Below are 144,179 nucleotides of genomic sequence, written 5' to 3'. Positions count from 1 at the left end.
ATCCGTCTGTTGCAAATTTCACTTTTGCATAATCACTTTAGTTATGCAGCTTCTACAGTTACTGTCTATGTGAATGGCTGACACTCTGAATAAGAAAGAACCATGTCTATTTTATGGTCTTAGGTCAAAGTTACTGTGGCTGTAAGAAGAATTTCTGTGCAATATCTGGAGTTCTATAAAATCTGCATTTTCCCGGACTTTGCATATACCTTCCACTCAGGATGATTAAGAATCGTATTAATTCCTGGATCAAAAGGCCAAAGATCAAAACTACTGTGACTTATAGAAGACATGGTTTCCGCACATTAACATTAGTTCTAAATCACAGACTTGAACCAAACTCGGTCAATTACTTGCACTTAGGATTTATTAATGGTGGAGGAAGAACCACCGACCCACGAGAAGTTACTGGCAAGTTTTCTCACATACACACATTGGCCTAATTCTAGACTCGAACCCACGCAGACTGGTGAGATGGCAGTGATCCGTAATGGAGAGCGCTTTAGACCACTCGGCCGCTCGGGGCCCCGCACTTAGGATTTAAACAAACTTGAAAACATAAATTTTTAGCCAATAGGTCAAAGGGTAAGGACACTGTGACTGAATAGATAACATGGTTTCTGCAAACAATATATGCAGTTATCAGCAATGTACTTTCACCAGAGTTCGTGGTTGACTTAAACGTTTGGAAAGTAAGAAGAAGGTTGATTTTGGGTTCAGAAGTCAAGGTCACTTGGAAAAAAGAAAATTGTTTTGTTTTTTTTTTGCATAATAACTTGACTACTTTGATCAAAGTTTGTGGAGGACTTGCACTTAAGAATGGAAGGGACTTTTTTAAATTTTTTTTCAAAATAGGCAAAGAACAAAATTATTGTAGCTCAAATAATTATTTTTTCAGAATATACTGTTCTAGACCAAGCACCTTGACCACACATTGTGGATGACTTTCACTTAAGGTAATAAAGATACATATGGGGTCGAGCATCTAAGGGTCAAAGGTCATGGTCATGATATGTCAAAAATAAACTTATGGCTCCTGCACAGTACATTTAGAATGACAACGCAATTTTTATTTTTGGTCAAGATCATCGAGACCAATTGGTCAATATTGTCCATTATCAACTATATCGTACTATCCCTACACAGTGGACTGTTAAACAGGGGCAGTCCTATAATGTGTACTCATTGTAACATTAATAAATTAATTAATTAATATATAGTTTTCTAAAAATGAATGAAATATATGACCTTGCGATGATACAAAATCAAACAACCGATATAAAAACTTTAGTTATAAACCTTTTCTATAGGAAACTTGGAACTCACATAAAAAATCTTGACGTGAAGATTATATTGAACACGATAATAGAATACTGGTGATTATTTTACAGTTTCTAAAAATATAGATTTAATCTTGATAATGATTAAAAATAAATATTATAACGCAATAATGTAAATTAACCTGGAGCGCTAGTAATATACAGAAAAGGAAAGAGAAAATAGCTCAAATTTGGAGGTGAGGAACAAAACAAGCAAGGGATAACTTATGAGAGCAAAAATCAAAACTGTACTCTGAAAAAAAGAATGCAAAATATTCACCGATTGCTTTGAAAATCCTAAGAATAAAAGCGGTGTTTGGTATTCAGAATTATTAGAGTAGGATTATTGTAAACTCAGATGCTATGGGCTGAATAGCGATTGGATATTTTCTGCATCATATTTAATGAAAAAACGAAATCATATAGCAGGCACCCGGGTACTCTGTGTCATCGGTTAAAATACAAGGATTCCCCAGATGCATGATGGGCTCATGATTCATGAGAGAAAAGACTATCCAAAAGCTACTTTCAATTAATTATGCAGTTTATTTTGTTTTAAAATGTTTAACTGAGGTGTTATTTAGTCTATAACAGAAAACGAAGGCTACATGCCACATTGTTGCGCAATAAATTATATGGACTGTAAATACTCTTCAACGGGTTTTGCCGTCTCCCTCAGAGAAGCTTAAGTTTCAATATTTGCTGCCAATTAATCATCGTTTGGATCTTTACAAATCTTATTGGTCTTTTTACGAAAAATTCTAACATGCGTACTAAACAATTACATTTTGCATTAAGACCGGGTATTATTGATATTTCTTATGTCCTTTAAAACTAAGGCATTGATAATCAGGAGACTGTCCGATCCAAATAAATTATGAATAAATAAATCTGGATATCAATCAATTACAATATTTTTTTTTCTATGTGCACGACCTCTATATTTTCCTGTGATCGTGACCTTTTACTTAGTAGTTGAGAGAGGAAGCAATTCCGTCCTGAACTCCTTTAGTAATCTCTTCATCAGCTTCATTACGATCATCACCATTGTTTGTGCCATGTAAGGATGGATGAGGATGGGACTGCTTCATTAGTAATCTTTTCACAGAGATGACCTATATTGATGGAATTTTGGTTATTTTTTTATATCTCTATTATTGAATATTATTTGGCGGCATTTCCTGGGCTTACTTTCATAGAAAAAGTTTTTTTTTATATTGATTGTAAAAAATCGTACAATTGAACTATACAACCTGCTCCACTGTAATACTGAATGTTGTTACCGATGGGATGATATATATCCGTCATTAATTTGTAGCAAGCAAGCTATCTTTTCATTTATATGCTCAAACATACTGCTAGCCAGATGTACTGTATTCGTTTCCGACATGATCAAACGATCCGGTGGCCAAAGTGGTTAGAGTCCACCTCGGATGCCGGAGGTCGCGGGTTTTTGAACTCTGGCCGGGTCATAAGAAGATATAAAAATGGTACTCACAGCTGTCTTGCTTGGCTCTAGGCATTAAGGGGTTAGTGTTTGGACTGGTCAGACTATTGTGAAAATAGTGTGATCAAGTGGGATATAATGTCACAGGTCTGCAGTATGATTCCCCAATGCTAGACATCACTTTAAACTGCCACACTGTAGACATCGTAGCAATATAACTCATTTGGTTAAAACTACGTTAAAAATCCCCAAACACACACTGATATATGATCTCTGTCACGGAATTGTATAAACATTTTTATTTATTAAATACATGTACTCGGCATCTTTGTCTGCGTGGGTTCAAGTCTCGGATTCGGCCAATGTGGGTATGTGAGAAAGTTTGCTAGTAGCTTCTCCTGACTCAGTGGTTCTTTCCTAGGGGTTTCCCAGGTTCTTCCTCCACCATTTATACTGGCTGCCATGTATAGCTTTTCTTGTGCTGAAAAATGGCGTTAAACCATACAACCATAACAACATCTCTCTGTACAAAGCAGATCATTGTGAGTGAGAAGGGTCTTTTTGCAATGCATCCATTGCAAATACCAGTTGTGTAGGTCTTTTGTGGTTTTGGAAAGGAGGGACTCTTTGCAGTGCACCCATTGTTAATACAGCATTGTGTACGCCACTTGTAAGTAGTGGCTGTTTGCAGTGCACCCATTGCTAATACAACAGTGTGTATGTCACTTGTAAGTAGCGGCTGTTTGTTGTGAACCCATTGCTAATACAACAGTGTGCAGGCTACTTGCAAGTAGGGGCTGTTTGTAGTGCACCCATTGCTAATGCAACAGTGTGCTGGCCACCTGTAAGTAGGGTCTGTTTGTAGTCCACCCATTGCTGATACCACAGTGTGTAGACCACTTCTAAGTAGGGGCTGTTTGTAGTGCACCCATTGCTAATACAATAGTGTGTAGGCCACTTGTAAGCAGGGTCTCTTTGCCGTGCACTCATTGCTAATACGATAGTGTGTATGCCACTTGTAAGCAGGGTCTCTTTGCATTACACCCATTGCTAATACAACAGTGTGCATGCCACTTTAAGTAGAGACTGTTTGTAGTGCACCTATTGCTAATAACAGTGTGCAGGCGACCTCTTAGTAGGGGCTGTTTGTAGTGCACCCTATGCTAATACAACAGTGTGAAGGCCACTTATAAGTAGGGACTGTTTTTAGTGCACCCATTGCTAATGCAATAGTGTATAGGCCACTTGTAAGTACGGGCTGTTTGTAGTGCATCCACTGCTAACACAACAGTGTGTAGGTCACTTGTAAGCAGGGTCTTAGTGCACCCATTGCTAATACAGCAGTGTGTCGGCCACTGGTAAGCAGGGGCTGTTTGTAATGCACCACTGCTAATACAATAGTGTGTAGACCACTTACTATTGTGCCAAACAACAGCCTAGAAAGTTCAGATGTTGTGCCACACAAGACTACCTCCCAAAGAATGATCAGTATCTAGTAGTTTTAGTAGACACTGTATACATCATGAGATTTTACTTTTTTATGTGCACGACAATCTGTGCACGGACCGCTCCGGTGGCCTAGTGGTCAGAGCGTCCGCTTCGGATGCAGGAGGTCGTGGATTCGATCCCCGGCCGAGTCATACCAAAGACTTACAAAATTGGTACTAACAGCTGCCTCGCTTGGCGCTCAGCATCAAGAGGTTAGTGTTAGGACTGGTCGGCCTGGTGTCAGGATAATGTGACTGGGTGGGACATCATACTACATGTCTGCGGCATTATGCCCCATTGTTAGACATCACTATAAACTGCAACATTGCAGACATCGTAGCGATATGACTGAGAAATTGTTAAAGCTACGTTAAAAATCCAAATCATATCACACAACACATCTGTGCACGGAGTTTCCTCAGCTAATGAGGAAAAAAAATCATTTTTCCAAGAGCACAATCCGAGCATGGAACGTTTCTTTCGAGCGTATGATGCATAAAGGTCACGCAGACATTAACATGTATTTGAAAATACAAATTTAACAGTATCTGTTATAAAAAAAAACAAACACGTAAAACACTCCATGCCATATTGCCATATAAAAACTAATCGATTTTAAAATGTCATCCATGGCCTATTATTTTCAAATTCAGCTATTATTTCTTGTGAATTTGTTCTTTTGAGCAGCAGGGAGGGCGAACAGACCAAGGAAATCGACGGACTAAAAACATCTCCACGGAAATCTAATCCGGAGAAAGATTTTATTTACCTAATAAAGACTTCCTGGAAGAGTTACATCGTTATTGATCCTCAATCAAATAAACAACACTTAGTTCGGAAGATCTAGCTGCATAATAATTTGTTCATGATTTTTTTTTGTTCGTTGATTAAATTTTGACGACAGACTATACTGAGATGCCCTCCCTGCTGCTGTCGTATTTAAATGAATTTTAGAATTCAGATTCATTAAAATAAAATAGAATAAAATAAAACAAAAATAAAATTTTCTATTCAAGATACAAAATGAAAATAAAATAACATGGATGTTGGAGAATCACTTAGCGCAAAAATAGCACGAGAAAGATTAAAGGCAATAGAAGAATATCTACCAGTGCAAAAAGAAGTCAAGAGGAAAATACGAGCTATTAAAAGAATGAAGGAAGGATTTGCTGAGACAACACAGGAATTATTCAAACCAGTGACCAAGGCAACCGAAAAGGCGTTCATAGGCGACATAAAAGATCCTGAGGCGGCGAAAGAGGCAGCAAAGGAAGGAATTTTACCCTTGTTGAAAAAAATTGAAAAACAAACCATCGCTAAGATTCGCACCGTTGACAAATTCACTGATGATAGCGCAACAAGAACAAAAACGATAGCGGAAATTAGTACCCTCGCCAATTTCGCTGCTGATTCATTTACTCGAAGAAAAAATATGTTGAAGCCTGAGTATGTTGATGATGTCACTGGTCGTGACAAATGGTACAGGTGGATCTATTACGTTCGTTATAACGTAGATCGAGTCAGTGGTAAAGATCCTGGATTTAAATTATATTTCAATGCGATAGCTGGTTTAGGAAAACAACCTAGACAACCACCTCCACCTGTGGAACTGCCTCTACCTGCACAACCACCCCAACGCGCAAAGGAATCTGAATTTATGCCGCATACCATATTCAAGAGAAATATCCTCCAGGAACTCAAGGATGAGAAAAAAATAATCCACGTGATCAACGATCATGATAGAGATAAATACCTAAAGAAAAAACATGCCGGAGTAGAAATTTCAATGGCAGAATGGATTCCAATGATGTATTTTGCTTCCAAAAGATCGGCGATTAACCCTAACGATCCAGATTATTTAAATTTTTACGGAAAATTAAAAACTCCAACTCCAAAAACAACCGCATGGATGTTCAAGCCGGATGCCATCAACAAACTTTCCGTAGATCGCAAAAGAATCACTGAGGTTGCTGCACTTGATTATAAATACAGAGATAAATATCTGATGTCGGATTATGTTGATCGGGTGAAAGAATCTGATTGGACTCCAGCATTATATTTTGCTTATTATAAAGAAAAAAAATGTGATTTGAATGACTCAGATTACAAGAAATTTGTTAAGGAGGTAGAAGAAGAAAAATCACATGGTGAAGAACGTGAGGAAGAAGAAAAATCACGTCCAGAGGAAAAAAAATTTACAATCCCAGAGGATGAATCAAGGATGAATGGTGAACCTGCATACAAATATTTTCTTCATAATGTTTTAGATGCAATTAAAAAGGATGAAAGTGAATTATTTCGTTTAGCTGTGCATGAATACGAACACAGAAATAATTATCTGAGAAAAGAATATCAAGGCAAATATCTAAATCTTGATGATTGGATTTCTCTGTTATATTTTGCCAGCAAGGGAGAGGATGTTGATCTCGAAGATGAAGAATACGATAATTTTAGAGATGAAATCTACATCGCGATAAAAAATAAGAAAAAAGAAGAAGAAAAAAAACAGGATTATTCGCATCGTTTTGGGGTAGTCCAAAAATAGGTACCGGATATACCATCTGTCCCGATAGCGTCGTTAACGATGTATCTCGGCTTGAGGTTCTTTTTGGTGGAAAACGAGCTGGGAATAATTCACGCGAGATAATCAACAAAGCAACAGATATCTGCCGAAGATTATTTCAAGGAAAAATTATTGATGTATCTATCTATCGTGATCTTATTGATGAGCTCGTAGATGATTATCACAGTGATTGAATAATTGGATTATAAAATAAAATGATAGTTCACAAGAGCCATCAGAGAGCGATACAAGCTCGTATCATGAATTCGCGGTTACCTGTGTATAAACTCAAGTACGGATCGGGGATAGGTGATTCAATAATTAAATTTTTCACTCGAGTAGCTCCTAAGGATGGTCCGTTAGCTAAGCAGCTATCATCAAAGGCCATAGGGGTTATTCGCGACAAAGTCATAGGTACCGTTGGTGATGCTACCAGCAAAGCATACGATGCCATTAAAGATAGAATACTGCGATTGGTAAAAGGAAAACCGAAACCTACGGATAAGCTACCTGTCACGGCTGAGATGCCTGGCGATGTCAGTAAGATTATAAACGACGTGGCTAATGAAAAACTAGCATCGTTGGCACTAGAACAAAAACAACAACCACAACAATTAACCAGCACCAGCGTATTCGGAGGGCGTCTTCGTTTTAGACGATAAAGATATTTTATAAAAACATGTTCTCGCGTGCATCTAATGAAGCTTTTAAATTGGATGAACCAGCAGAGAGAGATGACTCGGTGCGAGATTACCAGTATTATTCATACGACGCGATAACACCAAACAGTCCCAGTAGAATAGAATTACAAGTACAAGATACAACAAGGTATTTTCTCCCGTGCGAGGCGTTCATTGAGGTTGTTGGCAGGATTGTAAAAAACGATGATACTAATTGCGCCGCAGATGTCAATGTTGGATTAGTCAATAATGGTATTATGGCGTTATTCAAGAGTGCAGCGTACATGATCGATAGTAGAGAAATCGAATCAATCAATGACAACGTCGATGTAGCAACCACGATCATAGGCTTAGCGAGATACTCATATGATTTCACTAGATCGGCTGGTCCTAGCATGATCTTCACCAAGGATAATTCAGATGCTGCTGATGTTGATCCATTTGGCAGGAGACGACCAAAGAAACATTCTGCTGCTAATGATGATGCTGATGTTGAGCCGATTGTCATGAGCTCCAGTTCCACATATAATCTTGGATTTGTCGCTCGTATAGCTATGTTGAAGGGTAACAATAACAAATTTTCATGTGCTATCCCGCTGTCGCATATCTTTGGATTTTGCAGAGACTTTAGAAAGGTCATATTCGGAGCTAAACACACATTTGTCTTTTATCGAAAAGGCGACAGTAACGACGCTATCTGGAGAGGAGCAGGTGACGCCGGCAAGGTTGTATTAGAAAAACTAACGTTGTGGATGCCTTCGATTACACCATCGATAGAAGAAGAGAGAAATTTGTTATCGTTCATGAATCAAGGTGGCAAATTTGTCATGTCGTGGCTTACGACGTACACAGATAGCATCCAGAATAACATCAAAGGCAATTTTACTCGGCATATAGCGTCTCAGCAGGGTGTATCTGCACCAAGACATATCTTTGTGGCTCTTCAGCAAGCTGGTCGAGTAGGTGATCAAACTCGAACTCACATGATCTTCGATAATTTTAACGTTAGCGATGTATCACTGAGGGTAAACGGACATCCAGAGCCAATTGAAGAAATTCAGCTAAATTACCCAGAAGGATCAGTAGCACGCGGTTATCATCGTTTGTGGAGCTACATGGGACGAGATCAAAATATAGATACCGGATTACAAAATATCTCAGTTAGATTTCCAAAAATTCTATCCGATATATTATTTTTTCACTGGAACACATGGATTTAATAAAACAATCTGTCGTTGATATTCATTTTAAGGCTAGAGTCGGTCCACTCGATCTAGCTCATCCCAATGATGTTACTCAATACAGAGCTGTTGCTGTTATACTCGGCGATAGAACCATGATTCTCGAGGGTATTGAAGGCAAAATGAGGATCATCGATGCTCCTGTAGAAAAAATGTGATTTAGATTCAATCTAGATTTTATAAATGCCGTATGATCACGTTAGTGTGACTCTGACTCAGGGTCAGATAAAAAAAACTCCAATCAGAGTTAGCAAAAAAATGTGGGACTAAATTGACGTTGAAACACGATCAGATTCAGGGTGGTCCAAATAAATTATCTTTGACAAAAAGACAACAAAGACATTTTAACGCAGCTAAATCATCCAATACCGGAGTGCAAGTTACATTATCTCCAGCTGCATTAAAGGATATGGTCAAGGTAGGTGGTATTTTCCCGCTGTTAGCTGCGATACCGGCGCTAATAGCTGCTGCTGCTTCAGCTGTAGCAAAGGCGGCTGCGTTAGGCGCGGTAGGATACGCGGGTCATAAACTAGCGGAAAAAGTCACCGGTGGTAGATACAATAAAAAAAAGGACAAGGACTCTATCTGCCAGGAACACGATACGGTCGGGGTCTTCGCCGAACAATATAACACCGATGTCAAATTACGATCTAATTAATGCTGCTATAAAACAAAAAATAAGATTTTTCAGAGGTGTATTCATGCGAGATCAATTACCACGCCGTCCGAATAAATACGAAACAGGAATTGTAAATCTCGATAACAGTACCGGACCAGGTACTCACTGGGTAGCGTATGCGATAAATCCACGTGAAATTATCTACGCCGATTCATACCGATTAGCCCCACCCAGAGAATTTTTAGATTATGTATCTCAGGTAAATACTCCAACGTGGTATTCTATGCTACCGACACAAACACTTACTGATCCTCCGATATGCGGCGATGAGGCAATAAATATCTTATCGGCGATATCTAGACAAAAAAAAAACGTATCATAAAACAGTTCACGAATACACGTCAGATAAATTAAATTAGGTGAATAGGTATATGGTTGACATCTATGGTAGGTCTGGTTCGTCATCTGACATCGATGTGGATTTATCCAAGTACGCAACAAAAAACGATCTTGATAACCTTTTATCGCTAGCCGGAGTAGACCCTGATGAGGTTGTTGTTTTTCAGGATAAGCATGGTAAACTGAAGACGAGTAACGTAAAGATAGGTGATATAATTAAGCGAGATGAACACAATAAGCACGTAGATAATCTCAACACTGTTAAGGAAGATATTAGAAAAATTAACGAAAATATTAACAATCGTGTGAAAATCACAGGCGATACAATGTTAGGAGAAATTAATATGAATAAAACTAAGATAACTTCATTGGGAGATCCAACAACAGGTGAAGACGCTACACACAACAATTACGTCGATGATGTGAAAAATAGATTACTGCAACTGTCCGAAGAATATAATTCTCATCTAGTTACATTTACAAATTTCAGAAGAAACACCCTGGATGCAAACAAAGTCACGGTTGATTTTTTTGGAAGACCGGCCGCAATCACCATAAAATACCAAGAATTCAAAAATTTATTTGATAACACAATCCAGGTCGTAGCATCGTCCTTGGGTGTAAATTGGACACAATCAGATAACACAATAAAATATACCACCACCGTTGCTGATACATACAGATTGACAGTAATTAGCGAAATAAAATTTAACATAGTTACATCCGGACTAGCTTCAGTTACGACTCCTGATACAATGACGCTCACAACAAGGAAAGATGATGAATTGATATTCGAATTACAACCAATCAATGTCATATACAGAGCAAGCTACAACTACGTGATAGAATTGTTAGTTAGATACACTTAATTATAAATATGGAATACAGATACAGTCAGGCTCGTGCATGACAGATGTCTCTAAAGAGTATCATCGACCTCTATCAGGTAAAAATAAAAAAATACCAACGCAGATTGGTTATAATTGATGTTGCTGTTTATTCTGTCTCTGCGGTTATTACCGGCGTTGGAATAATCCTGTCCGCGTTAACGATGACCGCACTTGTTGTCATCACGATAATTGTTTCCACAACAACCACGTTAGCTGGTGTATTCGGTATCATAACGAAAAAAAAATTCCTCGTGTACCAATGCCAAAATAATCTCGTATAAGGATAAACTAAATATAGCAACGGCGGCGTATTCTAAATTATCCTTGTTGTTATCAGAGAGTCTCAACGACGGCGTTATATCCGACGTAGAATTCGCGCTGATATCTAGGATTTACAATCAAGCGATTAAAGATATCAATATAAATAATGACAGAGTTACTGCAGCAGATTGCGACGAACACGACAGCGATAAAGACGGTAATGATTTCAGCCAGTTCAACTAAGCCCGAATTTAACATAATTTTTCCCACTCCTATCTCCATCAGCGAGATGGCATTAGCTCAGTTGAGAATTTATTACAGCTGGCCAAATATCAGATCAAAGACGTTTGGTGAATTACAATCGAATAACTCTCTTGTTTTTTCTTATAAAAACAAACCCGATGGTACTCCAGACTGGAACGTGGTTGGAATACCATCAGGTAGTTACAGCATTGTTAGTATCAATGATGAGATCACACGAAGAATAAAAAATATAACGGGAAAAGATCCTGGAATAAAGATAACTGCACATGAACCAACACTAACCTCAATTATCGAGGTCAGCTCTGATTATCAGGTTGATATTTACGCGAGTTCAATAAGAACGGTGTTGGGTTGGCCAGTGATTAAACCACCTGAACAACCAATACCACCAGAGTCACGGAGAGAGAATTTTATTACAGATAAATCAACCTATCATGATATTGATCTCAGAGATGGATTTGATAGAGTAATTGCTTTGAGATCAAGACCAACAATAAGGATCGAATTCTATTTTGGTGAAAAGGATAGTATGTTCTGGAATTTTATTAAAAGTGAAGAATATACTTCCGGAGGTGGTAGCAGAGTCGTAATGGTAACTTTCAGTACCATTGGTATTAATCATCTTACCAAGAAGATCAATGAAATCAGAGGTAAGGCTGTAATAAATCACGACAGATATTTTTATGAACGTATCTCTGATGTATCAGCTTCGTGCGATAATCTCATTAAAAATATGGAGATGATAAACCAAATAGCGGCAGATGTTGAATATCTTAACACGCAGTTGACCAAGGCGATAACTGATGATAAGACAGGCAATAAAGAATATTTTATGGCTGCATATTCGCTAACTGAGGCGACGTTGCCAAATTATAAATTTCTCAAATTCGACCTGAGTGAGACGAAAACAGCCCTTGTTAATTCTGTTGATGAAAATTTTCCTAAATTACACGCCGCATGGAGAAAAAAATCACTGCTGCGGCCACCATCTATCCTCAAGAGTGATAACGCTGAGGATGGTACCGGACGGCATATTTCACCCGGTGTGGTTAAAATAACAAATGTTATCACGGTTAATCTCAATTGCGATATTATCGAAAACAGCTATAATGCCGATGCAGAGGTGTCAGATCAGGCGAGGCAAGGATTTGTTTTGTATTCATTTTCACCAAATATACCACCAGGGCATTTGATCGTGCAGGAACCAATTAATCCTGTTTATCTTAGGTGTCATAACAATCTGTTACAGCAGGTAAATTTTTCCCTGACTGATCAATCCGGGAATCTGCTAGATACACGCGGAGAAACGTTGAGTATAAACTTATTGATAAAATCATGAAAAAATAAAAAATAGTTTTCATCTGCGGATTTTTTTGTAAAATTTAGTGAAAAATAACAGAAAAAAATTACAGAAAATAAAATATATTTTTTTTACTGACCTTCACTATCTATCAACCTCCGCAATTGTCTCGCACGTGTATCTATCGTTTTTTTGACTCGTATTCATCAGATAACGATGATCGAATCTTTTCAACAGTACGTACCAACGGAGCAAAATCACTTATACCAGATTCATCAATGTTGATGAGCGATTTTGTACATCGCAGATTGTATTTTTTTTATGAGTCTATATTCGGACGACAACGTGTATCTGTTTTCTTGTTTGTGTTGTAATATTGTATCAAAATCGGCGATGATTCTATCAGAATCTAGATCAACTGATAAAGGTATTTCTTTGATTTTTAGCGCTTCAATGGATTTTATTATCTCGTTGATATTTTCTTGATTCATATTCATAAATATATTATTTATCTAATATAAGAGGAAAGTAAGAGAATTTAATCCACACCCCAATTTTGTATGAGAAGGTTGATTTTTGTATTCCTTCTGCACATCTTCGTACTGAAGCTGAATCAATACCAAATTTTTTTGCAGCTAATGTCATCGATTGAAAATATGTCTCTTCATTTGTTTACGTATTTACTGATTTTACTGCCTTAGAAACTTTTCTTCCATAACCGGCATTTCCTTTCAAATTATTTTCACTGATCGTTATTGCCTGAAGGTTAGATAAATTATTGTTGAGTTTATCTCCGTCAATATGATCAATTACTAATCCGTACTTGATTGGTCCATTGAAACACTCAAACACGAATCTGTGATTAAAATAGGTTATCGCTTTTTTCTCACTATTGATGGTGAAATGAAGATAACCAAATTTAGTAATGTTACCAACTGTTTTTTTTTCATTTTGACCTGTCTGACCGTACCATCAGTTGATGCTTCGTAGTTATTGTAGATTGGATGCTTCTTGTAAATAGGATTCATTATACAATATACCATTTATCTAAATGAAAGTTTGTCCGAGAATCTATTAAGATAATCCTCCTCACATTTGATAGCGATATCACTATTGGGAGATTTTTTATCGTAATGTCTTTTTAGCTCTCTGTTTCTTTTACCGCCACATTCCAAACATATTCTTGTCTTTCCGCGAATTCCAATGTTGCATCTGATGCATCTCGTCGGACCAATTCCACCTCGCCGTATATAAGCTAAATGTATTCCACAATATTCTTTTCTACACAATCTATCACAGCAAGTAAACGAACCAACCATGAGCCATTTACAATTATTCATCATTATTATTATTTAGATACTTGTTTAAAATATAACAAAATGGTATTTGATCTCGACGAAGCAGAATATATCATTCCTGAGGTAGATCAGGCTAAGAAGGAATTTTATGACGACGGAGCATCTCATGTATGGTCGACGTGGAAAGCAGCTGATATCGATAACACGATGAACGATACAAGAGCTAAAAAAATAATTGATTCACTCGGCGGTGATAAATATATATTCAGAATAAAATTCATTGTGAATAACGAAAACGATGTTTGGATTACTCGAGATAAACGTGATCCTGTGATAAATGGTAAGAAATCTGTCCTCGTCAGTAATAATTCTAGACCGGGATTACTAACAGGAATTGATAAACCGTATTACGTACGAGCATATCCTGTAGCAGCTGTCGTTTATGCTATTTACAAACTAAATAAACCAGCCGTTGAGAATTTCGATAAGATGAAAATGTCGGTAAAGATAAATTGTGTAGCTGAGCGAGTGATAGAACATTTCACAAACATAAAACGCGGAAACGGATTGACTGACCTGAGGAGAGAAAAAATAAATGACTGGGCAGAATCAGTTGCTGATGGTGCATCAATAGTGATGTTGCTGTGTTATCAGCGAAATTAAAATTCCCAATCACTGTAAAAACAATATCGGGTGAAATATTATATTCTTCTGCGTACAAATCTAAAGGATCTCCCATCGAAATAATTGATCATAATTCGCACGCATGGAGTAAATCAGTAACTGTTTTTCCTCGAGAACGTAATATTAAATTTTATTCTGCGGGGAATATGTTTGATTTTATTCACGAGGTGAGTAAATCAGATCCTGTATCGGTTTGGTTATTCTCCAGTGATGATCGATACGATCAGTTCGTCAGACCCAACGGAGATATATATCGAAGTGAATCTTTACATAATTCTATGATATCGATAGCGAAAAAATATTCAGTAAATGAAGAATTATTGGTTAACTGCTTTACAATTTCATCTGTTGTTGCTCACGCAGCACGAGAGAAAAATTCATGGAAACCAACTAGAAGAGATTTCCTCAAAGATATTCGAGATAGCTGCGTTGAATACGGTCATGGCGGATTATGGAATACCGACTACCAGGCATTTGTGTTCACGGAACACTTAATTAATTTGGCATTCAGGTCGTGGGGCGAATTAGTCCCTAACGACCTGAGTGTACGGCCGTCATGAGTGGGAATAAACCCAACACGCACTCATAGTAAAAAGTTTGTATTCAGCTGCGATTGAACGCACCAGGTGTCAACCCAAGCGGTATGTAACGTCCGCTGCGATTGGTCGGCAGCGATAACGTCACTGCGATTGAACGCACAGTGATAGTGTTGAGTATATTTTATTTGACCTTTATCCTTGATTGAGGGTAGAGTATAAATACGTTGTTTAGTTTAGTTCAAGGCCTACCCTTATATACAAACGTAGAATGTTCAAGAAAAGCAAACGTATGACCACATGCTGGTGAATTTATTGGTGTCTTAGGTTTTTATATAAGGTATTGGTAAAAATAATGCATTCCTGTTTTTAATATCATGTTTTGGTACTCTATGATCAGAGTTTTTATTTGTGTTGGGATATAACTGGAGAATGCTCATTTATTACAATTATTAGTTGGTATTACCAAGGGCTCATGGACATTTTGGACTAAAGAACTATTAGCAGTAGAGAAACAAAGGAGGTTTCTGGCCCTGAGACCCTATTTTTCTCCAAACAAATACAAAGACATATTTTTGAGGCCTCTATTAAGTCCACTCTAACCAAACTCATTGTGCTATTGAGGCAGGCTAGACAAACGTATTTTGCGAAGCGCTTTGCAGTTTTGAGATTGTTTTATTTCTAAAGTTTAGACAAAATTTATTTCGAATGTTTAGACAAAATATGATATCCTATCATCACCTTATTTTGGGATAATTATTTTCATACCTGATAACTCTAATTGGGAAAGTATTTGTTAACATACTGTCAATAATACGAAACTCACGTATTAAGTCGTCCATATCGTATTTTACACCGCGCAGATAAGATCGCATCTGACTGAATAATTTTTGTAAGTGATAGTTGCTGTTTTACAGGCATTTTTTGTGTCTCAAGTCGAGGCTCAATTTTTATACACGCTTGTTGCAATAGAAAAACCAACACCGAATATTATTAATAAAAACGTGTTTAATGATGCTCTGCTAGAGATTGTACCAGAGCCGATCATTAGCAGTGGTAAATATGATATTACCCGAAGTATTCTGCTATAGCATTTGTAATATTATTTTACACACCAAATGTTTTTATGATAAAATCTGTAACATTGCATTAGTGCGTCCACATCATGTCTTGGAATTTCCTCTGGAACATGATTGAAATCGATGATCTGGGTTTTTCATTATACAATATTTGTTTTACAATTTTTACACAATGGCAAAAATTCTAGTACCAACAATTAAATCAAGAAACCCACGGAACTTATTATTAGAATCAGCTATAAAATCTCTATACTTGTCATAAACATCCGACGAAGTATCTTTATACCGCTCATCTGTTAATACCTCATTTTCCTTTAATGGACTGTAGGAATCAAACACGTTTTCTGCTTCACGTTCATACAAATCTGTTTTATTTACCAAATTACCGTATTCTCTTTTTATTTCATCAATAAGTCTGAGTACTAAACATATTTAATCCAACGTAAAATTTTTGAGGACAAGATGTCTGATAATTGCTTATGTGACTATAAAAAATGTTAGCATTACTTTTTGGAGTCTGTCTCGTTCAATTAGAAGACCAAAAACAGAAGCTACTTTTAACATTAAATTTTCATATGGGTTTTGTGTGTATTTTCTCAACTTCAGTGTAATAATTTCATATTGACAATTGTCTAGAGCGTTGGAGTGATGGAAGTGGAACATTATCTTCTTCACTGATGTCGTAGTAAGAATGTCTTTTCTTCCAAGCTTACTGATTCGATTTCTTCACCAAAATAATCAAATCGATCAGAACCACCGAAATTATCAATTTCCTCATCAAGATTTTTTTATTATTACTAGAGATTGGTTAAAACTAATTGGATCAAATTTAAGTTTTTCACGTATCATTGGTAAAATTGCGTTCGAGTACGCTTTGATTATTAACTCTGTATCCACTGTTATACTAGCAACTTTGAGTAGGGTTTGTTTTACATGGCAATACATACAGATATGTTTGAAAATGTATCGTTTTGAAAAACTATCGTGTAACGTTCTGTATCTTCTTAATTTTATTCATTTAGCTTCCTCTAGTTTGTTAAGACGAACATGAGTGTCGTTTATTCGTCTTTCTTCCTGTGCTCTTCCACCATAATCTCGTGCTTTTATTATATCTGATCGAATTATCAAATCTATATTTTCCATATTAAGCTCAATAAATATTTTTAGAAGGATTTCAATCTATTTTTGTTCTTCTGGACAATCATCAGGATGACAATATCTGCTTATAATATTAAAGTTTCTTATTGCTTCTATTAGTTGTGGTCCTCGCACATGCATAACGCGAGTAAAATTACACATACCGTCTGACAATTGAGTGTTCAGTGATTCAATGCTAATATGTTTCATATCTTGTATTCTGTTTGCTGCTTGTGATTTGCTGCTAACGTCTGTTGTAAAAACATCTTTGTTGAGGTTAAAAATAATATCGTAAAATTCTCTTGCAACGGTTATAACTGCTAGTTCATACATTATTCTACAACGTTAGATTAAATTTGTTTGCGGTGATGTAATCTTTACGATCATACCTGATCATCGAGCGTGTATAATTTGATATGCTGTCAATCCTGGAAACGGACTTTTTAACGCAACAACATAAACTCGGAAATACAAGTACTTGTTAACAGTGTTCGAGGTTGGAATCGTAAAGTAACGTGTTTTCGAAGTATATGTGCTTGCTGTACTATACAATATTACCCAGTTAATATCATCGTTTGATCCTTCCAATCGCCAATTATAAATTTGCCCAACACTAGAGTTCAATCGGCCACGCAAATGAAATTGGCAAATAGCAACTGCAATGGGACATTTGATTTTAATTCCAAAGTCTTCGGTTTCTCCGTTAAAGGTCCATTCTTGTCCATTATCAACAGCGAAAGCGTGATGAGGATAATTTCCTTGGTAATGTGTTGATGCGCTTGCCTCAAACCCAACTCGGTTATCAGATGCCTTAAAAAGTGTCGGAATGTACCCAACATTGTTTTTTGTTCGTTTAAATCACCACTATATAAACTATCAACATACACTCGTATGTCACTTGTTAAGGCTCGAATAAACAGCAACACAAGAAAGAGTGAAAACAACAAGCTTTGAAAAACATACAATAATTTATTTCCCTGAAAATGTTTTGCAAAAATGAAAAATATGAACTTACGGTTTTATAGAATCAAATCCCAAAATAATCCAAGAATGATCCAAGAATAAAATTTTTAGTAGTCCTAATAACAAAATGTTCTAATTTCACGTTCGAATCCCGACGAAGAATCCAAGATGGAAGACGATGACGTTTGCTGCGATCTGCAGTGTTGAAGTCTACAGTTCCTTGTAGAAACAAGAATTATCACTCCGGTTTCTGATAGTTTAATAAATTTTTATTAAAAAAAACTGTTCTTGTTTCACAATATTACATAAGCACACGCATTTTCCAGAAAAATAACAGAATTAATCCTTTTGAATCCAAGTAATTTGAAATAACTCCAAACCAAGTAATTTGAAATAACCCCAAACAGCCCAACATACAACTAATAGTTCAACAGTCCAGATTCTGCGAGATTAATTCTCCATAACATGGGTTAAATCGTATTTTAAACGTAAACAAGGGGTCACATGATCATCTTCTGGAAGCTTATAGAAAGCAAGTACCTGTTATAGGTCACGTACACACAGAGTGACCCTGACGAAAACCAATCATTTTAAAATAAAATAGAACTTGTATGCGATGGTTGCTACAAATTTTGAAACAAGGTCAGAATTTAGATCAACACCTGGTGTTTATAAACTAACAGTCAAGGTCAAACTATTTTCTGAAAAAGTATCTCAAGTGAATAAATTTACATTAAAATATCATGTAATGAAAATTACAAAAAAAATAAAAATCTAAAACTGACAAACAATTAAATTGAAATAAATATATATTAAATCAGATATAATTAAATCAAATATACATAACACTTCCCCCATAAAGAAAAAGAAAGATTTGTACATAAAGATTTCTTTTTACCACATACTAATTATACATGGGGATGAAAAGAACTCATAAATTACACAGTGTACATGAAATAATATATTGTTATATACGGGAAGGTGGTCACTAAATACCATATTCGAGGAAGGAGCTGAACTAATGCAAACTTCGAAATGTTGTAATGCCAATATCAAAGCCAAAATTCCGTCTCGTTTGTTGAATAATTCCTTTGGTGCTTTTTTAACTGCTTGGAAAATTAGCATACTGGATGATCAATACCACTTTCGTCTTCTTGAATCAACACTGCTCCAACCCCAACATCACTTGCATCAATAGACAGTTTAAAAGATTGGCTGAAATTTGGAGCTGTAAGAACCGGTGCTTTTTTAAATATGGCTTTCAACTTGCCAAAAGCCTCCTGACATTTTTCACTCCAAAGGAACTTGTTTTTCTTACTCAATAAATTTGTCAGGGGTTCAGTACAAATGCCGAAATTTCCTTTGCCCTTTCCGTCAGTGGAAGTTACCAAAATCCTTTCAGAGGGTCAAATTTGGTGACATACTTGGCATTTCCGATCTTATCAGTGTAGTCACCAAGTAATGGTAATGGAAATGAGTCTGTTTTAGTCACACTGTTCTCCAAATACTGAATTTCTTTATTCAAGTATTCCTTTTTGAGAGGGTTCATCCTGTACGGGTGTTGTTTTACAGGTTTGGAATTTACGATTTTAAAGTCATGAAAAATTTTGTTTGTTCTTGTAGGAACATCTGGAAATAAGTGTTCATTTGCAAAATATAACTGTTTAAGTTCATTTCTTTCTTTATATCGCAAATGTGAAAGTTTCTGGTCCTGGTCATTCATAATTACAGAATTCCGAAGATTTGTTACTCCAATATCAGTAGAGTCCGATGGTAGTCCTTCACATAAATCTTCAGTGAGTGGGACAGGTATAACTAAATTAATTTCATGGTTAACCTGGCTGTCTCTCTCAATATACTGGTACTCCCTTAAATATTTAGATCCCAGGAGCATTATCATTATAATTTAACTCATTCATTTTCTTCTTAACTTTGAAAAGGCCATAATACCTAATTTGAAGAAAAAATTGAAGAATGAGCAAGAGAGACAGAACTCTATTTCCAGACTCAAAAGTTCTCTTCATTGTAGTTCTGTCAAACCATAATTTCACCTTTGACTTGAACTGCTGAATGCCAAATTCAAGCATAATTAGCTGGAAAGTTCCATATTAAAGATTTGTCTAACCTGATGGGTGTGGTTAGGGTGGGTTTAATAGAGGCCTCAAAATGCGTGTTTGAGCAAGAATTCATTCAAGACATTCTGAATTATATGATTGCGATACATTAAGACTGTTGGTACATCAACCTATTAACGACTGTTTGTACATCAGCACATTCAATATTGGAATTCATTCGAAACATGCTATCTTTTTTAACTTGTGATTTAGGTTACGGTACTTTTAGTCTTCTGAAATTTTTATACTTTTAATAAATTTTGGTTTTGTATCTTTTTCTTGCTTTGTTTAAGACCATATAGTCGTAAGAATATTGATATAATAGTGTTAAAATTAGTTACGCGGTGTGATACTTTTTTTATTCTGCGCTGGCAAATGATGTGCAAAATTACGATGTATGGTCGTAATAAAAATCAGTGAGTGTATAGCTGTATTACATTTTAACATTTACAACAGACGATACATCTTATTATGGTTTGAAAATGTCTGGTATAAATTATTTCTTACATGACCTATCAAAAGAATGACGTGTTGCAGTGGTGCTTCATTTATCAACTGTTGTGTTTGCTGTGCTAGCCATATATTCTAGCAATTTCGTGTCATGACACAGGGATGCAAAATTATAATATTTCACTGTGATCGATTATTGTGGGCATATGCGTAACTCAGGTAAATGTCATAAGTGTGATAGATACCACTCGTGTTAGACTGGTCCCAAAATAGACGGAGATTGAATTCATGTTAATCAGTGGAACAGTTTGTTTTATTTACTGCGTGTCGGCAGAAAACACTGAAAATATAATACTAATTTAAATTTCACAACTTCTCAATCTGTTAACTACAATAAGTAGATATAAGTTTAGGTAACCATGAGCCACTCGATACTGTCCAGGAAGACCATACCAAATGAATGCATGAACACCGTTTTATATTTTCTAAAATAAACTTACTGCAACTGGGGAAATATATTTCTATATTTAACGGTAAGTCTATTCTTGGTCTCTTTCTCCTACCACAAACATCAGTACATTATTATTTTATAATCGAAAAAATTATGCCGAGGAACTGTCACAGAAAATCAGTTGACCATAGAAAAGGGAAAATTTAGCCACTAAATAAATAAATAAATAAATAAATAAATAAATAAATAGATAAATAAATAAATAAATACAATCTATTATTTATGAAAAATGTTAAACAAATTGTATTAATATATTTTAGTTAGACATACATAATGTACCGAATTACCACTAAATAAAGGTTAAAGGAAAGTAAAAAAAGATAAATAATTTTCATTTTTATTATTTTTTTTTGCGATAAGATACTTTAATGAAAACAACACATTAAAAAAGGAAATTGTCTGGTCAGTCTCGATAATACAGAGGTAACATATTAGTAGTAAGTAGGGGCACCCTACGCACAATGGGAATTAGCATTACAGACCCCCCCCCCCGGGCAAATCTACGTACAATGGAAATTTAACATGGCGAAAAATCGTGGGCAAATCTACGTACAAGGGGAATTAACATGGGAATAAATCGTGTGCCACTTTACGTACAAGGGGAATTTAACATGGGGAATAGAGTTTGGGCTTGTTTAGGGACAAGGGGAAAAGAATACGGGATTTTTTTTTTTTTTTTTAAATTTTTTTTTAAAAAAAAAGGGGTAGGCAATTGAAAAGTCATTCTCTTTTCGAGAAATATGGCTGGCCCTGAAAAGGGCCTTTGGGTTTATGTTAATGTATCCATTAACATAAAGGGCACCGCATTGGTCTTCTTCTTGTCCTTAGGCTGCGTCTCACTGTTGGCCCGTAAATCAGGACTCTTTTGAGGCATCCTTGCCTCTCCACGTAAATCCTGCGTATCCACAGGCGGTGTCCGTCCTATGGACAACTGTCCACTTGGATCGGACATACATGGGTATGTCCGTCCAGAACATCATTGAAGACACAAGCGTAGAAGATTGCACATCGGTCCACATCTTGAAGCGACGAGAACAAGTGAATCAATGCAGTGAACTGCGCTTATTTATAGGTAGAGGAAGGATTGAAACGGATTGAGTTTGTTGACCAATCCGAACACGCGTTACAAAATTCAGTCAGCGCGCATCCAATCCGAAGAGAGTAGTCTGTGACGTCAGTTGGTCTATATAGATTCGCTAGCGCTTGTGTGCAGTCAATCTATGCGACAGTGATTCAACATGACGGAAATTCAGAAAACGATCCATTGGGGTGCACCAACAGGGGAGACCGCCCAAGGGAACCCGGACTTACTTTCAGAAGAGGTACATTGGGATTTTGTGGATTTTCTTACCTCGCAAGAATTTGTTCCGGAACCTTCGTTACCTTCTTCATTACCGCAAGTGGATAATTTTAGACAGAGACAGAAAGAAGAATTGGAGAAATTTATACAACGACAAAAGGAAGTGGAACAAGCTTTTCTCCTACAGCAACAACAGCAAGAAGAAGAGGTAAGAAAAAAAACAACAGCAACAACAGCAAGAAGAAGTAGCAGCAACAGCGAAGAAACAAGAGGGTGAAAATCAAACGGTCACGGTACTGTTGGACATTTTAGCGGAGTTAAGGAGTCTGAAACAAATGTATCAGACTTCTTTATTACGACCGAAGAGAATACGACCTTCCCGTGCTAAACACGTCAACCCTGTGACTAAGCCTACCGTACCACCCTTAGTGATTTCAACCCAATCATCATCAACATTACGCAGTCCAGAAGTAGGCCTTGGCAGTGGCAAAGGCTTAAGGCAGTTAAAGTTGATTGCTTGAACTCACCCCTACACCATAAAGAAAAAAGGCCCTTTTCAGGGCCACCCACATTTCTCGAACAGAGATAGCCTTTCAATTTGTCAATAACTCAAAAAAAAAAAAAAAAAAAAAACCAACCCATTTTACCCCCTGTAGTACGTGTCTTTGTATGAGTGCGTGAGTGTAGCTTCTTATTTTAAAATCAAAACTCAAAGACACTTACCTTATATCATTAATTTATTCTTTTATACATATTTACAATCCAATTCACAATTCACAACACAACACTTTAATAAAAAGTTCATTGGCTTCTTCTGCCTCCTTGTTTAGTCTCTCTGTTTTTTAAATTTCTTCACCGTCACACTCTTTTCCTTTTCTTCCTCCTCACTTTCTTCCCTTCTTCTTTTCTTCTCCTGTTTCTTTTTCTTCATCTGTCTGCTTTCTTCCTCTGAAAAATCCCTCTCTTCTTCCGAAGAATCCCTCTCTTCTTCTGAAGAATTCCTCCTTTCTTCTGACTCCTCTTGTTTCTTTTTTGGGCAATCTGGAGACCAATGTCCTTTTTCTTGACAATAATAACAGGTATCTTGACTTTTGTCTTTTTTAGCCCCTGTTTTTTTTCTTTTTTGACGGTCTGGACACTCTGAAGACCAATGCCCTTTCTTCTGACAGATATAGCAAGTATCCTGACTCTTATCTCGAAAGGAAGGAGAGTAGTCTGTCGGCTGGTCTGAAGAGAATTTTCTAATGACCCCTCGCAAAGCTCTGACGAAACGTTCGATTTGGTTAGTCTCTTCCATCGTTGTGCTCGGCTTGAGAGTGAAATGAATAGTGAAAGGACAAGACGCACACCCTTTTATATACGCTGGTTTGCCATGACTATAAATTAGTCTATGGTGTTTAAACTTGAGTCATTTGACGTTTTGCACTCAAGATGAAACGATCCTATTCATTCGAGAAGAAAGAAGAAGAAAGTAAGAGGCAGAAACGTGATCTATCGCCTCGTACCAGGGCTGAAATCTTGGCAGAAATTCATGCCAGTGATTTTGAAGAGGACATGAGTGAACCAGAATCCGAACCCTCTAAACCAAGCTCGTCACCCTTAGTCAACCCTGAAAAATACTATTCCATTCGAGAGACGGAAAATCGCTCCTCTAGAAAATTTAGAACCACGGCTTACACCTACACAGTGAATTTTAAAGATTTCAAGGCTGACGTACCATTGGAGAAAGCAGAAGGGTTTATCACCGAGATGTGGGATTCTTTGCTCACCTCACTCAAGCGACAATGTCAAGCCAAAGAAGACGATCGCTTGACACTATCCATAGATCACGACAGCTTGAAATCCCCTGTTTGGATCGAGTTTAGCAGACCCGCAGAACTAACCCCTTCCAAAGTCATGGACAAGATTCAACACGTACAACAATCTAATGACCAGTTTGACATCACCGATGGTAAAGCCACACTGAAAATGGCCCACGTCTCTCCTCCTCAAGGGACTGGACGCAAAAGGATGTTATTGGTGGACGATCTTCGCAGCACCAAAACGAGTCTCGTCCGAATTAACAACACTCATGACCAGATGTGTTTAGCTCGAGCCATCGTGGTGGGACGAACCTATGCCAACAAGAACGACACGGTAGAATGGAAAAGAACCTGGAACACTATTCAACGTTCCTATTGAGCCAAACAACAAAACGAAGCAAAACTCCTGTTGCAACAAGCTGGCCTGTCCAAAGACACACCTGTGGCATTCCTGAGATGCAAAAATTGCAAGATGTCCTAGCTCCACTCTACACCTTGAAAGTGCACCCTCAAGAAATGCGCGGGCCTCTGTTGTTTCGAGGCCAAGATTTTAAGGACGGAAAATACATTCATGCTTATTATCACGATGACCATTTCGATACCATTACCAGTATCACCGGATTCCTGGGATACAGTTATTATTGTGAGAAATGTGATTATGGTTATAACAATCGAGAGCAACACAAGCATTGTGGAATGAAATGCCCAGGATGTTTGGCCTCTCCACCCTGTATGAGCGAAGAACCAGTGCCTTGTTCAACTTGTCTGCGCACGTTTGTCAGCCCTACCTGTTACCAACAACATTTGAAAACGCAAGGTTCACAGAAGAAATGCGCTTGTCAACTCCTGAGATTGTGCCCTACCTGTGGACAAGGCATATGTACCAATACTGCCAAGGCACACGTATGTCGAGGAAAGAAAAAATGTCACATTTGTCACCACATCGTCGACTTGGAACATCAATGTTACGTGCAAAAATACCAACCCCCACCAGAGAAAGAGGACAGTTACAAGAAGAAAGGCAATTTCATCTTTTTCGATTTCGAATGCATGCAAGAGACCGGCATTCACATCCCTAATTTCTGCGTGGCTCATCGAGCGTGCGAGAAGTGCATTCAAGAACCTATCTTCAGTCATTGCCCTCATTGCAGCAAGATTCCTGGAGGGCGTGAAAAAATCTTTCGGGGACCGAACACGTTAGCCGATTTTGCCCAATGGGTCTTAGACCCCATCGACAAGACGTGGAGCCAAGAGGACATCGAACGTTACGGTAATTGTCATTGTCATGCCACAGTGATGGCTCACAATTTCTCCGGATACGATGGGCAGTTTCTTCTCAGATACTATACGGAACATGGCACCGAACGTCCTAAAGTCACTTTGAACGGAGCCAAAATCATTTTCATGCAAGTGGGACAAGTACAGTTTAAAGATTCGATGAGTTACTTGGCCATGCCTTTGAGTCGAATGCCTAAAACGTTTGGAATGACCGAAATGGCTAAATTGTACTTTCCACACTTTTTCAATACGGAAGCCAATCAACACGCCGTTCTACGCCATTTGCCTGAAGCTCACTATTACGACCCCGACAACATGCGTACCGAACAACGAGAAGCTTTCTACGCTTGGTACCAGACTCACGCCTCCGACCCTTTCGACTTTCAGGAAGAAATGCTAAAGTATTGTCGTTCCGACGTGGACATTTTACGGCGTTGCTGTGGAAAATTTCGAGAACTGTTCATGGAACACGGAGGGGTCGATCCTTTGAAAGAAGCTTGCACCATTGCCAAAGCGTGTTCCTTAGTGTATCGACAACGATTCATGCCTGAAAACACCGTGGCTGTCATCAGCCCTCAAACGACCAACTTTGTCAAACGTCAATACTCGGTCAAAGCCCTACGTTGGTTACATTACTTGTGCGACAAGGAAGACAAATGGATTCAGCATGCCCGCAACGGAGGGGGTGAAAAGACCATCGGAACGTATTCGGTCGATGGCTGGGACTTAGAAAACCCCAAGATCGTGTACGAGTTTAACGGTTGCTTATTTCACGGATGTCCCGTCTGTTACCCTGATCGTAGCACTAAAAATCAGTTTTTCAACGGACCATGGAAGACTTGTACCAGGACACTTGTCAGCGGTGCCTAAGGTTAGAACAGCAAGGATACCAAGTGGTGGAAATGTGGGAACACGAGTACGATCACCGTATGAAAACCGATCCCGAGTTTAAACGCCTCGTAGAAAGTTACCAGTTCATGGACCCGTTGAACCCGAGGGATAGTTTGTACGGAGGAAGGACCAATGCCACCTGTTTGCTGTACCAAGCCGACGAAGAGAAAGGAGAAGAAATCAAATACTTGGACGTGTGTTCGCTGTATCCCTACGTGTGCAAATATTGTCGCTTTCCTGTAGGGCACCCGCAATTGTTGACGGAACACATCGACCTGAAAAACATTCGACAATACGAAGGCTTGATCAAGTGTAAAGTTTTGCCTCCCACGAACCTATACCATCCCGTCTTACCTCACCATTGTCAAGGCAAACTGATGTTTCCCTTGTGCCGTACTTGTGCCGAAACGTGCAACCAAGACCAACCTTGCCAGCACACCCAGGAAGAACGTGCCTTGACGGGAACCTGGGTCAGCGTAGAATTGTTCAAAGCTCTGGACATGGGATACCAACTGTTAGAAGTGTACGAAATTTGCCACTTTCCCAAGACACAACAATACCACAAGGGTGACCCTACTCAGAAAGGCATTTTTGCCGACTACGTGGATGCCTTTTTGAAACTGAAACAAGAAGCCAGCGGCTATCCGTCCTGGTGTCACACTCCCGAAGACCAAATACAATTCAAAGAGAAATACTATGAACAAGAAGGCATCTCTTTAGACCACATCGAGAAAAACGAAGGTAGGCGATCGTTTGCCAAAGTGATGTTAAATTGCTTGTGGGGTAAAATGGCACAACGACCGTGTTTACCCAAGACGGAATATTTGACAGAACCTTCCCGCTACTTCCAGATGATTCACGACAAAACCAAATACATGAAACACGTGGACGCCGTTCGAGAGGATTTGATCTTGGTCAATTACGAAGAAGATCTGGACTTTGTACAAGACGACCCTTTTGGAAATGTCATCATTGCGGCTTACGTGACAGCTCATGCTCGCTTAAAATTGTACGAAGCTTTAGAACTGTTAGGAGAACGTGTCCTATACTTTGACACGGACAGTTGCATTTACATCCATTACCCGAGTCAACAGCACCCTAACATGGAAGGAGACCGTTTAGGAGCCTGGACAGACGAGTATCCCGACGACAAGATTCTAAGTTTCGTCAGTGGCGGTCCCAAAAATTACGGCTACGAATACCGGGACGAACAAGGAGAAGTGCACACGACGTGCAAAGTGAAAGGACTGACTCTGAATCATCGTACCAGTCGTGTGGTCACCTTTGGGGTATTGAAAGAAGCCTTGCAGTCGGGAGAGGATGGAAACTTTAAAGTGACCACTTACCAACCTAACAAGATTGTACGTTTACCCACTCATCACATCGTCAGTCGGCCCTTGGAAAAAGTCTATCAAATCGTGTACCAGAAGCGAGTGCGACTTCCCAATCATTTCACCTTACCGTATGGACACGTTGGTATAAAACATTGGTTGTAAGAGGATAGTCACCCACCAGAAAGATGACTTCGCCACAGCAAGAATCGAGTGAGAAACCCGATGAGAACTCCAAGTTCAAACCCTACCATTTTCCAGTCTTCTTACCTGACTATTGTGATTGTGCCCGTCGATTGGACACGTTTCAGAAATGGCCTACGGATAGGGAAGGATTACCTTCTTCGCATGTTTTAGCTAGAACAGGATTTGTCTGCTTGGGACCTGAGTCAGGATTGGGATACGAGGTACAGTGTTTCGCTTGCGGACTGAAGTTACGAATGGATCTATGTATCTATAAAGATTCAGCTATTCTGGAACATACTCGATGGTCTCCGCACTGCCCTTACCTTTCTATGGCCTTTCCACCCATCACACTACGGTACAATGTTGACGGTACCTTAGAGACGGTACCTTCCAGAACAAGACATAAAAAAGGAAAGATGTACAAGCTGGAGACTGCATTGCGACTAGTATAAAAAGGGGGCTATGGTCAAGATCGATAGTTTATTGTGACTACCAAGACCGAGCGAACAAGATGAATACTTTCAGAGAAACACAGAACAAGTTGTTTAGAAAGGCACAATTCAAGTGTGAGGCTTCGGAAGTGGAATGCGATTGTGAGCCTTGCGATGGGTACGATGCTGTACGTTGTGACCTGAGCGATGCCGTAAAGCATCATGGGAACTTTAGTGTCACTACCCCTATCATGGAAAGTGATGCTGTGCGTCTCAAACCTGAGGGATGCGAAAGTGATGCCGCTCGTCCTCTTGGACATTTTACTAGGTTTCGTTTTAAAGGGGAATGGTCACCTTCACGTCTACCCCCCTACGGATGTCATCCAGCCCTGAGCAAACTCCTGTTCATGTCACCCAACCCTCATCGAAACGAACCTGTGGAAAACGAATATTCGTTTCCTGTGCGTTTGTCGGAATACTGCGACTTTGAAAATCGTCTTCAATCGTTCAAAGGAAAATGGCCTAAGTATCTGGGAGGACCGACCCCCGAAGAATTAGCCAGAGCCGGATTTTTCTACTTGAGCGAAGGAGATAAAGTCAAGTGCTTCAGTTGCGGTGTGTCACTTCACCACTGGGAACCGCAAGATTCGTCCTACGTAGAACATGCTCGATGGTCACCGAATTGTCATTACTTACCCTTAGTGGGACCGAGAGATTTAAGTAACTTACCATAATTTGTTCATGGATACTTTACAAGAGAACATTCGTGCTTTGCCTGTGGAGTTGAGAGAACGCATTTACCGAGAGCTGGTGAAAATACAAGTGAAACGTAAAGAACAATTGCATCCGTTACGTCACCGGTGTTTGAACCACTGGTACCTTCAGGCTATACAAGGACTGATTGAGTTGAAAGTGTTCCATTGGACAGACATTGATCAACGAGCCCCTGGTTTTAAAAAGGAATGGTTTGGTATTGACGATTCTATCTACTATATTGTAAATGTACTGCATCGAATTCCAGAGGAAGAGTTAACGAATTACCAACATCTTGTACGCAATGCCAACTTGGTGAAAGAGGAAACTTCTGAACGAATTGTAACGTGTAAATTAGTAACTAAACGATTTAGATTCGACAATGAATTGAAACCATGTCTGTGCAAACAGTACATTTCTTGTGTCAGACCAAAGAGGATTTAGTATGACCTATTCATGGATACTTTGCTAGAGAACATTCGTGCTTTGCCTGTGGAGTTGAGAGAACGCATTTACCGAGAACTGATCAAAATACAAGTGAAACGCAAACGCAAAGTTATTCAACCGTTTTTAAATTATGCTCTGTTCCAAAGTACAAGAAGACTGATTATGAGTGGATATTACATCAGGCACAAAGTTAAACGAGGCTATTGGCCACCACCCAACTATTCCAAAAACAGTGTATATACTTAGGGATACTTTACAAGAGAACATTTTGGGCTTGCCTGAGGACTTGAGAGAAAGGATTTACCGAGAGCTGTATTGCTTCCGAAACAAAGAGACTATAATATTAGGCTGCCATGCCACGGATTATGTCACAAGTCATTGAACAGATTCCGTGGAAGGAACTCATTGACCATATTCAAACCGTAGATCATTACCATCGATTATTACAAGAACTGTATCCATTCAATTTGGGACGACAAGTGGTGTGTGTCTTAGTGACTTGTTTTCTGGGATTTCGTTTACCAGCCGATTCTTTGTGGACTCTTTACGATCAGTACTTACCACCTCAATGGCCTTAAATGGTCACGAAAAACTCCTTTTGCTCAAAGCCTTGCGGTTTCATCTGGATACTTCTCGACCTCTACGGGAAAAAAAGATTCGTCAACTTTTAGCTACCCAAGACGTGTGTGTGTAGCTTGCGACTTACATCCCTATTGGACAGATGTCCGTGCCTGGAAAGAACGGGATTTTGAGGCTTGGACCCAAGAAGTGGCCCAGCATGCACGAGAGTTGTTCAAGGAAAAAAGTTACTTTTCAACCCGTGTTAGTGACGGTGCCAGAAGAACCCGTCACCCAGGACGGGACTGTCGTGGACAGGCCTGAAAGACCCTTTCGGGAGGACACTTGTGTGACCTTACCCCCTACTATAGAACTGGTTAGAACATTACCCAAAACATGTTGTTGTACAGACACTTGTGTTTATTCCACGTTAATGGTTATCATGTGCCTTTTATCCTTGTACTTAAGCCTTTGGCTTTTATGTATTTTTGTCTTTCGTATTCATGTTTGAAAAAACATTCAATAAACGTGTTCTGAAAAAGTATATAAACTCTTGTCTTGTTTGTTTTCGTGTCATAAATGACATTCCTCACACAATGGCTACCTCTGCTGTCTCTGCTCCCTCTTCCTCTACTGTCAAAGTCATCGACGAACACTTAGATCGTGCCAGTTGGGAAGCTTTGTATCTTCGCCATCCCTTTAACATGCTCATTGCTGGACCTAGCGGTTCAGGCAAAACCGAATTCGTCAAACGTTTGATCGAACATAAACATCATTTGATCGATCGGCCACCTTAGCGGATCGTGTGGTGTTACAAAGAGTGGCAATCGGCGTACAGCCTCTTGCGAGAAAGTCAAGGCGATTCCATCGTGTTTGTGGAAGGCATTCCTAAAGAAGACGACGGCATCGTCTCTGACTCCCGTCAAACCCATTTGGTCATTTTCGACGACATGTTAGGAGAAGACGAAGAAGAAATTAAACTGTGGTTCACGCGCAAAGGGCATCACCGTAATGCCAGTGTCGTTTACATCACCCAAAATTTGTTTCAACAAAGTAAAGCCCATCGCACCATCAGTCTCAATGCGCATTACGTGGTCTTGTTTAAAAGCCCTCGAGATAAATCGCAAGTGCAAGTCTTAGCCAAACAGTTAGGAACGCCTTGGCTGACTCAGGCGTACGACGATGCCACTCAAACTCCACACGCCTATTTACTCGTCGATTTGAAACCTACGACCCCCGAGGATTTGCGATTTCGTACTCACTTGTTTCACCACTGGTGCCAAGATGGAGGGCCTGTCCTGTACACGTCTCCGTCCTCGACTTCATTTCACTCCCCATAAAAAAATCTATAAAAACCTCAGACCCTTTTATCGTCTGTCTCACTCTCAGTGCGAACATGACGTCCCTTCAGTCGCATCTTCCCGTCAAATTGATTCGTGCCTTGTATGGCATCAGTCGAGAAAAAAATCCACAAATACGAGCTCTTGTCGTAGAAGCTAGTCTCAAAGAAGTCTTACGATGGTTCACGGTGACGGCACGTCAAATACTCCAAGGAATCATTCAGATTCCTCATCAAACCAAACGCTTTTTTGATCGAAACAAAGTCGCTTTGGTCCAACTGGCCGATCCCCGCATCGACACTCAAACCAAAAAACAAATCATTTTGAAACCTGGAGGGAGTGGTATTCTAGGAGGGGTCATCATTCGCTCTCTCTTAAGATGGGATCCTAATGCCCCCAAAGTTATACCCAAGACAAAAGTCCAACGAAGCCCCAAGAAGAAAAAGAAAAAGACCAGGTCCCCACGAAGAACTTCTCCAGTGGCGGGACCCTCCTCTGACCAGACACCACCCCGGAAAAAGAAAAGAAGCCCCCAGAAAAAGAAACAGAGAAAAAGTCCCCAGAAAAAGAAAAGCCCACAGAAGAAATCTAGTCGCAAGAGATTCACTTCGGCCAGGACACAACCTTACACTCGCAAACCACGACCTGCCACGGCAGTGACTGCATCTCCGGCATCCTCACGGTCATCCACTTCTCCGTTGATGACACCAAGAACTGAAGAGTACTTGGAGACGTTGATTACACCAAGAACTTCTCCGGTGATGACCCCAAAAAGAACTTCCCAGTGGCAGGACCCTCCAATTTAGTGGCAGTGGCTGCTGCTCACAAAGTACCTTCTCCCAAAATCAAAGTCCAAGAAAGATCGGGCATGTTACAAAGTTTACTGGATTTGTCCAAGCAAGAACTGGCTCGATTTAGTCCGTTGCGTACCCCTGCACGACGTGTCATGCCTGTCCTCAAACTGATACGACGTAAAGACAATCAGTGGCGACGCGTTCCAGTATACAAAAGGCCTGTGACCAAGTCGGGGGTATCAGTGTTTTTTGGTGCTCCTGAAGACTCAAAGATGTCACCCTCCAGAAAACCCCAAGGAAAGAAAAAGAAAGGACTGCCTCCTCGTTTAGTCAAACATGGGGACATGTTATCTGTCCTGTCCAAAGCTTCTCCACCTCTACGAAAAAAACTCATTCAATCGGCCTCCAAAGAGGTCATCGATACCGTGTGCGAATGTTGTTTGAACGTCTTGAAAGGCACGATCCCTTTGTCCAAACACCAGAAACAATGCTTAGGCAAACATCGTCACGTTCTTCGCCAAATGGTTCAAAAGAAAATTCCCATTCGTCAAAAGAAGAAGATGTTGGTCCAACGTGGAGGCATTTTGCCTCTCTTGTTAGGCCCCATACTGAAAGGAGTCTTGAGAACCATGTTGGGAGGACTGGTGGGAGCAAGATAAAAAGGCCCTCGGAAGTCCCAAGATCTCAGAATCGACCCCTGACAACCCCATGGAAGGACGAAAACTGGCTTTAGTGCCTTACAAACGATGGATGGAATACCATCGGTGGCAAGAACATCGTACCCCGCATTTACCTCCCAATCCCAATTTGAGCGAGATGTCCCAGTTACAACATGAATTGCAGTCCTTGATGGATCGCCAAGATTTGTCCGAAACAGAAAAATCGCAAAAGTACGGTCAACTCTTGCAACTACTGCAACTCTTTCACCAGAAAGCTTTAGACGAAACAGCTCTACCCACTTTGAAAGATTTTAAGAGCTTGATGAAAAGTCCAGCACCATCACCAGTACCAGTACCAGTCCCACCACTACCAGTGACCAAGACAGAAAAAGGAAAAGAAGAAGAAGAAGAAGGGTTTCAAACTCCACAAGAAAAAGTACGCAAGTTAACAACACCACCTACCTCCAGAATTGGATGGATTAAAAAGATGATGGCCACCCCTTCTTCATCACAAGAGAAAAAGAAAGTGAAGACAGAAGTGAAGACAGAAGTGAAACAAGAACCGATATGCCCCGCTCAGACATCCTCCTCTTCAACACCTATTGCCGGTCGCACACGCAAAGCATTGCAATCCAAGAAAATACCCCAAGAGAAAAAGAGTAGCATCCTCCAAGAGTGGGTGCCTTATTAACACACCAACCAACACAAAAAATGGAAAAAGTCTTAGCCAGCATTTACTACGATCCCTCGCATCCTGCAGGTTACGCAGGAGTTCAAAAATTGTATCGTGCTGCCAAAACTCGACTGAAAAGTCTCCGTTTACCTCAAGTGCAACGATGGTTACAAGAACAAGCTACTTACACTTTACACAAACCCATTCGACGCAAGTTTGCCAGAAGTCGCACCCGAGTGGAAGGCATCGATCATCAATGGCAAGCCGATTTATCCGATGTCTCTCATTTGGCCAGCTACAATCGTAGCTACAAATATTTGTTTTGTGTCATCGACGTCTTTTCCAAATTTGCCTGGGTCGTGCCCTTGACTTCCAAATCGAGCAGCGAGTTAGTGCGAGCCCTGCAACGGGTGTTGAAACAAAGCGGTCGTCACCCTCTTCGATGGCAAACGGACTAAGGGACCGAATTTCTGAACCAAGCTTTCCAAAAAGAATTAAAGAAACGTGACATTCATTTTTTTTACCACCGAGAATCCCGAAACCAAAGCCAGCCTCGTGGAACGTTTTCAACGCACTTTGAAAGAACGCATGTGGAAATATTTTACGCATCACCACACTCTGAAGTACATCGACATCTTACCGCACCTGGTGCAAGCTTACAACCAATCTTACCATCGAAGCATCGGACGTGCCCCGCAAGACGTGACTCCCGAGAACGAAGTGCTGGTGTTTGAGCGCCTGTTTGGTACGTCCCCGACGAGGGCTGTCCCCAAGAAAAGTGGAGAGTTGGCCGTAGGAGATTGGGTGCGCATTGGCAAAACCAAACGCACTTTCGACAAAGGTTACTTACCTAACTGGACAACCGAATTGTTTCGAATCACTGGACGAGTACATGGCCCTGTTTAAAGTAGACTGTCAATTTGAGAAAAAAATGTTTGTCAATTTGAAAAAAATGTTTGATGTTATCATGTTGGATTATTGTTAAAAAATGTTAGAGTTGTTGTTTAGTGTTAAGTGATTTTTGAATAAAAAATGTTGTGTTTTGAACAAAATGCCTTTGTCTTTTGTTTGGCTATAAGAATGTTTGATTCATGCTCTTTGACTTCTCTCTATCCCTCTCATGACACTCACTGAACATTGCGGCTCGAAAACCGTGTGGGGATGTTTTCCTTCACGTCCGCGCTTTGACTTTAAGAACCGGGGTTGTTTCAAGTCTAACCATCCATTGTCGACTCATCCTCCTACGAAGATGTGCTCCAAACTAGCTAAGCTCAACGAAGCCTACGTGAATTTGCGTAGGGTCAGACACAGTCTGATACCGAAGCCAGAAGAAATAGAGAATGTGAGAATGTTAAAAGTCACTGAAGACCTGATAGAAGAGCTCTTCAGAGAAGAAGTGAACAGGGAGAAAGAAGAATGGACAGAGAAGTACAGACTTCAGAGACAGCAGCAACAGCAGCAGCAACAACAACAACAGCAGCAGCAGCAACCTGAACCTGACAGAGGCTTTGTCGATTGTCGTATCGACACCAAAGAGTTCTTCTTCTCTTTCCGAAGAAGCAGACCTATCGCCAGAAAGTCTATCCTCAGAGGACATCGCATTCTTAGAAACTAAAAAACATTGCCATAGCAAACAAAAAAAAACAGCCCTTTTCAGGGCTACCCAATACTCTAGAAAAGAAATAACGATAAATTTGCCAATGTGTGTAGGTAGAGTAGTGTGAATATAAACAATAACTCTTTTTTAAAAAATGTGAGGGTATGTGTTTGTGTGTTTGTGTTTGTAAGTGCTCAAGTAGGTTGGTATGGATAGTAGATTAAAATGATGTCTTTTTTGGTGTTTGAGGTGTATATTTGGGGTTAGATTGGATTGCTTTGCGTATGTGGATAGTCTATTGAAGTGATTTATGAAAACAATTTTAAAATAGTGATGGGTAGCATAAAAAGTGAGTGAGTGTTTCTTTTAGGTCCGCGCGTTGTTTCTTTGGTCATGATCTAGGTAAGATCAATTTTATGTTTTCAGGGGGATGTTTTCCTTCACGTCCGCGCTTTCACTATAAATTGAAACTCGCTGGGCAGTCTAGCTACCCTTGTTGAATGATCAACACCAAAATTGAACATTGTTGTTGTTGTTGTTGTGGGGTTTAACGCCATTTTTCAGCACACGATAGGCTATACATGGCGGCCAGTATTATTGGTGGAGGAAGAACCCGGGAAGACCCGAAAAGAACCACCGACCCACGATAAGCTACTGGCAAGCTTTCTCACATACCCACATTGGCTGAATCCGAGACTCGAACCGGCGCAGACAGAGGTGAGATGGCAGTGATCCGTGACGGAGAGCGCTTTAGACCAACGGCTACTCGGGGCCCCCCAAAATTGAACACGAGACTGGGGAAACTGTTGGAACTTCATGTGCATCTGGAATATGCCAGGCGCCTGTTGAATGAACTGGCCGCGGAAGCCATTGTGGAAGACGGAAGGATGAGAGAGGATGAGGAAAGAAGAAACAAAGAAGAGGAGGAGAGAAAATACAAAGAAGAGGAGGAGGAGAGAAGAAACAAAGAAGAGGAGGAGGAAAAGGAGAGAAGAAGAAGAAGAAATTTCAGAATCCCAGAGAGCGAAAATTGGGATTCTGAAGCCACATATCCTGCCTCTGCTCTCTCCCCCCAAAAGGTAAAAAGTAACTGGGGGACAAGATGTGTATGTGGCGCCAGGCCTGGAAGGTGCCACCATTAACCAGGTGTCCATGAAGTTAAAAAAAAAAAAGCCCTTTTCAGGGCTACCCAATACTCTAGAAAAGAAATAACCATCGATTTGCCAATGTGTGTAGGTAGAGTAGTGTGAATATAAACACTGACTCTTTTTTAAAAAAATGTGAGGGTATGTGTTTGTGTGTTAGTGTTTGTAAGAGCTCTGGTATGTTTGTGTGAATAGTAGATTATGGGTTTCTTAGCGTATGTGGAGAGTATAGTTTGGGTTTTATTATATGAAATGAGAAAAGTGGGGATGTTTTCCTTCACGTCATCGTTGTTTGGTCATGATCTAGGTAAGATCAATTTTATGTTTTTAGGGGGATGTTTTCCATCACGTCCTCGCTTTGACTATAAGAACCCACAAAGTTTGATGTTGGAACCATTCTAAGGAATAACTGAGACAAAATGACTCAAGTATCAGTTCTATTTAATCTATTGAGAGACATCTATTTCTGGATAATGGATGTAGAATATGTTTTAGGAAGAATAGAAGAGGAATGGAGGCAAAGATATGAAAGACTTTGTAACGAGTCAAGTTCAAGGCCTAAAGACAGCAAGAGATATCATAGCAGGGATGATTGAAGAAGAAGTCAATAAGTCAAGAGGCTTCATTAACCCACCTTACTTCAGAGTGGGAAGTTTGAAGGAAGCACTGGATAATGTCATCAAAGTCCGGTGCATCCTAGAAAAAATATTGTACTGGACAGAGTGGAGAAATGTAAAATGGGGATTGGAAAAGGTGAAGAAAGGGGAAGATATGATGAGAAAAGTAATGGAGGAAGAAGTAGAGAAGATTAAAGAGAAATGGAGGGAAGAAAGAAAAGATGTGGAAAACAAAAAGAAACAGGCAGAGTGTGAGAGGTTGAATCAGAATTGGATAAAAGTTCAGGAAAAGTTTAGAGCTCTAGGTCATCCTGACTGGAGAAAAAGAAGACAGGAATAGTGACAAAAGTGAGAAGATGGTTGAAGAAGTGGAAGTGTTAGAAGAAACCCATAGGCCCTTTTCAGGGCCAGCCATATTTCTCGAAAAGAGAATGACTTTTCAATTGCCTACCCCCTTTTTTAAAAAAAATTTAAAAAAAAAAAAATCCCATATTCAATTCCCCTTGTCCCTAAACAAGCCCAAACTCTATTCCCCATGTTAAATTCCCCTTGTACGTAAAGTGGCCCACGATTTATTCCCATGTTAATTCCCCTTGTACGTAGATTTGCCCACGATTTTTCGCCATGTTAAATTTCCATTGTACGTAGATTTGCCCGGGGGGGGGGGGGTCTGTAATGCTAATTCCCATTGTACGTAGGGTGCCCCTACTTACTACTCATATTCACTTTGCACTTCTGCGGTGGTAACCAAACAAAAGTCTATTTCATTCACACACACACACACACACACACACACACACACACACACACACATTACCAACATTAGGATGACACATAATTAAAGCCACATGTATCAATACTCAAAATAAATCATAGAAATAATCGATTAGCTACAGCTAACATTCATCGCTGTTATCCGTAGATCATCATTGGAAACAAGTGTTTGAAGTAGATTCCATTACCGCTCTCATGCCCGCGGGCTTGCTGTACGTCGAGCAACGTATTTATGTATATATAAAAAAAGGTTTGTACATCGCTTTAAATTATTGTGTATTTTTAAATTACTATTTATTAAAAATATACGATTTGTATATTTGTTTCCGCACAACAGACTAAGATGGAGTTCTGGGTTAGGATTTGAGAGAAAAATAATTAAGCCGGCTTTCCTCACTGGTTATACTGGCTATTTAAAAAAGACCTTGTTTATCTTAGGTATAATTCAAAGAACCTTTAATTCCCTTTATTTTGATGTATGATTGATGGGTGTAATATGGGTTATAGAGTATACAGCTTGGCCTTACTCCAGATGTGCATGTTTCAAAAAAGTGCTAGCTCTACTTGGTCATTTTCACTTCCTGAACTTCAGAGATAAATTGTATAAAAAAGAGCCGATAACTTTTTTTTTTACATTTTATATATTTGATAATTCATTCATTGCACTTTCAGAAGCTGGTATTGTCTAGTCTGGCAAAATTTATTTTCCCTATTTTAATAGCTGCTATGGATAGTGTACTTTAGATTAATTCAGGCTGATTATCTAGCACAGGGAGCAGTCATTTTAGTTACGGTGTGCTTAAATGATGTACAATTTCCAAAAGTACAATATCCAAAGAAATATCATCCACATTACATTAATGTAGCATAGAGGTATGCCATCATTCTCTCTATTGTGCATGTTTAAATGCAAACAGCTTCACCTTACATACATCACGCTCTCAAAAGTGCATAATTTCTGGTGAGCGCTCCCTAACATACAATGGAAAACTAATATTTATTCACCGCATTACTGCGGTCCTGCTACTGTTTACAACGTTGTCAAACATGGCAACTAAGAACGAGGGAAAACCAAAGAAGGGTGAAAAGAGAAGCGCCAAAAAGCATGAAGAGACCACAAGTAATGCGGATGTACCAGAAGAAATTCAGATTAACACTAAAAATCAAGAAGAAACTATCGAAGTAGTCCCAAAAGAATCAATTCCAGACGTGCCAGAGCCAGTGTACGATGAACCTGTTCTCTCCGAGATTATCATTGAGAGGTGCCTTTTCTTTTTAACGATTCTAACATGGTTTTAGATATTATCTGAGAGTAACCAATAATATTCAAATCAATTATTAGCCAATAATATTCAAATCAATTATAAGTTTAAACTTTGAAAATTAGATGGGATCGCTTGGTCTTGGAAAGAATGTATACATCTCTACTTCCCATGTTTAACTATGATGATTGCATCTGGGATAATACTATTATGCAAGAAAAAGGATGACTGAAAAAAATGAATTTGGAAGCTATGAGAAATAGTAACAGGTGCTACCAAGAGTGTGGCTCAGGCATTATTATATGAGAAAACTGGGTTAGATAACCTGAATCATTGACGTTATAAATATAAATTAATTCGGTTGTTTAAAATGTACTATGGTTTTGCTCTGAATTACTTACAAGATATAATTCAGCCTCTTGTTGTTAACAATTATACCTACACCATTCAGTCATTGAGTAATATTATACCTCCTTTGTGCCAAACAACACTTTAGAAAAAATCATTTCTGCCTTTCATAGTTCAAATATGAAACATGTTGACCATTGAAATACTAAGTAACTCATCTATTCAAAATTTTAAAACTTACCTAAATCGGGTAAAGTTAAAATTCCCTTGTATTATTTTGTTGGTGATCAGTTGGATCAAATTCACCATATGTGATTGAGAACCAAATGCAGTAGCATAAACAATGATTTATTCCTAAATTATGTTTTTAACAATATGTACTGCACATGAGGAAAAGTAGAACCAGCTAAACACTTAACTTTAGAATGTAAAAATTATACAACTCTGAGACATTGTGTTCTCTTCACATTACTGACCAACTTGCAATTAATCAGTTGACAATTATTGATTGTTAAAATTACTAACTAATAGGAGAAACAGTTTTCAAGAAGCTTCCAGCTTTCTACTGAATCTCCATGTAGATTATATTGTTATAAAGGATACATGAAAATGTTTTCTTGAATAAAAACTGTTCAAACAAAAGTTTGATGTGGTTTTGGATTGCTTGAATCCTTAGTTTTCAAAACGTTAAATACACCAACACTTCAACAGTTATTATCCTTGAAGCATTTTAATTATACTTAATTAATGTGCCCACTGTCTTCGTACATTGAGCTGTAAAACAATTTTAAACTTTTGGGAAAACATAATGCTGGAGTTAAAGAAAGTGCACATATTAGACTTGAAATAAAAGATGTTTTTAAAACCAGGTTGGGATGATTAGTTTTCTTTCCTATTTAGCAATATTACTGTCTACAAAAAGATGATCCTGTATTTCAGTTATGAAGGAGAAAAGGTGAGAGGACTGTATGAAGGAGAAGGCATAGCCCAGTTTACTTCAAGTAATGTCTACAAGGTAGGAAAAAATCTTTTCTTCTTAAAATTGATGTGACAAAAAGTTACAACTTTAAAGGTGCAGAGGCATCAGAAGTATACCTAAGTTCCTTTGTATGAGGGCCTCAAGTTCGATTAGTTCTTCACAAAATAACGTTACTCTCCTTAAATAAAGTCATTATTATTATCATTATTACTTACATAGTATTATTATACTGTTAGCTGCATACTATTAATCATTATTTTTCTTCATTGTATCCCTCAGAACTGAGTATAATTGCAGCTAGGAGTTGACATTGGATTCTCTGGGATGCTGAACTCAATGTAACAGTATGCATACTATTCATGTTAGGATGCATAAAAATTCAGATGGCTTAGTCCTCAAATGTTTGCAAATTTTTATGAATGAAATTCTCTTTTTTTGATGCATTTCAGCAAAGCAAGTATCAGTCATATAATATGCAACAAAGTTCACATGATTGTAATGGGATTAGGTGAAGCCACATAGGTTAGATATTAGTAAATAAGGAGATGAAGACATTTGATAATCGAGTTTAGATTCCTAATGATAATTTTGATAAAAAAATCTAATTCCTTATGCTTAGGATTGGAGACCTATCTGATAAACATTAATTAGCAGTTTTAATCCATTATAACATAAATCTTTAGGTGATGTTTGGAACACTAAGATTTTATCATATACCATTGCTCAAAAAAAAATGTCTGCAGATACAGACTCAGGTCTAGTGACTTAAAAAATGCACAAGTCCTGACTCAAATTCCAGAGGCATTGACTCCAATTTCCATATGACCAAAATCATCCTACTTTTTCACTATTATTTGTCACACAACATTGCAATTGCTTCACTTCAAATATGAAAAGATAAAAACAAAATTGTATTAAATTGACTTGCATGTTTATTCAGATCTCAAAATAGTTCATGCTTTCCTACCGTTTCTTTGTATACTTTAGATGTTGTTCAGGGATGCCACTTAAATAAGACTTAATATGTTTAACAGTGTTTAATTACAATAGTGCATGAGCACAATTATTATTGATGATTTCAAGGCCTTTTTCTTAAAAAAACTCCATTTATAAATTGGCAACTATTGGTGAGACTGGGGACCCCATTGCCGCTCCCTGTTTTTATTGGTAAAACTGCCCCTTATAGATAAAATATGTACTGTCCATGGACAGATTCAATAAAGCACAAATATGTTCATTAGGGAGATCACATCTAGATTTCAGAGCATTGCCTTTCTCTAATTTATCTCTGATCACACTCATAGCATTATCCACTGGAATACTGGTGAAAAGTCTTGATACATCATAAGAAACCAGTTTTGTATATGGTGGTACCTCTAGTTCTCAGATCTTTTGGACAAAATGTAGAATTATATATGGTGTTCCATTTTGCCTACTAGATGCCCTATGAGTGAAGTTAGATATTTGACCAAATCATACAGTACACTGCCCAAACTAGATACTATGGGACAGAGTGGGGCATCCTTCTTGTGATGAGGGGATGAGGGGCTTGAATTACCACCCATCTATCCCAGTCTACTTGTATCATGTGACCATTATAAGTCATGTTGTCAACATTAGTCACTGATGAAGAGACTATGATATTGCTGAAAATTTCGAATTCTTAAGATGTTTATGCTCTAAGTATGGGAAATTACTAATGATCATGACAGAGCATTATCTGAACTAGGTGGTAGGTAATATTGTATAGTATGGTCACTTCAGGCGCTTCCATCCCAGGATTTTGTGCATTGATGTTACACTGGAAGTCATCATTAACAAATTGGACTGCTCATCTCTGGACACCACTTAAATGTTGTCAATGTCATGTTCTGTATATAGGTGCCAAGTACTGTATATACTCACTTATAAGTTGATTTAAACTGCAAACAACCAAGATCCTTTTCTGCCATAGCATAATGTGTCGGCAAAGCAGGATATATGTTGTTTGTTCTACTGATTACTCTTAACAAACTGCACAGGACCAGGTCTGCCAGTGCATTATGTGACAGTAAATCTGGATATGTGCAGCTTGCAGTTGTACTTGACTTGTAAACGAATATATATGATATTAAAGGCATATTCAAGTACGGGTTAAGCAAGGGTTTTGCAGGTTTTTTCTTTTGCCCATGGAAGGGTGGATCTTATGTCATCAGAAAGGATGGACTTGGTCTTTTTGGTGATGTCAATGTGATTTCCCTAGGACATGAAGTACAGGTGGTCTTCAGTGGTGTAGTTGATGATTATTGGGTGGCACTTATTGGTGATCCATAATACATTATATTTATCTGGATTGAAAGTCCTTTACCATTTGGATCCTCACTCATGGACATTGTCATTCTGAATGGTAGTAAAATCCTTGTTGGAACAGATGATTCTGTACAAAGGCAATTGTCTTCAAAGTGTATGGTTGTAGATGATGTACACTTTGGTGCATCATTGATATCTGTATATACCAATAAGATGAGAAGACCCAAAATTGTGATGGGGATTTTATGAGGGTGAACTTAATATTGTCAAGAACAAACTTCTAGTGTATGGTTGAATAGAAAATCCTTAATCCAGCTGTGTGCATATTGTTCATTACACAGTAGGGATGAAACTTCTTCACGAGGCACTGTTGGGGTACTCTGTCAAAGGCCTTGGAGAAGTCCAATAAGACAACCTTGATCTGCTGGTTTTTACCCTTTAACTAGGCCCTGTATGGAGAGGATACATTGTGTAACAAATTACTTTCTTTTCTGAAATCCACGTTTGCAGTGTGTTGTAATGTTTGAAGAGTGACCTGATAGAGCTGTGTGTGATGTTGTTCAGGTGTTTTATATATGATGGAAGTCAGGATCTTTGCAAATAGCTTGCTGGTGTAGAAGGGTTTCTATTCTTGAAGATTGGTGTAACAAGGGCAGTTTTCCACTGACCTGGAATCGTAAGACTGACTAGGGAGATTTGGAAGGCCAGGTGATAAATATATGGCAGCTTCTTTCAGTAATCCATTAGGATTTTGATGTTGTCACAAAAGGTGAGACTAACATGTTTTCAAGGGAGCAACACCTGTGTGTCTGGCTATAATATTAGGAGTTCATCTGAAAGGAAAAGTTTATTTCAGTAATAATATAATATTCTGGGAATAATGTCCATGTGTATAGGGCATTCTTTTAACTGATTTCTTCTGTGACATATTACATTATAATCAATGAGGCTTGGTCACTAGTGCTAGGTATTGCCCATCCAGTGAAGGTCTATTTGTGAATTAGAAGCCCAGGGTAGCATTTGCTCTGGTTGTGAATCCTACAGTTTTATTCAGGCCTAATTCACTTTTAAGGTGGAGGAAGTGTTCTTTGATAGCCTTTCTGTTCTGATGACCAGTGATAATGTTGCTTGACCAGTTTATATCTGGGAGGCTGCAGTCACGAGCTATCCAGATGACAACATCCCAGAACTTGAGATATTGACAAAGGTGATAAAATCCAACATGTGTTGAGTGTCTTTATTAGCAGGAATTCACATTGAGCTAGTAATTGAGGTGTCAGAGTCCATGCAGTTGATTTTTCATAGAACAATATGACAAATATACGTTGGTGTCAACAGGATCACTTGTAATATTATTTTTTATAATATGTAATGTACCTCATCAGTTGTATTCTTTTCTCAATAGCTGTTGTAGGCACTATTCTGAGGGAGAATGTCACTCTCTCTGGATAGAGCCATTAAGCCAGGTTTTACAGCCACAGACTTACCAGTACTGTACATGTTAGTGTTGACATAACCGAAGAAAGTTCAGAAATAGTTTTTTTTTGCATAAGTAACACTCTTGAGACTTAAGGATGACAATCTGTGTTATCATAAATTTACCTGCATAATGTTATCATAAAATTACCTGCAAAGTGTTATAAGGTAAAAAAATTTTTTTAATGAGATTGGCAACATGGGTCTCTTGCTATGAAAATAGTTGTGAGATATAACTTAAAAATATAAGTTCAGATACAAGATCCCAGTAACTTCAGCCTTCTTTCTTTTTTTGACAGGGTCAATTTTCAGAGGGTTTTATGCATGGCAAAGGGGAATACATATGGATGGATGGAATGAAGTATGAGGTATTTACCAGTAATCCAGATTTGTGTTCACAATCTTCATACTGAAAATAGATGTAGTAATTTCACATTTAGACCAGTATTTGAAATACTTCAGTCAACATTTATGTCAATATAATACATTGGAATGTTGACAGTCAAACATGCAGTAAAGGTGATACTTTTTATTATGGAAGTCAAAGCAATATAATTGCATGTCATAAGAAGCATATTATATATATATATATATATATATATATATATATATATATATATATATATATATATACCATCATTCCATTTAATTTCATTGGCATCCATATTTGTGGTTTGAGGAAAAATAGCATTTAATTTGTATCTTGAGGAATACGTCATTTTGTTTCCATAGAAAGACAATATTTGGATGGGTCTTTAAATTCATTGCTTTTAGTAACCACAAAATACGTGACAATAGGTACACCACAAAATATGTGATGATAGGAACACCACAAAATACGTGACAATAGGTACACCACAAAATACGTGACAATAGGTACACCACAAAATATGTGACAATAGGTACACCACAAAATATGTGACAGTAGGTACACCACAAAATATGTGACAATAGGCACACCACAAAATACATGACACTAGGTACACCCCAAAATCTGTGACAATTGGTACACCATAAAATTTGTGACAGTTGGTAGATTCTGTTCATGGTATTTTATACTTCATACAGTGTTGAAGGAAGATTCATAGTGTCAGAATAACATGAAGGTCACTGATAGTACTGTACATATGGTGGATTTTAATTTTGACATCCACCAATCAGAAAACTTGCTACATTTGGATATGTGCTTGAATTTATTCAGTATTTCAAAATTTAAAACCAGACAAAAAGACCTTTTATTTGGGTGAAAATCAACTGAAAGCATACTGTAGAGGGTTATAATAATTAGAGATCTTATTTTACAAAATGAAGTATATAAAACTTTAATTATAACAGAATAAAATCGATTTCCTAAACAAAACTAAAATGACAGCTGAAAAAGTGGAAGAAAAGTAAGAAAGTCGTAATGATTTTTAAAAATATTTTTGAGTAAGTGTTGGGAAATGACTATTTGTGGATATAAGAGTTTGAATTACTAGAATTCACTTTATGTGAGTTTATTACTGGATGCATATGTGAGTTTATTACTGGATGCATATGTGAGTTTATTACTGGATGCATTATATAACAGTTAAAGCAACATTTTTTATTTTAGGGTGATTTCTACAGAAATCAGATCACTGGGAAAGGAGTATATTACTGGCCTGATGGAAGGTAATTGCTAATTCTGACTCACATTTCTAAAACTTTAAGAAAAGAGTATTTTGGACAGGTGCCCATATGCACACTTTAGGGTACAGCAGAGACTATTACAGTGTAGTACTAATTAGAGAAGGTAATTTGTTAGTGGGTAGATACAGATCTAATTGAAGATCCAGTCTGCATGAGACATTTCCTTGTTATGGTATGTGTAAGATATCACAAGATGTGAATGAACTAATGGAAAGAACTGGATTCAAGCATTCAGTAAGCATAGCGGGCATACATGTCCCGATAAAGTGATTAAAGAAAGAAAACTACCATCTTTCTGGCTTATTTTTGAAATAGGAGAAAACACTTGCCTGACTTGTTGTATAATACAAGAAAAGCAGTATAACCTTGGAAAATTGTAGTTATCTGACTTTGAAAATGAATTGTCAGAGACATTAGACTATGGGATTTGCAGTCCTTTTCTTGGCTCTCACCAATTTAACACACAGATTATGATAGTCGGAAAGACTTTTCACCTTTTAATATTACTCTGAATTGATTCCGTAGCACCATAATATTGAAAAATTGTGGAAAAAGTTTTGTGATACATTTATTTCCAAATTTGACCAGTTACTATGAGGGTGATGTGTTGAATGGGAAGCGACATGGAGTAGGGACCTTCTGTTTCAAGGACAACAAAATGTCATATGCTGGTGACTGGTTCCAGGGGAAAAGACATGGGAAGGTAAGCTTGCACATATACGAGTGCAAATAATAAGTCTTCTGATTCTGCCATCACCACCCAAGTCAGATATTTTGCCACCCACCTATCCTTTTCATATTACCCACATACTCCTTTCCATTTTTCCAGCACACTCACCCACCCTTTACATTGACTAACCATTACTTATAACCTTTAATGTTTTTTTGCTGTCTATAGCCCTTGGTTTTACTATAATGTCCAATGTATTCATTGTTTGTTTTTAATATTTCTTCTGCCATGGGTTGTAGTGTAATATCTGAGGTACTCTTTGTTTGTTTTTAAACTGTCTATAGCCATGAGTTCTAGTGTGATATCTGAGGTACTCATTGTTTGTTTTTAAACTGTCTATAGCCATGCATTGTAGTGTGATATCTGAGGTACTCATTGTTTGTTTTTAAACTGTCTATAGCCATATGCTATAGTGTGATATCTGAGGTACTCATTGTATGTTTTTAAACTGTCTATAGCCATGCATTGTAGTGTAATATCTGAGGTACTCATTGTATGTGTTTAAACTGTCTATAGCCATGCATTGTGGTGTGATATCTGAGGTACTCATTGTATGTGTTTAAACTGTCTATAGCCATGCATTGTGGTGTGATATCTGAGGTACTCATTGTTTATTTTTAAACTGTCTTTAGCCATACGTTGTAGTGTGATACCTAATGTACTCAATGTTTGTTTTTAAACTGTCTATAGCCATGTGTTGTAGTGTAATATCTGAGGTACTCATTGTATGTTTTTAAACTGTCTATAGCCATGCATTGTAGTGTGATATCTGAGGTACTCATTGTATGTATTTAAACTGTCTATAGCCATGTGTTATAGTAGTGTGATATCTGAGGTACTCATTGTTTGTTTTTAAACTGTATATAGCCATGTGTTGTAGTGTGATATCTGAGGTACTCATTGTATGTTTTTAATATTTCTCCTGCCCAGGTTTGTAGTGTGATATCTAATATATGGGTTTTAGTGTGATATCTAATGTATGGGTTGTAGTGTGATATCTAATATATGGGTTGTAGTGTGATATCTAATATATGCATTGTTCGTTTTCTCATTAGTGATATGCTGAATCATTAATTTTTCAGTAGTTTTTATTTTCATCCAAGAACAGGTTTGATCTTTATGTTCATGCATATGATTTATTTAGCTCCAATCAGTTATTGCTAAATAGTTATTTTTTTAAACAGTACATATCAGTTCATCAGGGTATGACATTAAATGCTTTTTTGTTTTGACAAGAACAGTGAGATAAGATACTGCTTGGGTGGACAGGGTCAAATGCAATAGCTGTACACAATTTTTTTTTCAAATTGGGGGTAAAGAGAAGTGCTCAGGGGGATAATATCAAACTATTTTGGATGGAATATCCATGCAGGGCAAGAATATAGGTACCAATTTATACATTACAGGAATCCAGAACCTGTATATTTCATCTATGTACTGCTCAGTCATATCTGGTGAGGTTAGGGTACTCAAGAAAACTTGTTTGACTGTGAAATGTTAATTGTTATGTAAACATATTCTTGTCATGGCACATTCCCTGTTGTTTAATCTTCCTTATTGGGTTTAATTAAATCATGACTTTGACAAGATACATTGAAGATAATTAAGGAGCTATTCTTGTACTGAAAATCTGAGATACTGCCCCAGTCATTTACCTTGATTGATGAAGGAGATTCTAATGTGTACCACTGCAGAAAAGAAAAACAGATCCATAGAGCAATACTTTATCAATGCAATTATAACATATATACTTGCCTATAAGTTACATCCAACTGCAAACTACACAGACCCAGATCTGCCATCACATAATGCACTGGCAGATCTAGGTCTATGTTGTTAGGAGTAATCAGTAGAACAAACACCATAGACCATGATCTGCCAGCAATTTTTGTTTTGGTAGATCCAGTGTTATGTATATTTAATTTAATTTTTTGTTTGTTAGTTATATTTTAATTTTTTTATTACATGCTATTGTTATGTAACATTGTATGTTGGACTTGACCTTGTCCAAATTTGAGTTAATTTCTGCTTAACCCAAGCTGACTTTTTTAATTTTATTTATTGTAAACAAGTAATACATAGCTAAATTATTCACTCTGTAGGTGTATGGGCTTAATAGCAGGATCATTATTAACAGAAGAGGTAAATATGTTTATTTGAGTAAAAGTTTTGGAATTTCCTAAGTGAATTATACATAATCCAGGTTATTGTTTTGTAAATATCAGATTCCTTCTAGAAGCTTATTTTCCTTTAGGTAATGTTTTTTTAATTTAGAAAATGCTTATTGTGACCTGAGGTCAAGTAGAGAACTATATAATCTTGTGATTGTGAGGACTTGGTTGTTCTTGCTTTAACATCTAGAACTTATTATGCTGCGTCCAGTTGGGATGAATTTATTTTCTTCAAATTATTGAATTCAAGTGATTATTTTCTCTGGTAATATGAAAGTGCTCTGATAAAATTCATGGATAGAGACATTCACTGGAATTTATACTGAATTAAAACCTGGAATTATATTTCTTTGATTCAACAAAAGACTGTTGATACATCAACACTCTATAAGTTATAACAGACTTATCATCCCCTTGTTTTGGATTTTTTCAGGACTTATACTGAGTTTTATTTAGGACTTTAAATTACTAGGACTTGTGTCTGTAATTCTTGGATTATTTTGGGATTTAATTTGCAATACCATAACTTCTTTTTTTCTCATTTTCTCGTATTTAAAGGAAATAATTATATTTGTTAAATTTTACAAAGCTCGTTTTCTTTCCTGTTATTTTTTTAAGAGCATAGACACATAACACCGGTTTTATGTTGGATTTGATGACTTATAAATGAGTGCATATGGTAATTGTTTTTCTTAAAAATGTTTTATTCTTTTACTTTGGGGAAAGGTGAGTGTTCATGATAATTTGAATGGACCAACCTAAAAAAGTTTCCATTTTTCCTTTAATGTACAAAATATAACTGGTGCACAGCACATATTCTGGTCAAAGTAAATCTGTAAAGTATGTTTTCAGTGAAAAAGAACAAAATTAAAAGATGATATAAAATATCTTTTCTCACCCACCCCACCCCTCGATTGGCATTGGGTTTCAGTGTTGAAGTAGCCAACTTTTACTTCATCTCTATTTAGATTCTGCAACTTTTATTAGAGACTGGAAGTGCTCAGTTAAATTTAAGTTTTGACAATTATTTATAATAAAAACTGAGTTAAAATTGCCCTAGATTATGATAGATTGATTGAGTATGTGTCAGTCACTATATGAACACCTATGTCCCTGTCTGTCTCCCCCCCCCATGACATAGTGTTATCTGTGTTTTTCTGTCATGCCATGTCTTATCATGTCACATCTACTGAAAATTTTGTTTATGGTCAATCGCATTTGAAGGATTTCATGGAATGACACCAAATTTGGTGTAATGCTCTATATTAGATGATTTCTTTAAGTTTTCAAAATGTTCTGACAAAATATGACTGAGTTACGGTTAAAAAATTGAATACACCAATATTCACAAGTAATAATGCTTGTTAGTGTCTACACTTGAATTAAATGTCATGATTTACTTCAGGGTCGTTTGGATTATGATTCTGAAGGTAAATCATTCTATGATGGAGACTGGGTGAACAATGTTCGTCACGGGATGGGTACCAGACAGTATCCCTCCGGGAATCTTTATCAGGGAATGTGGTTTAACAATGTGAGGCATGGCGAGGGGACAATGAAATGGCTAGATAGGGATCAAGTCTACAGTGGTCAGTGGGAAAACGGAATTCAGGTAATTATTTACTCAGTTTATGAATATTTTCCCACTTGTAACATATCAAGTTTAAATACAAAAGGTGACCATGCAACTCAATGATTTCATGTCATAATGTTATAGTAGAATATGATCTTCTTTGGAAATTTCATTGATGAGGAGTCATTATATTTAGAAATAGGATCATTGTGAACTACAGTGCTAACAGAAGTTTTGATCTGGACCGATCAATGTAATTTGTGTAACAATGTTTTGTTGGCATTTAAGTTTGAAAAGATGACGCTGCTTTTTCAACCATTACTCAAATTAAACATCCATAAATTCATTGTATCAAACTATTAACACCCATAAATTCATTTTATCCAACTATTAACACCCATAAATTCATTGTATCAAACTATTAACATCCATAAATTCATTGTATCAAACTATTAACACCCATAAATTCATTGTATCAAACTATGAACACCCATAAATTCATTGTATCAAACTATGAACACCCATAAATTCATTGTATCAAACTATTAACACCCATAAATTCATTGTATCAAACTATTAACACCCATAAATTCATTGTATCAAACCATTAACACCCATAAATTCATTGTATCAAACTATTAACACATTTGATAGTTTTATTATTTCAGCATGGTATGGGTCAACATATCTGGCTTCTCCATCGAGTCCATGGCTCCCAGTTTCCTCTCAGGAACATGTATGATGGAGAATTTGTCAGTGGCCTGCGCCATGGCTTTGGAGTGTTTCATTATGCTAATGGTGCAAGATATGAGGGAGGTTGGAGAAATAATATGAAGCACGGAAAGGTACTTGTCATGGATTGAAATTATATAACCATCATTAGAACTCACAAGTGAAATATTGAACTTCAACTGCTGTGGCAAAAGTTGAAATCAAGAAAGATTGATGGACATTATTCAGATGTCATGATTGGAAATATTAATTTTTGTCAAGTTTGCCTTGATGGAATCTCAGAATAGTGATCACTTTGGTATCTAGGTGCATGTACATCCACACATCCAACCAACCACAGATCCAACCATCCACAGATGCAACCATCCACAAATCCAAACATCCACACATCCACACATCCAACCATCCAACCAATCACAGATCAAACCATCCACAGATCCAGTCATCCACACATCTACAGATCCAACCATCCACACATCCACACCCCAGATTATCTTTTATACTTGCTTATGAGTTTAGTCCAACTTCAGGCATCATAGACCATGCTCTACCACTGCATAATGTGCTGGCTGATAAGGGTCCATGTTGTTTGTTCTACTGAATACTCTGAATAACCTGCTAAGATCTGCCAGTATATTATGCGATGACAGAGCTGGGTCTCTACAGCGTACAGTTAACTGAACTTGTAAGTGTGTATGTACATTAAAGTCATTGTTAAAGTGTTTTACATAGCAAGTTAAACAGTGGGCTTAAAGGATGTCTCTTATTGTCATGATCTGTTTGTAGATTAGAAATGTTGATAGCAAGTTAAACAGTGGGCTTAAAGGAGGTCTCTTATTGTCATGATCTGTTTCTAGATTAGAAATGTTGATAGCAAGTTAAACAGTGGGCTTAAAGGATGTCTCTTATTGTCATGATCTATTTGTAGATTAGAAATGTTGATAGCAAGTTAAACAGTGGGCTTAAAGGAGGTCTCTTATTGTCATGATCTGTTTCTAGATTAGAAATGTTGATAGCAAGTTAAACAGTGGGCTTAAAGGAGGTCTCTTATTGTCATGATCTATTTCTAGATTAGAAATGTTGATAGCAAGTTAAACAGTGGGCTTAAAGGAATTCTCTTAAGTCACTTTGACTGAAAAAACAATGGTTTGTGCACAACAGCTTGAGTTCTTAAGCATCAACAATCATCAGACTTTGTGGATAGCTTGCACTTTGGGTAGGAAATCCCTACTGAATTTGGGATGAAAAGATCAGAGTTCATGGTCACTCAAACTGAAAGAAGAAAAATGATTTCTGCACAATAACATTACTTCTTTATCACAGATCTGGACCAAATTTGTGGATGGCTTGCATTTATGGTAACAAAGAAGAAAAATATAAATTATGGGGTCAAAGGTCAAGGTCACTGTGACTACAAGAACAGTGGTTCTGCCAATTATTTTTTAGTTTATTAGTGTAAAGGACTATTACATGCATATAATTCGAAAACAGACTACATAGCACCTGCTAGCCATGGGAATGAGTTTTTGGCTATTTGCCAATGTTGTGATAGGATGATTATGAAGAATTATTTGTTTGAACCACAGTGACTCCTGCTTTATTTTATTTTAAAATAGATTATATTTCATCAGAATAAGTGTTTGAGTCATCTACATAAAAGCTGATTTTAAAAGTTTCCTGAAAAATTTGTTTGTAAATTATAAATTGGATGATGCTCCTCCAATGACCTTTTTAAAACCAGAAGAAAGAGATAATTTGGATAGAAGATGAAGGAAACAGGAAATTGCCATCCAGTTAATGTGGGAAGTACTTTCACAAAAACCCACATCACAAACGTTATTTCTGAAGTTCACTACAAATATTTGGATAATATGTGAGTGGATTTTCAGAGAAAAATTCACTGACTTTCATGCTTTGGCATAACAGCAAAGTGACATGAAATGTGATCTCATGGGATTTAATATAAATTCTATTTATATAATGTTGATTGTACAGCAGTTTCGTGCAGCTTTATGGACAGCATTCTTGACAGTTCAGATGACACTCTACAGTTTCATACTTTGCATAGAGTTAGATTTTTAAAGAAAAGAAATTTTAAAGATTAGCTCATTGATTATCCTGGCTATTTAAAAAAGACCTGGTATATCTGAGATATGTTTGAAATAACTTTCAATTCCCTTTAGTTTGGTATATAATTGATGCGTATAATTTTTTAATTCCTTTAGTTTGGTATATAATTGATGGGTATAATTTTTTAATTCCCATTAGTTTGGTATATAATTGATGGGTATAATTTTTTAATTCCCATTAGTTTGGTCTATAATTGATGGGTATAATTTTTTAATTCCCATTAGTTTGGTATATAATTGATGGGTATAATTTTTCAATTCCCTTTAGTTTGGTATGTAATTGATGGGTATAATTTTTTAATTCCCTTTAGTTTGGTATATAATTGATGGGTATAATTTTTTAATTCCCTTTAGTTTGGTATATAATTGATGGGTATAATTTTTTAATTCCTTTAGTTTGGTATATAATTGATGGGTATAATTTTTTAATTCCCTTTAGTTTGGTATATAATTGATGGGTATAATTTTTTAATTCCCTTTAGTTTGGTATATAATTGATGCGTATAATTTTTTAATTCCTTTAGTTTGGTATATAATTGATGGGTATAATTTTTTAATTCCCTTTAGTTTGGTATATAATTGATGGGTATAATTTTTCAATTCCCTTTAGTTTGGTATATAATTGATGCGTATAATTTTTTAATTCCCTTTAGTTTGGTATATAATTGATGGGTATAATTTTTTAATTTACTTTAGTTTGGTATATAATTGATGGGTATAATTTTTTAATTCCCTTTAGTTTGGTATATAACTGATGGGTATAATTTTTTAATTCCCATTAGTTTGGTATATAATTGATGGGTATAATTTTTTAATTCCCTTTGGTTTGATATATAATTGATGGGTATAATTTTTCAATTCCCATTAGTTTGGTATATAATTGATGGGTATAATTTTTTAATTCCCTTTAGTTTGGTATATAATTGACGGGTATAATTTTTTAATTCCCTTTGGTTTGATATATAATTGATGGGTATAATTTTTCAATTCCCATTAGTTTGGTATGTAATTGATGGGTATAATTTTTTAATTCCCTTTAGTTTGGTATATAATTGACGGGTATAATTTTTTAATTCCCTTTGGTTTGATATATAATTGATGGGTATAATTTTTCAATTCCCATTAGTTTGGTATATAATTGATGGGTATAATTTTTTAATTTCCTTTTGTTTGGTATATAATTGATGGGTATAATTTTTTAATTCCCTTTAGTTTGGTATGTAATTGACGGGTATAATTTTTTAATTCCCTTTAGTTTGGTATATAATTGATGGGTATAATTTTTCAATTCCCATTAGTTTGGTATATAATTGATGGGTATAATTTTTTAATTCCCTTTAGTTTGGTATATAATTGATGGGTATAATTTTTTAATTCCCTTTAGTTTGGTATATAATTGATGGGTATAATTTTTTAATTCCTTTAGTTTGGTATATAATTGATGGGTATAATTTTTTAATTCCTTTAGTTTGGTATATAATTGATGGGTATAATTTTTTAATTCCTTTAGTTTGGTATATAATTGATGGGTATAATTTTTTAATTCCCATTAGTTTGGTATATAATTGATGGGTATAATTTTTTAATTTACTTTAGTTTGGTATATAATTGATGGGTATAATTTTTCAATTCCCTTTAGTTTGATATATAATTGATGGGTATAATTTTTTAATTCCCTTTAGTTTGATATATAATTGATGGGTATAATTTTTCAATTCCCTTTAGTTTGATATATAATTGATAGGTATAATTTTTTAATTCCCTTTAGTTTGGTATATAATTGATGCGTATAATTTTTTAATTCCTTTAGTTTGGTATGTAATTGATGGGTATAATTTTTTAATTCCCTTTAGTTTGGTATATAATTGATGGGTATAATTTTTTAATTCCCTTTAGTTTGGTATATAATTGATGGGTATAATTTTTCAATTCCCTTTAGTTTGATATATAATTGATGGGTATAATTTTTTAATTCCCATTAGTTTGGTATATAATTGATGGGTATAATTTTTTAATTCCCTTTAGTTTGGTATATAATTGATGGGTATAATTTTTCAATTCCCTTTAGTTTGGTATATAATTGATGGGTATAATTTTTTAATTTACTTTAGTTTGGTATATGGGTATAATTTAGGTTTTAGAGCATGTAGCTTGACCTTACTTCAGATATCCACACAAAAAAAACTGCTAGCTCTGCCTGGTTATTTTGACTCCATGGATTTCAAAGGTAAATTTTGAAAAATGGAGCTAATAACATTTTGATATATTTTGTTATTCATTAATTGCACCGTAGATGCTGGTATTGCCTACTCTGGCAAAATTAATTTCCCCAATTTTAGTAACTGCTAAAGATAGTGTAGTTTAAAATACAAAATATTTAAATACAATTTTAAAAAGAAAAGAGTTTAATGTTAGATATATTATCATAACAGTACCAAATTATTGTCATGAACAGTCAGCAAAAGTCATTTGTTCATAAGTACAATTATTATTATTGTTATTATTATTAATTGTTATTATTATTATTAATTGCTATTATTATTAGTATTATTATTAATTGTTATTATTATTATTAATTGCTATTATTATTAGTATTATTATTAATTGTTATTATTATTATTAATTGCTATTATTATTAGTATTATTATTAATTGCTATTATTATTAGTATTATTATTAATTGTTATTATTATTATTAATTGCTATTATTATTAGTATTATTATTAATTATTGTTATTATTAATTGTTATTATTATTATTAATTGTTGTTATTATTAGTATTATTATTAATTGTTGTTATTATTATTATCATTATTATAACACTGATAAGTTTGTCTCCTTGTAAATAAAAGTTCTCATATAGAAATTATATCAGTACAGAAAATACTTGTAACAAGGGACATAACATCTGGTATGTCAGACAGAAGCCAAAATTATGAGACACATGAACAACTTTGAGGAGAAAATCAAAACAATGACTTAAGCTTTGTCAAAAATTGTCATATAGATACAACTAAATGATTTGTGCCAAAATGTAACTGCTTTTCGTTCTTTGAACTTTGGCTCATAAGCAAAAACAAAATTCAGCTAGAGAGAAAACATTGGCAAAAATGAGATGCAAGGAAAATATTTGCTGGTTTTAATATCTATGGAATTGGGGTTGAAAGCAGTACCAAAGATGGACAAAGTGGGCATGTTAACCTTGTTCTATTAATTTTTATAGAGTACATTAATGTCCTTTTTCCACTTTAATATATTTGAATAGACAAATATGAAATATTGTTGAAAATTTCAGTGATGGGGAAATTGGTTTGAATATGTTAACATTTTCATTGTTTTAATTCCAGGGAAATTTCTTTTTCAAAAATGGACGCATATATCAAGGGCTGTTTGAGAAGGATCACATTGTGGAATATCCAGATTTTACGATTGATGGCATGAGGACTCCAGATCTGTCTCAAATTAGAACGAGATCACCCATGCCTCTTGGTAAGATCTTGCTAAACAAGCAACCTTGTAAGGAAAAGCATTTCCCCTCCAGTAAAGATGCACAGGCATCCTCTGTTCATCTATTCCAAAAGGTGAACAGGATTGCATAAAACATATGCATCATAGATAAAAGTAGTAGGCATATTTATATCCATATGTAGATTGTATTTTCAGACCATCGCAGTGAAGTCTATCATAAGACTGTTTTAGATGAAACCCTTGTTAGCTTGAATAAGCAAAAGTCACCTCAAGTAAAGAAATGAAATGTGGTAAACATATTTGTATCTATATATAGATAAGCTTTTAATATTCTCATGTCATTTTAGCCCAAAATATTTTAACCTTTTGTACTTCAACATATTGGTCTGTGGTACTTCTCAAAACAAATCTTGTTTGACTGATAATAATATACTTCATTCAGAAATTTAGGGCACTGACCTATATTACAAAATAATACAAGTAAATATGTGTGACATGGTGTAAAGAAGCTTGAAAGAAAACATAACACTTTCATTCTGCATGTTTGCATGTGTGTGCCTACATCATATCATTAGTTTACAAATGTGGTAGAACTCCTTAAGGGTCAGTTATGTTGTTTTTTTAAAAAACTTATTTTGAATTTTCAGTGAAAACCCCATATTCATTGTTATGATACATTTCTATTTCATAAGACTGTTTCCGTGGCCTAAGTGGTTAGAGCATCCGATTTAGATGCAGGAGGTCGCGGGTTCAAACTCTGGCCAAGTCATATCTATTATGAGTCTATGGTCTTAAAGTAATTAATAGAAAAGAGTGAGAAGCAACTAGCTTTGTAAAATTCAACAAATAATTTATTTCCCTAGAGTTCAAGGTGTAAATGTAACAAAAATGAACTTAGGGTATTGCGAATTAAATCACCAATAATCCTAGAATTACAGTCACAAGTCCTAATTAAAAGTTCTGAATAAACTTTAGTGGAATTCCAAATTAAATCTAGTACCCTCTCTCTGTCACTTACTAGCATTTTTCTTTTCCCAAAATGATTAATGAAATGAATGTCTAGCTCCTTTTATTCAATGTATAGAAGAATTTTGCAACAATTTGATTGCTTTTAATATGTTTGGGAAAAAATTCTGATGAGCAGTAGGGTGTACTTTGAAAGATTTCATAACAATTCCTAGTTTGATGGCAGAGACCTATTTTCTGTCTTTCTTCATTTAGAAATTAAACATGGGAAAACAACAACCCTATTTTGTTTTTGATCAGAACTTGTTACCATAAAATGCAAAAAAATGTGTCATTTTACTTGATTGTGCAGTCATTACATTTCCACATTAGTGGCAGGACAGGTTGTTCTAAAATGATGTCAGGCAAAATGAGCTTTGGTCAAGGGATGTGGTAACTTTGGACAGTCTTACTCATATTCAGTTTTAATGGTAATTTGTTGTGAATTCAACTGTAGTAAATTTTACCAGAAGAATGGATTTTTTATTTATGCACAATGTTCAACAATAAGGCATGAAAATTTACATTTTGAAGATTTTTGCCATAATTGACCTTTAAATGTGACCTTTTTTTCCTGACATAATATTTTACCATTTTCTACTTATGAATCTACAATGAAATTGTTTGATAAAGATATGTATTTACTTGGAAAACAGTGAACAGTAAGGCCTAATTGGAAATTTTTCATAATATTTCTTGGTTTGACAAAGTATAATTGGTAGATCTGTATTTTTTTGCATCTCTCTTGATATAGAAAATGAAAAGCAGAAACAGTAGCACTTTTATTTGTTGTTTATCACAGTTTGGAACCGTATACTGCATATATCTCTCATCTTTTACTTAAAATGACTAAGCACTCAATACATTTTAAATTGGTGGTGAGTTTACATCATATGCAACAGCTAACCTAGCCCTTGCAATGGTAGATAGTTCATTTAATAATTTTAGACAATCACTCATCTATTTTATGGTACATTTTTGGGAAAATGCATTTTAATTTACATATAATATTCTTCAAAAAGCATGAAAAATTCACTCTTTGAATATTTTCTCCATATTTTACCTTGAAAGAGCATTTAGTACTAAATAAAACCAACACTTAACATGGTATCGAGAGGCATTTTCCCTGCAGTGATGATACGTAGGCAACCTTATCAGGTATTTATGATTTGAAGTGCTTTATTCTTGTCAAATATTTTGAAGATAAAGCATGGGGACTGTCAATCTGCCTGCCTGCATCTGTAAATGCTTAAATCAATGCATGCATTGATAAATGTACTACAACTCCTACGGACAAAAACGTGAGAGGTATGTCATTGATACACAGAATACTGATCTTAAGTCTCACTCCACTGAGCCCAGCTGGGATGGGGAGGGTGGGGTCTTAAGTCTCACTCCACTGAGCCCAACTGGGATGGGGAGGGTGGGGTCTTAAGTCTCACTCCACTGAGCCCAGCTGGGATGGGGAGGGTGGGGTTAGAGTGTGATTATTAGACTTGGGTTGAAAAAAGCTAACTAAATGAGGCAAGGAGAAGCTCATTTGCTGCAGGTCTTTAAAGTTTTAAGATAGTGTTTCTCATGTTCATTATCGAAAAGTTACAGTTCACAAAAATTGACCTATTGACTGTGGATATAAACTTTATAAAAATCAAAGATGTTGTAAGAGTATATAATGAAAATTTCGCTGAAATAAAGCATAACCTTACCAAGGTTTATTGAATTTTAAGCAAATTTGGTATGTAGGTTTATATTGATGATCATACCTTAAATGGGTTTGATTTCCCACATTTAAAATATTCATTAGAGGAAATATGTCCCCTATTTGTTGTTCTGCTGACTTTTGTTGTTTTGTTTCTGTGACACTACTTTACCAAGAATAGTGGGTTTTAATCAGATTTGGCTTGCTGAGACCTTGAATGAATTTGATTTCCAGTATTCAGCATCATTTACTGGAGTTAAAGCCTCTGATTTCCTATCCTCCTAAACTTTGGTTTCTGCAGCATAAATTCACTAATGAGTCGTGGATTTCAGCTCTATGTATTGTGCTATTTTCTTTTAATGTGATCTTCAATTACTTTTATTTATAGCATTTAGTAAGATAATTTACAGGAGTTATAGCCATGGTTTCTGTAGCATTACTTTACCAAAGTTTGCTGGATTTAAACTTTATGTTGATGAAACCTTGAGCGAGTTTAGTTTGCCATTGTTCAAATTAATTATTTATCAGAGATTTGGCTCAGTGTTCCTCCTTCTAAACTTAGTTTTTGCAGCATAATGTTACACAGGTATATCTGAATTCGACCATGCACCTTTATGTTGCTGAGATTTTGAATGATTTGGATTTGCAACATTTAATGTCATCATTTGGAGGAATCATTGGACAAGTATGGTCATTCTCCACACTTTAGTTTACTGGCACAAGTTCCACTACATCCATTTCCACTAGCTGTAGTTGGTCAGAGGTTTGCTAGGATCACCAATAGGCAGCAATGATTGCAATTGAAAAAGGAAACCTTTGTTCTTTATTTGGGTAAATACATTGACAGTAAGATTCCTGTAATGGGTTTAGAGTTGTATATCAGATAATCAGCTGTATTCGATTTAATCCATGCTGTTTTGAGATTGTAGAAAGTTTACAAGAAGATATAATAAAGGGATTCAGAATATATATAAAAATTTATAGGTAGGATCATTTTACACCAAAATTAACAAATATATAAATGCAGAACTTGATTTTCAAACAAAATATGAGACTTATCATCATAAATGATAATAAAATAATAATTGTATTAAATCTTTTTTCCTGAAGTTAAATATTCTTATTATTGATGTTATGCAGTCATATTAGAGGCTAATCACTTAATTTTGATGTGGTTACTGTTCAGTTACTTTTGATGTGGTTACCATTAGATAAGTTAATGTTGATTTGGTTACCAATAGATAAGTTAATGTTGATGTGGTTACCATTAGATCAGTTAATTTTGATGTGGTTACAATTAGATCAATTAATTTTGATGTGGTTACCATTATATCACTTAATTTGTATGTGGATACCATTAGATCACTTAATTTGTATGTGGATACCATTAGGTCAGTTAATTTTGATGTGGTTATCATTAGATCAGTTAATTTTGATGTGGTTACCATTAGATCTGTTAATTTTGATGTGGTTTTAGATAGTCAAATTTTGATGTGATTACCATTAGATAAGTCAATTTTGATGTGGTTATTATTAGAAATATTGTCAGATTACATTTTTTCCATTTTTTATTACCCATTCAGCAATTTTGGTAACAAAATAAATTTTCCTCTGCTTTTCAGTACAGTTACTATTATTTTGAGCCATAAATTTAACTTTGTCTCATACAACAAATTGCACCAACATTTTTGGTATTTTTAAAGTTTTGGGATCCTTGATTATTTTAAAAATGCATATTTTTATTAAAAAAATCAGCAGTTCACCCGTAATCATGTTGAAAGCAAAAGTTGAGGAAGAAACATTGTATTACTTGGATTAGAAATATTGATGATTTGTTCTTGAACTTTCCAGATAATGTGTCTGTGCATAGCAATGAAAGTCGCAACACAACAAGTCCCAGCTTTCAGTTGGATATTGATCATCTCTTGAATGAGTTCACCGAGTCGGACAGAGAGGAGGAGGTTGCCCAGGTAGTAATTACTTATGAACCTGCATTAGTGGAAATATTAAAATAAAAAGACAATTGCTCTTATAAGACATTTACTGGTCCCTTCTCTTAGATTGATGATTGTTTAGCCTCTGTATAAAGGTCACCTTTCATAAAGGATGAACTTTGTGGTTCAAGGACTGTTCATTATAAATACATTTCACTGCACAGTACAACTGAACTGTTAGGACACGTGCCCACAAAGGATATAAACAGGAATACCTAAGGACACATATCCACACAGACAGGAATGCAGAAGGACACATGTCCACAAAGGGCATAACAGGAATGGCCAGGACACATGTCCACATAAACAAGAATGCCTAAGGTCACATGTCTATGCATACACAGAAATGCCCCGGAACACATGTCCACACATAAACAGGAATACATATGGACACGTGTCCACAAAGGGTATAAACAGAAGTGCCCTGGAATGCATGTCCACACATAAACCAAAATGCATATGGACATGTGTCCACAAAGGGCATAAACAGAAATGCCCCGGGATGCATGTCCACACATAAACAGGAATACAAAAGGATACATGTCCACAAAGGGCATAACCAGGAACTTCTAAGGACACATCCACATGCAAACAGGAATGCCTAAAGACACATTTCCACATGCAAACAGGAATGCCTAAGGACACATATCCACATGCAAACAGGAATGCCTAAGGACACATATCCACATGCAAACAGGAATGCCTAAGGACACATATCCACATGCAAACAGGAATGCCTAAGGACACATATCCACATGCAAACAGGAATGCCTAAGGACACATTTCCATGTATAAGCAAGAATGCTTAAGGACATGTGTTGACAAAAAGCATAAACAGCAATGTCAAAGGACACTTATCAACAAATAAACAGCAATGTCAAAGGACACTTGTCAACAAATAAACAGGAATGTCAAAAGAAACACATCCACACACAAACTATAATAGCTAAGAAAATTCATGTATAATTGTCCTTTTCATAAAGAATGCAGGGCTCAGGGAAAATGCTTCCAAGTCCTGATTTCTGGGACAAGTCAATTGCAACAGATACTTGTCCCTGTCATCACTTTGATCAGCATATTTTAGTTACCAACTACACTTCTTACACATTTGTTTACAAATCAGAGGCAACTGATGTGAGGTTGATACTAATATGGATCCAAACCATGAAAATATTATGTTTGGAGTAAAGACAGCAAGTTTAAAACCCATCTAATACATAGACATAGCCCCTTAGATAAATATTAAAGAAACATGTTTTTGTTTAACTTGAGAAATTTTTGTTGAATACTTAACCCATGATTTCTTAATGGTTTTCTGTCTTTACAATGATACTATTCAGTAATCTAAAGGTCATTTTAATGTCAAGCTTTGCTTTTCAACAAGTTATCACACCTGAGTTAGACATGTGGGAAGTTTAGAGTTACAAAATGTCAAAGGTTTGATTTCTCATCTGGTCAAACAGTGTTACACTCACCCCAGGTCACTAGTATTCTGTGCAGTTTTCACCACCATCTTTTATAGTAAGTAATCCATTTCAGTCAAACCTCCATTTCCAGAGAACTACTCAAAGGCACCTATCAAAGGGAAGATTCCTGATTGACCAGCAGACATAGAAAATTGTTACATTGTTACCTGATTCAATTACAACAGTCAACCATTGTCCTGACATGTTTTCTATAAGTAGATTACAAGGTCATGAATTGTGTCAAAGTTGGTGGGACTCACTGAAGGCATTTGAAATATTTCTTTCAGATGTAATTTAATAGCATTTTCTTTTGAAGAGAAATTACCTACTTACAGAACTATCTGCTGGTTTCTTCACTTAACATGAATATGATTATATTTTGTTCATGTTATAACATGAAATGTTTCCATAGGTATTTTAACTTGTTTCAGAAATTTTATGTTGATTCTTCTTACAGGTTCAGTTTGTTATAACTCGTTACATCAGCAGCTTGCGTCGTATCTACAACTACTACAGCTGTCTGGGCTATGAAGATAGCCCAGACAACACCTACATCATGAACAAAATGCAGTTCTGGCGCTTTATCAAGGACTGTCGTCTGCATCACAGGGAAGTTACACTAATGGAGATGGACAGACTTTTGGGTGAGACAGAGCTAGCACAATGACAAGATCCAAAGCATAACAATCTAATTCAAACTATTCAAATCATGTAACACTTTCAAAGAATGTGCTGTCTCATTGTAATGATGTTAACACTTTCAAAAAATATGCTGTCTCATTGTAATGATGTTAACACCTTCAAAGAATGTGCTGTCTCATTGTAATGATGTTAACACCTTCAAAGAATTGCTGTCTCATTGTAATGATGTTAACACTTTCACAAAATATGCTGTCTCATTGTAATGATCTTCGTTGGAAATATTAAAGGTGACTCACGTTATAAATAAGGCCACTTTTTCTTTAATATGGATAAAATGCAAAACAGAGTTTTAATTACATGAAACCACATTAAATATAAATGGTTCTTATTAGCTAAGAACTCAAATTCAGTGAAATACATTAGGTAGCAAAAATAAATAAAGATTTATCCAAACTAAATGGATCCTCAGCCATAACCAGCATTACAATGGGGGCAGAAGGAAATTGGGGGACTTTACATTGAGGGATCACATGCTATATTAAGTACTGTGGATGGTTCATGTGCTGGCATTGTTGGCTTTTGAGAGGGAGGAAAGTGAAGAACATTTTTCTGGAATCAGGTATAAAACACACAACTACATAGGTGCAGAATAATTATTTTGTCACTACATTATTTAGGCCCCATATTAGTGTATCAGAATGAAATGTACTTATAATACTTTATAGTGAGGTAATTTTGTGTTGTGAATATTCTACACTTAATGTTATCATATTTGTATGATCTTGCCATATTCTGATACTGTCTGCTAGATGTTATTTATTTATTAGTACTTAATTTTCTGTGAAATTTTCATGGCACTTTTATTTTCATTGATTATTTGAATGATAATAGTGACAATAAAATCACCATAAAAATGACCTCCATGCACATCACATGATATTTATGTGAATTATAATACATCTCAAATTTGGATTGTTATGAATTAATCTATGAACATGATACTTAGCTCATCTTACAGTACAAACTTATTAATACGGATTGTTAGTATTTCAAATATTAATTAAATGACCCTTACTAATAATAATCATGAATGATAATACACATAAAATAGATATACACAGCAACATATTTTACATATTCCTCGTACGTTTAGTCCCAATAAGTCAAATAGTTCAAAAACAAAAACAAACTATAGTTGTTTATATTTGATTGTAGAAAGTCTTAATTGAATGCAAGTCAAAACCAGCCACTGATGTTATAACAGTAATAGGATGTATCATTCAATAATTGGCATACTAATACATTAATTGGCTGCTTTGTATATGTGTAGTTAGTATGTGTCATTCAATAATTGGCATACTAATACATTAGTTGGCTGCTTTGTACATGTGTAGTTAGTATGTATCATTCAATAATTGGCATACTAATACATTAGTTGGCTGCTTTGTACATGTGTAGTTAGTATGTATCATTCAATAATTGGCATACTAATACATTAGTTGGCTGCTTTGTATATGTGTAGTTAGTATGTGTCCTTCAATAATTGGCATACTAATACATTAATTATCTGCTTTGTACATGTGTAGTTAGTATGTATCATTCAATAATTGGCATACTAATACATTAGTTGGCTGCTTTGTACATGTGTAGTTAGTATGTGTCCTTCAATAATTGGCATACTAATACATTAGTTGGCTGCTTTGTACATGTGTTGTTAGTATGTATCATTCAATAATTGGCATACTAATACATTAGTTGGCTGCTTTGTATATGTGTAGTTAGTATGTGTCCTTCAATAATTGGCATACTAATACATTAGTTGGCTGCTTTGTATATGTGTAGTTAGTATGCGTCATTCAATTATTGGCATACTAATACATTAATTATCTGCTTTGTACATGTGTAGTTAGTATGCGTCATTCAATAATTGGCATACTAATACATTAGTTGGCTGCTTTGTATATGTGTAGTTAGTATGCGTCATTCAATAATTGGCATACTAATACATTAGTTGGCTGCTTTGTACATGTGTAGTTAGTATGCATCATTCAATAATTGGCATACTAATACATTAGTTGGCTGCTTTGTACATATGTAGTTAGTATGTGTCATTCAATAATTGGCATACTAATACATCAATTATCTGCTTTGTACATGTGTAGTTAGTATGTATCATTCAATAATTGGCATACTAATACATTAGTTGGCTGCTTTGTATATGTGTAGTTAGTATGTGTCATTCAATAATTGGCATACTAATACATTAATTATCTGCTTTGTACATGTGTAGTTAGTATGTATCATTCAATAATTGGCATACTAATACATTAGTTGGCTGCTTTGTATATGTGTAGTTAGTATGTGTCATTCAATAATTGGCATACTAATACATCAATTATCTGCTTTGTGTATGTGTAGTTAGTATGTGTCATTCAATAATTGGCATACTAATACATTAATTATCTGCTTTGTACATGTGTAGTTAGTATGCATCATTCAATAATTGGCATACTAATACATTAGTTGGCTGCTTTGTACATGTGTAGTTAGTATGCATCATTAATCAGATTTGCAAAGTCCTCGTGGTCCAGCATACATTAGCAAAGATGTATGTTTGACCAGTTTTATCTGATGGAGCATTTAATGTTTGTTTCAAGGACATATTTTCACGAGAACATGCATACTTTAGTCTTTTAACAGGACTGACTATCACTAGAAATGCTTGTTGTTGAACTTTACATTTTACATTTGATGTCCCTTCCATTCCAAAATTTATAATATATCATGTAGTATTTAATAATCTGACACCCGTTCACAATGGACAAAATGAGGCATTCCACTGAAATTCAGACACTCGTTTATGACACAAAATGAGTCATCCCACTGATATGCTCTCATTTATGAGACAGAATGAGTCATCCCACTGATATGCACTCATTTATGACAGACATAATGAGTCATCCCACTGATATGCACTCATTTATGACAGACAAAATGAGTCATTTCACAGATAAGCAGACACTTAACAGAAAGTTAAAAATTTAAAACAAATTTGATTAAAACAAATAAAATGAGGAAATTAAAAAATTAACATGACACCTTTACAGATTTGTTGTCCTATTTGAGGTTGTGTTTTATTACTTATTTTATCATGTTTAAAAAAAATGCTATAATATGCTGGACTTTTACAGTGATCCCAGTTTTAAATATCTGTTTTTGCAGCTTACAGCTTTGCAGTGTGCACCATAGTGAAAGCATGTAATGAGAAATCATTGATTGTATTATTTTACCCATTTAAGTCTATCTAGTTTCAGGCAAAAACAAATCCAGGCATGAGCTACACAATCCATATGACAGAATTCTGCTGAGAGAGTTTATCAACAACCTGATCATCATTTCATATCATCTGTTTCATCAAGAACATGAGTATGTATTCTGTATTATCTTGTGCTAAAACCCCAAGTGTCAACATAATAGATCCAGATCTGGTTGTGTACACTATTTGAATAAAACCCAAGTGTCAACATAATAGATCCAGATCTGGTTATGTACACTGTTTGAATAAAACCCAAGTGTCAACATAATAGATCCAGATCTGGTTATGTACATTGGGATTGGTTCTACTCCTGGTGTGTTGCAATCTGATTTTAAAATTTGTCAGTTCACAACTTGTGTTGGTGTATAGTCAAACTTTCAACCTGCTAAAATCAGCATACTTATTTTGTTGAATTTCAAGCAATTTATGGAGGCAACATTTTTACCCTGGGATCTATTTCATGATAAAGAGTGCAGTTTATGTAAAAAATTTGCCCTCATTGTTTAGGTATTTTCCTGTGTTTTGCCTTTATCATAGTTTTTATACCTTTTTTAAGTTTATCTCAACTTTATCTTCATTTTACACACCTTTTTCTAGGTTAGCTAAACATCAGCACTGTATAGTTATTATTGTACTGATGTGTTATTAAATCCTATACATGCCTTCATATACTGCCCATCTGACCCTTATGACATCACCATTTAAAGCACTGAATTTAAATTCACATAACTAGATTTTATGCCCATATAGTACCATATATACTGGCTTAGAAGTGAATGCCAATGGCAGACTCGGATATGCTATGACAAAATGCAGTAGCAGATGTGGGTCTGTATAGTTTGTAAGGAGCAATCAGCAGTACAATCAGGATGGACCCTTATCTGCCAATTTGAGCTCTTTTCCCTTGGAAGTGACAAAGGTCAAGTTAACAAAAAAGAGTTAATTACAGTGACATTTTAAAATATTTATTTAACAAACTTGACATGTTAGTCATAGTCCCAAAACAGATAATATGGTTGTACAAGATTTTTGGCTTGGGTTGAGAAAGAGGGTGGATTATGTAATACAAAGTGCAAAGATTTGTCATGGCATGAATTGGAAGTAGACCTAGTTGGTTTTTTGATCCCACTATGATAGCAGCTGTCATCAACACAGGTTTTAATATACTGGTATATAATGAAACACAGGTTGTAATATACTTTTATATTATGAAACTCAGGTTGTAATATACTTGTATATAATGAAATACAGGTTGTAATATACTGATATATAATGAAACACAGGTTGTAATTTACTTATATATAATGAAACAGGTTGTAATATGCTTGTATATAATAAAACACAGGTTGTAATATACTTGTATAATGTACACAGGTGGTAATTTACTTGTATATAATGAAACACAGGTTGTAATTTACTTGTATATAATGAAACACACGTTGTAATATACTTGTATATAATGAAACACAGGCTGTAATATACTTGTATATTATGAAACACAGGCTGTAATATACTTGTATATAATTAAACACAGGCTGTTAATATACTTGTATATAATGAAATATAGGTTCTAAGTCCAATTCACTTGGCTGTAGCTTATGAAGGGGATAACAGATGGAAACTGCACCCCTTATATTTTCAGTAAAGTCATGTGTTCCTCTGACATAATGAACATATTGAAGAGTTGGGCTAATTATTTATGCAGGAGACAAGGCTAGTTATGTATTTAAGGACAGTTATATGGCACTAATAGCCAATCAGCTCTCAAGACTAGTTTTATTTGTTGACATTCCAAGGCATTGAATCATTATGTCAAAAGTAAGCCATTAGCAGCTTCATTTTTTGTGGCTAAATCCAAAACCTCTTTCATTCATGAGGTCTTAAGCTCATACATCTACCTGGGTTTCCTTGGTTTGAATGTTTATACTATTTTAGATCTTTTCACAGTTAACATCATCTGTTTTCATTTAGGACTAACATTCCATTAGCTTATGTATGGCATTGAGGACTGACAGTCTATAAGCTTATTTATGGCATTTAGGACTGACAGTCTGTAAGCTTATGTATGACATTTAGGACTGACATTCTCTATGCCTATGTATGGCACTTAGGATTGACAGTCTATAAGCTTATGTATGGCATTTAGGACTGACAGTCTATAAGCTTATGTATGGCATTTAGGACTGACAGTCTATATGCCTATGTATGGCATTTAGGACTGGCAGTCTGTAAGCATATGTATGGCATTTAGGACTGACAGTCTATAAGCTTATGTATGGCATTTAGGATTGACAGTCTATAAGCTTATGTATGGCATTTAGGACTGAAATTCCATATGCCTATGGATGGCATTTAGGACTGACATTCCATAAGCTTTCTCACATACCCACATTGGCTGAATCCAAGACTCGAACCCATGCAGACAGAAGTAAGATGGCAGTGATCCGTAATGGACAGCGCTTTAGACCACTCGGCCACCCGGGGACCCACTGAGCAAAGTATATGCAGTTCTGCATTTCAGAGCCAGTAATTTCATTGGGTACCTCATAATAGAATAGCAAATTACAGATTTAATGTGTGGCACTCATTGTCAGTTTCCACAGTTGTCAAATTATGTGCACCAGCATATGCACTGGAAACAAAGCACAATCACTACTTCATGTTCTTGTGACAATCAGTGTATATATTTTGGACCCTGTACAGCTTCAATGTTGAACTCACCAGGCACCTCAGGACATTCTGCATTTTGCATCTTGCATCTTCAGCAACACATAACGCAAGCTCATGCATCCAAATCTTGAGACCACCCTGAATTTTCACTCTCAAATTCCAAACCTAATAACATGTACTGTCACATGGCACATCACAATAAATGTGGCTTACTCTCTAGTTTGGCCAGCCACTATCCCTAGACTGTTCACCATTTGCCTCATCTTCCCATATGCTACTTAAGACCAAAGGTTCTATACTCATACACCTACCTGGATATACATAATGTTAAGGGGATGACAGATGAAAACTCATACATCTACCTGGATATAAGGGCATGACAGATGGAAACTCATACATCTACCTGGATATAAGGGGATGACAGATGGAAACTCATACATCTACCTGGATATAAGGGGATGACAGATGGAAACTCATACATCTACCTGGATATAAGGAGATGACAGATGGATTTCATACATCTACCTGGATATAAGGGGATGACAGATGGAAACTCATACATCTACCTGGATATAAGGGGATGGCAGAGGGAAACTCATACATCTACCTGGATATAAGGGGATGACAGAGGGAAACTCATACATCTACTTACATAGTTTTAATGTCCATGATAAGGTTATTCTTTTTTGCAGTTAACATCTATTCTCATTTAAATTGAATGCTGTGTTATGATGTTTATATGCAGATCATGGGGTCTGTGATGCTTATATGCAGATCATGTGGGTCTGTGATGCTTATATGCAGATCCTGGAGTCTGTGATGCTTATCTGCAAATCATGGAGCCTGTGATGCTTACATGCTGATCATGTGTGGTCTGTGATGTTTATATGCAGATCATGGGGTCTGTGATGCTTATATGCAGATCATGGATTCTGTGATGCTTATATGCAGATCATGGGGGTCTGTGATGCTTATATGCAGATCATGGGGGTCTGTGATGCTTATATGCAGATCATGGGGTCTGTGATGCTTATATGCAAATCATGGGGTCTGTGATGCTTATATGCAGATCATGGGGGTCTGTGATGCTTATATGCAGATCATGGGGGTCTGTGATGCTTATATGCAGATCATGGGGTCTGTGATGCTTATATGCAGATCATGGGGGTCTGTGATCCAGATTACATGCTGACATAGTCATATCCTGTTCAGTTATATTCAAAAATAAAATGAACATGATGGATCATGAATCTATATCCTGTGCAGTTTTGGTGTGAATTTTAACTGAGCTAATAAATTAATTAATATCACTACATCAGAGAATAGTTTTAATTATTTAACTTGCTAAATATTGTATTTTTTGATTCTGTAGAATTGACAGTTATTTTTTCTACTTTTAGGGGAACAAGCACAATTCTTACATGGTGTTTTTCCAAACTGATAAATGATAATATTCTGAGATATGCCTGTAATGTGCATGGTGAGTAATTGTCAATCCTTCAAACCTATATATCTTGTTTTAGTTGGCTTCCAGTGTAATGTAAATATTATCAAATCTTCAATATATTATACATAACAACTGAAATGTACCTCCATCTGTTTGGTATTTCTTACTTTAAAAATGCAGCAATCTCACAACATTGCTATCAAAGATTGAAGAAATGCTGAAAGACTTCATGGAACTACAATTAAAAATTACACCATTTCTATCTAAGACTGAAGAAATGTTATAAAGACTTTCCTTGCAATAACATTTTAAAAGTATCATGCATATGCAGTAGAACCAAGTTAATTGGTGAACACCCATGGGACCAAGAAAATTAGTACAAGAAATCCATAATTTGAGTAAACAAGTTGTAATATAATATAAACATTCTTTGGGTCTTGAACATAATTTTAAGTGATCCAAAGTGTTCGAGTCAACTGTAACCTGGTTTGTCAGATTCTACTGTGAATTTCTTCATGCTGTCAAGAAGATGATCCAGTTATAAAAATGAAACTCTACCTTGGTCCTTGAAATTTTTTATTCATTATTATTTATATTGCATCAATATCAATAGCTTTTTAAATTATTATTATTATTATTATTATTATTATTATTATTATTATTATTATTTCTATTATTATTATTATTATTATTATTATTATTATTTCTATTATTATTATTATTATTATTATTATCATTATTATTATTATTATTATCATTATTATTCTTTTTATTATTATTATTATTATTTCTATTATTATTATTATTATTATCATTATTATTATTATTATTATTATTATTATTTCTATTATTATTATTATTATCATTATTATTATTATTATTATTATTATTATCATAGGCCACTTTTACTATGAGACCAGGAGAGCAGTAAATGCACTTGTTCACCTCGATCAGTCCTATGAAATCTACCAGTCCCTCTGCACAGCAAGAAAGGTAAGTAACACATATATTCATTCTCATGAGACTTCATGTAAGTGACACATATATTCATTCTCTAGACACTTCATGTAAGTAACACATCATATATTCATTCTCATGACACTTAATGTAAGTAACACATCATATATTCATTCTCATGACACTTTATGTAAGTAACACATCATATATTCATTCTCATGACACTTAATGTAAGTAACACATCATAAATTCATTCTCATGACACTCTACTAAAGTAACACATCTAAATATTTTCTCATGACACTCCATATAACACATCGTAAATGCATTCTTATGACACTCCATGTAAGTAACACATCATAAATGCATTCTCATGACACTTCCGATAACATGTCATAAATGCATTCTCATGACACTCCATGTAAGTAACACATCATAAGTGGTTGCTCATGACACTCCATGGATGAAACAAGATGGCCGCTATTGTTAAACCAGCTTGAAGCAGCTGTTCCGTTTTTTTGTGCCGTTTTCACGATATTTGTGCTTGTTGCCTGTTTTCATATACGTTATTGTGTTCATTATGTATTGGCTGTTAAATTCTTATTTGTTTCTTCATCTCCTTGTTTTGGAAACGAGAACAATTAGTCTTTTTCTCAGCTGTCTTGCTCCACTGTTTTTGAACAAAACGCCATCACGTGATACTTGCCAGTCAACCCGTTTATGCTACGATGGACCCTCATTAATTGCTTTAAATGATCACTCCTTGGCTCTCCACACTACATTGTGCTCTAGACTGAATGAACTAGGACTACATTCATCATTACCTAAATGTAAACAGAAGCGGAAAAAGAAACGTTGATTCAAAGCTGGCCGGTGTAGAACAGGAAGAAGAATTCCAGTTATCTCCCTTACTTTGGCTCAACAATTTAAAAAAAAAAAAGTTCGACTGTTAATTTAGATAACCTAATTCCAATCCCAATTAATTCGTCAACCTTTATGTCAGCTATCCAAGAGATACTTCTGCATATTGCATTATTCAATGCCCATTCAGTAGGACCACCAGAAAAGCACACAGAAATAGTTGATTTTATCAACGACCAGAATATTGACATCTTTTTCCTGACAAAAACATGGCTTAAAACATCAGGCGATGAGCCCATGTGTGTGGATCTAACACCCACTGGTTACTCCATCAAGTCGTTCCCCCGTAATTCTCACAGAGGTGGAATTGCTGTCATCACAAATAACTCCATGATAAAACGTCTTAACCACACCACAACATTCAATTTCGACCACACATCGTTTGAACTAGTCCAAACCACACTCACACTGGAACAAAGGTCAGTCCATTTTTTATGCCTATATCGCCCTCTCCTAGTAGAAAAAAAAAGCTGGCTGACTCTCTCTTTTTGGAGCAGTTTCTGAATCTCCTGGACTATGGAAATTCGATAGGTGGCAACCTGATTATTCTTGGAGATTTCAGTTTTCACTTTCACTGTCCCGGAAACCCAAATGCATAAAAAATCCATGATTCCATTAATGTTTTCAACCTCAAACAATCAGTTAACCAACCCACCCATAAACATGGTCACATTTTAGACTGGATTCTTCATAGACCTGATGATAACATTCTACAGTTCTCCCTGGTATCCCATGACCTTGCATCAGATCACCTCTGCATTATATGCCATCTTGACGTATCAGTCCCTAACCCAACACCTTTATCTGCTACTAAGAGAAATCTCCATATGATAAATAGAACCAAACTAATGCACAACATCCAAGCTAACCTAACAACTTGCTTACCTCTTACCGCAGAACAACTTGATTCTTGTTCTCCATGGTATAGCAGTGTTAGGGACCAGCTTCGCACTGCTAAAAGAGACTGCCGTAAAGCTAGGAGGCTTTGGCTTTCCACCAGACTCACTATTCATAAGCAAATCTATGAAGCTGCTAAGAAGAATGTCACAATATAGTCCATGCAGCGAAATCAGCCCACTATACTACTAAGATCATGGAAAGTTCCAGCTGCAAAGAGCTCTTTGAGATTACTAACAAGCTAATGTCAAGGAACAAATCTACACCACTTCCAACTACCTTCTCTCCATTCGACCTTCCGGACATGTTTGCAGATTTCTTCCATGACAAAGTACAAACCATTAGAGATAAGCTTGACACCACAATTTCAGTTGACTCGTTGTCACCATACAGTTGGGATACAGAATTTGAGTGGCAACCATTAGCAGCATTTGAACCTGTCTCTATGGATTTCGTACGTACAATCCTGATGAAGAGTGCACCAAAGTCATGTGAACTTGATCCAATTCCAACATCACTGCTGCTTGAGTGCTTAAATCCAGTATAGCCTTCACTAACTGATGTTATTAATACTAGACCATAACAATTTAAAGAACTACTGCCCAGTTTCTAATCTCCCATTCATATAAAAAATCTTAGAAAAAGTTGTTCTATCCCAGCTTGTATCTCATCTAAATTCAAACAGTGTTTTTAGCAATGTACAAGCTGCATATCGCCCTTGCCACAGTACTGAAACTACTCTTCTAAAAGTAGTTAATGACATCTCTCTGCATTGGATAGCGGAGAGATTACAATCCTCACCCTCCTTGACTTGTCTGCAGCATTTGACACAATAGACCATGATATATTACTTCACTGTCTCCAGCATGTGTTTGGCATTCATGATACAGCCATTCTGTGGTTCAAGTCCTACTTGGTCAACAGGACACAAATTGTATCTGCAAATGGAATACACTCCAGCCCAGTTGATCTATGTTGTGGTGTTCCACAGGGGTCTGTTCTTGGACCTGTTTTCTTCATTCTGTACACTCAATCGCTCTCCAGTGTCTCACCAATTGTATGCTGATGACACCCAAATATACAAATCTAGCCACCCAACTGAAGTTGATGCTGCCATCCAGGGTGTAGAGAGGTACATTTCTGATGTGAAATCATGGATGACATGTAACAAGCTGCAGATGAATGATGATAAAACTGAGGCCATTCTGATCACAACACAAAGACTTTCTCATTTACCTCAAATAATAAATATCAGCAACACCAACATTAAATTCACACAATCAGCACGAAACCTAGGTGTTACTCTGGACAGTACTCTCACATTGCACCAACATGTCATGAACATATGCAAGGCTGCATATCTTGAGCTGAGATGCATCAGCTCCATTCACAAATATCTTTCAGTTGATACCACTAAAACACTTGTGTGTTCATTAGTACTTTCAAGACTGGACTATTGTAACTCAGTTCTATCTGGTTCAGCTCAATATCTGCTCCAGAAACTTCAAAAAGTTCAAAACACAGCTGCTCGGATCATACTTAGAGTACCACGATCAGAGCACACCTCCCCGCTGCTCTGTACCCTACACTGGCTATCCATTCGATCCAGAATCAAACACAGAATTTGTTCTCTGTGCTACGTTTTACTGTCGGACTCTAGTCCAACATACCTATCCGACCTCACCCATGTGTACACACCAGCAAGATACTTATGCTCCTCTTCTGACAATCGTATACTCATTATTCCCACTATGAAAACAAAGTAATATGGACAGCATTCTTTTGCTTACCAGGGCCCAGCAACATGGAATGAATTGCCCACTGAACTTAGACACAAAGACACAGTGATCACATTCAAGAGGGCTCTCAAAACTCACTTATTTCGACTGCAAGAACAAACTTAAAGACCTAATAATGTTTCCTACCTTAAATATTTTCAGCATGTTTTTAATGTTTTCTAATTTCATGGTGTTTGTTTTTGTAATGATATCATTATATGTTTTTTATCTCAAAGGTGTTGTCTAATGTTGGAAAGTGCTTAGAGCTTCTAAATATTAGGCGCTATACAAAGTTCTCATTATTATTATTACTATGTAAGTAACACATCATAAAATCATTCTCATGACACTCCATGTAAATAACACATCACGTAATCATTTTATTGACACTCCATATAACACATCATAGATGTATTCTCATGACACTCCGCAAAAGTAATGCATTTAAATATTTTCTTATGATACTCCAGATAAGTAACACATCACATATTCATTCTCATGACACTCCATGTGAGGAGCACATCATAAATTTGTTCTCATGACACTCCACATAAGTAACACATCATTAATGCATTCTCATGACACTCCATGCAACTCATCATAAATTCATTCTCATGACAGTCCACATAAGTAACACATCATAAATTCATTCTCATGACAGTCCACATAAGTAACACATCATTAATGCATTCTCATGACACTCCATGCAACTCATCATAAATTCATTCTCATGACAGTCCACATAAGTAACACATCATAAATTCATTCTCATGACAGTCCACATAAGTAACACATCATTAATGCATTCTCATGACACTCCATGCAACTCATCTTAAATTCATTCTCATGACAGTCCACATAAGTAACACATCATAAATTCATTCTCATGACAGTCCACATAAGTAACACATCATTAATGCATTCTTATGACACTCCATGCAACTCATCATAAATTCATTCTCATGACAGTCCACATAAGTAACACATCATAAATTCATTCTCATGACAGTCCACATGAGTAACACATCATTAATGCATTCTCATGACACTCCATGCAACTCATCATAAATTCATTCTCATGACAGTCCACATAAGTAACACATCATTAATGCATTCTTATGACACTCCATGCAACTCATCATAAATTCATTCTCATGACAGTCCACATAAGTAACACATCATAAATTCATTCTCATGACAGTCCACATAAGTAACACATCATTAATGCATTCTCATGACACTCCATGCAACTCATCATAAATTCATTCTCATGACAGTCCACATAAGTAACACATCATTAATGCATTTTCATGGCACTCCATGCAACTCATCATAAATTCATTCTCATGACAGTCCACATAAGTAACACATCATAAATTCATTCTCATGACAGTCCACATAAGTAACACATCATTAATGCATTCTTGTGACACTCCATGCAACTCATCATAAATTCATTCTCATGACAGACCACATAAGTAACACATCATAAATTCATTGTCATGACAGTCCACATAAGTAAAACATCATTAATGCATTCTCATGACACTCCATGCAACTCATCTTAAATTCATTCTCATGACAGTCCACATAAGTAACACATCATAAATTCATTCTCATGACAGTCCACATAAGTAACACATCATTAATGCATTCTCATGACACTCCATGCAACTCATCATAAATTCATTCTCATGACAGTCCACATAAGTAACACATCATTAATGCATTCTCATGGCACTCCATGCAACTCATCATAAATTCATTCTCATGACAGTCCACTTAAGTAACACATCATAAATTCATTCTCATGACAGTCCACATAAATAACACTTCATAAATTCATTCTCATGACAGTCCACATAAGTAACACTTCATAAATTCATTCTCATGACAGTCCACATAAATAACACTTCATAAATTCATTCTCATGACAGTCCACATAAGTAACACTTCATAAATTCATTCTCATGACAGTCCACATAAGTAACACTTCATAAATTCATTCTCATGACAGTCCACATAAGTAACACTTTATAAATTCATTCTCATGACAGTCCACATAAGTAACACTTCATAAATTCATTCTCATGACAGTCCACATAAGTAACACTTCATAAATTCATTCTCATGACAGTCCACATAAGTAACACTTCATAAATTCATTCTCATGACAGTCCACATAAATAACACTTCATAAATTCATTCTCATGACAGTCCACATAAGTAACTCATCATAAATTCATTCTCATGACAGTCCACATAACACATCATAAATTCATTCTCATGACAGTCCACATAACACATCATAAATTCATTCTCATGACACTCCATTTGTCAGTCAGAATAATTTGTGTCCATATTTGTAATTTTCAACCAATAATAAATTACTATTTCATATTCATTAATTGTCATTCAAGAAGTGGACCATTGATTAGTAGTTACCTTACCTTTGTTGCAAGATGGACTGATTGGGTACAAAAGCAAACTATTTACAGTTAATATTTGACTTGTATATTATTTATGCTTCCAAACTGTTTTATAAACATAAGCATACATGAGTTAAGTTTAAAGCATATAATTAAAAGTAGGTCTTACATTTATTTGTTGATCAGTCTCAGTAATTGTATGTTTTCAGTTATTATTAGAGTTATCAAAATATTAATTTAGCTCTTTTTGTCTGTGATATATTGAGTCTTCAAAGACTCAAGGCTACATGCCATTTCTTTGGAGTGCTTGTTATTTTGGTCAGTAGTATTAACTTGTACAGTTTTGTGAATATTTTGATGTACTCACATTGATATTTATTCTTTCAGTATCCTCCAAAAGAACAAGCCCTTAAAATGAGACAGTTCCTGTTCATGGTCAAGGTAAGAGATTGAATAACAATGTATTGATACTACAGTGCCTGAAAGCATTCTTTATTGCACTCTTACCCACCATTTTCTTCAAGGGGAATGGGGACATATTATTATGACTCTATGGTCTTAAACTAAGTAACACAAAAGAGCAAAAACAAATAAGTTTAGTAAAATTCAACAAATAATTTATTTCTCTTGAATAAAAGATGAAAATTTAAAAAGAATTTACAGTTTTGTGAATTAAATTCCAATTAGTTCTATCACAAGTAAAAAAGTATAGAGTATTCTGAATGAATTCCAGTGGTGTTCCGAATGAGTTCCAATCTTGAATGTGCTGATGTACCAATAGCCTGGAACAGTTTTGATGTGCTAACAGTATTGATGTTTCACAATGATATAATCCAAATTGGCTCTCAGTGAACTTACAATAGTCTCAAATTAGTGATTTAGTCTGAAAGTATTGATGAACACTTTGTAATTGCAATGGATAATTTAATAAATAAATCCTCTCAAAATTAAACCTAAACACAACTAAAAGACTGATTCCAATTTTATATGTTAAGATAGGAATGAATAATTCTGATGTAAACAGCCCTATTATAAAAACCTAAGACACATTATGAAGACCATGATGAGGATCAAAACTTCATTTCTAGAACATGTTAAATTGTCAAGAAGATCAGGTTTATCACTAAAAGTTTAGCAAAGATCTTGGCAAGCATCAGATAGACCATAAATTCCCAAGGGGAAAACCAGTGTCCTGAACTCAAATCCAAGTAAACATGTTTACCTACAAATAATGATAATCTATAAATATAATCTACAATCAATGACAGAAGTTAGCTAATGATGTAATGAGCAATATGTCAGGATTTCAGTTATCAATTTTGATCATGATTTTCTTCATGTTAAAAAAATAGGAGTCAATTTTGGGGTATTTCTATTTTGAAAAATGGTATCCATGGCTGACCTCATCTTATAAACAGTTTTGCCAGTTATCAGGGCGCAAGTTATCGACGAAGTGGTGTAGGTGGACAGTTATCTAATTGACCGTGACCAGAATGAAGTGGCTATTGTTTCATACAGTGTACTAGTGTGTATCCAGACAACTGGGCAGAGCTAGTACATTGATTATGTGTCTGCATTACAGCTGCATTAATTGGATGTATACAAAAATGTTTTCATTTGTGACATCATGATATTTACCCATACATCAAACACTGAGTTTTTAAATTGATCAGGACAAACTTCGAACAGTAAATAACATTGCAACAGCTGGTTGACATTAAACTAATTTTAAAGGAAATCAATTAAATTACAGTAATTTAAGGTTTAGTAAATGAAAAAATATTTCAAAGAGCAATAAAAGGAAATCTTGTTGGAATAAATTTCTGAAGAATTCCTTAAAAGAACAATATGGCCAATAGGTTTTAACAGTCTCACATGTGGTCTACAATGGACCGTATTGGAAGTTTGCAACACATCATGGTTAACAAAATTTGAATGCCATTTTTCAAAGCATCATGGGTAAAATTGTTTGGATGCCATATTTGTTAATTCTAGTTTACATGTAGTGGTAACTTTTCAGTTAATATTCTTGATTATTATGCTGATATGGATCTGTCTAATAAGGGCTGGTATAAAACCTTTTTTAAAAAAAGGAGAAAAGTTCTCAAAATACGAATGAAGTGGAAAAAATTAAATGCATCAATCCTGCAACTGAAATGTGATAGAGTGAGTATATTCAATCATTTAGGTCCAAGGTAATCATTAACCCCATTTTTGAAAGCATCAGCTATCATTATCAGAAATATGTGTGAACTTCTGTGCGTTTGTGTTTATACATTTGTGCATGTATTTATGAGAAAGAATTTGAAGATAGAAATAGAGACTTAATATTAAATGAATTATCATTATTAAACTTACTGGTGGAAAGAACTTCAATATTTTTATATATTCAGTTTAAATTACCATTTTTCCTTGGTAAGAGTTAGACCGAGATCTTCAAAAAGAATTCCCTGACTCTGCATGCATCCATTGATGATACTAGAATTGAAATTTGTCAAAATGTTGACCACAAAACAAAATTTTGAATCAGCTGAATTTAAGTTTTGAGTTGCTGTGAGTGAAATACCATGGACACAATGCTAAGGATCAATGTAGTCCCATATTACTAATCCTGTGATATCTATTCTAATCTAGTTCCATTGTACTTATCCTGTGATATCTATTCTAATCCAGTCCCATTGTACTTATCCTGTGATATCTATTCTAATTTCATTTCATTGCATCTGTGCAATTCATTCAGTAGAAATAACAATATAGACCCTGATCTATGGGTGCATTATGCTATGGTAGATCAGGATATTTGAGGCTTGCAGTTGGACTTGACTTATAAGTGAGTATATATAGTAAGCAATATATTTCCTCAGTATAATACTCTCCATGGAGGCTACAAAAATGACCACCTTATAGTAAGGTTGCCTTATGTTGAGGTATTGTATACATTACACTTTTAAATACTTAAATGGGATCCATGACTATATTTATCTTATAAAAGGAATGTGTTATACTGAGGTACATTGTATTGAGGGAATACTGTATAAAGGTAAGTATGGCATGCTAAAGTATGGAACTACATCTTTTAGGCAACTCAGGCTTCATCCTAGACTGAATAATCTGCCTCAGTAATAATTGTAAATCTTGTATCTGTCTTATTTAATGTCTTTATGGATTATGACCATCAGATTTAGAAACCAAAAAGATATTTTTCAAATCTATCCAAATTTATTGATATGTCCCTTTTCCAGCAAAATCAGGTGCTTATTTCTACTACCAGTAACATTGAGGGTTCTATCATTATTGTCAAAATGAATTCAGAAGATGAGGATTACAATCAAGGGTTGAAATAATTCTTATTTTCTTTTATGTTTGATAATTACTAACTTACTAGTAATAAATATCAAGTAAAATATCTTTGATATTCAAATGTTAAACATTTTTGTAGAAGATGACATTGTTAACAAGTACCAGTAATTGCTGATACCTGCTTTCCCTTTAGGATCTGAAACTCATCAACAATGATCTGACAGCCCGGCATGTAATCGACATCCTGGCCGAGGATGACCCTAATGTGGCAGATGGAGAGGGATGCTATAATCTGGAGCTGGAGGTTTGTACTTTTTGTTTCACCTATGTTAGGTTAAACATATATATATAGTTTTTCCTGTGGTGGCAGTGTTGTCATCAACATAGCTAAGGTCATATGTTCAAGTTCTGTAATGTCACATTTTCTGCATCTGTAACTGTCTTCAACTAAAATTTTTATAAAATATTTCTATCTACCCATTGTTAGTACCCATATATGCCTGGATTCCAAATGTCTGTATCAGCATAACACCATTAAAAGGTAAGACACCATGTTCAACTTGATATTTATTATACAGTCACTTGTTTAGGTTATATTTCTGATTCAGATCTGTAAATCACACTTATATATGGTTATTTTTTTCTCTGTTGACTTTCTATTGTCAGAATTGTGCAGTATTATTCCATACTGCATGGCTTCATATTGTGCAACACTTGTGTCTAAAAATAGCATTGTGTATTAGGAACTACTTTGATTGTAAACAAACAATGTATGCTCATGTAGCAGACACTTTAGCTTTTTGGTTTATTAGATTTGCTCCAATTTCCTAGGCATGATATAGCCAATATTGTGTTAAAAATACAGCTTAAAAAAATAAATGAACCCATCAGACAATATTGTCATTTCAAGTATGCTACTAAAAGAAATTTAAATTGCAGTTGATGTTTGTGAATATTAAAGAATATTGAGACATCTTGATGACCATAACCCATGTAGGCTCAGGGATCTAGAATACACCTGACTGTTTTATAAGGTGAATAATGGAGGCAGGAGTCACTGTGCCCCAATGTTCAACATGCCATACTCTTGACTGAAATGGGTGTGGGTTCCCACCTATCAGATGAGTCCAAGCTCAGCTATCATGCTGTGTTCTTGGACAAGGAAGTTCACTCCAATTATACCTTGGAGCTCAATAACCTATTTTTGTTTTGCTGTGCTATAAAACACCAAACTTGAACCTCATAAAATGGAGAAGGATAGGAATTGATTTGTGTTATAGTGATGTTTGCATAAATGAAATGTAGTGTCCTTTAACAGGTAAGAAAACATCCCATGTTATTTGGCACAGCATGTGAATGTCCTCATGTGTTATGGTTTTGTGATTTTGTCAGGCATTTTATTCATTGCAGTATTTTGACTTTAATTTCATAAAAACTTTGAAAAATCAGAGAACTGTTCAGTGTACTGTAATACTAATTTAAATCCTAATGATTACATAATCTATAATACTAATTTAAATCCTAATGATTACATAATCTATAATACTAATTTAAATCCTAATGATTACATAATCTATATGTCCTGCAACCAAAATTATAAACAAACTTTATCAAATCAATGAGGGTTGATTCAAACTTTTTGAATGCATATACATTTTAAATTATCACTCTGAAATCATTATAATTGTAGAAGTGAGATCTTTGACTTTAACAACTGAAACAGAATTCAGTAAATTTGCTATAAATCTAAACAGAGATCAATTTTGTGTGAACTTGTTGTGATTTGGAGGTTGCAATCAAAAACTCATTCCTTAACATATTTCTTAATGTACTTTTGTACTTAATTGCACAAATTTATGAAATGTCCCAAATTACTTTCAAGAACAGGGTAGGAAATTGTACAGTCATTCTTGCTGAATGACATCATTTTGAAGTGTTTCAGTTTGAATATGTATTACTGTCATATCTGAAAAAAATTCTCACTCAAATTCAATAATTTACTAATTGCTGTGCATAATTTTCTTGAAACTTGTTTTATATTTGATTATTTAATATATCTGTAACTATTTAAAAACTTCCTTACACTTACTACACCAACAATCAGTGACAAAGTCAACAGTTTGATAAGAATTACTGCCTTTTCACTGTTTGATATTTCAAAATTCTGGTCCTTGGCTTTTTTAAGCTTTGTTCATAGAACCAGACATAATTTAATTTGTACATTTTCATTGAAACAGATGACCTTCTTAGAATTCTTTGAAGCCTTAATTGGATGTGCAGAAGTTTTTGTCACAGAGGCTGTTGTGAAGGATCCTACCACCCCAAGGCCAAGTACCACAATGACTAGAGCGGAGGAGTCTATGATATCAATTGGTGGCTCACCATCCAGGATTACTAGTCAGGTTAGAATTAACTCCCCCTGGCTTTGGTATTTGCAGTGTCTGAAGACAACATGTTTTTATACCAAAAACAAAAGTTGTTTTACATGAGGATGCTGATGTACAGTTTTAAAGCATTTATTTTCTTTGGTTTGGGGACAGAGTGATCAAAATGATGATTTCCAGGTATTGTTACAAGTCACCATTTCTTCGCTCTATGAATGCAAATAAACTCTGCTTATAATAAAATTGGATGTACCAATATACACAGCACAGTTGCTGTTGAAGTATATTAATATTTTCCTTGGTTATAATGAAATTCAGTTGTAACATTATGATTTTTATGGTTCCAATATGATTACATCTGAAGTTTGTTGTATTTTAAATTTGGTATCAGTTTGTGTGTTTATGGGGAGAGTTGTTTCAAGAAAGACATAAAATACAGTTCTTAAATAGTCTTTAATAATAGTGCTCCATTTTAGAAAGAGAAATGAATTGCTCTTCTTTATCATTCTTTACCCATTTGGACTTTATTTATTTCTCTGCCATGTTAGAAGTGGTGCTATTCAGGAATCCTTGTGTCCATCCATCCTTCCATCTGATACACAACTGTGTGAATACAACTAGTCCTGCAACATCTGATGGATTGCCATGAAACTGAAACTCAGTAAATATTATGGTTATTGTAACAAGATAACCGGGTGGGATATTTCGGATTAACAACAGAACACGTTTTGACGACACAGTTATATGGTTTAATGTGGCGATTTATATGAGTAGTGGATGATGAAGATATGTGCGTATTTATAATCCAAATATTGGATCTATTTAACAAAAAAAACGCACAGTTTCAAAGATGAAAAAAATGTACAAATAAATTTAGGTCAGTAACCCTAAAACACAGGATAAATGATTTCACAAATGATTCAATAATGGAAAGATGAATATAGTTCACTCAAATAGTAAACAATGTAAGCGTTTACACATAGTAAAAAAAATGTATTCGCTCAGGTAGCGAAATTATGTCACTAAACAAGAACGGACATACAATCTATCCTTCCAGTCCTGAATAATACACTGGGTCTTACTAACCCAAAATTAGCATACAGCTAAAAATACATGTGTGGAGATGCACTCCGTCACCCGTGCACCATATCCGCTCCACAGCTCCTCCGAATCAATTTCACAACCAATATAGACTCCGGACCCTCGGAATACTATGATCACTTGAAACATTAGACCCTACGGACACTTGAAATATTAGACCCTCCGGTCCCCCTGGTCCTTTGATGGCTCTACAGCTGGGTCACCTTAGTCACTCTTGACATTCCGGACGCTAGACATTAGACGCTCCGGCACCTTAAACGCTCTGGACACACGGACGTTTCTACACTCTGACAACACCGGACACCCCGGATATTCCTACCATCAAAAACTCAGCTGAAAATATACCCGATACAGTGTACTAAACTTGATACAGACATAACGTAAGGACGTTATACATGGTAAGTTAAAAAGATTATATTATAATGGCAATTACAAAACAGAGGTTCAATAGTAAACCTAACCCTGCTTGATAAGACACTAGTAAACAATTCTTTTTTAAAAAATGTAGCTTTACATTACCAATATAAGTCCTGCACTACGTCGCAACAAGAATAAAAAATGCACATATTATGGTATGTAAAGAAAACTATAACAAACATGCAAAGGCAAATATGGTAATACACTAGTTATCACTTAAAACCCAAAACATTACCTACCCCTACAGCTGGAGTTGTGCGAATCCTTTAAGCAGGCCGCTTGCTGACAAAACCATTAGTATTGTAAAGGTCCTTTACATGTAGTAACGTATTTATACCTTTAGAATTTTCGTTATTCTTTATCAAAGGCACCTTGCACGTGTGGCACAGGACGAATCGTACTCACGATTTCGAAATACATAGACCATATTATAATCACCCTCGGGTATCGTTGTACAGAGAAAAAGAAACAAAACCCGAGTACATGTATTTAATTAACAACATTTACACCATTCCGTGACAGTTATGACCTGAAGATGCACATGTTGACAAACCACATTACTCTTGCAGTTTCTGTTAGAGTTCTTACAGTTTTTTTCTTTGAACAGAATGCATTGTATTAGTTCAGAGTGCTGTAATGATGTGACAATTCTGATAAATAGCTGATGCAAGAAACCTCATTGACAAGAATCGTTATTGAACACTAGAATTTTTAAAAATCTAGAAGGCATAGAAATTATGGAATGAGTAACAGAAAGCTACATGTCGGATAGGATGCTGGACAAAAGACATTTCAGCATAAATTGACACACTGACAGTAAATAGAACTAATTACATCTATCAGTCTTTACTGATTTATGCCATAATTGTGAACCTCATTTCAAATCTAGCTTTATTGTTAACCTGTTCTGTTAGCTTGCAGTGCAGGATAAAGAAAAATCCCCACTTTATCACAAAAAAAAAATGTTTTTTTTTTAATATGCAAAAACCATTTTAAATCATCAGTTCTAGACCTAAGATTTACCACCAATAATTTTCTAAACAAATATATATGTATTTACTGACCCAGTCCCATGGGAGTTGAGAAGGGAATTGAAAACATTTCACTTTAAATGCTTGAATGGACATAAGTAATGTCTTTAAAGAGTGCTCTCTGTATCAAAGTTGAAATGATTGATTGATTGATGTATGTGTGTGTGTGTGTCTGTATGTACACATGCTGAAGATAGTAAAGATGAGATTGTAATTTTCATTGAATAAAGTTGGCTTGTTTCATAGAAACTTTGACCAAGATTTTTGTACTTCTTTAAGTTGCAGACAGACAAGATGAATCCTTTAATTTATGAAAGGGTGTTAATGAAACTTAAGATTTGTTTTATAATGTATTCAGTCAAATTTCTCACAACTTTATTCCCTCCCAAACAGTGGCAATCACAGTCACAGACCTAATTTGATTTAATTTTGACCTAACACAAAAATTAGAATAAGGAATGCATCATAATGCAACCATAATCACCAAATATTTAAATATAAAATGCAGAGTAAATAATTTGAAAAAGTTGCTAGGCCTCAGTGTAATAAGTATCTATGGATTATATTGGATTATTACTATTGATTTATCTCACTAAAAACACAAATGTTAATACAGACAATGACAGTTATCCATGTCAACAACACTTTTATGACCCATGTTTATGAATGAGTCAATAACAGTGAGAATAGGAGAAACAGGTTGGTTTATGTGATTACTTTAAGGGGCAGTGGATTAAAATATAAACCAGCTATCAGCATATGAAGTGGTATGCACATACATGGTGTTTTGTTCAACTACCATATATTACCTCAAAATGGTAAGAACAGGTTTCTAGTATTTTGATCCAATTTAGTTCCTAGACGTGCCAGAGAATCATTTTAGATAGTGGCAGAAATGTTGTGTCCCAAATTAAGCACTATTTGTTTGCACAAAAAAATAAATTTACGAATTCTTCATTGTCTGTAATGTTTTGTACCTGTTTTATATAAACAAATTTGGGTATACACATAGTTATAAATAGGTAATAATAACTAGATAAGAATTAATTATGCTTTTATCAGGTACCTCAAAATTTGCAGAATTTGAAAAGTTCTCTGTATAAATAGAGGACAAAATAATAATTATTAATGTTTGGATTATTAATGTTTGGAATTGATGGTATATGAAATATTAGAGGATATGAAAAATTACAAAAAATTACCCATTATATATGGCTGCAGTCATAACAGATTTATATCAAGTTTGACTTTATTAAAACCATTTACAACCTAGTTTTGTTTTACAGGCAGGTCTGGATGAGCAGTCAGTACCCCACGGAAGCCCCCGAGATGGAAGTCCTGAGACAGGTTCCCCAGGGAGGGCTGCCTCCTCTGCAGGGGGAACCACTAAAACTGGAGGGAATGGATCTTCCAAAGTCCATGAGGTTAATATTTTTTTTTAATAATCTAGCTTATACTTGAAGGTAGAGGACTATTTCAAAAATTTATTGTTGAAACATCATTGATTTTTTAAAATATTGTAAGTTTGCAAAATATGTTGCATACAGATTATGTTCTGCTTAAAAATTTCTGAATCTCAGCTGTTATATAAATTGTATTTTATCATATAACATGCTGGAAAAAATGTAATTGAATAACAGAATTTGTGAGTTTTAGAAAAGTGGGCCCTATTGTCAACATTTAGCGTTAGAATTTTTTGTTATTTTTGTTAAGGCTGTATTAGACTTTTGTGTGTTTTCCATTTGTAAAGTAAAAAATATTACATTTTGTAACAAAACCCAGGCAATTGAATAACACCTTGTGTGTGTGTGTTTGTGTGTGTGTGTTTAAGTGAGCAAATGTATGTAAATGTCAGATTGAAAATCAATTTACGGTAAATTGCCATACACAAGGTCAGGCTGATATGGAAGGGAACACTGTATTAAATTTGTCAAAGCCAGATTTTTTTAAATACTTTGCATAGACAAGTGTTGTGAAATTCTTTTTCAGAACATGATACTGATTAAGAAAAATGAATTGCAATATATCTAATACATGTGTATGACTTACATTTTTAGTTAACAATATACTCCACACATCAGTGATGCATGACACATTTTTCATTTTTTAATAGTTGTCTTGCACCTTTCATAATAGAAAGAATCAGTGCAGTAGACAAAAACAACTTTATTTCCTCGATGTAAACAGCAATAATTTTTGTATGCCCTCCCGATATCTATATACATAGTGTTACATGTACCATATCTGTTCCATCACATTACATTTATCAAAAATTTCATTTTCACTCAATACATTTTGAAGGACTGTTTGGCCTTATGTATATGTTATTGGATATACTGGTGATCAAATTAGTGTCCAAATAAAGAGTTGTTGCTAATATTTCTGTCAGTCTACTGGGATCTTGGGAAATTATAGACTTTCTTTTTCTTTATTCTATATCCATGTATTGGTAACTTATAACCTTTCTGTCCCCCTTATCTATTGCACACTGAAGCTCCAATGCAGATTTTCATTAATGTATTCTGACTGTCCCTACATCTTGGATGTTGCAGCTTTTTTCCTATAGTCTTTCTTAATATATGTCATTTGTTTAATGTCTGAGAGACATCTTCATTGGTCAGTAACTTATGCAGGAGGTAAACGTTTTTAATAATTAAGATGTTAAAACCGTTAGTTTATTATGGTATACCATTATTTAATCTCTGATATACAATTAATTAATCTCTGATCTATATAGTCCTGCATTTGCCCTGCATCCATCACCACTCCTAACTTAGCCATTTATTGATAATTGGAACACATCAGCTAATAATGTCACTGAGCCATTGCATGAAATTCTTAGTAACTTTCTTTGATTTGTGTTGAACCCAGGAAGCAGCAATGAAATATTCTTAGAAATTTTTGACACTAACGGAATCCTAGTAGTATGTAGATAATCGGATTAAATTTTCAGGCCATTATTATATAAATTGTTCTATTTAGTTTTACCGAGTTCTTACTTTCTTGGGACTTGTTAATAATTGTTTTATATAAAAGCTATTGAACTATTGAAATGGAAGACTGGATAATGAAGTGGCCTACCAAAATTAGATCTAATGCCTATTTATTTTGAATCTTCATTCAAGTAAAGCTGTTGTTGAAAATACATGCATAAAACATTGCACATATTTTATTCTCTGTAATTTTCTCTTATTTAAGACTCACCCACAGTTGTAATCCATCTGACTGAATAATCTACATAAAACAAGGATAAATACAGGCTTATATTTAAGATTTACCCATAGTTATATTCCATCTGGGTGAATAATCTACATAACATAGATAAATACAAGCATTTTTTTTTTAAAGATTTACCCTCTGTTCTAATCCAACTGAATGAATAATTTACATAAAACAGATAAATTCAAGCTTTTAGACTTATAATTATAAGGTAGGAAATGTTAATTTTAAAATGTTAATTCTTGCCTACATTAGTCATGTAGACAAACTTAAAATGCTTTCAAAAATTTAGATAAATTCATTGAGTTTTTATTTATTTCCTGTGGAGACAAATTCCTGAAGCTTCACCAAATTTGGCCAAATACAAAAATAGGTGTTTATGTAAGTGATACAAAATGGTGACAGACAAGCAAATAGTGAAAGTCATCCCCAAGTTTTGCCCTTTTATACAGGTTACACATCCTTATGTTATATATTTTCCATGTGTCCTGAATCAACAGGTACTTTATCGTTACAAGTCCTAAATTTCAGCTGAGGAATGTAGATTATTTCTGGTAGTGATAATATGTATTCTTCAAAATTCAAGTTTTGTTTTAAAATGTAACAAAATTTCTTCCCATAGAGAATTTACATACTTTCACATTCCATTCTTGTATGTTCATATTATACAGTGTATTTACAACACTTGCTTTGGAAGCTATAGGGTTATTGATTGAACTTTGGTACAAAAAGGCCATGTCAACTGATATCAACCAAAATGTTTTAATGCAAGAAACCCATTTATAATTATAACAACTGAATTGATACACATGATTTTGTATAAAGTATTAGAGATTTTAGAGATGTTTTGGTGTTTATTACTGAAACACACACAAAGAGCCAGTTAAATGATATGTATATTGTTATGACTCTCTGGTCTTAAACTAAGTAATAGAAAAAGCAAAACCAGTAACATTTATAAAATTCAACTAACAATTTAATTTTCTAATTTATAAAATAAAAATTTCAAAAGAACTTAGAGAGTTGTGAATTAAATCCCAAATAATTCAAACCTTCTATCACAAGTCCAAATGTATAGAATATTCCAAATGAATTCCAAAGTCTTGAATGTGCTGATATACCAATGGTCTTGAATGTGCTGATGTATCAATAGTTTTTGTTTTACTGCAATGATCCAGAATGTCTTTGAATGAATTTACAATAATCAACTGAACACAATAAATTGATTCCACAAAGAAAAGACACAATAAGAGGACAATAATGTGAGTCATTTTCCCATGAAATTCATAAACAAGTTCTCTTTCTTGAACCTTCTGAGGTCAAATGGCCATGTAAACATATTTACAAATATTATCATAAAGTTCAACCCACAATCATGGACAAAAGTTAGCTATGTAATAAGTTGTTTACAAACGACCTTTACAATCTGCAATCACGGACAAAAGTTAAACACACAGTATAGGTATATATAATATATACACACTAATATAGCCCAGTATTAAAGCTGACATAACTGAATTTGGACAAAACTACTAAATAAACATTGTGTCAGTCAAGTATCCTGACACATGCATGATTTTGCTATGTCATTAATCCCAAAATTGTTGAATAATACAGGTCCAGCTTTATGAAAACCATAAATAATTTGGTATTTATGAGGTCAGTTCATGAAAATTATGCAAATCTTGACAGTGGCAAATATGCACATTTAAATTCCCATGAAAATGACTTACTTTATAAAACCATGAAACTTGATACTAATGAAAATAAATGAAATAATGGTACATTCCACCTTCAGTTAATACTAACCTGTTATCCTGCATTCTGCTAATCTACAGGAACAATCATAACCAATAGCCATGACTGTGCATTGCACTGAAATGGAATACTGAATGCATATTGACCAGGATCATATCCATTAGCCATGACAGTGCATTTGCACTGAAATAGAATACTGAATGCAGATTGACCAGGATCATATCCAATAGCCATGACAGTGCATTGCACTGAAATGGAATACTGAATGCAGATTGACCAGGATCATATCCAATAGCCATGAAAATGCATTGCACTGAAATGGAATACTGAATGCAGATTGACCAGGATCATATCCAATAGCCATGAAAATGCATTGCACTGAAATGGAATACTGAATGCAGATTGACCAGGATCATATTCAATAGCCATGAAAATGCATTGCACTGAAATGGAATACTGAATGCAGATTGACCAGGATCATATCCAATAGCCATGAAAATGCATTGCACTGAAATGGAATACTGAATGCAGATTGACCAGGATCATATCCAATAGCCATGAAAATGCATTGCACTGAAATGGAATACTGAATGCAGAGTGACCATGACCATATCCAATAGCCATGACAGTGCATTTGGTGGCGCTATACAGTTTCGCATTTTGCATAGTTTTAAGATTTTAAAGAAAAAGAATTTCCCTGGCTTTCCTCACTGGTTATACTGGCTATTTAAAAAAGACCTTGTATATCTTAGGTATAATTAAAAGAACCTTTAATTCCCTTTATTTTGATGTATGATTGATGGGTGTACTATGGGTTATAGAGTATACAGCTTGGCCTTACTTCAAATGTGAACCTTTCAAAAAAGTGCTAGCTCTACTTGGTCATTTTCACTTCCTGAACTTCAGAGGTAAATTGTATAAAAAAGAGCTGATAACTTTTTTTTACATTTTACATATTTGGTAATTCATTCATTGCACTTTCAGAAGCTGGTATTGTCTAGTCTGGCAAAATTCATTTTCCCTATTTTAATAGCTGCTATGTATAGTGTACTTTAGACTAATTCAGGCTGATTTTTTATCACAAGGGAGCAGTCATTTTAGTTAGTAGTGTGCTTAAATCATGTAAAATTTCCAAAAGTACAATATCCAAAGAAATAGCATCCACATTACATTACTGTAGCATATAGGTATTCCAACATTCTCTCCATTGTGCATGTTTTAAATGCAAACTACTTCACCTTACATACGTCACTCTCTCTAAAGTACATATTAATTGGTGAGCGCCCCCATAAGAGAATATAGGTATTATTATTGTATGATTTAATTATGTTTATATGGCTGCAACATTTAAGTCACAAGCATCAAAACAATCCTTTTGAATAATTCTCCTGCCTTTCCTCCCACAGAACAGTATTTATGAGTGTCAGAGTCTCTAACAAGTCCAGCCCCCCCATGATAAAAAGTGAGCTATTTTAAGAATGCACATTACATTTTGTAAACATAGCAACCAATGTTATGCTGAATGACAGGAACATGAACTAGCCAGAATTATTTCTGAGATATCAACAATGAATTTTACAATTTGAAAAGGGAGGTAACTCATCAGGTTCATAAAGGTCAAAGGTCAAAGTGTAAAATATTTGCCTATTGTTTAATATGGAAGAAGCAAATTCACTTTCTCATCATTTATTTTTTCATTTCATTACAAATAAATTAAAAAAAACATTTTCACCATATATTTCTGTCACTTATTGCAACAGTTTTAAATTTAAGTTGACTCTATTCCTATATTCTAAGACTTCTAATTTCCCACTGCTCACACAAACATGCCTCATGGCAAATTATGTAAGCCAGAGCAAAATGATCATAATTAGCTTATATTCATGCTTAACATCAATATGAATGTACCATTTTATTCAGAACATCATACATAATTATATGAAAATAAAAAAAATAATTGCAAACATTTTTATATTTGCTTTAAGGTGGCGCTATACAGTTTCGCATTTTGCATAGGGTTAAGATTTTAAAGAAAAAGAATTTCCCTGGCTTTCCGCACTGGTTATACTGGCTATTTAAAAAAGACCTTGTATATCTTAGGTATAATTAAAAGAACCTTTAATTCCCTTTATTTTGATGTATGATTGATGGGTGTACTATGGGTTATAGAGTATACAGCTTGGCCTTACTTCAAATGTGAACCTTTCAAAAACGTGCTAGCTCTACTTGGTCATTTTCACTTCCTGAACTTCAGAGGTAAATTGTATAAAAAAAAGAGCCGATAATTTTTTTACGTTTTACATATTTGGTAATTCATTCATTGCACTTTCAGAAGCTGGTATTGTCTAGTCTGGCAAAATTCATTTTCCCTATTTTAATAGCTGCTATGTATAGTGTACTTTAGACTAATTCAGGCTGATTTTTTATCACAACGGAGCAGTCATTTTAGTTAGCAGTGTACTTAAATCATGTAAAATTTCCAAAAGTACAATATCCAAAGAAATATCATCCACATTACATTACTGTAGCATATAGGTATGCCAACATTCTCTCCATTGTGCATGTTTTAAATGCAAACTACTTCACCTTACATACATCACTCTCTCTAAAGTACATATTAATTGGTGAGTGCCCCCTTTGCACTGAAATGGAATACTGAACGTATATTGACCAGGATCATATCCATTAGCCATGACAATGCATTGCACTTAAATGGAATACTGAATGCATATTGACCAGGATCATATTCAATAGCCATGACAGTGCATTGCACTGAAATGGAATACTGAATGCATATTGACCAGGATCATATCCAATAGCCATGACAGTGCATTTGCACTGAAATGGAATACTGAATGCATATTGACCAGGATCATATCCATTAGCCATGACAGTGCATTGCACTGAAATGGAATACTGAATGCATATTGACCAGGATCATATCCATTAGCCATGACAGTGCATTGCACTGAAATGGAATACTGAATGCATATTGACCAGGATCATATCTATTAGCCATGACAGCGCATTGCACTGAAATGGAATACTGAATGCATATTGACCAGGATCATATCTATTAGCCATGACAGCGCATTGCATTGAAATGAAATACTGAATGCATATTGACAAGGATCATATCTATTAGCCATGACAGCGCATTGCACTGAAATGGAATACTGAATGCAGATTGACCAGGATCATATCCATTAGCCATGACAGTGCATTGCACTGAAATGGAATACTGAATGCATATTGACCAGGATCATATCTATTAGCCATGACAGCGCATTGCACTGAAATGGAATACTGAATGCAGATTGACCAGGATCATATCCATTAGCCATGACAGTGCATTGCACTGAAATGGAATACTGAATGCATATTGACCAGGATCATATACATTAGCCATGACAGTGCATTTGCACTGAAATCGAATACTGAATGCTGATTGACCAGGATCATATCCAATAGCCATGAAAATGCATTGCACTGAAATGGAATACTGAATGCAGATTGACCAGGATCATATCCAATAGCCATGACAGTGCATTTGCACTGAAATCGAATACCGAATGCTGATTGACCAGGATCATATCCAATAGCCATGACAGCGCATTGCACTGAAATGGAATACTGCATGCAGAGTGACCATGACCATATCCAATAGCCATGACAATGCATTGCACTGAAATGGAATACTGAATGCAGAGTGACCAGGATAGAATGCAGTAGCAATGACAATGCATTGCACTGAAATGGAATACTGAATGCAGAGTGACCAGGATAGAATGCAGTAGCAATGACAATGCATTGCACTGAAATGGAATACTGAATGCAAGGTGACCATGATCATATCCAATAGCCATGACAGTGCATTGACTGACATGGAATACTGATTAAAGGGTGACCATGATCATATCCAATGGCCATGACAATGCATTGCACTGAAATGGAATACTGCATGCAGGGTGACCAGTATCATATCCAATGGCCATGACAGTGCATTGCACTGAAATGGAATACTGAATGTGGAGTGGTCAGGTCAGCTAAAATTGATGTCCTGTCATGATTACTTTCATGCTGATTTTTCTAATGAGTGAAAATATTCCAACATTTTTAGTTGATTCTTGATGTAAGCCATGGTTCAGTTTTAAACTTCACATACAAAAATAACAGTATTGTTATGCTGGTGGCTGCAATGTTTGATTAATAATAATATAAATTGATGTACAGTTTTTCACATTTATAAATATGTCAATATTATATTAATAATAATATTAATTGATATGCAGTTTTTCATATGTACAGATATTTCAGTATTAATAATTATATAAATTGATTTACAATTTTTTATTTGTATTAATTTAACAAGTAGAGAAATGATTTATGCATCAAATATTTTATTTCAATTTTCAACAATTTATGTTGCATACGTGAATTTCCACTACAATGAATTTGCACTTTGTGTTGCAAAATTGAATAAGCAATAACATAATTTATCTCCAGATAGGTGACATGTTTTTATTTTTTGAATATATATTACCATGTATACTTGTCTATAAGTCAAGTCCAACTGCAAACTGCACAAACCCAGATCTTAATAATGTATGGGCAGATCAAGGTCTGTGCAGTTTGTTAGGAGTAATCAGTAAAACAAACAAAATAGAACCTAATATGCAGTTGCATTATGCTATGACAGATCAAGATCTTTGTCGTTTGCAGTTTGAATTGACTTATAAGCAAGTATATATTGTAATAACATGATGTTTATATTTGGACTGAGAAGAAATCAAAGACTGAAAAATATGGGAAAACAGCAAGGAATATATTCAGTAATATACTTTATTTCTTGGTTGCATACACCAAACTATATTTCATGCCTGTCATAGGGCATAGAAACAATCATATAGCACCTTTGTTGTTACAGTCCAGAGGTCATAGATTCTTTCAACTTGAGCATTATATTATTATTTCAGAACCATCCCTCGGTGTCCAATTTGACAGCTGTAAACTCCGAGGGTGGACAGGGTGAAGCAAGTGGGCAATATGAGTCCAGCAAAGGTAGGGTAGTACTGGATGAAATCAATAGTAGAATGAAATACCCTGGTCCTTTTTACCAGTGAGAGGAAAAACACCTCAGAAATATTACAGAGGCTGTTATTGCACATGCAAATTATATACGACAGGTATATGCAACCTAAGGCCCATGACCTGGGTTTATCTAATTACATTTTCATCGCACAGGTATATTTTATCAATCACTACCTGGCCCAGCCCTGGAGGAAGTTGCATATGCCTGGTGTCCAAAATGACCTAACAGGATGTAACACATTATTCAAGAGGTCATCAAGGTTACAAATTGATTTAGATAATTTTTCCTGTTGGTTGAAACATTTGTAAGTTTCTCTTCATAGGTTTGATCTTATTAGAAAACTTTCTTTGTATCCTTTGCAAAAGAAGTTTAGGATGGGTGGGTGGGTGATTGGTTGGCTTAAGTTGCCAATTTTTGTATACAATTGATATGTTTGTATGGTATATCTGCCTCCTACAAATAATATTAAATATGTATAAAGAAGTTTTAAGTAACTCTTGTTTAATATGCAACATGTGGATAACTGATTGTACCAATAGTCTGAAGTTTTGTACTTTGCCCTCCACACTGTTGTCTAGCTGAGTGGATACCTGACTTATTTTCCCATAGCATGATATGGTACACAGCACGATGACTTTCTGTGACTGACTTGTTTTCCTATACCATGATAAAGGACATAGCATGATGACATTCTGTGACTGACTTGTTTGCTTATAGCATGTGGTACATAGCAAGATGGTATTCTGTGACTGAATTGTTTGCCTATAACATGATATGGTACACAGCACAATGACATTCTGTGGCAGACTTGTTTGCTTATAGCCTGACATAGGACATAGCAAGATGGTATTTTGTGACTGACTTGTTTGCCTGTAGTATGATAAGGTACATAGCATGATGGTATTCAGTGACTGACTTGTTTGCCTGTAGTATGATAAGGTACATATCATGATGGTATTCTGTGACTGACTTGTTTGCTTATAGCATGATATGGTACATAGCACGATGGTATTCTGTGATAGACTTGTTTGCCTGTAGTGTGATAAGGTACATATCATACTGGCATTCTGTGACAGACTTGTTTGCCTGTAGTATGAAGAGGTACATAGCATGATGGTATTCTCTGACTGACCTGTTTGTCTGTAGCATGATAAAGTACATATAATGATGGTATTCTGTGACTGACTTGTTTGCCTGTAGCATGATAAGGATCATAGCATGATGGTATTCTGTGACTGGCTTGTTTGCCTGTAGCATGATAAGGTACATAGCATGATGGTAATCTGTGACAAACTTGTTTGCCTGTAGCATGATAAGGTACATAGCATGATGGTAATCTGTGACAAACTTGTTAGCCTGTAGCATGATAAGGTACATAGCATGATGGTATTCTGTGACTGGCTTGTTTGCCTGTAGCATGATAAGGTACATAGCATGATGGTATTCTGTGACTGGCTTGTTTGCCTGTAGCATGATAAGGTACATAGCATGATGGTAATCTGTGACAAACTTGTTAGCCTGTAGCATGATAAGGTACATATCATGATGACATTCTGTGACTGACTTGTTTGCCTATAACATGATATGGTACATAGCACGATGGTATTCTGTGACTGACTTGTTGCCCATACATGATTTAGGTACATAGCATGATAGTATTCTGTGACTGGATAGTATCCTGTGACTGACTTGTTTGCCAGTTTCATGATATGGTATGGCTTTCTGTTGATCTTGATCATCATGCTGTGGTGGGAATTCACTGTAATTGGGCTTGTTACTACATCACTCACATAACACAAAAAACAAGATCCTAAATACTATCCTAAGGTACACCACAAGACACTGTCAAAGGTTTGGATTCTGTGCTGTTAACACTAACAGTTTGTTATCATTTGGTTAGATATTACTCCAACCAGCCAGCAGGTTTACTTCTAACTGAAACAATTATTTACACAATATATCAGGAATTAATGAGTTAGAAGCATTGGAAAGTTGAGCATGATCATAATAATGTAAAAATCTTTGGATGTCTGAATGTTAATATAAAATGTGTCTAACACATATTAGTGGATTAATTTCCCTAGAACCAGACTGTAAATCATAGAGAGCAAATTATGTTTAGTTAGAAAGTTTTCAAGTTAAATAGACAGCTCTATCTAGAATCTTGGACACAAAACTGAGTATACATAACAAGACTGTAACTGTTTGCATAAGTTCTGCTATCTTTTCTGTAAAGAGGTCAAACTTTAGCTAATTTCATTTCATCAGGCACAATACAATTTGATTAATATTTGTATCATAGCAAGCATTTGTGTCCCATAAAAGATTCGGCTTTGTTAGAGTAATATTTGTTAGAGTTATCTCCCCATTTTGTACAAATTGTATTTACACCCCATTTCTTGTGGGGGGTAATCCATATGCACTCACTGAATGACAGATCTAGTTTTATTAATATAATGAATTCCATTACTTTATCACAATGCTTTCAGTGCAGTACTATTTTACCTTGCCTACTTAAGTAATTGACCAAATTCTCTAGTGATTTCCCATTTTGACACTATCACTTCATCAGACTACTGTATTGGTGGATTTTTAGTAGAAAACCCCCAATATGTTCTAGTTATGGTAGAATAGCATCAGATGCATCACTGAAGCTGTACATTTGGCTGCCAATTTTTTTCTGTCATTATTGTTGAAATAAAATGCATGTCTGACTGAAGTTTTCTTTATATGGTGCTATTTTTATAATAGGCTTCCATCCTAGTAGGCAATAAATAAACTTTAAACATTTTTTAATACAACTTATCCTTGTACAGAGAATAAAAAAATGATTGTAAAGGTCAAAATAGCACATTGTGAATACTGATGAAGTTTTCAAATATCAAAACTATTGCAAATTTCCATGCCATATAAGAGAGTGTAAAATGGTCTGACAGTTTACACAGCAAGCTCAAGCATAGTAAACTTTAAATGATGTTCAAATATGTATCAAGGAACAGTGGTACAATCTGTCATGGTAACAGACACAACAGCTGAAACTGTGTACTAAAAGAAAGCTTGTATAATGTAGAATTTGTAGATATCAGTCATGGGGAAAAAAATGGCCAAAACATCCATTTATGCTGTTTTATAAGTCAAGTCCAACTGCAAACTACACAGACCCAGATCTGCCATCACTTAGTGCACCAGCAGGTCTAGGTCTAAGCAGTTTGTTAGGAGTAATAAGAACAAACAACGTAGACACTGATCTGCAGGTGCAATATGCTACAGCAGATCAGGATCTTTGTCGTTTGCAGTTTGACTCGACCTTTAAGTGAGTACATGTGGTATGCCTCCTTGTTTACATTCAGTGGAAGATTCTGATCTCATCCCTTGAGAGAGTATTGATATCATCAATATTATGACATCATAACCTACTTTTTTCTTTCTTTTCTAAAGGATGTGCATGTACATAAGGTCACTGGTTAACCAATCTTCTGGATAAAAAAATTAAGAAAATGAATATATTACTTTTGTAAAAATAGGCAAAGGCAGTGGCTTTGCCACACTAATGATTTTGGCATTTGCCATTTATCTTATATGCTATTTGGAAGAAGAAAAAAACTGGATGTTAAAGGGAGACATGAATTTGATTTTTTTTATCATGAATGACACCTCATATTGTGTAACTTAAGTTTAATTTCAGTGGATCCTCTTAGGAAAATCAGAAGTATTTCAGGGTCTTGCTTTAAATGTGTGGTCTAAGATTGTGTTAAATAGTCTTAATTGACATGGTTTTATTGTTAGTACTAAATTAATTTAACTAGATTTTTTAATTTGAGGTAAGTTTGGTTGATGAGAACCATTTGTATGATATTAAATGTTCGATTTGTTTGTGACTTTGTGTACAGGTGATCCCATTATGACAGTTTTGCATGTAACATATCTCTGTGTAAGGAAGACTTGTAATATTTCTCTGTGTAAGGCAGACTTGTAACATATATCAGTGTAAAGCAGACTTGTAACATATCTCAGTGTAAGGTGCACTTGTAACATACCTCAGTGTAGGGCAGACTTATAACTGTGTAAAGTAAACTTGAAATATATCTCTGTGTAAGGCAGACTCATAACATTTCTCTGTGTAGTGCAGACTTGTAACATATATCAGTGTAAAGCAGACATGTAACATACCTCAGTGTAGGGCAGACTTATAACTGTGTAAAGTAAAATTGAAATATATCTCTGTGTAAAGCAGACTTGTAACATTTCTCTGTGTAAGTCAGACTTGTAACATTTCTCTGTGTAAGGTGGACTTATACTACATGTACTTGCTTATAAGTCCAGTCCAACTGCAAACTGTACAGACTCAGACCTGCTTCTACATAATGCACTGGTATATTTTGGGTCCATGCAGTTCATTATGGGTAATTAGTAGAACATGCAGCACATTATGCATTGGCAGATCAGGGTTTATGTTGCTAGCAACTGGACTGAACTTACAGGCAAGTGCATGTGGTATATACTGTGTTATATTGTGTTATACTGTGTTATACTGTGCTATACTGTGTTATATTGTGTTATACTTTGTTCAGTCCCACAAACCACATTAGAATGACTGCAGTTTAAACTTAATTTTCAGATGTTCAGCAAACGGCAGATCACCATAAGAGTGGATCCTTTATCAGTAACCACACAAATGCTTCTGAGGACCATGTCCAGTTGATTCAAAGCTCAGTGTCTATTGGTGGCCACACATACCTTGGCAATGTAGAGGGGGAGGAGGAGGGTGGTGATGGAAGAACTTCAGGTAAAAATGCTTGCTAGTTATACAGTTTTAACATTAACTGATCACCTCTAATTTTTTGAAATTACAACATTTGAAAGAATATAATTGCAATGAATTTCATTCAGTTTCTAATATTGCAGAAGTTTTGGTCTTTATCAACACAGTGGTTATGTGATACATATGTTAGCAAGGAATATATACCCACCATCAGGGTCTACACAGCTTATTCAGCTTGTTATTTTAAAGTGAGCAGAGTGGACCCTGAATTCCTAGCATAGTATGCAATAACATATCTGAGTCTGTACTGTACACAGATGAGAATCATCCTCAGATAAATACTGAAATAACTGAAAATTGTTGAAATTTTGATACTACTCAAATATTTGGATTATCATAAAGAATGCCATGCTGATTTGAAGAACTGACAACAGTGGGTCATTATTCCCATGCTGATGACAACTAGTTATTATTCCCATACTAATAACAGTGGCTCATTATTCCTGTACTGACAACAATCAATAATTATTCCCATACTGACAACAACTGCTTATTATTCCCATACTAATAACAGTGGGTCATTATTCCCATACTAATAACAGTGGCTCATTATTCCTGTACTGACAACAATCAATAATTATTCCCATACTGACAACAACTGCTTATTATTCCCATACTAATAACAGTGCGTCATTATTCCCATGCTGACAACAGTGGGTCATTATTCCCATACTGACAACAGTGGGTCATTTTTCTCATACTGACAACAATGGATCATTACTCCCATACTGACAACAATGGGTTATTATTCCCATATTGACAACAATGGGTCGTTATTCCCATACTGACAACAGTGGGTCATTATTCCCATACTGACAACAATGGATCATTATTCCCATACTGACAACAATGGGTTGATATTCCCATACTGACAACAATGGGTCATTATTCTCGTACTGAAAACAATGTGTTGTTATTCCCATGCTGACAATACTGGGTTGTTATTCCCATGCTGAAAACAGTTGGTCGTTATTCCCATACTGACAACAGTGGGTCATTATTCCCATACTGACAACAGTGGGTCATTATTCCCATACTGACAACAGTGGGTCATTATTCCCATACTGACAACAGTGGGTTGATATTGACATACTAATGTGTCATTATTTCCATGCTGACAACAATGCGTCATTTTTCCCATATTGGCAACAATAGGTCATTGTTTCCATATTGATAACAGTGGGTCATTATTCCCATACTGACAACAGTGGGTCATTATTCCCATACTGACAACAATGGGTCGTTATTCCCATACTGACAACAACGGGTTGTTATTCCCACTGTCAATAATGGGTCATTATTCCCATACTGACAACAAAGGGTCATTATTCCCATGCTGACAACAATGGGTTGTTATTCCCATACTGATAAAATGGGTCATTATTCACATACTGACAACAATGGGTCATTATTCACATACTGACAACAATGGGTCATTATTCCCATACTGACAACAATGGATCATTATTCACATACTGACAACAATGGGTCGATATTCCCATACTGACAACAATGGGTCATTATTCCCATAGTGACAATACTGGTTTGTTATTCCCATACTGAAAACGGTTGTTATTCCCATACTGACATCAGTGGATCATTCTTCCCATGCAAAATGCTGAAAATAAACTTTGTTAAAAAACAATTAGGTATGTTGACAAATGAAAGGATATTGATCAGATAGATCAATCACACATTTTCTGATTTTATTAAAAACATTTGAGAGCTGATAAGCAAATCATATTTAATTGACAGGTATTTTTTTGAATTTGAAAATGGATGATAAAGTGGTGCCACCATTAGTCATGTCTGCAGTGTGCATGCTACCTAGTGTTCATTAATAAGGATACAATATTTTTAACATTCACAACTTTTTATGCCCAGCTGTAAATGTGGAAGGGTTGTCACCATTGGCTATCTGTCCTACCATCTGTCTGTCTGTCCATCACACCAAAAGTTTTGGACTAAATTCAGTATCTATTGTTGGCTACAATGACACAATTATGTCACTGTGACCCTTATTTCATACCTCATGAATTCTGTAATGTTATTTCACTGTGACCTTTATTTCACACCTCAATGAATTCAGTAATGTTGATGTCACTTTTATCTCATGCATCAATGAAGAATTCAGTAAAGTTATGTTGATGTAACCTTTATCTTTCACCTCATTGAATTCAGTAATGTTGCAGTGACCTTTATCTTACACCTCATTTAATTCAGTAGTTATGTTGCAGTGACCTTTATCTTACACCTCATTGAATTCAGTTGTTGTTGTTGTAGGGTTTAATGCCTTTTTTCAGCACACGATAGGCTATACATGGCGGCCAGTATTAATGGTGGAGGAAGAACCAGGGAAAACCCCGGAAATAACCACCGACCCACGAGAAGCTACTGGCAAGCTTTCTCACATACCCACATTGGCTGAATCGGAGACTCGAACCCACGCAGAGGTGAGATGGCAGTGATCCGTAACAGAGAGCGTGTTAGACCACTTGGCCACTCGGGGCCCCTTGAATTCAGTCAAGTTATGTTGCTGTGACCTTTATCTTACACCACATTGAATTCAGTAAAGTTATGTTGCTGTAATCTTTATGTCAGACCTCACTGACTTCTGTAATGTTGTTCAGTTAGGTCATTTTCATGGGTATTGTTGGCGGCTGTAATGCAGCTGGATTGTCGATGTAAAATGCTGAGTAAATCATCATCCCACTACAACTCATTTAGTATGGAAGATTTGAATGTTCCATTCATGCATTTCTATTTTAGCCTAAAATTAGTTCTTTGGTTTGATAAAAGCAGTTAAAATGTATCGTAATCTTCCAAAAATCATTCAGGCAACATATTTATTTAAACACATACATGGGTACTTAAGTTTTGGACTGAAGTACTTATAGGAACCAGACACTATGTGCATGTAACAATACAGGTAAATGCAGATTTTATTTGTCATCCCATTTCAGGTGATGAGGATGAGGAACCAGAAGAAGAATTAGATGAATGTAATCGGCAATTCAATTTCTGGACCCATCAGATCCATATATTCTTTGTAAGGAAATTTTTCCCAGCTGCAGAGAGAATGAACACCCTCAAGCAGGCTGTGGAGCGGAGAAAACTGGAGGAGGCCAAAATGCGGGCAATGGAGGAAATGGAGTCTTTTGAGGTCAATACAAGTGACCATACTATATCACAAGATCAACTTTCACAACCTCTAGCCCCAGCTGAGGAGAGAGCCCAAGCTTAATATGTACAAAGCAGTGCCAAAACTGAAATGCATTTTAAAAAAAGATTGAATTTTTGTATATTCTTTGGAGAGATGAAGGACTGATATATCAGATTTAATTAAATTTGTAAATTATTCCTTGATTATGTACTAAACTGCACTTATATTCCAAGAAAGGTTGCATTTTATAACATTATCAGATGAAGAATTCCACACTGAAGGTCTAATTGTAGATATAGCACTGAAGTTGTCATTCTTACATTAACACATTGTTTTACGAGAAAAATGTGTCTTAAAGGAAGAAAAAAAAAGAATTTTTGCTAAAGGAATTTTCTTTATTTCCATTTTTTTGGTTCCTGTACATATAGAGTATAACTGATACACATCCAATCATTTTGTTCTTAATTACACATATTTTTTTAAATCACTGATGTTACATTTATAAAATTGTAAATTATTTCAAAAAATGTTGTCTATAAATATCCTTATAATCATAAAGACAGAACTGGATGCAATGAAAATCTAACAGTGAAAATCATGATTATATGTATTGAAAAATTCAAAGGATGTAAGTAATGGAAAGTTTATGTAGTAGATATGCAGTTTTGATGCTGTGTTGCCTCTTGTATTCATTTTGCTATCTGCAAGAATTTACAAATGTGGTTTTACAGGTGAAGAATTTCTGTGATTTTATGAGAACAAAGATTTCAACCATTTGACAATTTGTCTTGTCTTGATACAAATATGTACAATTCCTGTGATCTCCACACAGGATCTAGGGATAAATTTGGCCAAGTAATATCAAATTAGACATAGACTTTCATTTTCTGTTCACACATTTCAATTTTAACACAAAATAATTATTTTCGTTTGATGAAAGTAGTTGAAATGGTTTGTAACAAGAAGTACAGAGGATGATAAAATTCTAAATACATGTCAGAAATATTTAATGTATCATTATGATTTAGTTTGGTCTTTTAAGGCATAGTGACTCATAAAGGTCATTTAGTTCCAAGACAGTTCGATTAAAGTGACTTTCCAAGGGACATAACATGGCAGTCAACCTGGGCTGATCCAATAAACTCACATGCTTTTGGCTGCAAGCCTGGGCTATTCCAATAAACTCACTTGCTTTTGGCTGCAAGCCTGGGCTGATGCAATAAACTGGCATACTTTTGGCTGCAAGCCTGGGCTGATCCAATAAACTGCCATGCTTTTGGCTGCAAGCCTGGGCTGATCCAATAAATTTGCATGTATTTTTACTTAAAATCTGACATGTTAACTATTTATTCAGAGAGCTAACTTCTTTTAGTAGCATTATTATAAGATTTTTAGGAAATCTAATGCAATTGCACATAAAATGAAAAATTACATCAGTAGCCAAAACTCTGTTGCTCCATGTGAATTAATTTGAGCATTCTTAGTTATCTGAACAACACTGTTGTATAAATATCTGATGCTGAAGATATTGTACAGTGATAAATGTGTTACTTAATATGCTCAACATCAATTCACAGGCTTGGACAGTTTCTTTTCTTGACATAAAACAGTCAAACAAACAGAAGGATAAACTCAGAGATGCTGCAAGGCCACGGGATCATGGGATTCTCACCAAAAAATCATTACTAATGCAACTTCTCAAAACCAAGGAAGAAAATGTCACACAAATTATTTGTGACTCCCGCAATCTGTTGTATTCAATGCATGCTGTTTTTGTTTTTGTTGTTTCATTTTTATTAAAGATAAAAATTAAAAATAACAGTCAAATTAAATTTTAGTCATTCATATTGCCAGTGATATCAATCAAACTATAGGTAGATTTAGTGTTTGAATACAAGCATTTGTATGATTGAAATCTGCTGTAGTTTTTGCAGAAACTATCGAGAGGTTCCAATAAAATTGTCTCCTAGATGGATATAACAAACTGATCCATTGATCAGCCATAAAAGAATTGTATATAGCTGCAAGTTTTATGAATGTCTGAACAGAAGATAATTGATTTCTTTATGGTAAGATCATCTACTACGGTCAGTGTTATTGAACAAGAGGAAAGCTCTTGTGTTTCGACATGAAATGAAGGTGTCGCACAAACCGATGACACAGAAATAGTTAGTACCTCGTCCACAGCATATAGAACCAGAGGCTGAGAAAAAGAAGATAAGGAACCAAAATTCCAAGACACATGGAAAGAAAGAGGGATGCTATGTTTTTTCTGAGAAGAGTATAAGAAACACAATCTATTCACTAACAAAAATGGTCACGCAGTTAACCTATGTTTGTCAGAGGCTGCAACCTTCGCATACAGCTCAATCCTGGACTAGATTTGGGATTATTCAGATACAAATGTGATCCTACAATAGAAATAACATAACAACATGAACAACTTGTGGAAAATTATGTTCGAATATCATTAAGATCAGATTTCTAATCTGTTTAAATTGGCCAAAATTGCAGTAGTTCTCTCATTACAAACAGCAGATTGTGAGGGGATTTCGTTCACAAAATAGAATTCACAGCTCTCTTAACATCAGCAACAGTGAATAATAAATGGATGAGGATTCAAATAGTGTTCATACTGAGCTCATCAGGTACTGTGTACCAGAACTAATCAAGATTGGTGCTATCTGGATTAAATTTGGAGGGGGTGGTTCTCCTAAAATTGACCATATATAAATTGAATGTATATTCATGTCCCTTTGAACTTAATTCCCTCAACTGATATGGTTTCCATTCCTTATTGAATTTTGTATCATTTTTTGGTTTTTTAGATTTTGTTGTTTTAGCATTGGGAGATCACAAACACACTGATATATCAACATATGTTAAATACCTATACCAAACCAACCGGTTTTATGCTACCAGTAGTGTCTTGAATCCTTTCCAAATCACTACTGATAACACATAGTCTAATCCAATTATTAATTTTAGGTTATTGTCTTTGGAATTAGCAATTAAAGTGCCATGTTCACAGTCATGTGATCACAGAAAGTCTTTACCAGAAATATACTACACTGGAAGCAAGGTGTAGAAAAAAGCTGAAAAAATGGTTGTTCTGAAATTTTTTAAAATGATAATTTGGAGTATCATCATGGGAGGAAACCCACCAAGTCACAAGGTTCACATGTATGAAGATAACTATAAATAATTTCTGACTGAAATGTTGCCTGCAGCTATAGTGATAGAGACATGGATATTGAATACTAGCCAGTTATAGGTAGAGAAGATACATTCTGCTGAGACTGCTCCAGGGGCCTAGTGGTTAAAGCATCCACCTCGAATGTGGGAGGTTGCAGGTTTGAACCCAGCTGAGTCATACCAAAGACATAAAAATGGTACTGACAGCTGCCTCACTAGGCACTCAGCATTAAGAGATTATCATAGCGATATGACTGAAAAACTGTTAAAGCTACGTTAAAAATCCAAATCACACAAACATACTCACTTTCTGTTGGTAATAATTCTATTGCCCCCAGTTATACCAATAGTAACAATGAAGATCCATGGGCAGTTAGGGGCAGCGAGGTTACATTCTACTAAGAAATAATTCTGTTGCCCACAGCTATGCAGACAGTAGCATTGATCATGAATAAGCAGTTAGAGGCAAAGGAAGGTACATTCTGTTGATTAATAAAGCTATGGAATTTTCAGTTTACGAATTTGAAAAAGTGTTTCAGCCATGTACAGATTAGTTTCATAGAATGTATGAATTCTACCAGACTAGGATGTATGTTCAAGCAATCCCTGGTGTTCAAGCCATGTGTCTGAGTTGCCAAGTTTCAGCTATTAATTACTCATTCAATGGTAAAATTTAAATATCCTGAGACCAGTGATTCAGAGTTATCACTCAGTTTATTTTCAAGGAGTTTATAAGGACTTTTACCAGTTTTCAAAAAGTATATTTCATTATGGAAATTGTAATTTTTCCAAATGTTACTTCGTTTTCTTCTTTTCAGGTAAAGTGTAATTTGAACCACCCAGTTTTGTTGTTTTATTCATTCATTATCCACATCTACCCAAACCTTAAAATAAAGTAAATAAAATAACAACAAGAGTGCTATGAACAGCACTGTATATGCCTGCCTTGTGTTTAATAATCCTCTACATAGACAAATTAAAGAGAAGAAACCATTTTTAGTTTTTAAGTCACAGGAAGGATGACATCAACAGGTTTCTTCCTGACAGCAAGTGCAAGCTGTTGACCAAGTCTGGTTAATATAGAACTATTTTCTTTTCCCATTCACAATAACCTTAACTTTCCAAGCTTTTGAGGTAAACATTATAGAGTTCTTCCTTACCACAAGTGCAAGCGATCCAAAAAGTTTAGTAACTGTAGATGGTGGATAACTTTAGTTATTTTGCAGAATAAATTGGTAATATACAGAAAGAAAACAGTATAGAAAGATGTGTCGACAAAACTGCAACATAATACAATCTGCATTATGGTATGCATATCAAAATATTACACCTTTTAAAAATAACCGTAAATCATTGGTGCACAGAATGCCATGCATCAGTGAACAATACAATGTGTTTCCTTTACACAGAATGTCATGCATCAGTGAACAATACAATGTGTTTCCTTTACACAGAATGCCGTGCATCAGTGAACAATACAATGTGATTTCTTTACACAGTAATGCTTCATTTGATGTATCGGCCATTCAATTACATTTCCCTGTCTTGTTTGCCCCCATCTGGAAACTCTCATGAAATTCCATTCAAGTTATCTCTAATGTGTCTCAAGTATATACTGAATAGCAGATGTCAAAGTTGGATGTTCAGATGCTTTTATATTCCCAATGAGGATCAAATCAATTAGATCTAGGTAAAAAAAAGATCCACCAAGAAATAAACAGTTGCAGTTAAGTGCGTTAGAGATTATTTAAGGGAAAAAGGATGACAAAATATGTATTCAAGGAGTATTCCTTTTGAACTGGATGTTGCCCTGAAAGAATTATATGCTTGTGTGTAAGAGAGAAGGTACACTCTTTCAAGTGGCCGAGTGGTTTAAAGCACTTACAGTTACGGATCACTGCCATCTCACCTCTGTCTGTGTGGTTTCAAGTCCCAGGCTCGTCTAATGTGGGTATGTGAGAAAGCTTTCAGGTAGCTTCTCGTGGGTCGGTGGTTATTTCCAGGGTTTTCCAAGGTTCTTCCTCTACCATTAATACTGGCCGCTATGTATAGCCTATCTTGTGCTGAAAAATGGCGTTAAACCCCATTACAACAACAACACTCTTTAAAAAAAACTGCATTGCAAAATATAAAGTAGGGATTAAAGTGGCATTTACAACAGAAGAAAAATATTGACTTTAATATTGGTTTTTAAAATATAATCATCCTGCACCATCCTGAACAGACTTGTCAATCATCTCTGAGGAACTGCTACCTGAATCACAATGTAAATTCTGTCCAGGCTGGAGCACAGTTGACATAATCTTACGTGAGGTAAATACTGGAGAAATGCATGGAACAAGACATGGATCTTTACACAGTGTTCAATGACCTCACCAAGACTAACACTGTAGTAGAGAAGTCCTGTGGTTTGTCCTTGGAAAGCTTGACTGCCCCAGAAAGCTCATCAACCATATCCAGTTGTTCCTTGACTACATGACTAAATGACAGGAGTGGTTTTGGCCAAAAGGGAGTACACAGAGTACGATGGCATCTCGATCATAGTGAAGCAGGGCTGTGTGGTCACACATGTGCTGTTCACCCACTTCTTCGCCCAAGTCATATTCCATGCAGTGAAGGACCTAGACATTGGAGTCTACATCATGTATCGCCTTGATGGATCCATGTTTTACTTGCATTGGCTCTTTGCAAGAACAAAGACAATGGAAAGACTACTTTTCAAAGCTCTGTTTGCAGATGACTGTGCACTTATGTCACACAAGGAAACCACCTACAGACCATTCTGAATAAGTTCTCTGAGGCATCCAGGCTGTTTGGTCTAACAATATGTCTGGATGAAACAGAGGTACTCCTTCAGCTGGCTTCTTACACCAACCGACCATCAGCATTGAGGGTAGACAGTTGAGGAACATGGAGAGCTTTACATACCTGGGCAGCAAAATGTCTTCAGATTGGTCTCTGGACAATGCAATCACAGTGAGGATCCGGAAAGAAAGTCAAAGCCCTAGGAAGACTTTGTGCCAGAGTCCTGCGGCAAAATGATATTCGGATGCCCACCAAAATCAAGGTCTATAAAGATGTATTCCATACCTCCCTGCTCTATTATTGTGAAACTGGACTGTATACCACTAGCTGCTCATTCACACAACAATTCCATGTGTGCTCACTACAGTAAGCCATCCACATCCAATGGCAAGACAGGATGTACAAATTAAAAGGTAGCTGTTCCTAGCATTGAGGTACTGCTGCTGAAAGTCTGGCTCAGATGGGATGGCCATGTCATTTGGATGGAGGAGACCAGAATACTGAGAGAGCTCTTCTATGTTGAGCTCAAGCAGGAAAAGTGGTAATAAAGACACCCTGGAAAAGGTACAAAGACCACCTTAAGTGTAACTGGAAATGGTGCAGAATCCAACCCAGCAAGATGGAAGCCTCACCGGTCTACTGGTGGAGGATGACTGCTGCCAATGCTTCACAGCCACAAGAGAAAAACAGCACATCACAGTATCCCAGATCATCACATCTGCAGACCTTTCATGCCCAACCAGCTTTGAGCTCAGAAGCCACATGTGTAGTCACCATGGGCTGTACAACTAGTGTCATCATCAGACATGATAGACAACTGAAGAAGAGTCACATTTTTGATAGAAACACTCCTTATGGCTTGCAATAGAAAGTATGGTTTGTGATAATGTTGTATTTGTCCTGAAGATGGAAAGAAAAGAATGTTAAAAGGCACCATGAAGGACATGGGAAGACCTTAATGTCTGTCAACATACTGATGAGCTGGATGAAAATCATAGCTCTTCTATGTTGAGACAGTGCTTCAACTGACTTGGTAAAAGTGGGCAATGTATGAAATAAAGGGTAAGTTATCAATTATTCACTCCTAAGTACATTTCAAACGCTGTAGTGCTATACCAAATGAAATAGTGAATTTCCTCTTATCAAAGTGAAATTGTGATAATAATACTGTGATAATATGGTTGCAAGCTGTGTTAGTGTAAGACAGATAAAAGACACAAAGACACATTTTGGAATACTTTTACTCTTTGGTCATGATGGTATGTCAGATTATTTTACTCTCTGTAACTAAATTAATTTTAGGTAACATGTACTGTTCAGTTTCCTACTCTGAACTTTATCTCTTGAAACTTTACACTGCAAGGGCAGATCTGTGGCAGTGCTAAAAGACTCCTTTGACAAAAATGACACTGTGTTATTTTAATTCATAACCTGAAAAGAAATTCAGTAGTAGAGTTCATATCAAACATATTAAAAATGGGGAAAATGTCCAATATATACACAAATTGTCATGGGAGAGTTAGTAGTATGACCATAATGGATGCAGATGGAATAAATGGCAGACCTGTAATGAAGGTTTCAGTAAGTGAGTAATATTCTCATCGCATAAGAGACAAGAAATGAGAAATTTGTGGCACTCAAGCTTTGAATTCATGTCACTTTTTGTTTTATCAGTTCATCAGTCTAATAAACTCATGTGGAACTTTCATAATCACTTTCACTTGAGTCCTGCTTGTACAGTCTTTTCTCTCTTTTGTGCTTTTTATGTCCCTTGGACTTCTTTTTGGAATTCTCCTCTGAATCAGAAATCTCTGAGTTACTTTCATTATGCTCTGACTTTCTGTGTGACTCCTTGTGTTTGGGTTTATTCTCCATTTCATTTGAATTACTTGATTCTGAGTCTAAATCATCATGCCTTGATTCGTGTCTCCTTCTATGTTTCTTTTTTTTTTTTTCCTTCTTGTGAGATTTTTTTCTTTGTTTGCCTGCATCATGATCATCTTCATCTTCACTCCTACTCTCTGTTTCTTCATCAGAATATTTCTTTTTCTTCTTGGACTTTTTGGGTTTTAGTGGTGACCTGGATCTTGCTCTGAAAAATAAAATATTACTGATTTAACTTGCTTGTAACAAGTGAAAACACTTGGTATCAAATGCATTTTCACCTCTGCAGTAAACACACTATTCGAGAGCTGGACATAGTGGTAAACTTGCCATGGAAAACTGAAACCTGAACTCAGACAAGTAAAACTTGCATTCCACCTGTCTGATTCAGAAAAGTTATCTTTTCATTTTCAAGAGTTTTCAAGTGAAATAAAGTAAAAATTCTGTTATGAATTACATAATTTTTATTATGCAATTTGATGTTCTTATCATTTCAAGTCATATAAAAAAGAAAATTGTATGAACAATGTTTCAAACAATAACTCGTATGTGGAAAGTGAATTTCTACACTGACCCAAACGGATGTAATTTTAGTACTTATTATCAGTCCCATATATTCTTCAGATAATTGCAAGAAGTTGTTTCCATCCTTGTTTTGCTGTTTAGATTTTACTAAATGTGATATTTAATTACAAACATGGAAGACAAATTGAAAATTATGAGCTCATCAAAGTGGATTTTATTATATTGTTTTCAAAGTGGATTTTATTACATTGTCTTCAAAGTGAATCAAATATATTTATCAGAATGGATCCTATAATATTATATCAGAATGGATCCTATAATATTATATCAGAATGGATCCTATAATATTATATCAAAATGGATCCTATCATATTAAATCAAAGTGATCATATTATGTCATAAAAGCGGATCCTATCATGGCATGTTATGTCACAATGGATCTATCATATTATGTGATGTGGATCATTTCACATTGTATCAAAGTGGATCATATATTAATGTCATCAAAGAGGATCATAGAATATTATATAATCAAAGTACCATGTAAATTCTGACCTAAGACAACCAAAGCAAGACATGAAGAAAAACAATGAGTTCTCTTAAACTTCTCTGAAAAAATAATATTTATGCAGGTTGTAATTTTCAGGGCAATGTTTATACTAATATATTATCAAAATCTGCATGAAATGATTAAATATGAAAAACAATTCACATTTACTAATCCAACAAACATGTAAATTACATAATCTCATTATAGTTATAACTTGCACATACATTTTGGTTATAAAAACATGTCTGAAGGCTTCTCAAATTTTTTTGTACAAGTCCTTTCTTCATATTTGTATAGGATGAAAAACAAAATAAACCTGTTTACTTTTAGCAGAAATCAGCCAATAAACTTCCATATAGGAATGATTTGCTCACGACTGAGCTACAGATGCATGGAATTACACTAACTTTTCAAGCTTCATGGGGGTGAAACTAATTTTAATTATGCAATACTTACCTGTCACTATTGCTTAGCTATCGATTTTCATGCTTAAAATATACCCTCCATATGATGTTAATACATCCTCCCAGAGTGGAGAAAAAGTCAGTATGACCCTTTGATCTTTTGCACACCACTCTGCTGCAGGCCATGTGCAGACAGTAGATGTACCTATATGTCACCTTTTCAAATATGACAATTATGCAAGTTATCAGATGGGGTGGGAGGAGGGTATTCTACAACAGTGACAGGTAAGTATTGCATAATTAAAATTAGTTTTACCACTCCTCCAAACTACATTTTAATAGCAGCAATTACTTACCCTGTCGCTATTGCTTAGCTGAATTTGTCAGAAAGGTGGGTAGGCTAATGTCATACTGATCAAAAACAGAGAGGTTAAATGTACTCAATGTTGAGGGAGAGTTACACTTCTATAGAATGTTCGTGCCTCTCTGAGTAACATGCTGTGCCATGACAATTGGACCCTGCGCTCTGTTGTGCTAATGAGCAAAGGTAAAAGGAGGAAAAGGTATTACGGGAGTGCTAAAAAGCTGCTTTCATAATATCCTCCAGAGAGGAATGATTCATGTAGCAACAGCTCGAGTATCATGGGCTTTAAGTTTCATAAAGGTGAGGTCTCGATTGGTGAGTTGTTGTTGTTGCTGTGGAGTTTAACGCCATTTTTCAGCACAAGATAGGCTATACATGGCAGCCAGTATTAATGGTGGAGGAAGAACCCAGGAAAACCCCAGAAAGAACCACTGACCCACGAGAAGCTACTGGCAAGATTTCTCACATATCCACATAGGCTGAACTCGAGATTCGAACCCATGCAGACAGAGGTGAGATGGCAGTGATCCGTAACAGTGAGCGCTTTAGACCACTAGGCCACTCGGGGCCCCTTTTGATCGGTGGGAGACTCGTATGCTCATTTGACTGTCCTGATAATCCACCAGGAGATAGTGGCAGCTGAAATGTCTATGGAGCCCTTAATAGGGAGAAAGAGACGTTTCCAACCCTTTCTTTTTGCTTTGGAGACATTAAGATAGAAGTGAACAGCATGCACAGGGGATATAAGTCTATCTTGCTCATCCCCTGAGCATATTTTACTGAGACTGGGCCTCTCTATGGATAAGGGGGCTACTGAAGATAACTGATTTTTAGCAAGAAACCAGGTTGGCAGAGAAGGGAAATGGAGTCATAGTTGCCATTTAACCTAAGACAGCCAAAGTCAATGGACAATGCCAGAATTTCACTTTTTCATCTCATGAAGGCAAGGATTAGAAGGAACAGTTTTGAGTGTGAGATCCAAAAAGGGAGCTTCACTCAATGGTTTATAAGGTGGCTTGGTTAATGACCAAAGAAAACAGGAAAGATTCTATCTAAACACAAGGGAGCAAGAGACTGGTCTCTGAAGCTCAAAAAACTTTATAAGATTGGCAAGATGGGGACCTGAACTAATGTCTGTACCCTACGAGAATTTAAGAGTGTTGGAGATGGCAGCTAGTGGATACTGAACATATTTTGGTCTCAAAGAGGAACAAAAGGAAATCAGCAATGGAAGTTGCAGAAGGTCGGATAGGATCAACGTGTTTCCTACTACACCAATCACAGAAGATTCTCCACCTGGCATCATAAACTTTGGATGTAGAAGCTCTCCTGGCTTGAATGATGCAACTGTTGACTCTCTCTGAAAATTTGTTCTGGCGGAGAGATCATTTGAGATGAGCTAAGCATGAAGGTGGAGAATGTCTGGGCTGTTGTGTAGAAGGGATCCCCAGTGCTGTGATAGGAGATCCCTCCTGTGTGGTAGAGACCTGGGTTGATCTATCAAGAAGTCTAGGGGATCGCTGAACCATTGTCATTGGGGCCACAATAGGGCAAAGCAAATAATCCAAGTAGAGGAGGCTCAGACTCTTTGCAGAACTTGTGGAAGCAGTTGGAATGGTGGGAAGGTATATGCAAATAGGCAATCCTACTGGAAGGTGAATGCTTCGACTGCCCATGTTTTCTGGTCCTGGACAGGAGACCTGTAAAAGGGAAGTTTGTTGCAGAGCTTAGGCGCAAACAGGACTACCAGAGGTCTTCCCCAAAGGGAAAACAGGGACTCTGTTACTGAATGGTGAAGAGACCATTCTGTGAGGACAGTTCAGTCTGTTCTGGACAGGCTGTCCACTAATGCATTCATCTTGCCCAGAATGTGGCAAACTCAGATTGTGACATTCTCTGAGATTGCCCAGAGGAAAAGGTTCCACACCTCCATGCAAAGAGACAGGGCAAGTGTGTCTCTTTGACATTGTCATGGTGCACAACTTCCTTAGAGGGAGGGTGCAACCCATTATTGCAGTGCTCTACCTCCCCAATGGGAGGGTCCAACCCACCATCGCAGTGCTCTACCTCATCAAAGGGAGGGCCCAACCCAGTCGCAGTGCTCTACCTCCCTAACAGGAAGGAGCAACTCGCTACCTGAAGAGTGAATGCTGTTAGGGAGGAAGTTGGACAGGTTTTCAAACGTCGAGACTGCCCTTCTGGAGGGGCTTAAACAAGATGTTTGTCCTAAATTGTGAGATCTGGAAGAAAAAACAGAAAATTTGGATGAAGAAGAAAGGTATGCCTGGAATCTACTTGAATCTACTACCTGAATCTACTAGATTCCAGGCGATGGAAGACCACAAATTACCAAATGTGCAATGTTTTTTCCAAGTGCGCCTAGAGCACTTGATACAGTCTGTGTGTGTGTATCCCATGAGGCCTTCTTGTGGCCACACTGCCAAACAGACTGTTTTGCTGACATTTTTTTTATATATGGTGGTGTGGTCCCTTGTTGTCATGAAAACTCTACTTACCACGAATAAACAAAAGATGGAAATTATCACTTAAGTATTTCCTTATTTATTGAAAGAAACAAGATATTCCAGCTCTGATTATTTGTTTTTTGAGGTAACATGCAAATACATGAATGTCCACGCGAGCATTGTACGAAGTGTAATGAATTTTATCGAGTTGAACATAAAAAATGGAGGAAACTGTCCTCAATGTTTCCTAGAATGTAGGGACTTACCTGCATCATTAAGTTAATATTTAAAGTAAAGGCGTCTACCACCATGGGTAAAACACATAGCTTCTGAATTCCTGCAAAGAACATAAGTTCTAAGGGGGAAAACAAACAGCTACAATACGGTTTTTAGAAATGAATGGACATTAGCAACACTGAGAATTATAAACACTTTCGGGAAGGAGAGACCACTAACTGCGGTATATTAGTTGTCAACAGGCATGAATTTCTCGGTCACAACGGCTTCAGACATCTATACAGCATGGTGTCCATGAAATGATTGACATATAGGTACATCTACCTTCTGCGCATGGCCTGTGGTAGAGTGGTGAGCAAAAAGTCATAATGACTTTGTCTCCACTCTGGGAGGATGTATTCAAATCACACGGACGGTATATTTTTTGCATGAAAAGAGATAGCTGAGTAATAGTGACAGGGTAAGTAATTGCTGCTTTTAAAGTGTGATTTTAAAGACCATGACACGATCCACGCATATATTTTGTTGACAGAAAAGTTGAAAAAATTTGCATGAAATGCTATGTTTAAATTGTTTTTTTTTTTAAAGAAAGAAACTACAGATGATGTTATTGATAATTCGGAAAACAAAAGTATTCAATGACTTGACTAGGGGCATGTGATAACATCTACTAAAAAAAATAATAATTATCTGCATACATGGGTGAATTCACATGCATAGGGGTGGCTTTTTACCTGAATTATCTCCTGGTGTTGACCCGGACCAGCATGCAAGAATGCACTGTCAGATCTTTTAAAGGTTTTTAATATTTTTTTATAATGGTAGTCATGTCTAATGGCAGATCAGCATCTATATGAACTTTGAAGTAACTGAAACATTTTTCTATAATTTAGTAATGGCAGTCATATTCCATGGCAAATTAGTATCATTGTATAAATCTGAAAGACCTTTATATTTAAAAGGATATATTCTGTCAGATGTGGTCTGATTCTACTGAGCAGTTTCTAAGAAATCCTTTCAAGATTTTTATATGATAACAGAGCAGCATGATTTGTTTAAATCTGTAAGTCTTATAGGCTAAAATAATCTCTATTAAATTTCGTCAAATTTTATTGAGCAGTTTATGAGAAGATGTCATTGAAATGTTTTTATTTTTGCAGTTACAATTTTCATATCTGGTGGGGGTGGCCTTGTTACCACAAATTTGAAAGTCATTCAGGCCAAGATGCATTTTGTCAAAACAAGTAAATTCTGTAAGTTCTTTTCATACAAGATGTTGCTAAAATGTTGCTAATATTTTTATTAATAATGGCTATATCTAAAATGCAAAAAGCATCATCTGTATAAATTTGAAAGGCATTCATGTTGGCATGATCCTTGGCGAATGTAGTTGAATTGATCATAATGACTAAGCAAATTTAGAAATGCAAATGACATAAAATAATCTGGACTATACAATGTCTCCCCTAGCATCCTGACTGGATGCAGGACTATACAATATCTCCCCAAGCCTCCTGACTGGATGCAGGACTATACAATGTCTCCCCAGCCTACGGACTGGATGCAGGACTATACAATGTCTTCCCTAGCCTCCTGACTGGATGCAGGACTATACAATGTCTTCCCTAGCCTCCTGACTGGATGCAGGACTATACAATGCCTCCCCTTGCTGCCTGACTGGATGCAGGACTATACAATGCCTCCCCTAGCCTCCTGACTGGATGTAGGACTATACAATGCCTCCCCTAGCCTCCTGACTGGATGCAGGACTATACAATGCCTCCCCATGCCTTCTGACTGTATGAAGGACAATACAATGCCTCCCCTAGCCTCCTGACTGGATGCAGGACTATACAATGTCTCCCCATGCCTCCTGACTGGAAGCAGGACTTTATAATGCCTCCCCTAGTCTCCTGACTATGTGAACTAAATATGAAGTACATATATATGCACATCCAAATGCCTTACCAGTTATACTGACCTCCTCAATTCTACCCCTGTGATTTTACTTGACATACTGAGCATAAAAAAAATACACTGCTAAATCATTTCTCAGCTGTTGGAATTGGATACATCAATTGACATGACTAGTTTTTCCTGTCCCAAACAATCCTTAGTGTACTGGTTCAATTATCAAGCAAAGTTACCTTCTATCTTTCTTCTTTCTCTTTTTCTTTTTCTCCTTTGCTTTTAATGCCTCTTTTTCTTCCTCTGCAGTTACAAATAAGAAAGTTGTATTATATTGTACAAATACTGTAATGAACTATACAAGTCATGACTCATTTAATTATTTTACAAAAAAAAAATTGTTGCTACACTCAAGTAACTTTTTTCCTCATCTAGCTGATTAGCATATTTTATCAATTGCAACAATTTATTGGCTGTTATGGGACTACATTGATTGCAACAATTTATTGGCTGTTATGGGACTACATTGATTGCAACAATTTATTGGCTGTTATGGGACTACATTGATTGCAACAATTTATTGGCTCTTATGGGACTACATTGATTGCAACAATTTATTGGCTGTTATGGGACTACATTGATTGCAACAATTTATTGGCTGTTATGGGACTACATTGATTGCAACAATTTATTGGCTGTTATGGGACTACATTGATTGCAACAATTTATTGGCTCTTATGGGACTACATTGATTGCAACAATTTATTAGCTGTTATGGGACTACATTGATTGCAACAATTTATTGGCTGTTATGGGACTACATTGATTGCAACAATTTATTGGCTGTTATGGGACTACATTGATTGCAACAATTTATTGGCTGTTATGGGACTACACTGATTGCTAAATAGACAAAAATTTTATACATTACACTGATATACACTGTCTGAGAAGTCATTAAGGATATTTAATTTTCATCTGTTTTCTTCTTTTATCTATTTCAAATATGTATAATTTCGCTACACACTGACAAGCATTTAGCAATGGTGTAGCAAAGGAACAATAACTCCTCTCTTTTGTGCACTAGACCCGTTTACCATTGTCACTTTATGCATAGTTATTTTAAAATTGTTGCCAGTCACAAGTAGTTACTAAGTTTTCTTCCATAGGCATTTAAGTACCTAACTCATTGTTTCTGACTGTATTCCTCCTTTTTGTTCAATGTTTTCAAAAAGACAGCTAATACCTGTTGAATAAAAAAAACTTTGCAATTAAATTAAAAGATGAACTGCCCCTGATTATTTTCCTCTGTGAATCATGAGGTATTCATGATAGGTGTATCTTCAGAGTTCTCTGAAGTCTGCATCTCTACTTCCTGGACCTTGAGTGTTTGGTCCTGGACTCTCAATTTGAAAATTGCATATATTTCTTTACTGAGAGTTCTGATCTTGCAAATTTTAATACATACAGGGTATGCTGGCCAAGTTTAACAATGAAATATGGTGGCACAAGGACTTCAAAGTTGCTGTTGTAAGGAGATTGACTCTACCTGGTTATAAGAAATGGAAAGTCATCTTTTATGTGACATCTGCAGAGCTCTCTATAAGTGCGTCCAGCACATTCTGGACCAGCAAATGTTATTCAAGCAGCATGAGTGTTCTAAGACTGTGTATCCTGAGGGCCAATGGTCACTGGCCATGAACCCTCAGTTTTGTGAAACTGTGAATTTTGAGAATGTACATTATCTTCTTATGCATTATGTGAGGAAAAATAAGATATTTACAAGAACAGAACTAAAATACACTTGTACTAAAAAAAAGTGAAAAATATGGTGAAATCAAAATGTAGAAATAAATATTGTCAGGAAGGTTATTTATGGTAAAAGTTCTATTGATTTTCCTTCAATAATGGATATTTTCTCACATAGACCATAATAAAGGCACTGCCATGCCAGTCAAGCCCAAACAAGCTCCAGCACTTATGGGCTACCTGCCAATACTATCACTGGCTAAGGTGTGAGGCATTATGCAATTTACAGACATGCTGAAATCTTGTTGAACACTCAGGCCTAATGACTGTCACTTATTTGACTGCCACTACATGTCAAGTATTCATAATTTCAACATTTGTCAACTGTTTTTTATTAACTGTTCACTATATCAACAACAAATTAACATTAATTGATATGGGGTAAATTTCAACATATCACTTTATTGGATATGTTAATGAGAATGAATGGTTATCTCTGTAACTTTTGCTATCCGGACACTAAGATGTCCCATTATTAAAGTTGTTGCTGTTGTTGTGGGGTTTAACGCCATTTTTCAGCACGATAGGCTATACATGGCGGCCAGTATTAATGGTGGAGGAAGAACCCGGAAAACCCCGGAAAGAACCACCGACCCACGAGAAGCTACTGGCAAGCTTTCTCACATGCCCACATTGGCTGAATCTTAGACTCGAACCGCCGCAGACAGAGGTGAGATGGCAGTGATTCGTAACGAAGAGCGCTTTAGACCACTCGGCCACTCGGGGCCCCCCATTGTTAAAGGGTTCATTCCACCATTGTATACTGAACAACCAATTTTCATGTTTCTAGTTCTATGCCTAGTCAGTTCTGCCATCTTGATCAAGAGATATGCAGCAATTATTTTTGTTACAAATACTGCAAACAGAATCTGTGAATCAGATTATAACAATACTTCATAATAGTAAGATCTATTTTCTCATCTGCAACCATGGTGGCTCAATGGCTAGAGTGCCAGCTTTACAACCATAACAGTACAGTTTTAAATCCTACCACTGGAACAGCCCAGGTTGGCTACTATGGCGTGTCCTTCAGCAAAGGTATTTTGCTAAAAAATCACCTCAGTTAAAAATAATCTGTGTTGTTGTACCATGAAAGCCCCCAACCAAACTTTCTTCCTGATATTGCTGAAATTCTTCCAAATTCAGCTATGACTAAAACTGCTTAAGGTCTAATCTACACTCCTATGAAACTGCTTTTTTTTTTTTACATAGCTGACAGCTAAAGTACAAGTGGGTGCAAGCAACTGAATAGCACAAACATATAATACAAGTATACTACAAAATGTTGATAAAATGGCTTTGAAATATTGTGGTTGGGGTCCATAACACAAGACCGTGCTATGTACTGAACCATGTTATAATCAACCAAGTAAGTTAGCTGAAGAAAATCCCCCCTCTCCAAAAAAAAAGAGTGGAGATAAAAGTGAGAACATTACTATGGACTCTGATGCAACTATCAGTTTGTTCCAAATTAAACAAGAAGTACTTAAAACAGTTATTACATATTTAATGTCCATTTTTATGAATATAAAATCTGCAACATAAGCTTAAATAGTTGAGTATGTGTACTCCAGTCAAAACTGTTTCTATCCATAATAGTAATTCCATAAAAAATGTGCATAAAGCATAATTTCAATAATAAAAAACTTTTCTTTGGTCTGTTTGTATCCTGACATTTAATGTCTTCCTATTATGTTCACATAAACTTATAAAACAGGCATTTTTTCTATAACATTAACATTTGCTGGATGTGTCTAAAGGGTCTGATTTCTTACCGACAATAAACTGCACAATGTGAACATTGAGAGTTTCTAAAAAGAGACCTTTAATTATCCTTTAAAAGCACATGTACTTAGTTGTAAATTCACACCGAAGGTCATAGGTACTGACCTCAATGCTCTTGAAAATAAAAGGATTAAGATGAGGGTGATGGTTTACATATGTGTGACAATGACCAAAACTGCTGACAATTTGGTCAATAAACTTCTTTCAACAGGTATGTATGATGTACAACTGTTGATTGAGCAGATGTCAATAATCTGCTGTATTCCCTTAAAATGGTAAGTACATTTATTGACTTATAAATTTTGGTAGGAAGCTTTATTTGACCATTACAATGTTTGCTTTACTTGTGAACGCTAAATCTCAAATCTAATTGCATTTGTTTAACTTTGGACTTAGTCATTCCAGGAGCTTCAAGCTTAAACAGTAAAAGCTTTACATTTCTGTATCCCCTTATCTGTTGTAAATACCTACAAATCAACACTCATACCTCTATTTGTTTGAACTAGTACAGCAAGAATAATTGTTAAGGAACAGTGGGGTCATTTTTGTAGGAAATGCAGAATAGTATTCACTGGTCAAATAACTGCATGACAATAGATTATACCATAAAGCCATGTACAATGTGTTGGTTGCTTTCTTGTTTTTGTTTTTGTTTGTTCTATAAATAATTCTTCTGTAATTTTAAAACCTTTATTAGTGAAATTAACTTTGATGGTTAGTGATTACTGAAACTATTTGATTTACAAATTCAGATGAGAATATTTTCTTTCCTTTAGTCAAAAATTGTACACAGAATTCATTAAAGATAAACAAAGAAGGCTTGTTGGCTTTATTCCTGGTTCAAAAATAATATTATAATAATATTAACACTGATCAGCTTTTGATTCAGCTGACTTTGTTTCAAAGCTAAGCTAAGTGACTGACCACTGACACATTTGAAATGAATATTCACAAGTAGAAACTTTGAACACTTTTATTCCTATCAAGAAAGATGCAGTCACAAGACAATTTTTTTCTTCAAAAAACACATCATATATTGCCAAATTATTAAATTAAACTCTTGTTTATTTTGGCACAAAACTTTGCACTTCTTCAAGAAACTGGTGAAATTATTGTAAAATCTAGTGATCCACACTATGATCATATTATTATGGAATTAAAACACAATGTCAAAGAGACACAAATCATAGCCAGGGATCGTCCTGGGCTTCGCCAATGTCGCAAATTGCGATTTTTTTTTCCTTATTGGCAACAAAAATTTCCCATCTGGCGATTTTTTTCGCGATAGACTTTTTGGTTATTTAATTTGTACATACAATCATGGATTTGGACTGGATAAATTAAAAGGGAGAGCGAAAGGAAGCCAAACTTGACTAAGCAATGCATTGGAATCAATCTGTTACACAAACGATTCTTTGTTCATATTGACAACCCCATCTTTACAGAGCATTGTTACATCATAATCTGCTTATGCTGACATCTGGGCTGAGTACTGTATGCTGTGATACAGTCAATCATGCTACCGAACTATACCTACAACTGACCGACTTCTGAAGATGCGAATAGAACAGATACAATTAACTGAATGGCTAATCCTTCTGTTGTTTTTTAGACATATACCAATACAATAGTTTGCTGAACCTTCATAGAAAACTGATAACCTCTGAAGTACCGACTACTGTGTATAAATGCAAAGCAAATGGAAAAAATCTCAATCACAATTATATCTGTCGCCAGTGCAACATTATCATGAGCAAACAGAAGTTAGACGTTGGGTGTTCATCATCTCATCCTAAGTTACAAAAATTAACAGCGTTTGGATTTAGTGCAAATTCATCAGACAATACAGTCACTGAACCCGATGATAAACCTTGCAGTCCAACACCATCTACATGTAGTGCTTCAAGTGCAACACCACATTATGATCAACGGGGCAAAAATTCCCGAAAATTTCTAGACAGTTGGAAACTTTGGCGTCTGTGGCTGAGATATGATAAAAAGTTAAAAAAGATGTTCTGTGATGTATGTATCAAGGCAAAGTTCGTCAATTCATTTACAACTGGCTGTGATATTTTGAAGAAGGAGTGTGTCACCAAACATGAATCCAGGCAGGGGTAAGTAATATTTGTGCATTTTACTCATTGATCTTTTCCTTTTGCCATCAATCCCGTGTTACAGCTGCAGAGACTTAAACTCCGCAACAAGAAATAGCAAAAAAACAAGTTTTGCATAATTAAAAATAATTATTTATTTCTCAAAATACAGGAGTGAAAGAATCCCTAAACTGGGTGTGAATTTATGCTTATATATACGGTAAAATATTGCCAGGTGTTGACTCGTTTAAGTTTCATTCGTGGGAATGGAGATCCTATTTTGCTTGTCGAGAAAATTTATACAGCATTCAGTGATCATTCTTGGGATTTAGGAAGCAATTCACTACAAGCTTTGTGAAGCTAGCCATAAGGGGGGGGGGGTGTCATTTAATTATGGAATGCATGCAGTCGACGGTCTCATTATACGTCACTTATCTTACATTCCAATGTATGATCATAGGGTTTTATTATTATTAAAATGTCAAGTAAAGTTGAAAATGCATTTTTTTCTTCAGGTAACAACAGTCATACATGTGCACAAACGGTGATGCGGGATGCCAACACCATGGAAGCAGCGAAGATCACTGCCATTAGTAAGAGCAAAAATGCTATTATTAGTGCAATGCGGAACACTTTCTTTGCAGCTTACTACAACCTGGCTAATACAATTGTCCCAAAGCTGCACCAGTTGTGTATCACACAGGTAATGAGAATATTATATTATAGCTTGTTAACAGTAATATTCTATGGATTTAAATGACAGTAACATAGGGAAAAACATGTGTACAACCTTAATATATTCAATGTGATGTTACTGTAGTACACTGTGATTGTTGTATATATGCCAATTTTTTGTTAATCATATATATATATATATATATATCAGAACATGTATAATTATAAATGAAATATTTATGGCATACAAAATTAATGATTATTTCTATTTCAGGGAACCACCCAACTCTCAGACCTCAAAGTAGATAAGCACACATCGTATGACAGTCACAAAAGCACCAGTGAGTTTCAGCAGTCGTTGGCCGATGTAATAGTTGATGAGATGGTTACCAAGGTCAAGGAATCTTGTGTTTACAGTGTCATGCTTGATGAGAGCACAGATGTTTCAGTACATCAGAATTTGATTGTTTATGTTAGGTACTTAACTAGTTTGGTTGGCAGTGTTGAACCAGTGACACAATTTCTAGGTATTTGTCAGCTTCAAACCGCAAACACAGAATCTATATATTCAGAGTTGTTAGGTTTAATTAAGTCATTTGGTTTTAGTCTGGACAATCTGATTGGTGTATCAACGGATGGTGCTGCAGTCATGTTGGGTTGCAAGAGTGGTGTTGTTACCAGGTTGAAGGAGGCTACTCACTGCATTGCACACAGGTTAGCTCTGAGTACAGGTGCTGCAGCTGACGAGGTTAGATACATGGTCAGGTTTCAAGATATACTGAATAATATGTACAAGTATTTTGCATATTCCCCCCCATAATATGTGTAGGCTTGAGGCAACTCAGTCAGTGTTGGAGTCTTCTCACACTCGCTTGCATAAGGTATTCCACGCAAGGTGGCAGAGATTTGAAGGTAGTGTACAGGCAGTTGTCGATAATTTTCAAGCTCTAGTTAGTGTCTTCTTGGAAGACAAGTCTGCAAAGGCTCTTGCACTGTATAAGCCCATTGCTTGTTTCAAATTTGTTTATACAGCACACTATATGGCTGACATTCTGAGGCCTTTGGCAGTTCTGTGTCAAGCTTATCAGAGATCTGATATTGACTTTACTGAGGTTAATCCCCTTCTCCACTCCACTGTTGAGCTTCTTGAAAGTCTGAGGTTTGAGTCTGGTAGTAACATTTCTAGGTTTCTTTCTGCGATTCCAGCAGAACCAAGTTTAGATTCATCAGGTTTGTGTACTTTTGAGTACAAAGGCCATACAATTAGCGATGGTGCTAAGCAAAGGTCGGAGGCTGCATCATCTTGTGCCAAATTTATAGATATTGTTATAGACAATCTAAAAGCAAGGTTCACGGAGGAGTGTGATTCGATAGTTTTGAGTGCTCTAACCAAGTTGTTTGATCCCTATTTGTATGGTTCACAGGCTAACAGTTCCATTCTTTAAGAGGTTTCAGGTATTGTTTCAGATTACTTGTCTACTTGTGGGTTAGGTAATCAGTCAGAGGTTAGTCAGGAGTTGGCTGGCTTTGTGGCTTATGCTAGGGTTCAAGTTCTTAGGAATGGTAAGGTGTATAGAGGTATTAAGGACTTGATTCAGTTGGCAGTGAGATCCAGGGCAACATACCCTTGCGCATCTGCAGCTGCTGAGAGACTACTGGTGTCACCTGTCAGCACTGTAGACTGTGAACGTGGATTCAGTAAGATGAACCTCATAAAAACTGACATCAGAAATAAACTCTGCATCTCATCTCTTGAGAATTTAATGAGAATCAGCATGTACAGATGTGAAAAATTAGACTTTGAAACTGCATTCAACAAGTGGGCAGCCCTAAAATCGCGACGGATCTTCATGTAACACTTTGTAACATTTTGTTAATGCTTGTTGTAATTAAAGTATTAACTAACCCATCTTTTGTAATTTTCATTGTCTGTTACATTAATAGACTAAATTAACACTTGGAAAAATGTACACTACTTGTTCTGGCGACACTTTTTAAAAATTGGCGACAAAATATTCAGGTTGGCGATTTTTTTGGCGACAGCTTTTTAAAAGCCAGGACCATCCCTGATAGCTCACTTTTTACACATCAGTTTCATAATCTTAAGATATATTTATGAATGAACAAATCTATGAATTTTCAGGAGACATGTGACAATCATGTTGTATCTGACTCTGTGCTATAAAGAAGCATACTTTAGTGGGGCTTCACTGTATATAATGCAGTATCACTTATTTCCAGCGGTCTCAATTTCCATAGTTCTGAGAAAATGTACATTTTCATGGATACATTTTAAATTCGTAGTTTTGCCTGTCAAAGTTTGCATATTTGTAGGCTTTTGATTTCATCGATTAACCCAACAAATACCTCAAATGTAAAGAATAAACAATAAAACTAAGAGGACAATAAAACAATGGTCACTTCAATAGTTAAAACAGTACTACCACATATACAAGCACAAGTCAATCATCTGTCAAAAACAAATCACCTGCCCATAACAACAAAGGGAGTCGATGCAGCCAACAACAACAACATGCATATGATCTCTTCCTTATAACACATATCATAAAGCAGTACCATCCATTACTTTATGATGACCATGGCGTTAACAATGAGTTGTAAAATTCAACTTGGATCCTTGTTGGTTTGGATAATGTTATCATTTCACATGTGAACCAACCATGTGGCCAGTTCTCCATTGCTCAAGGCAGTGTCAACATTTCATGTGTTCAGAGCCCATTCAAGTGCAAAGATCTTAAATAAATTTAAAAACAATGGAATCACTCTTCTCTTCAAGCGTGCTGCATGTACAAACCAACTTCAACTGTTAAAATTTATTTAAAACATCAAAATTAAAGCACGTTATCATTTAAAAGTTTTTCTACTTAAGTAATGGTGAGAATATTGTATCATTTATAAAAATCTGAGGGCCCTCTCTCAGGACACTTTCTGTCAAATTCCGTCAAATTCTACCAAGTGTTTTTTGAGGTCATTAAGGTTGTCTATTTTTAGCAGCAGTGGCTATATATAATATCAGATCAGCATCACTAATACAAGGTCTTTGTACCAGGTTACATTCTGTCAAGTTCAGTCAAATTCTATTCAGTGGTTTTGGTGAAGATGTTAATTAAACATTTTTCTATTTTTAGTAACAGTGGTTTTTCCAGTGTTATTAACAGTGGCAATATATGAAAGCATATTGTTATCACTGATGCGAACTTTAAAGGGCTTTTTTCAAATTTTATCAATTTCTGTTTATCAGTCTGTGAGAAGTCATTTAAAGGTTCTTTTGCTAAGTTTAGTAACTGTGGCCATATCTGACAGCACATTGGTATAATTTGTAAAAATCAGAAAACTTTTCAGGCAAAGATGCTCAGTGCCAAAATTGGGTCAAAACTGGTTAAATGTTTATTTTAAAATGCCAATCGTTGACAGATGCATGATGCATAACACGCAAGCATAATGCACACTGAGCCAGGTGAGCTTACATTGAGCAAACTGATGTACTCAGTTACACTGATGAAACAACAACAGCAACAACAAAAAAAACCCAAGAATACTTAATACCAACAACACTGAGTACATTGCAAAGGGCCTAACGTATTTACAATTTGCTTGGCAGGGCCTTAAACAGACAAACTTCTGTGGAAATCCAAAGTTTAGAGACGATGGAAGTTCAGGGACAATAACTCAATGAAATGACACTGTGGAATGTTGAAAATCCAAATCATTAAAGATCTCATCGATACAGAGATACACAACAGCTCTGGCTGGATTGCAATATTCCTTAGTAAAGTTGTTGTTGTAGGGTTTAACCCCATTTTTCAGCACACGATAGACTATACATGGCGGCCAGTATTAACAGTGGAGAAAGAACCCGGGAAAATCCCAGAAAGAACCACCAACCCACAGAAGCTACTGGCAAGCTTTCTCACATGCCATCATTGGCTGAATCCAAGACTCAAACTCATGCAGACAGAGGTGAAATGGCAGTGGTCCACAACAGAGTGTGCTTTAGGCCACTCGGCCACTCGGGGCCCCTCTTAAAAAAAAGTATTCCTTCTGAAAGCAAAGACAATGGGCAATGAGGGACATAACTCTTTAAACAATAATTTGGAATACTTGAAATTGAACTCTTTAAAGGTCTCATCAATATAATGCTGCATGCCAAATGAAATGTAATAAAGCTTCATAAAGTTATCATGTGGAAACCAGTATCAAGACGACAGACAATACAGGGTCAAAACTCACAGAAACAAGGCTAACCATTAAAAGACACATGTAGGTCTATGAGGCAGTATTGATCCACAATTGCATCAATTTAATATATTAAGTGGTTCTTGAGCTATCCTAGTTACAGATGGAGATATTAAGTATCAAGGGCCATAACTCTATCCAAACTGGAGCTGACAAGACAAAGCTCATAAATGGTACATCTACATCATGACACAATGTAACACTAAACTGCATCAGATATGTTTGCTGGTTTCTCAGCTATTGCTAGGTTCTATGGTAGTGATGTAATGTTAATGGAAAAGCTGACACCTTTAAAAGACGCATCTACATGTAATAGGCAATTCACACTTATCAAGTGGCATCCAGTTACATGTAAAGGTTGCAAAGCTTTTCTGTCTAAAACCAATGTCCCATGTGAAGATACGAAGTTTACTGTCAAGGGCCATAACTCGATCCAATATGGTGTTAAGGAGACATTAGGTCATTTCGTTTCAACCAATAAGGGTTCAAAATAAAGCAGAAAAAAAGTGAATGATACACACAAACTTAAAAGTTAAACATCAGAAACAAAACTTATGACACACACAAACATCTAAATCAAAGAGGAATCATAGATCATTCAAATATTTAAATCAAATCTGTAGATCTTTTCAACATTCAGCCTCTTTTAAATTTGGCTTCAATTTAATGCCCTTAAATGTTACACACTTAAACTTAAAACAAAATTAATTTTGATGAACACAACAAAGTGACGGACAAGGGTAACTCATCAAGCCCTTCCACACAATGGGGGAGAGGATGCAAATAAATCAACCAAGCACATCTGAGGTAGAGACATTTCATAAAATCTTTAAACACATAAATGCAAGCTAGCAAAACAGTTCCATACTTTGCTTCAGCTGCATGAGTGGAGAGATGAATTCCTCTTCGCTTGTTTCTGAACTTGTGCTGCTAACATCCAGAACTATGTCCTTGTTAGGGTCAGCTTTGATGAAATTTCTGCATTGGTAGGTAAGATGCCCAGCTAAAAAGATGAAAAAGAACATTCAATGCCCAACTTTCCAAATTTGACTCTTAATCTTCATTACGGAACTCGTGTCAACTGTCCACATATTTATGAACAGACATAACTATACTGCCATATCTGGGAATTCACAGTAGATCAAATTCATTTAATATAGTGATTTACTTTCTGAGTAGAACATGTAAATAACCTAACTTATGATAAAAGATGATATAATGTGAAACCAATAGATAAAAGATGTTCAAGGGACAACACAAATTTTTCTTCATCTTATATACAAAAACTGAAATTTGTTGAAAAATTGACAGAATATAACATACCAATATTGTCCTTAAGGCCTTGGATGTGGAAACAGAATTTTTCACTATGTTAGGGTTAACTGTACTGAACATAGATGAAATTATAAAAAAAAACAGAACTACAAGACAATCAGTGTTCAAACAAGTCATTACAAGTTTAACACATGTAGCCACCAGATTTTCCACCACAACCAACATCAATACCCGTATTCATGTTGGTAACCTATCATCAACATCAATACCCGTATTCATGTTGGTAACCTATCATCAACATCAATACCCGTATTCATGTTGGTAACCTATCATCAACATCAATACCCCTATTCATGTTGGTAACCTATCATCAACATCAATACCCCTATTCATGTTGGTAACCTATCAACATCAATACCCCTATTCATGTTGGTAACCTATCATCAACATCAATACCCCTATTCATGTTGGTAACCTATCATCAACATCAATACCCCTATTCATGTTGGTAACCTATCATCAACATCAATACCCGTATTCATGTTGGTAACCTATCATCAACATCAATACCCCTATTCATGTTGGTAACCTATCATCAACATCAATACCCGTATTCATGTTGGTAACCTATCATCAACATCAATACCCCTATTCATGTTGGTAACCTATCATCAACATCAATACCCCTATTCATGTTGGTAACCTATCAACATGAATACCCCTATTCATGTTGGTAACCTATCAACATCAATACCCCTATTCATGTTGGTAACCTATCATCAACATCAATACCCCTATTCATGTTGGTAACCTATCATCAACATCAATACCCCTATTCATGTTGGTAACCTATCATCAACATCAATACCCGTATTCATGTTGGTAACCTATCATCAACATCAATACCCCTATTCATGTTGGTAACCTATCATCAACATCAATACCCCTATTCATGTTGGTAACCTATCAACATCAATACCCCTATTCATATTGGTAACCTATCATCAACATCAATACCCCTATTCATGTTGGTAACCTATCATCAACATCAATACCCGTATTCATGTTGGTAACCTATCAACATCAATACCCCTATTCATGTTGGTAACCTATCATCAACATCAATACCCCTATTCATGTTGGTAACCTATCATCAACATCAATACCCCTATTCATATTGGTAACCTATCATCAACATCAATACCCCTATTCATGTTGGTAACCTATCATCAACATCAATACCCGTATTCATGTTGGTAACCTATCAACATCAATACCCCTATTCATGTTGGTAACCTATCATCAACATCAATACCCGTATTCATGTTGGTAACCTATCAACATCAATACCCCTATTCATACTGGTAACCTATCATCAACATCAATACCCGTATTCATGTTGGTAACCTATCATCAACATCAATACCCCTATTCATGTTGGTAACCTATCATCAACATCAATACCCCTATTCATGTTGGTAACCTATCAACATCAATACCCCTATTCATATTGGTAACCTATCATCAACATCAATACCCCTATTCATATTGGTAACCTATCATCAACATCAATACCCCTATTCATGTTGGTAACCTATCATCAACATCAATACCCTATTCATGTTGGTAACCTATCATCAACATCAATACCCCTATTCATGTTGGTAACCTATCAACATCAATACCCCTATTCATGTTGGTAACCTATCATCAACATCAATACCCCTATTCATGTTGGTAACCTATCAACATCAATACCCCTATTCATGTTGGTAACCTATCATCAACATCAATACCCCTATTCATGTTGGTAACCTATCATCAACATCAATACCCTATTCATGTTGGTAACCTATCATCAACATCAATACCCCTATTCATGTTGGTAACCTATCAACATCAATACCCCTATTCATGTTGGTAACCTATCATCAACATCAATACCCCTATTCATGTTGGTAACCTATCATCAACATCAATACCCCTATTCATGTTGGTAACCTATCATCAACATCAATACCCCTATTCATGTTGGTAACCTATCATCAACATCAATACCCTATTCATGCTGGTAACCTATCATCAACATCAATACCCCTATTCATGTTGGTAACCTATCAACATCAATACCCCTATTCATGTTGGTAACCTATCATCAACATCAATACCCCTATTCATGTTGGTAACCTATCATCAACATCAATACCCCTATTCATGTTGGTAACCTATCATCAACATCAATACCCCTATTCATGTTGGTAACCTATCATGAATACCACATATATAAACTGTCAAAAAGAGGCACTTTTTGCCAAGAGTCCAATCACAGTCCTACATGACTGACATAAAAAATTCATCCAACTTTCTGCAATGAACTAATGAAAGTATCAGTATTGCTAACTGCCATCATAAAAGCTATGCCCTTCTTTTGACTTTATTCAATAACTGATGTCATGATGTCTGGTATTTTCTAAAACTAATTTTGACCATGAGAATTCCATTAAAAATTTTCTATTACTGGCACACATGATTTTATTACAATCAAAATGATAGTACAACAGTCCATCACTATACAATGCAACTCTCATAAAATGTGGGCATTCAAGGCTCAAAACTGACTTTTTTCTGTACTAGCAGCATTTTTTTAAATACTTATCTTTTCAACAATCAGGCTACTCACAGTGTTCAGTAGCATACCGAATACAAATACAACTTGAATACAAAATATCACATGTAAGAAACTTCGAGTTCACGCTTTTATGCAGGGTTTTTCAACTTAGCAATCTACTGGCATATAAGAATTGTAACTAGTGAATTGAGATACTAGCTTGTTAATGTCGATATCAAGCCCTGTTATTGGGATGGATCCCATTATGTTAGCAAAATGAGTTTTGTCATTTTGTCATCAAATACCAGATACTACTTTTTCTCTACTTTTGTTTGTGCAAGCATACCCCTACTATGCTTGTAATATAGCTTCATTGTAAGATGACCTCATTTATATCATTGCATACTTTTTTAATCACATATTTCATATGGAGATACTGAAATGTGTCAGTAAGAGAAAACTGATATAGCCACTGTGGCAAAACCTCTTTTATCACCACACTGGTGATACCACTTTTGGAACTAATTTCTTTTTGCATTTAAGAAATATATTTGCCATTAACGTATTTACACACTTACAAGACATGTACAACTGCAAACTGCACAGACCCTCACCTACCATCTCATAATGCATGGGCAGATCTGGGTCTAGCAGTTTGTTAGGAGTAATCAGATGAACAAACAGCAGAGACCCTGATGAGCAGGTACTTTAAGCTATGGAAAATTAGATCTTTATTGTATGCAGCTTTACTCAATTTATAAGCAAGTATATACAGAATGTATGTTAACCAAACTTTTATTTCTATATTATGGCTTATTTCATTTTCCTTCTTTTTCTGCTTCTGCACTCTCCCAACTTTTTTCACTGCCTTTCCAAGAAAACAGGTCTTAAAATACGTCAAGACTGTAGACACTCCTGAATAGTTATGTAATCAATGTGATGGTGAAATCAAAAGTTGCCTAAAAAAGTCTTGCAAACTGTCAGTGACCAAAGTTACATGACTTACTGCAATACAATATTCAATGTCACTCATGTAGTATCATATAACTGTTACTCTACAATAAAGAGTGTAAGTCTCTGGGGAACAGATACTGATATAAAATAATAATAAAACTAAGTATCAATTTCAGCTTTTGTCATGATCTTAATCATGTTGAAAACAGTAGAGAAATCAGCGATAGATGATTGTAAGCCAAAATTAAGTGATAGTCAAAATGCAGAAGATTTTATGTTCTTAAGTCTGTTGGATACAATCACTGCTTCTACATTATCTCCACCCCAACAATGGTCACTGCATCAAACTGCACATGAAATGTGTTAATGGAAATAAAAATCTGTACATGAAATGTGATAATGAAAATTAAAATGTCATTGCTTTATATGTGACCTCCATCAACAGTATCATAATGAAAAGACAATGAATTGACATAAATATTAAAATAAACATTAAGACAATTTTTACCTACCATAGCCGCACTTTTTACAAGCTGGTTTCAAACCATCATTTGTCTTGTTGGTAAACTTTGAAATAAGGCCTGAAAACACAAAAAGCTTTATGGTAATTCTGTGTCATCAAGACACTTTTCATAAAACTTTCAACTTGCTGACTTCAACTGTACTATGTAAAAGCCACCCAAAAATATGCCAAAATGTTATTAAGTCCTGCTGAACAAATGAAAATTGACAAAATTATCTGCAGCTCAGGAATCAAGGCTCACATGTACACTATACAAAATGAAAGGAAAATCAGTTGCTAAAGTTAACCATGAAAGTGATTCTGCTAACACCACAGGAGGTTGAGGGTGGGGTGCATATTAAAAAATCACAGAAAGTCTTGAATGTAGACAAAGACAATTTATTCTAAAATATCAATGTTCACAAAACATATCTGTATAAATATATGTAGGAAATAAGCACATTTTAGATTGAAATAACATGAGGTAAAGAATTTGCAAAAGTGACCAGACCAATACTAAAAATAGTTGATGGTGCATGTGTGTGAATGCTTCCTGTTGATTTATTTCCAAAGATATCATAAAGATGAATTCATTTTTTAATTCTGCACTCAAATTATGCAGAAAACATTCCATTTTCATATTTTCCAAAAGTCTGAAAAATTCATCCTCTGTTGCTATCAACAGTATTAAATGTAGAGTACTGGAAATCTGAAATGCTACAACTATCCAGGGCTTCTGTTAATGCACATAAAAGTTTAAAAAATGCATTAAAACCCCATCTTATGAGTCCTGTGTGATGCAGTAAACTTTGTTTTGATTAAAAATGTTAAAATAAATCACAATTTGGTATAAATGAACCACATGTTTAGCTACCAAACAATGTAATTTCACCGGCATATGATCTAGGATCAAACTAGACTTTAATTTTAGCGAGAAGTGACTTCTTTTGGACAGAACAGGGAGAAGTCAGAGCTCAACATGGAGAAGTGGACGCGAAGCAAGAAACATAACATAAATATATAATGTGTGTTCTCTTATCTTAATTATGACCTCTATTTCCAGTATTCATATTTGCATTTAACATTGGATTTAAACAATACTTTATTTTCAAGTACAAAATTTTCTGAGTTGTTTTGGCCATATGACTTTAAAAGAAAATATCAGAAACTACATGGTAATAAATTTTAATTGAGTAACCAGATTATATTATTGTAATTGCAAGCTAGTAAAAATACTTAATCAACTACTCTTAACCAGCGTTTTGTTTATACTTTCTAAAAGTTCACAATAATGTCACTTTGAAAGATTTCTAAACACATTTGAAACATCCCCTGTACCATGTACAAGATGGCAAATGCATACTTCAGATCATTCTGTTGGTCTATATTTCTTTGTTGTGGATTAAACATTACCATAACTATTCATACACAAAACATTAAAATGCATAAAATTATAGATATGGCTCCATTTTAGTCGGTATATGAGCTAAACCCTTCTTTTCAACTGAATCAACAGACATGTGAGTTCATCTATTTTTAGAAGGAGTGGTTATCATAATGTTACCACTCCCTTTATATAGCTTCATTACAACAGTCCATTGATAGGATTGCAAATTTATATTTTTTTATTTGTCTACATACTTGTAGTAATTTCTTGCATTGGTTAAATAGTATCTGCTTCACTGCTTTTTCTGTTTTTTTGCATATATGAGTCACGTCAGATCTTACAGCACTTCTTGCGAATTCCACAACACAGCTGTGTTCCATATGTTTCTAACCTATATAATTGCATTTTAAAGTTAAATCTTAAATAACATAATACCTAGCCTTTGCTTTCTATGAATGGTATATTTTTCTGTATATATTTGCCCAATGATTTGCACAAACAGACAATCTAATATACTGGTACTTCCCAGTCAACAGTGATGTCTGCCATTATTTCCCTGTGACAGGTTCACTTACAGTTTCAAAATAATTTAATGACAAAATAGTGTACAAGAGGCAGTTCAAGTATCCAGATCACCAATTTTGATCTAAACACACAAATGGCTATGTACATACTGTTGTTAAAGTGTCGAGACACAAGTCTGTATGTTTTTATCATCAAAAGGATAACATGCGGAAGTTGGGCATTGATAGCTGCTAACTTGCTTGGCAAAGGGTTAATGGTCAATCAGCTATCACAAAACATGCCTCTGAATGTACAAGAGTTTGTCAGCGTAATTAATATCAAAACTAGGCCTAGCTACTGATGGCTTGATGAATTCATTTCGCTACAACAAAACACTAGAACATACCTGGCTAAGGTGACGGGGCATCTAAATAAGTATCATCAATGTACACCTCTAAAAAAATCACAGGGTGAAGTCGTTTTGGCTTTCCTAACAAAAGAAGGTGAAGTTTACATTTTTTAGGCAACTTAGTCCCCCACTCCACCTGATAGCGTGACCCCTGTATGTCCCATTCTTCTTTTAATTCCATATATAATTATGAAAGAAACACCTGATAAATGCTAAGTATTGCAAATACCAATATGTATTGACCATGATGCAGCAACTTTAATACCTAGTGTCTTGGCACAATTATATATGCCTGAGCATTGGTTAATTAACAGGGAAGCTTAGTTCTAAATATAAATGATGCTGAATGGTACTAGTTTATGACAAGAAGACACTGTTAAATTTTGTTTCAAAAGATAAAACTATCTGAATTTATGAATCATTTTCAGTACAATTATGGAGCATCATTACATAAAACATGCTGACATTTTTTTGTTTTGCCCAACATATCTCTCCCTTTAAATTTATATTCTTGCAAGAGTTGCTCATAGAATGGGGAAATCCTGCAATCACACATCCTGATGGATATAAGTTGTTCGTGGGCTGTTTTTCTCTGACATGGCTGGTGGTTGACCAGTCATGTTTGAAAAAAGATGGAGAACAACCTGTTGGTTTACCTAGGGTATGCTAGTACTAATATTAGTACCCTTACTCCTACCTCGTGGACAACCACAACAAATCAAGTTGAGGCTACGACATCGTATGCAACACAGGGACGTGGGAAACTGCTGAGAAAAAATGTAAATCCACTATTCTGAAGAATGGTCATTGGAATACTACACTGTTACTAACATTATTTTCTGCTCTCACACATGTTGCCTTAAATAAAGTTGAAACTGACTACAACTTTAAGGAAATGTGTGCTCAATAGATTATACTTAAAAAACGCACATTATTTATAATCAAGAAAAATAAAGAAAGCAAACACAGAACTATCACACTAAGTCTTGATTCCCTGAAATGACTCTCTCTCTCTCTCTCCTTCTCCTACAGTGTTAGTTGTATCACAAGTTATTTATGTTTTGGTAGTACTAAAACAAAAAAATCATGTGTTACGTCTTGTAGTAGATGTCCTAGCGACTCCTTAAAATTTCACACTCACGGAAGCCGTGACCATCTCTTACAAACAAAAGTTAAATCTATACGTACCATGAACGTCGCTCTGCATTTTATTAAAATCAAAATACAAGTGAAAATACTGATCAAGAAACCAAATTTAAGCCCAAAATGTCTCAGATGTCCAGTGAATGCTTCTAGAAAAATCAGTGTCTATATGAGTAGCTTCCCCTATGTTACAAGTCAAAAACAATCGATAGATAATCCCCCCCCCCAACTATATTACATCATATCAAATAATAAAAGAAAACAATACAACTAGCTTAAATAAGACTTTTAAAAATTAACTGAGCTGTTTCTAGCCCTTCATGTTCTGGATAACAATTATTTATCCATTAACTTGGTCTTAAAAGATGTCTGCACGTAGCCTATCATTGCCTGGATAACAATGATTTATCCATTAACTTGGACTTAAAAGATGTAAGTAGTGAATGGGGTCACCCTAGCCTCAATGGGAATTAGCATTACAGAGACCCCTGGGTCACTCTAGCCTCAATGGAAATTTAACATGGAGAAAAATCGTGGGTCACTCTAGGCTCAAGGGGAATTGAACATGGGAAAAAGTTTTGGGTCACTCTAGCCTCAAGGGGAATTGAACATGGAGAAAAAACCCTGGGCCACTCAAGCCTCAAGGGGAATTGAACATGGGATTTTTTTTTTTTTTTAAATTTTTAAATTTAAATTTAAATTTAAATTTAAAAAAGGGGTAGGCAATTGAATAAAGTCATTCTCTTTTCGAGAAATATGGCTGGCTCTGAAAAGGGCCTTTGGGTTTATGTTAATGTATCCATTAACATAAAGGGCACCGCATTGGTCTTCTTCTTGTCCTTAGGCTGCGTTTCACTGTAGGACCGTAAATCAGGACTCTTTTGAGGCATCCTTGTCTTTCTACGTAGATCCTACGTATCCGCAGACTGGTGTTTGTCCTGTGGACAAGGGTCCACTTGGATCGGACATACATGGGTATGTCCGTCCGGAACATCATGGAAGACACAAGCGTAGAAGATTGCACATCGGTCCACATCTTGAAGCGACGAGAACAAGTGAATCAATGCACTGAACTGCGCTTATTTATAGGCAGAGGTAGGATTGAAACTGATTGAGTTCATTCACCAATCCGAACACGCGTTACAAAATTCAGTCAGCTCGCATCCAATCCGAAGAGAGCAGTCTGTGACGTCAGTTGGTCTATATAGATTCGCTAGCGCTTGTGTGCAGTCAATCTATGCGACAGTGATTCAACATGACGGAAATTCAGAAAACGATCCATTGGGGTGCACCACCAGGGGAGACCGCCCAAGGGAACCCGGACTTACTTTCAGAAGAGGTGCATTGGGATTTTGTGGATTTTCTTACCTCGCAAGAATTTGTTCCGGAACCTTCGTTACCTTCTTCATTACCGCAAGTGGAGAATTTTAGACAGAGACAGAAAGAAGAATTGGAGAAATTTATGCAACGACAAAAGGAAGCGGAACAAGCTTTTCTCCTACAGCAACAGCAACAGCAACAAGAAGAGGTAAGAAAAAAAACAACAGCAACAACAGCAAGAAGAAGTAGCAGCAAAGAAACAAGAGGGTGAAAATCAAACGGCTACGGTACTGTTGGACATTTTAGCGGAGTTAAGAAGTCTGAAACAAATGTATCAGACTTCTTTATCACGACCGAAGAGAATACGACCTTCCCGAGCTAAACACGCCAACCCTGTGACTAAGCCTATCGTACCACCCTTAGTGATTTCAACCCAATCATCAGAAGTAGGCCTTGGCCGTGGCAAAGGCTTAAGGCAGTTAAAGTTGATTGGTTAAACTCACTCCTACACCATAAAGAAAAAAGGCCCTTTTCAGGGCCACCCACATTTCTCGAAAAGAAATACAATTTCAATTTGCCAATAACTCAAAAATAAACCCCACCCATTTTACCCTTATAATACGTGTCTGTGTATGAGTGCGTGAGTGTAGCTTCTTATTTTAAAATCAAAACTCAAAGACACTTACCTTATATCATTCATGTATTCTTTTATCCATTTTTTACAATTCAATTCACAATTCACCACAGAACACTTTAATTAAAAGTTCATTGACTTCTTCTTTCTCCTTGTTTAGTCTCTCTGTTTTTTTAATTTCTTCACCGTTTTTTCCTCATTTTCTTCCCTTCTTCTTTTCTTCTCCTGTTTCTTTGCCTCTTTTAAATAGAATTGTCTTCTTTCTTCCTCTTCTTCCTCTGAAGAATCCCTCTCTTCTTTCGAAGAATCCCTCTCTTCTTCCGAAGAACCCCTCTCTTTTTCTGAAGAATCCTTCTTTTCTTCTGACTCCTCTTGTTTCTTTTTTGGGCAATCTGGAGACCAATGTCCTTTTTCTTTACAATAATAACAGGTATCCTGACTTTTGTCTTTTTTGCCCCTGTTTTTTTTCTTTTTTGACGGTCTGGACACTCTGAAGACCAATGCCCTTTCTTCTGACAGATATAGCAAGTATCCTGACTTTTATCTCGAAAGGAAGGAGAGTAGTCCGTAGGCTGGTCTGAAAAGAATTTTCTAATGACCCCTAGCAAAGCTCTGACGAAACGTTCCATCTGGGTAGTCTCTTCCATCGTTGTGCTCGGTTTGAGAGTGAAATGAATAGTGAAAGGACAAGATACACACCCTTTTATATACGCTGGTTTGTCATGACTATAAATTAGTCTATGGTGTTTAAACTTTAGTCATTTGACGTTTTGCACTCAAGATGAAACGATCCCATTCATTCGGGAAGAAAGAAGAAGAAGAAAGTAAGAGGCAGAAACGTGATCTATCGCCTCGTACCAGGGCTGAAATCTTGGCACAAATTCATGCCAGTGATTTTGAAGAGGACATGAGTGAACCAGAATCAGAACCCTCTAAACCAAGTTCACCACCCTTAGTCAACCCTGAAAAGTACTATTCCATTCGAGAGACGGAAAAGCGCTCCTCTAGAAAATTTAGAACCACGGCTTACACCTACACAGTGAAGTTTAAAGATTTCAAGTCCGACGTACCATTGGAGAAAACAGAAGGGTTTATCACCGAGATGTGGGATTCTTTGCTCACCGCACTCAAGCGACAATGTCAACCCAAAGAAGACGATCGCTTGACACTATCCATAGATCACGACGGTTTGAAATCCCCTGTTTGGATCGAGTTTAGCAGACCCGCAGAACTAACCCCTTCCAAAGTCATGGACAATATTCAACACGTACAACAATCTAATGACCAGTTTGACATCACCGATGGTAAAGCCACACTGAAAATGGCCCACGTCTCTCCTCCTCAAGGGACTGGACGCAAAAAGATGTTATTGGTGGACGACCTTCGCAACACCAAAACAAGTCTCGTCCGAATTAACAACCCTCAAGACCAGATGTGTTTAGCTCGAGCCATCGTGGTGGGACGAACCTATGCCAACAAGAACGACACGGTAGAATGGAAAAGAGCCTGGAAAACTATTCGACAATCGGACCGAGCCAAACAACGAAACGAAGCAGAACTCCTGTTGCAACAAGCTGGTCTGTCCAAAGACACACCCTGTGGCATTCCTGAGATGCAAAAATTGCAAGATGCCCTAGCTCCACGCTACACCTTGAAAGTGCACCCCCAAGAAGTGCGCGGACCTCTGTTGTTTCGAGGGAAAGACTTTAAGGACGGAAAATACATTCATGTTTATTATCACGATGACCATTTCGATACCATTACCACTATCACCGGATTGCTGGGATATGTTTATTCATGTGAGAAATGTGATTATGGTTATAATAATCGTGAGCAACACAAACATTGTGGATGGAAATGCCCAGGATGTTTGGCCTCTCCACCCTGTCTGAGCGAAGAACCAGTACCTTGTTCGACTTGTCTGCGCACGTTTGTTAGCCCTACCTGTTACCAACAACATTTGAAAACACAAGGTTCACAGAAGAAATGTGCTTGTCAACTCTTGAGATTGTGCCCTACGTGTAGACAAGGCATACGTACCAACAGTACCAAGGCACACGTATGTCGAGGAAAGAAAAAATGTCACATTTGTCACCACATCGTCGACTTGGAACACCAATGCTACGTGCAAAAATACCAACCCCCACCAGAGAAAGAGGACGGTCACAAGAAGAAAGGCAATTTCATCTTTTTCGATTTCGAATGCATGCAAGAGACCGGCATTCACATTCCTAATTTCTGCGTGGCTCATTGAGCGTGCGAGAAGTGCATTCAAGAACCTATCTTCAGTCATTGCCCTCATTGCAGCAAGATTCCTGGAGGGCGTGAAAAAATCTTTCGAGGACCGAACACGTTAGCCGATTTTGCCCAATGGGTCTTAGATCCCATCGACAAGACGTGGAGCCAAGAGGACATCGAACGTTACGGAGATTGTCATCGTCATGCCACAGTGATGGCTCACAATTTCTCTGGATACGATGGACAGTTTCTTCTCAGATACTATAAGGAACAAGGCACCGAGCGTCCTAAAGTCACTTTGAACGGAGCCAAAATCATTTTCATGCAAGTGGGACAAGTGCAGTTTAAAGATTCGATGAGTTACTTGGCCATGCCTTTGAGTCGAATGCCTAAAAGGTTTGGAATGACAGAAATGGCTAAAGGGTACTTTCCTCACTTTTTCAATACGGAAGCCAATCAACATGCCGTTCTACCCCATTTACCTGAGGCTCACTATTACGACCCCGACAACATGCGTACCGAACAACGAGAAGCTTTCTACGCTTGGTACCAAGCTCACGCCTCGGACCCTTTCGACTTTCAGGAAGAAATGTTAAAGTATTGTCGTTCCGACGTGGACATTTTACGGCGTTGCTGTGGAAAATTTCGAGAACTGTTCATGGAACACGGAGGGGTCGATCCTTTGAAAGAAGCTTGCACCATTGCCAAAGCGTGTTCCTTAGTGTATCGACAACGATTCATGCCTGAAAACACCGTGGCTGTCATCAGTCCTCAAACGACCCACTTTGTCAAACGTCAATACTCGGTCAAAGCCCTACGTTGGTTACATTACTTGTGCGACAAGGAAGACAAGTGGATTCAGCATGTCCGCAACGGAGGGGGCGAAAAGACCATCGGAACGTATTCGGTCGATGGCTGGGACTTAGAAAACCCCAAGCTCGTGTACGAGTTTAACGGTTGCTTATTTCACGGATGTCCCGTCTGTTACCCTGACCGTGGCACTAAAAATCAGTTTTTGCAACGAACCATGGAAGACTTGTACCAGGACACTTGTCAGCGGCGCCTAAAGTTAGAACAGGAAGGATACCAAGTGGTGGAAATGTGGGAACACGAGTACGATCACCGTATGAAAACCGATCCCGAGTTTAAACGCCTCGTGGAAGGTTACCAGTTCATGGACCCGCTGAACCCGAGGGATAGTTTGTACGGAGGAAGTGTAATGTTATTTGTTATTGAAGAATAACTGCAGAAGGCGTTCTATAGTATTTATTATATACAAGACATCAATACAGCTTGGAAGGGGGGTAAAGTCTGCCCTGAGTGTCTATTTCCCATGGAACTTAAACCCTAGTGAATGTATAACATAAACCAGCTGTTGGTGTGTATCAGTTCTAGTGCAGTGTGGAATGTCTGATTACTTTTACTGTCAAGTGATGTTTCAAAGCTAATTAGATTAAGGCTTACACTACATCTCCCTTCCTGAGAAGTTTACATTAAAACGAAACGTGATCTGATGACCGCATTTCTAAACAAGCTACATCAGCTTAATTTATTTTACAAGTTCAGTCTCTCAGGTGGTTTCGACAATCTTCCCGAACGTGTGAAATATCCGTTTTGACTGGTTGGCACTGCTTTGCTTTCATCTGAGTCAGTCAAAGTATCAGGGTCTGAATCAGTCACTTTTAGAGGCTCCGATAATGTGGTAGGCATGGGAACTAAATTTCTCCTATTACGCCGTATCTCTCCCTCGTCAGTTACTACCATGTATGAACGAGGTGTATATGCCTCAGATTTAATTATCCCTGAAGAAAAATGATCTTTAATCCATACTTTATTCCCTACCTGAAGTTTTTTCATATTTCGGACGCGATGTCGACGATCATAATTTCTCTTTTGAGTTTGCTTTTGATAGTTTTCCGATTTCTTCAGTTTCATTAAATCTGGCCATTTCGACTCTAAGTTGTTTGGTGCCACTGGCAAAGTAGTTTGTAATTTTCTTCCCATCAGTAATTCAGCAGGGCTGTATCCATTTGGTAATGGTGTTGCGCGATATGTCAAAAGAGCTATGTAAGGATCGTTTGCTTTTTTAAGCATT

General features: G+C 36.0%; 3 protein-coding genes across 3 annotated transcripts; 2 read left to right on the top strand and 1 right to left on the bottom strand.

Moving 5' to 3' along the window:
* The first annotated feature begins 38,853 nt into the window (after positions 1-38,853).
* Positions 38,854-108,191, top strand: LOC149806407 (radial spoke head 10 homolog B-like). Its single transcript, XM_089952890.1, has 20 exons — positions 38,854-39,081; positions 40,369-40,444; positions 44,473-44,541; positions 45,768-45,826; positions 46,433-46,547; positions 50,151-50,357; positions 50,987-51,163; positions 56,526-56,667; positions 61,202-61,320; positions 63,268-63,454; positions 66,761-66,878; positions 70,839-70,918; positions 71,784-71,878; positions 78,255-78,308; positions 81,361-81,471; positions 83,405-83,569; positions 87,387-87,524; positions 96,054-96,138; positions 100,788-100,955; positions 103,955-108,191. Exons 1-20 carry the CDS (start codon positions 38,867-38,869, stop codon positions 104,233-104,235), a joined length of 2,661 nt encoding a protein of 886 aa, XP_089809016.1. The 5' UTR covers positions 38,854-38,866; the 3' UTR covers positions 104,236-108,191.
* Positions 108,192-111,377: 3,186 nt separating this feature from the next.
* Positions 111,378-138,074, bottom strand: LOC149806405 (uncharacterized). Its single transcript, XM_089952902.1, has 5 exons — positions 137,938-138,074; positions 134,460-134,528; positions 129,979-130,113; positions 118,731-118,794; positions 111,378-112,246 (listed from the first exon to the last, which is right to left on the bottom strand). Exons 1-5 carry the CDS (start codon positions 137,954-137,956, stop codon positions 111,847-111,849), a joined length of 687 nt encoding a protein of 228 aa, XP_089809028.1. The 5' UTR covers positions 137,957-138,074; the 3' UTR covers positions 111,378-111,846.
* Positions 121,230-126,762, top strand: LOC149806406 (zinc finger protein 862-like). The gene is made up of 5 exons (XM_089950959.1): positions 121,230-121,338; positions 124,694-124,881; positions 125,128-125,659; positions 125,799-126,083; positions 126,345-126,762. The coding sequence occupies exons 1-5, from the start codon at positions 121,230-121,232 to the stop codon at positions 126,707-126,709; spliced, it is 1,479 nt and encodes a 492-aa protein (XP_089807085.1). The 3' UTR covers positions 126,710-126,762.
* Positions 138,075-144,179: the final 6,105 nt, after the last annotated feature.

Source organism: Sinohyriopsis cumingii, chromosome 1, assembly GCF_028554795.1.
Source record: "Sinohyriopsis cumingii isolate HCF-2022 chromosome 1, ASM2855479v2, whole genome shotgun sequence".
Lineage (NCBI taxonomy): Eukaryota > Metazoa > Mollusca > Bivalvia > Unionida > Unionidae > Sinohyriopsis > Sinohyriopsis cumingii.
The sequence above is the reverse complement of the archived record's forward strand: the minus strand, read 5'-3'. Positions and strand labels throughout refer to the sequence as shown.

Excerpts from the sequence above, each read along its gene's own strand:
- LOC149806405 (XM_089952902.1), bottom strand. Across the intron at positions 130,114-134,459 it reads TTGTAAAAAGTGCGGCTATG|CTGGGCATCTTACCTACCAA; the intron begins GTAGGTAAAAAT and ends TCATCTTTTTAG. Across the intron at positions 112,247-118,730 it reads AGAAAGAAGAAAGATAGAAG|AGCAAGATCCAGGTCACCAC; the intron begins GTAACTTTGCTT and ends TTTATTTTTCAG.
- LOC149806407 (XM_089952890.1), top strand. The coding sequence starts at position 38,867 with ATGGCAACTAAGAACGAGGGAAAACCAAAGAAGGGTGAAAAGAGAAGC. Across the intron at positions 46,548-50,150 it reads AGGGGAAAAGACATGGGAAG|GGTCGTTTGGATTATGATTC; the intron begins GTAAGCTTGCAC and ends GATTTACTTCAG. Across the intron at positions 78,309-81,360 it reads AGTTCCTGTTCATGGTCAAG|GATCTGAAACTCATCAACAA; the intron begins GTAAGAGATTGA and ends CTTTCCCTTTAG.
- LOC149806406 (XM_089950959.1), top strand. The coding sequence starts at position 121,230 with ATGGTGGCTCAATGGCTAGAGTGCCAGCTTTACAACCATAACAGTACA. Across the intron at positions 124,882-125,127 it reads ACCAGTTGTGTATCACACAG|GGAACCACCCAACTCTCAGA; the intron begins GTAATGAGAATA and ends TTTCTATTTCAG. Across the intron at positions 126,084-126,344 it reads ACCAAGTTTAGATTCATCAG|GTAATCAGTCAGAGGTTAGT; the intron begins GTTTGTGTACTT and ends CTTGTGGGTTAG.